The 144179-nt window shown below is 40.4% G+C and overlaps 7 protein-coding genes and 1 long non-coding RNA gene across 17 annotated transcripts; 4 read left to right on the top strand and 4 right to left on the bottom strand.

Moving 5' to 3' along the window:
- The first annotated feature begins 11130 nt into the window (after positions 1 to 11130).
- Positions 11131 to 24450, top strand: vegfab (vascular endothelial growth factor Ab). Of its 3 annotated transcripts, XM_063901478.1 has the most exons (8): positions 11152 to 11854; positions 13639 to 13681; positions 14512 to 14708; positions 15443 to 15519; positions 17950 to 17982; positions 19897 to 19971; positions 21536 to 21679; positions 22707 to 24450. In XM_063901478.1, the coding sequence occupies exons 1-8, from the start codon at positions 11609 to 11611 to the stop codon at positions 22726 to 22728; spliced, it is 837 nt and encodes a 278-aa protein (XP_063757548.1). In that variant the 5' UTR covers positions 11152 to 11608; the 3' UTR covers positions 22729 to 24450. The 3 variants fall into 3 exon arrangements, with proteins under 3 accessions (XP_063757549.1, XP_063757548.1, XP_063757550.1); XM_063901480.1 differs by lacking the exon at positions 19897 to 19971 and having other exon boundaries at positions 11164 to 11854; XM_063901479.1 differs by lacking the exons at positions 21536 to 21679; positions 22707 to 24450 and having other exon boundaries at positions 11131 to 11854; positions 19897 to 21113.
- A 17458-nt stretch (positions 24451 to 41908) lies between these two features.
- Positions 41909 to 49143, bottom strand: LOC134876462 (uncharacterized). The gene is made up of 3 exons (XR_010167456.1): positions 48344 to 49143; positions 47562 to 47734; positions 41909 to 42311 (listed from the first exon to the last, which is right to left on the bottom strand). It is a non-coding gene; the product is annotated as an uncharacterized LOC134876462 (long non-coding RNA).
- A 131-nt stretch (positions 49144 to 49274) lies between these two features.
- LOC134876459 (alpha-N-acetylgalactosaminidase-like) lies at positions 49275 to 54381 on the bottom strand. The gene is made up of 9 exons (XM_063901391.1): positions 54103 to 54381; positions 53335 to 53491; positions 52681 to 52821; positions 51792 to 52003; positions 51614 to 51708; positions 51304 to 51465; positions 50952 to 51149; positions 50730 to 50870; positions 49275 to 49987 (listed from the first exon to the last, which is right to left on the bottom strand). Exons 2-9 carry the CDS (start codon positions 53487 to 53489, stop codon positions 49787 to 49789), a joined length of 1305 nt encoding a protein of 434 aa, XP_063757461.1. The 5' UTR covers positions 53490 to 53491; positions 54103 to 54381; the 3' UTR covers positions 49275 to 49786.
- A 1560-nt stretch (positions 54382 to 55941) lies between these two features.
- LOC134877175 (adenylate cyclase type 3-like) lies at positions 55942 to 69847 on the top strand. 2 transcript variants are annotated; one of them, XM_063902588.1, is made up of 21 exons: positions 55942 to 56010; positions 56983 to 60246; positions 60616 to 60765; positions 62215 to 62354; positions 62443 to 62554; positions 62788 to 62915; positions 63297 to 63455; positions 63543 to 63702; positions 63879 to 63986; positions 64180 to 64253; positions 64437 to 64598; positions 64762 to 64849; positions 65033 to 65149; positions 66179 to 66450; positions 67188 to 67269; positions 67469 to 67627; positions 67981 to 68127; positions 68270 to 68386; positions 68615 to 68741; positions 68907 to 69031; positions 69295 to 69847. In XM_063902588.1, exons 2-21 carry the CDS (start codon positions 59566 to 59568, stop codon positions 69472 to 69474), a joined length of 3288 nt encoding a protein of 1095 aa, XP_063758658.1. In that variant the 5' UTR covers positions 55942 to 56010; positions 56983 to 59565; the 3' UTR covers positions 69475 to 69847. The 2 variants fall into 2 exon arrangements, with proteins under 2 accessions (XP_063758658.1, XP_063758657.1); XM_063902587.1 differs by having other exon boundaries at positions 64177 to 64253.
- A 473-nt stretch (positions 69848 to 70320) lies between these two features.
- On the top strand, positions 70321 to 85486 carry LOC134877084 (WD repeat-containing protein 26). Of its 2 annotated transcripts, none has more exons than XM_063902454.1 (14): positions 70321 to 71054; positions 73063 to 73162; positions 74280 to 74336; positions 75744 to 75880; positions 77665 to 77762; positions 77865 to 78021; positions 78312 to 78450; positions 79125 to 79265; positions 79629 to 79748; positions 80442 to 80587; positions 81265 to 81343; positions 81480 to 81609; positions 81728 to 81922; positions 82046 to 85486. In XM_063902454.1, exons 1-14 carry the CDS (start codon positions 70750 to 70752, stop codon positions 82069 to 82071), a joined length of 1830 nt encoding a protein of 609 aa, XP_063758524.1. In that variant the 5' UTR covers positions 70321 to 70749; the 3' UTR covers positions 82072 to 85486. The 2 variants fall into 2 exon arrangements, with proteins under 2 accessions (XP_063758524.1, XP_063758523.1); XM_063902453.1 differs by having other exon boundaries at positions 77865 to 78045.
- An 810-nt stretch (positions 85487 to 86296) lies between these two features.
- fez2b (fasciculation and elongation protein zeta 2b) lies at positions 86297 to 98866 on the top strand. 2 transcript variants are annotated; one of them, XM_063902455.1, is made up of 10 exons: positions 86297 to 86694; positions 90314 to 90422; positions 90948 to 91064; positions 91521 to 91662; positions 92638 to 92765; positions 93205 to 93354; positions 93614 to 93694; positions 94253 to 94328; positions 94466 to 94531; positions 95893 to 98866. In XM_063902455.1, exons 1-10 carry the CDS (start codon positions 86390 to 86392, stop codon positions 95907 to 95909), a joined length of 1191 nt encoding a protein of 396 aa, XP_063758525.1. In that variant the 5' UTR covers positions 86297 to 86389; the 3' UTR covers positions 95910 to 98866. The 2 variants fall into 2 exon arrangements, with proteins under 2 accessions (XP_063758525.1, XP_063758526.1); XM_063902456.1 differs by lacking the exon at positions 93614 to 93694 and having other exon boundaries at positions 86299 to 86694.
- A 7994-nt stretch (positions 98867 to 106860) lies between these two features.
- LOC134877286 (estrogen-related receptor gamma-like) lies at positions 106861 to 133747 on the bottom strand. Of its 2 annotated transcripts, none has more exons than XM_063902746.1 (8): positions 133492 to 133747; positions 120949 to 121200; positions 120687 to 120844; positions 119153 to 119269; positions 114027 to 114137; positions 113134 to 113313; positions 108924 to 109193; positions 106861 to 108683 (listed from the first exon to the last, which is right to left on the bottom strand). In XM_063902746.1, the coding sequence occupies exons 2-8, from the start codon at positions 121185 to 121187 to the stop codon at positions 108439 to 108441; spliced, it is 1320 nt and encodes a 439-aa protein (XP_063758816.1). In that variant the 5' UTR covers positions 121188 to 121200; positions 133492 to 133747; the 3' UTR covers positions 106861 to 108438. The 2 variants fall into 2 exon arrangements, with proteins under 2 accessions (XP_063758816.1, XP_063758815.1); XM_063902745.1 differs by lacking the exon at positions 133492 to 133747 and adding an exon at positions 126226 to 126582.
- A 1295-nt stretch (positions 133748 to 135042) lies between these two features.
- gpatch2 (G patch domain containing 2) lies at positions 135043 to 143625 on the bottom strand. Of its 4 annotated transcripts, none has more exons than XM_063902591.1 (10): positions 143428 to 143625; positions 142358 to 142601; positions 141115 to 141665; positions 140499 to 140563; positions 140214 to 140411; positions 139441 to 139552; positions 139003 to 139042; positions 138758 to 138822; positions 138442 to 138530; positions 135044 to 136941 (listed from the first exon to the last, which is right to left on the bottom strand). In XM_063902591.1, exons 1-10 carry the CDS (start codon positions 143475 to 143477, stop codon positions 136775 to 136777), a joined length of 1581 nt encoding a protein of 526 aa, XP_063758661.1. In that variant the 5' UTR covers positions 143478 to 143625; the 3' UTR covers positions 135044 to 136774. The 4 variants fall into 4 exon arrangements, with proteins under 4 accessions (XP_063758662.1, XP_063758661.1, XP_063758660.1 ...); XM_063902590.1 differs by having other exon boundaries at positions 135046 to 136944; positions 141118 to 141665; XM_063902589.1 differs by having other exon boundaries at positions 135176 to 136944.
- Between the last annotated feature and the right edge of the window lie 554 nt (positions 143626 to 144179).

Raw genomic sequence — 144179 nt, 5'->3', positions numbered from 1 at the left:
GCAGCTTGCTCAGATTTACAGCCGCTAGCCTCAGGGAGCGAAAGGACGAGGGGTGGCGGAGAACATAAGTTCACATATCGTTTAATGTCTGGCAGCCAGATGGAAAAACTGAGGACAATCTGTGATTTAACAAGGACATGGAGAGAAAGAATTGGTGTGTTTGATTGATAGACAGCAGTGATATAGCTCGTATAGATGGTGAGTGAGAGTGAAAGGCCAGAGGTGACACAGGGAGGCTGGTAAATGAGATGGATGAAGTGCAAGAGATGTAACATGAGGGACGGGTACTGTAGAAATGTCAAAAGGAGATTTAACATTAGGATAATGTAGGGTTTTATTAAAGGGTATGTCAAAATCCTGTCACTTTAATGTTTTGCTACTGTTGCAACAATGAAAAACCTCATATTCCACATCATCAGTCAGTTAAGCACATCATAAGAAAACTCCAAAAACCCACAACTTTCTGAAATACTACAAGGCCCAGTCATTTGAAAACTCCAGATTTATGCCAAATGTCAAAGATTCTTGTCAACACCAGAAATCAGCCTCCCAATAACCTCAACTTGATCTCTCACCTTGTTCTCATAAATAACCCCTTCTCAAGAACAAGGGTCAACGTTGTCTGATCCACTCCACTTTCTCTCCATGTCTCTTTTCTCTCCCTTTGATTTACATCTAGTGTATTAAAACCCCGGGCATCCTGCTCTGGAAAAACATAGCGTCTTAATTTCTGAGAGTAAATTTTAAGTGGCGTGGGCTCGTTTGGCGTGTTCAGTGTCAGGTTTTGCAGACTCCCCAGTGTGCAGGCCCACCTAGAGTGACACTGCACCCCGTAAAAAAAAAAAATCAAGCCTGAGTTTTGGGAACGGCTTTTCTCCCTCAGTGAGTGTTGGGTTTCACTACCGGTCTGTGGATTCAGTCACAGCGAAACAAGCGGTGTTAACAAAGACAAGGCAATATAGCCAACTGTAAGAGGATACGGATACACACACACACACACACACACACACACACACACACACACACACACACACACACACACACACACACACACAGCAGAGTTCTTTTGCTTTCAATCACACGTTCTCTGTCTAAAAAAAACGGTAAAAGCTAGGAATCTCTCTGATATCACTTTGTTTTTACTGCCTAATCAACCATGTTTGAGGATATATTTTCTACTTAAGCTCAACCTGGCTATTTCTGAGTAAAAATATATATCAAATAAGCATTGTGTTTCCTTTCTTTGCCACTAGTTTTCTTGAAACTTTGCCAATTAAAACAAAGAAAGCCTGTTGTACACAATGTATTTTACTTGGCTCGATAACATACATGCAAGTATGCACACACACACTTCCTAGCAAGTTGTCCCAAAGGAAAGTTATTGGTACTGGAGAGGAAACCACAAATGTCACAAACATGAGCGGGAATGACATCAATAGTATTTTGTTTGAACTGTGTTAACCTCTGTGTAAGAACACCAAAGGAAGTGGGTTTTCTACAGTGTCAGGTTGAATGAATGCACTAGCAATTTAGCGCAAAAGCACCAACATACCAAGGTAAATGAAATCTTAACTTTGACCTCTTTTTTCTTCTTTGAAACCCCAAAACAAGCCAATATTTCACCCTATCTGTCCTGTCCTAAGGGCATCAGAAGAGGTGTGAGTGGTGATCATGTTTCTTGAGTTGCCTCTCAGCAGATGTTTCTCCATTGAAGTGGCCTTAAGCAATCCCTTCGAGCTCCAGCAGCAATTTTCAGTAGGGGATCCTGACCTCTGACACAAAGATGTTGTAAACATGTCAGATTTAAGATTGCACCCTTTCGTTCAAGCACCTCTCAACTCGGTCAATGTACATAAAAACCATGTTTGTGGTACGATGTGAAATAAGGATATGAATAGTGAACGCCTCGGAGACAAGACAGAAAAGCCAAACCAATATAGAACTGAAAACATCAGATTGGTTGATGGTAGCATGACTTAACACCATATAGCGTTCATTCGCTGTTGAAAAGCCAATGAGTGTTCATGGCAATCAATTGACACCTATAAGTTCTCTCTAATGTCAAAAATCTTCCCGAGGATATTCTCAATATCACTGATGATGGAGTCACAGGACTAACCTGGATAATGAAACCGTAGGATTATGCTATTATGCTGTAGAATTTTGCAGGAAAAAAGCCTAAATCTTTTCAACATTGTTTATAAGGTAGTCGAGTTTTTCTGTCAATTTCCCAGGGTGTAAAACTTGAACATGAACCAAACCACAATAGAGGGCCTTAAGCCAAATTTACAAAGACATATTGCCAAAAGAAAACCAGCTAAGGCATGTCATACCATGGAATGACTATCAGCAATAGCTACTGAATTAATAAGTAATTGATCCAGATCAATGTCAATGTCAATCCCAACAAAGATACTCTTTGTGCCCAGAATAATAGGCAGTCTCACCAGTTTTAGTTTCAGGTTTAAAAAAAACAGATGTTTCAGCCACGAAGTTATTTGTTTTGTTTTAAAACAATAAGACTGAGTAGTTATCTTCCAGGATGCCTTGTGGATGGCTCTCTGCAGTTATTCACTAAATCATCTGTATTACTCACTCAACTCGACAGAAATCTGGAGTTGATAAATGAGATCAGTTTTTTGATTACATTGCAAAATACAGAATTGGTAATTGGTCTTAGTGGGAAAGTATTATTTGTCTTAAAGGCATTGATTTCCCAGAAACAACCCAGTGATTAATGTGAACAAGCTTCTACTGCATATAACTAAAGCTGTTGTATTATGCTGTAAAATGGATGTTGAACAAGAAACACTTCCAGTTTCCCGGCTTCATCATTTTCTCATTACTGACCCACCCATTGGGTGCGTCCATTGTGTCCGCCAACACAGGGTCAGACATGTCGTCTGTGGAGGGATAATGGTTTCTGTAGGAGAATAGGAGTGCAATAAAATAACCTCCATACTACATCATAACTGTGAATCATGACTCTTGAGCTGAGGCCTCCTACTAAGTGAAAGCAATACAAATTTGCATGTATGGTGAAATGCACTTTTTTTTGTTTCCATTGGGGGATTGACTCGGGCATGTAGGAACAAGGCATATTTGGCAGCCTTTGGTTTTTGGAAGAGTCCCCACTAACAGATATATGAAAGACACAGGCTCGGGCAAAAGATAGTAATGGGCACAGTCAATTAGGTCTTTATGCAACTTTGTCTTGTTATCTTTTTATTTACAAGAAAAGGCATGCAAGAGTGTTTATGTATTTCATAATCCAGGGATTTGGCTTCCCTATAGTTTCTTACAAAAACACCCTGCTATTCTTATTTGAGTGAAAGTGAAAACGGTTTTAGGGAGGACTGGAAATCCTGCTTAAGTAAACATCTTACAAGTCAAAACATACTGAGGAAGAAGTATGTCAGTGCGTGCAATTTATGAAGTGTGTATCCTTTGATGACCCGAAGGCCACAACACCAGCCGGTGAATGCTGGTACCTTCTCCCATCAATTTAGTTGAATATTTACTTCACAACAACAACAACAACAACAACAACAACATAACACGTTTTTAAGGCCTAAACAAACACAAAAAACAAGTCTCCTGATTTCACTTTCTCAAGTAAAAACATATTGAATACATGGCGGTGAGCATGTGCAGACGAATTGTGTGATGACAGGCTTATTGTTAATTGCAGGGTTCTCCCTTGCAGATCACACGGTTTATCGTCAGGATGTGTTGTGCTGTGATTATGGGGGGGGGGGGGCTTGTATATCATGATAGTCTAATGCAACATGTTGTTTAAGGATGGGAATTGCAGAAAGTTGCTTTGATGCCCAGTGTGTCACTCTGTCTAACATAAGCATTTAGCTTTGCCCTTTGGACTGTTGTGTTGGATCTTGCCCATGTATATCTAAGTAACTGTAAGTGCATGTGAGAGTGTGTGTCCTTATATTGAATGTGTGTGTATTTAATCTCATACACTTGTGCTCAGGAATGCAGTGAATAGCTTTTCTCCAGGGGGAGGATACGGGGTGGTGTTGTACTTTACCTGCCTCTTTTACCTTGCGGGTTAATTTCCATGCTTTGATTATACGGCATTCCAACTCAAACTCAAACACACTCACACTCACACACCCATTGAAATCAAAGCAGAATCCAGTGTAAACATGTTTCAACAACATACATAGCTTTACACATCACATTAATGCAACATTAAACTCACAATTGGTTAACAAGCAAAGCAAAGCAAGGGCTTTGAGTGGAGCAACATAATACTGCAAAATGTATCGAGCCAGTTTATGAATCACAAGTTTATGATGCATTTGTGGACCCTGTTGCATTTTATTGGTAAGGCCCTCAATATTAAGCGAGTAAACACATTCAGGGAGCACATGCCTTATATTACTCTCTGTGTAGTTACAGGAAGAATGGTTACACATTCTGGATTAAAGGTATCATTACAAGCTGAGACAAACTGTCACAAATTCAATAAAAACAGAATTTTCTTTTAGACACAGATCATAGCATGGAAAAAGCCAGACTCATTCTCACGCATTGTGTGAACTCCCGCTTACATAAGAGGCAACATGAATGGCAACTATGGTGATTTATAGCATAATTGCAAAGGTAAGTTTACTTTCTGTAGTGTCAGTAGAGTCAATAGAAACATAGTTAAAGGGCCTATTCAACCAGATATGAATAGTTACATCTACTCCTACCTCAGGTATCTGCCTGTGTAGGTAGTTGCTGTTTATTTATGTTTGGGATTTTACAATGGGGAATTTAATATGGCAGTACAGATATCGCAATTAACTCTACATTATTTCGACCGTGGTGATAATAATGTTTGGGAAAGCTGATATAGAAATGGCCCTATTTTAGAAATAGATTGAATTGATGGTTATTACGTTTTATGTTTACAATGTTACCCATTTTAGTTTAGCTTGTTAGCATGCTATCACAGCATTATTAGCACTAAGTACAAAGTCCAGCAGAGGCTAAAAAGAAAGTCACTCTTTTTGCAAGTTATTGGTCATATACAAAAGTAATGAGAATTGAAAAATTTGACGTAACGATGGCAGATATTTCAAATCCGTATTTCGATTAATCGTTTTAGGGCCATGAATGTCGACCAATTTCAAGGCAATCTGTTGAGTAGCTGTTGGACCAACATGTTGTACTGAGCTAAGTAACAAATGAAAAGTACCTTTAGTATCCCTTTTCAACATGGTCCTATTTAATCTGGATAATCAAGTCAACATTGTCAACAGTTTCCATTGGGACTATTTCTTTGGCGGAAAGTATCCAATGACATGGAATGGTCTGTTATCTGCTAAATGTAGAGCTTTTGAGTGGTCCAGGTGTATTCAGGTTGTTAATTCCACTGGCATTTGTTTCAGCTTCACAATCCATTAACCTAAAGTAAAAAACCTGAGGTCACGGGTCAGTGTTTGTGAGGCGTAGGGCTTGTGTTTGTGTTTGTGTTTGTGCTTTGGCTTTTGTTTGTGGGGATTCCTGTGTGGTCATCAACAGGTTAAGATGGGAGAGTTGTGACAGGCCCACAATGAAAGGCACACACAATTAAGAAGACAGTGTGTGCAAAACGAACATTACTTTAACAGAGTTTACCCAACACACCTGGGAGATGTTCTCACAAGAGATAAAAGCGCTTAAACCTCAACAGCTAACAACATTCATTAAATGGCTTGGCATTTAACTGTGGATAAGAATTTACTTTGTATTCTGAGTGAGGAATTTTACTTCTCTAGGTTCTATTTAGACAGCGAGAGACAAACTCCGGGATGCACTTTGAAGATATGTTAAACAATGACAACAGTCTGCCTTATTTCAACTAACAGATCACAGGGTTTGTGTCCTGACTCATTCCAACAGTCACCATGATTTTTTTAAATCATTAACAATCTCGCCCCAACCTTAAAGCCGCAGTAAATCCCTTTTAAAGGATATCAACGCTGGAAAAAATGGCTAAATGTTAAAATGAGAGTCTCGTCTATGGTCCAGACTTTTGGATCAGCTCATTTGTTTGGACTAATTTGACGCATACTTTGGTCTTAAGTGATTGGTATCAATCTAGCCAATTACTCTCCGGGGTTAGGGCCCTATAGGGTGGAGGCAATATCAGACTGAGGATTTAAAAGGAGTTTAAAGTTTGGGTTCAAACTATGTCTGATATTAGACAAACTCAGAGAATTTAGGTCCAACTCTACAGTTAACCTGAGCTTTTCATTAAGTGTTTTGAGAATCTTTCAGCTCATTGTTTTGGTTTTAAACCCCAACGAAATGTAGAATATTCTGTATGTTCCTCCTAAAATTAGAGAAACATGGATTCATGGAGCCAATTTATATGAAATATATAGCATTTGAAGTAAGCAGTTACAGATGCCTGTTCTCTCATGAATACTGACCTGAACCCATGCAGTGCTGATCTTTTATAACTCCCAGATTTGCATTTTTCTGCTTTGTGTCGTTTTTGAACATGTGGTCCTAAGGGGCCAGTCCCAACATATTGGAATATGATCAATGTTGACAGCATTAGCCTTTGGTCGGGTTAAAGTACAATACATTCTCCTCCCTCTCCAGCTCTTTCCTTTCATTATTCTGACCAAATAGGCTTATGAACTCGTTGAACTGAGTACACATAACCATCTCACTTACTGGAACTGACCAAAAGAGATAAACTGAAGAGGAAAGAGGAAGAAAAGTAATGAGTGGGTGGAATACACTCTTCTCTTTAAAAAGGAGATGTCATTTTTCTTGTTTGTTAAAGTACTCGAACTTTAGCTCCTACTTCATCTAAAAGCTTCCTCTTATCTGCTCATCCTAGTAAGAGAGTGCGGTGTAGGAGGAGGTGGGAAGGGTAATGAAGGTCGGACGGACGTGTGCTGCCTCTGTGCGGCACGCTCCTCACAGCTGGGCAGGGTCAACGGTCGCAAACACCGATTGGCTGATGATTAATACTTCTACTATCAACAATGAGTAAAGTCATCTGCCGCACATTGAGTCCAAATGGCTGTCATTTTCTGTGAGGATAAGAAGGACATTTGGCAAATGTAAGAGTTTCTTTATTACTGGGAATTGATAAGACACAATGAGTCTTTTTGTCCCCGTTACTTATAATTGAATTTGACACGTCGATATTCCTGAAAGTTGTACGATTTTCCTTCCGAGAAACACCGACATTTGCACGTATATCAGGGGCTTTAATGCTGCCCGCCTGATACATAGGCCTCATTAACGTTTCAGACATGTGTATACATGCACACACTTATGCAGTTCGGTCACATGCTGTTAAATAGTGAATGTTATCAGAACACATTATCGGGGCATGAAGTTGAAGGTTAATTCCAGGATAATTTATATGAGATTGGTGAAGAGGTTGACACCGATAACCCGGTCAGAGGCACCTTGCTGTGCAAATGACTCCCTTTCACAGAATAGGTAGCAGCGTACGCTTCTCACGAACACGCGCCAAGAAGCAAAGACTCACCTCTTCATAAAGGGAGTGTACAAGGCGGAAAGGAGGAGAGAACAGAGAGGAAGAATGTGTAATTTGGCTCCAGGTGATAAAAGAGTGTGGCAGTCCGCCATTAGACTTTCTGTAATGGAATTCTGGTTACTTATTTAAACAATGTGCCTTTGATCCTCAGACTGCTGTTTCTGCAGGGGGAAATTATTCATTTAGGCTTAAGAAAGATTAACAATTCAAATACTGTACATTTGTTTGACAGTATAACATTGTGAATATGATCACATACACCTTCATGTTTGCAATTATTTGATAGAAAAATAGGATGAAATTATTTGGGATTTTTTAACATAGTAAAAACGTTGCCTACACATTTCTCAAATAAAAGTTATTGGGGGAAAACGAGCCATCTGAGCACAACACAAACTGATATAGTTAAAGTTATATTTCTTTTAGGGCCTTTTAGTGTTGGCGGCATGGTCTGCCTTTTTTACACATGATTTAAACTGCTTACCATGCACAAGGGATTGCAAAGGGAAATCAATGCATGCATGTAAGCAAGCATTACTGTTTTACAATAACAAGCAAAGATGCTGAATTCAAGAATACTTTAAGTATAGCAGGTTTAGTAAAAGAAAAGACAAAGCCCCAAAAGTAAATGTATAAAATAGGCAGAATTACTCATGTTGTTCATTTTGAATATTTCACTCTAACACTTCAGATTCTGTTTGTGTAGTATATTTATTTCTTTAGTGGCAGAGTTCACCATTGCAGTGTTAGATTCATATTACCCTCATATGTAGAAGGGACATAAAGGAAATGAAGCAGCATGTAGTCCAGCGATACATTTTGTCCTTTTTTCTCGTTATCAGCCCTAATGTTTACTGTTAACTATCCTCATGCAAATCAGATCCGTAGAAAATGATTGCTAATGCTTACCAATCATGGTGAGGGTTGTTTTTTATAGAGAAGCAGTCACGCAATATATCTATCACTGAGGTTGGGGCTGAAAATGCAAACCCAAACACAACATTTGTGAAAACGTAGCAGCCCTAGGACTGTTGCTGTTTAGTTAAACTGCAGATGCTGTCCCCGCATCATGGAGAGGAATCACCCTGACTTCCTGGTATCATGATGATGTTTGATAAACTGTGCGTCAATGGGCAGAGGGATGTAGGGGAGGCTGTTTATTGTACTTTTAAGAAAGGACCCCTTCATTAAAGTATGTGTGTTTTTACGCATGTACATGTATGTAGTCAGCACAAACTGGGATACACTCGCTCACCCTTGCACTGTAACCTTGCCCACTGGATTGCACACACACACTCTGAGTCAGCAGAAATGGGAGCTTGGTGACACCGTTAATGAACCCATGTGTTTTTCTTCAATTAAACTACGGACGGGTACCGAGCCAAGGGACTCCTCTGGTTACAGGACAGCCGAATCCTTCTCTTCCTAAGTTCTTTCTTTATTTATCACTCCCTTTAACTTTCTGCATTCTTGCTCCATCATGCCTCAAGTCTCTCTGCTCTAAAGTTTCCTTGTCTCTCTCTTTTTCTTTTTCCTGCCCTATTCGATCTTGCACGAACAGTAGCATATGAGTTGTAGCAAGCACACCTAATATGTCTGGCACGTAGCTGCCAACTTGTGTCATTACATTCTTATCAGCTCTTTCCACTTCCTTGATGTCTATCAATCTGTCAGTCTGTTGGAAGTAGAAACTACATTTGTAGTCCTCTGCACTAGCCTGTCGTTCCAGCAGAGGGCATCACTATTATATATCAACTCAAAGAGCATCAGTGAAATGCTCTTAAAGAGATTAAACATCAGATTGATTCAACTATTTGTTTTAGACAATGCCTTTGCACATTTCAAACACTCTTCCAGTACCCTTTATTTTTGGTCATTTTTTAAATTTAACTATAACCTAAATGAGACCATGAAGGTTAGTCTTTAAACCTACTTCATTGTATCTCATTGTTTCAGTTTATGCCTCGAGGAGAGAAGCGATTTAAATTGAGTTGGCTTTCTACCAACAACAAGCAGAGGGAAGAAACAATTACAAAACAAATTTCCCCTTATTAGGCCAAACAAATGAAACAATTTAATTTTAATCAAATACATGTATCCAAGTATATATCTTAATTCACTTTTTAGGTACTTTTAATTTACACGTATTTATTAGTGTTACTACCTTTAAGAATTGAAATACAAAATGTACCATTGAATTATGAAAAAGACAACGCATTGCTATGGACTGAACTTTATTAAGTCCATGTCAACGAGCTACAAAAAGTAAGCTACTGTTTATGTGTTAATGCATCGACACTAATGGTGATCCAATACTAAATATAACATATCAGGAATATAACATTGACGTGGGCCATTCTGCATAGTTACTTATTTAGCTTTTGGTACATTTTTATATATTTAGTGTCTAATACTTCATTACTTTTACAGAAGTGAGTACTTATTTTCATTCATTATCAGTCCCCCAATGTTGGACAGGCTGCGCATCTAAGTTATTAACAGCATCATCTCCATCATTGTCGTTTTTATTCACAGCGTTAAGGATAGTCCCAAGATTTATCAATCAGCAGTATTTTCCCTCACTCACAGTCTCTATTCTCTCTCTGACTCCCTTCTCCTCTGTACTTCCTCCTCATACTCGCCACATTTTTCAGCGTTTGCTAAAACAAGAAGAAGAAAGAAAAAGGAGATCCTGTCAGGTGTCTTCTCCCTATCTCCACCAGTAAAGTGAAAGGAAGGACGTCATAACACGCACACTCGCCTTTTTCCGTGAGTGTGAGCGTGATGGCGGGTGAAAAATCATGACGATAGCTCTCGGACTGCAACGTTGCGCAGCGCACGCACACACAGGGACGTATAACCTACGTGTCCCGGCACACATGCTCTCCCATTACTGGCAAGTTGGCTTTTGTATTTGGAGCACAACCACGAGTAGCCACAAGACTGGAAAATATTTGCCATAAACCACTAGGGCAACTGGAAATGAGAAGCTGTGTCATATTTTCTTAGACAGAGCATATATAGATTAGTTTGTAACCTTTTTTAGTATTTTATTTTACATTAATCGTCACGAGGGAAATAGATTTGTTTTGCAAAAATGCACACGGAGACTACCCAAGGTCATACTGGCTGTAGTTCATCTGCGCTGTTTTTTTCATGCATTTGTGTTGTACTGTTAATATGTTACTCCAAGTGCCTGTATACATTTTCTTTGGGGAAAAATGAAGTGTTTTGATTGAAAATAAATAACGACGTCGTCTGTACAGAACTTTAAAATGTAACATTGATCACCTATACGTGTTCCATGTGATACGATTTTGCATCTCTGATAATAGATTTTAAAGCCGTGCAAAAATATTCAGGTTGCAAAAGACATGAGATGAAATAAGCGATGAGACAATGAGACATTTCCCCAATCACAATATCATGATGCCGTCCAAAGAAATCAAATAAAAATAGACCTGTGCTTCTGAGCCCAGCTTTTTATAGATTGCTGGAAATGCGATCACATGAGTGGATGTTTAATAGGTGAAACTTTTGAATAAGACTTCAGAAGAGCGCGCAGCAGCGCTGTGAATCGGCCCATAGAGGACACACCTCTACTGGTCTAATGATCCACCAATCCACGTTCCCGGACCGGGGGTGCTAACCACACACACACACACACACACATCCACAGTATGGAAAGAGCGAGACAGAGGTGGACACGGTCTGTCTTAACGCAGAGAGCCGACCTGCTTAGTGCGCAGTGACAGAGGAATACAAAAACCCAGAGCAAATAGACAAAGTTGTGTGTGACGCTTCCCCCTCCGCACGGTTTTCTTTTTTCCCTTGAACGCCATCCAGCTGGTCCATGGGTTCAAGTTGCACATAGGACTTGCGCTTACAAGTTTCCAATGTACAGATACTTGGAGACGACTGGAGAAACGAGCATGGGATTATTGTTGTAATGTGGATTGCTATTCCTTTGCAAGAAAATAAAGGTCTGCTGCGGAACAATGTGAGACGTTTTGCGTCTTGGATTCTCGTGTTTCTGGATATCTTGAAAATCATTGGCAACAGTTGAGAAGGAAGAAGTTATGCGCAAAGGATTGTATGCTCCGACCCCGGGACAAGCATGGATTTGCCATTACAACCCCCTGCCCCTTATTTAGAGAAGTTCTAGCCGGTCCACTTGTTTTGTTGTTGTTGTTGTTGTTATTGCAAACTTCATGCTTGAGGACAAATCGCCACATTGGCCTCTTGGATTTTAAACGTCGCCTGCCTTTGGATTGGATTTCAAACACGATGAACTTTATTGACAGTTTGACACTATTATTTTTGACGCTGTCAGCTGTCAAGGTGAGTCATGTGTCCCAGAGAGCAAACTGGACCAATAAGAAGGAAAAAAAACCACCAACCGACCTCTATTTGCGTCATGTAGCCATTGGTCATTAATGTGTAGCTCGTCCTTGCCTTTCCTCTGGCTAGGTCATCGCTCGTGTTTAAACAAGTCGAAATGTTTAGTGGCTTTGGGAGATTTAAACAGCCATTACGCAAAGCCAACACTGTATACACCTTACCCACACACTGGTGGGTGGTGAGTTTTTTTCAAATGCGGCATATGTGATGATTTTTTAATAATGTTGTGAAGTTTGACGCGGGCTGATTGCAGGCCTGCTGTAAAACCACCTTGGAGATATTATTACGCTTTAAAGGCGCAGTGGCTCCATTCTGAATTAGGACATGTGCAGGTTCACTCATGGCACTGAGTTTACTCTCATGGTTCGCCCTCTCTAATGAGAACACATCCTACTTTCCACCCTGGCAGTAAGGCTATCACTTAGTTCTAGGTTAAAACAGACATACTTCACAGATTAAGCCGGTTGACGCAAGTGCGCACTGTAAATCGTTTTCCATATAATCATTAATCAAGTTCAGTGTGTTCACTGAGGCTTTGAGCAAAGGTTTCCCGGTGAAAAAAAACAGCTCTTCAACAGGAGGCTGCCTTTTTCTTATAATTGGACTTTGGGGGATTATTTTGCCACCTCAAAGAAACCGAGGATGATTCAGAATGTAATTTAGCACTTTCTCAAGCATCTCCCCTCCAGAGTCCCGTAAAGTGTTTATTTATCTAAGTGGCTGATTTGATGACAGCTAAACCCCCCCACTCAACGCTGAATGGTATCAGGATGCTGTCTCAACTGCTCACTCCCAGTCGGCCTATCATCGGGTTAGGGGCCGGTGTTCGCAGCTTGACACCCTTCAATTGATAATAAAGTATATAGTGTTTTGTATGGCTTGGGTCTCTCAGCCCACAATGTTAAAGCCTCTCAGGCCACCAGAAAGGGGTGGAGACTGCGGCACCCACTAAGCCGAGGCACATTTTAAACGTTTCATTAAGGAATAGGAAAACAAAGTTGCCTGAATTTCAACTGGTGCTATAGGACCGGGTTTCATGCAATACTGGGGAGGTGTTGCGCTAGTTGCCCGCGCCTGTATGCGTGAGAGGGAAAGAGAGGGCGAGTACAAGGCGCGCGGTTGTGCGCGTGCGTAAAAGCGAGAGAAAGTTGTGCGTAAGGGTGCGCGCAGATGGAAAGTTGCCAAAACCCTTTGTGGTCTGACTGGTGTGGTGACACCTACCCCCTGTGAGGGAAAGTAGCATGATACAATTCTTACCCGTTTTACAGGCGAGTTATTAATCCAAGGTTGCGGCGGCCGAGACACACATTAAGGGTCTGGTAACTTAAACAGCACAAGTAACATACGTAATTCAACCCTTTATGAAGTTTTGTCACCAGCTGATAGGTAGAATTTTGGGCAGTTTGCTTGTTGTTCATCCGGTAAAATAGTTGGACATAGATACCACACACAGACGTTATATGACAATTATCATACAAGCAGAAAAATGAAAGGAATATATTACCAGATGTGATTGAGGATCAGAGTCAATGTTTTTTTCAAGCAACACACAAATGTTATTGCCCCCTGAATTGTGTACTTCCTCATTGTGTGGCAGCAGTCAACAGAATTACATTCATTTTTTTGGTTAACTGTGGAGAAGTAAAGGGCATGGGCAGAATTTGTCTGAGCTCTTGCACAATATTATGTGACTAACCGCGTGCCTTTTCCCCCCTTCTTTGCAGAGCGCCCACATACCGAAGGAACCAGAAAGAGGTCCACATGCCGGTAGGTGTCCGACAGGGCACCGTGGGAATACAGGCTGCTCTGGTCTCTCTGGCTGGAACACAGCCAAATAAAAAGGGCTGGTTTGAGGTTCACCTTGACATTACAGGCAAATTTCGCCTCCTGGTGGACAGCTGCTTAGTTTCACTTTCAAGATTTATCCATTTATACTCCCCATTTAGTTATTGCGAGAAGTCTCCCCCTTAAATCTCAATTCTTGGACGTTTTTCATACAGCATTCTTCCATGTTTGAGGTTAAGCTGAGGAAATGTTATGGTGACCAGACTCTTTTTAGAAAGGAATTTCCCTCTCTTGGCCCACAATTTCATTTTTGCACAATCCCAGCATTTCCCAACAATATCTGAAACTATGATATTGTTCAGGGACTGACACGTGGGGGTTGTTTTAGGCACTGGAGGATATTTCGGAGGTGTTGTCTAACTGTGTGCTAATATCTTTCTCAAGAGCATATCTCCTGCAAAGGCTGAAAGTAGACTGAAGGGGAAAAACTATTGGCTACTAAAATGAGGTCTTTAAAGTCACTGATGCAGTATATAGGGTCCTAATCGTTAATAGATGTAGTCAAAATTGCATACATGTGTTCAAAAGTGGGTTAATCTCAAAGAGCAAAGCCTTTCTAAATGGAACAAGAGAAAGTGAAACATGTGTGTTTTATCTCCTACCATGTGACCTCCTTTAACGTGCCAGCTGTTTTAATTCATGCTCCTTTTAGTTGTGTTATTGTTACAGCTCTGTAGTATTCAAGAGTCAGGGGTTTAGATTGAAGCTCTCTGCCATTTTATAACCCTCGTACACTGTGTCTGTCTCCCTAGTGATCCCTTTAATGGAGGTGTACAACAAGAGTTTGTGTAAGCCTCGAGAGCTGCTGGTGGAGATTATGCAGGAGTATCCGGAGGAGGTGGAGCACATCTTCATCCCGTCGTGCGTGGTGTTGACGCGCTGCGCCGGCTGCTGCAATGATGAGATGATGCAGTGTATGCCAACGTCCAGCTATAACATTACAATGGAGGTCAGCATCATGGTTTATTTTACAACAATTTGGGTGTTTTGTGCATTAGGGATCACAATGGTGGGAGTGACTGAGGCTCATGTTTGCTTTTGTAAAGCCTTTTCTCTCAAGTATGGTCAGATTGATACTTTATTTTTGCCTATAATGTTACACAAATGTCAGCCTATAACCCTCAAAGTGCCCCTGCATTTTGCTCAAAGTGTTTCCTCTAAATCACTAAGAGGGGAAACATTATAAATAGTGAACATCTTTTTTGAACTTGCGTTTCTTGTTAATGGTATCTCTCATTTTTTAAGCCATTGATCAAGTTTCCAAACCAAGGAGTGCACATTTTTGACCAGCATTTTCTGGAAAACCAGCGAGGAAAATGTAGGAACATTTAGATGAAACGTTTGTTGTGCTAATCTCAGTCAGGTGCAAGTTAACAATTGCAGAAGACATGATGTTATTCAATGATCGCAACTCAAACTGTGACTGATTAAAACAATGTGGAAAATGTTTTAGAAGTATGGCATTCCTGTTTCTTCTAGTACTGTGAAGTCCCCTCATGTCTTCAGATCAGCTTGAGCATTTATGATGTTATACTTAAGCCTTTAAACTAATACATGTAGATCTTTTTTCTCTCAGGTTTATGTGTCAACACCTAAACCTTTCTGTTTGACATTTTGCTAACACTATCAACTGGTTTAATATTGTCAATAATCTGACTTGTCTTTCTTCTTCTTTTTTTACAGATTAAAAGAATAAAACCACAAAGGCAACAAAATGATATTTTCATGAGTTTCACAGAACACAGCGCATGTGAGTGTAGGTAAGAAACCCTGAACACACCCCGAAACACCCACAATGGGAAGGAAATACTGACAGCTGCACATTTGCGTGGCAGAGCAGATGTCGGCCGACCACGTCATGTACATTTATTGTCTTCTGTTTGCCTCTGACACATCTAGCAGATGCCTGTCAAGGTGGATTCATATCTTATCTTTGCTTCTTTTCTTCACTGGTCTTTAAACACCTGAGAAGGGCTGTCGTCATAACACACTCACACAAGTCCAAGTCAATTCCAAGACCCAGCCGGTTGAGTCAAGACCAACTCCAGAGGCAGTTTAGACCGTGTCAAGTCTGAGTTATTTATAGGCAATAGTGTCTTTCCAAAGGTAATTCTCTGGCCTCCTGCATACAGAGGTTGGAAAACAGTCCATTCAGTTTAAAGCAGGAAAAATTCAAGACTTCTTGTAAGCCAGGTTTAAAAATAGCAAGATTACTGGCGCATAACACTCAATCATGTATGTAACGCTTTAAACCTGACACCAAAACCAAGTCCAAAAAGGCACAAGTGCAAGACTTACAAAGAGGCGGTCTCAAGACCCAGAATGGAATACAACCTTGGACCAGAGCAAGTCTTAGCACATCATAGCACCACATCTTTCATAATGTTTTAGTTTATCTTCATTCCATCACATTGCTCAACTCAATGAGATACATTTGTGGGAGGACAGTGCTGCCTCATCCTTCACTGGCATGTAAAGGTTTTCCTGGAAAAACACAAGTGTGATAGCTTTAGTCATCTTTTCTGTGTCCAGTCAAACAAAGTGATTTAGGCCTTTTATGCATGAGTTTCTTACTTTTTTGTTAAGATGGGCAGATAATATAATCTTTAAAGCCTGTAGAGGAGATAAGTACCAACTAAAAGTGGAATGGAATATGTATTAGTAACATGATCATGATCTAGCACAGGAGTTTGAGTTCAACTGGCACAACATAATTAGATGCTTACTTAAAGTAAAAACAAAGAAATGTAATTATTACATGCACATGATCTTCATTTCACTATCCAGGTCAGTCACCTTTCCTTGATCTTGTCTTGGGCCTCTGACGATAGCCATGATACTTTGTCAAAATCAGATCTTTATGGTGGCAGATTTTTTAGTTGCATGCCATTAAGGAGTGAACTTTGCCACAGGAACACAGATGTTGTACATGTATCATCCTCCCAGGTTTAAGAGATATGTTGAAAACCAAACAACAAGGGAGGGCTACTGGATGAGGAACATGATCTCTCTTTTTCTGAGCAAATAGATATAAAATATGTCTGTGGTTTTTCTGTTTGGCGGGAGCAGTGTGTTTGGAAATCTGTAAAAGTGATGTCAGCCTGAACCTACTTCCATCTGTGATGGCATAATAACTAACCGTAAATCCATTCAGATGTGGCTAGAAAATTTAAGGGGACATTCATAATATTTTAGAAGCTGTGATAAATCTATGGTGTTTAACTTCACTGTAATGTAATGATTAGAGCTAGTTTAACTACGGTATTAATCTGGAATTAATGGCCAAGATAACATTTAGAAAAACAAATGTTACATGACTTACAATAAGGGGTGTAAATTACACACGTTTAATTTGTATCACTTCCTGTAAATCCCTTGTGTATATTAAGGAAGTTTAACGAGCAAGAAAGGCAGACTCAGCTACCACCAATGACAACTACCCTAATATTAAGTAAAGGGTGATTTTATGAAAGAATTATACCCTTTACCATACACATTCAAGTACTTCTAATTTTGCTGTACATTTGTTGTTAATATGATTCTTTGTTTACTACTTCTTGTAATTGAGTAGTTTGACATTTTGTTTTGCTATTACTTCCATCAAAAAAATGCTCATTTTCGCATAAACTTTTACAGACTTCAGTCCCGGTGTTTGACAGCTAACCCTAACAGCCAACAGGTTTTAGTCATTTTTGGATGTTGTACATATCCACCCTTATGTTTTAATTACCCTATCAGACCCTAGTTGCTTGTTTTTTAAACAAACAGTTTCCCAACACTTCTTGGTAACAGTTGTCTCCAGAGGGCCACAACATACTTATTGCTCCACTTTCTGTTATCTGTCGTCATATGGACGATAAGTGAAACAAACCTGCCAGCTTTTGTAGTCTTCCCTGTGTGTGTGAGTTCATCATTGAACACAGCCCTTTGTTGGCCAGTCTTTGAGTTTGTACACTGCCTTATTCCTCAACATATTGACTTCCTTTACTGAGTGACTAAAAGTGGAAGACAGCTTTATCACAGTTTCTGGTAAAGGATGATGATGTAACTTGATTGGATCAAAAGGGATGTGAGCCCACCCATGCTGATAATGAGACTTTAGTCTCTGATGATCTTGATAAGTATCTGTTTACTGGGAAACAATAACCTGCTGTGATCTAATGTCATGTTGTTTTGTTCCTGCTTTTCAGGTCAAAGAAAGAAGTGAAAGAACAGAAAGAAAAGTGAGTACAAACTTTTTTCTGCAGGGAGATTGATTTTTTTCCCTGGGGGAAACAATGGGTACTAGAGATTTGATCTTATTCTGGATTTGCACTGTAAACAAACTCTCACTCTCATTTGTCTGAAGCTCACGGCCTAAAGACTTACTGCCATGTGCTCTCTCTCATATAGACGATCTCAAACACAAAACACATCTCAGCGATATAATTTGATAAAGCTACAGAAAGCAGCCACATGAGATCATATCATGATGATATTAGCATGTAGCCTTTAGGGGATGCACATGGGGAATACCAGCCTAATCTATTCAGGTAAATGAGTGACACTTGATGGGGTTATTGCCCTTTCTCCCTTTTCCATCTCATCTTCACATTCCTATCTTCTCTTCTTTACTGTTTACCTCCCACTAAACTCCGGTTACTGGTTGCTCTGATATAGATAACAGTGTTTTTGAAGACCAGTTAAACTTGTGCAAAGTGTCATTAAAAGTCTTTAATCGTCCTTCTGCAGAAACTCATTAATTTCTTTCTGCTGCAGGGTCGTTGTTTGTTGGAGATTTGGGTTTGATGTCAACTTGTATGTCATAAAGATAAGGGCTAGTTTTGAGACCTCCTCTTTAACCTTGTCTTAATTGTTTACAAGTCCGGCTTCAGAGGTGTGCGTCTACAAAGCTCTTAGGGTCATTGAACTCCCGTTGCTGATGCTTACAACACTTTCTTGTTCATCATAAAGTTAACCGCTGACAGCAGTGACAGGTCGCTGAGGTCTGTTGGGGAAGTCATTCTGCTGAGTTTATGAAACTTGTGAATTGTCATCGTCAACAGTTAAAACGGAAAATTTTACATATACATCAGCTTTATCCTGTTTATTTAACACTTCATCCAGTTCCAGCTGTGACTGACCTAGCATCCTTTGGACTGATTGTTTGAACCTCTCATGTAGCTCAATCATTGAGTCCTTCTTTTTTGGTTTTGACGAAACACATGCAAACTAACGCCATTCCCATCAGCCTCAGCTGCAAAATGCGTTACATACTAATGAGCAAATGTTAGCATGTTAACATGCTGATCTAAGCAAAGTGAACATTTTACAATGCTGACATTTATTATTCTACCATTTATCAAGCATCCAGTTCATTTACCATGCAAAACAAATATGTAAAAAGAAGACTTTCCTCAGACTGAGCACTTTTATGACCTGATATGTAAATATGTGTTCCAGACGAAGAACTCCAGTCTGTGGCAATTTGGATATACACTTTTATCTATGAGAAAACAAAGATATATCCAGCTTGCACCTGTGAAAGTCCAGGTGTGTTTAACAAGTTTGCTTTCATTGTGCTGTGGTCGGAAAAAAGTAGAAACAGCCATAAAGAGTTGACCCAGATAAATGAAAGACGCTGTTTTGTGGATTCCAAGTTCATTGTCCTTAATCCATTTGGGAAATTTCCGTAACGCCAACTAAGCCAGACCTCCTCAAACTGGTAATCGCTTAGACCCATTGTAGCATTTTCAAAAAAAAACATTGAACCCAAGTTGGACAATTAAGCCGATTGTTTTTTTTTACATGGAACAGTTGATATTCATCATAAATAACAGGATGCGTAGAAACAAGCTACAATAGGCTGTATCCTTTACAATTAGGACACATTTCTCAGGTTTCTTCTTTTCATTTAATTCATTTTAATTTAGGCAGATTAACAAAAAAGTGGTTGAATTTATATGTACTGCAATCTTTGAATTCTTCTCATAAAGTTATCATCACAAACAGGCCAATCTCTACATAATTATCCAACTATACATTATCCTATTTTGATTAACTGATTGTTTAGATATTTGATTTAATGCAATTATCACTGTAGGCCTTTCTGGACACCTCAGCCATCTCTCTACGTTGTTTTCCTCTTTCTCTTGCAGAAAACCCAGGAAAGGGAAGGGTAAAGGCCAAAAGAGAAAACGAAAGAAAAACCGCGACAAAACAATTCACGATGCGTATGTCAGCTCTGCCTTCTCAACCTACCTGCACCTGAGTGTTGCACTTCTCATAGTTAAGCTCATTTGGGAGGAGCTCATTTGCCCCCTTTAATTTGCACCAATAGCCACGTCACTTAGCATGTCGCTTTTGTCTAATGTGCTAACTTTGTGTCATCAGTCATGTTCTACAAACTCAGAGTATCATTGTCTAAACCGCCCTGATTGCTAACGTGTTTTGCTAACTTAGCTTTAGCAAAACTTTACATAACACCGATAGCCAAGGAAGTACAGCAGACTTGCCATATCTTACAACACAAGTAATGAAGCATAACCAATCTCCATTCATCAAAAATACCTCTGTAATCTCCCCCCAACCTTACCAGCTCCCCGTTTGAAAGAATATATTTGGGTGAGAGTCGGCCGATGGTTGGGATGAGATACAGCAGCGTATCAGTGAAAAGGGTACAAGGTTGAGTAACTCCTAACATCTTGCCAGATAGCTAGTTTTCTGATTGATAATGGACAGGTTTAGAGGGTGGAATAAACAGATCGGCCGTTAGCTGTAACATGAACCCTGTACTGAAACAACATCACAGCTCCACCAGCATAGCTTTGCACACCGGCTTGTACTGTTCTGGTATCTATGCTGGGATCACCAGGATTGTAATCACGGCCTTGTGTTCAGTGTTGAGTCTGTGCGGCTTTGCTGTGTCTCGTACCTGTCTCCTTTTCACTCTTTGTTCTTTTCATCTTTACAAACAGGTTGTGCTGTCCTGTGCATAATGCTGGTCCTTTTTATGTAATGTAAAGATAACAGTGATGGCTATCTATCGCCTTTTTTGCCTTTATTTCATTGCTAAAGGGATATGTAAACCAGCAAATTGTTTAGCAAGTACTGTTTTGTATCTTGGTTTGTCTTCTTTTGTCTCTGAAACTATACAAAACAACCCATATAATATACAATAATAATATATATGATCTCATTTTCTCTTCTTGCTGATACTGTGAAAGAAGACCTTTGTGTGTGAAAATTTGTCAATTGTATTTTGAGATTGTAATTGGAGTATCGGAGCCTTCATCTGTTCTGAATCTAATGTCTCTTTGTAGGAAACATAGTCCGCACTTTTCACTTTCAATAAAATGATATCTTTCTTAATGGAGCACTAAGCAGACCCTTGAGTCTTCTTTATCAAGAGTTTACCTTTTGTGAGAGCAAGGTCATCGACCCGCAGTTGAAACACCAATAAGTGTTGTTTTGTGTTGCATGAACCAGTTTTTCTCAATGCATGTCTATCACATACATGGGATTTGTGAGTGGTCCAATCAACACAGGAGGGTTTAGGGGGCGTGAGGGAGGGTAATTTTACTGCTTGAGTATTTGCCTGCTCTGTTGGAACCTATGTGCAATACAACCCAACTGTCACATGTAGTACAAATTGTCAGCTTGGCTTAGAAGAGCAAGTTGGAGCGTATAACCTGGCTGACTTAAGGGTGACCTTTCTTATGGTTGGTTATAATACCCTGTGATAATAATCTCCCTCCCTCTTTCTTCCCATCTCTCTCTATGTCTCTTCCTTTCCAGTCTTTGTGAGCCATGTTGTGAGCACTGCTCAGAGAGGAGAAAGCGTTTGTTCGTGCAGGATCCTGCAACCTGCCGATGCTCCTGCAAACACACGGATGAATACTGTAAAGAACGCCTGCTAGAGCTCAACGAAAGGACCTGCAAGTAAGTGCTGTGTTGGTTAAATGACGTGTGTGTAGGGTTCAGGGGGTAGCGGGTCTTCTTTCACAGAGTTGGCCATGTTGACGGAAAAATCAAACACTACTTCTAGGAAAGGCCTTTTGCATTACGTTACCTACACCTCACATGCTCGGAAAAAGAGGCGTAAGTGGAAGGGTATTCATTCGGTAGCCTTCTACAACATTGTCCTTTAATAAGGACAGAAGTATAACTTCCAGGCTCTATTCCAAGTAAAAAAAAAAATCAAAGCCACATTGTCTTTTTGAAAGTTTGCAAATTGCAAAAAAAAAAAACTGTCTTGGTTAGATATAGTGGCTTTGGAGTCCATTAGCAACCCTTTTTCTTCTCTCTCTCTCTTGTTCCTTGTCTCATCTCAGAATGTCTATTTACATTAGCATGAAGGCATAAATAACTATGATTTAATGTGGTTCTAATCAATGCTTGGGGTCGCTCATAGTGATGGTGCCAAAGAGCGTATAAACTTGACTTCTACCCTAACGGTGACTAATAGCTCTAAGAAGCTTTATACGGTCCTTTAATAAATTGTTTCCTGCTTTACGGCCCATAACTTTATAGTTTTGGTTGACTCATAAGGCTTCTCATTGATGTCATTGACCTTCTTGTAAACCCTCTGTACTTGCCAAGCACCTAATGCACTTCTAAGTAGGAAACTAAAAACATGTATTAAATGGACTATTAAAGACCCCAAATCAATATCCATGTTTCTGTGTAAATAATGCATTGATATATCTACATTAGAAGTTGATAATATATCAATGTTGCGTTTAAAGGGTATTTCTCCTGCCCCCAAGAGGCCAACAAAATAACTACAGAGACAGGTGACCAAGGCACACAATCAAGCGGAATATTATGCAAGTTAGCATTGTGTCTTTGGTAAATACATTCTAATAAACAGTTTATGTAAACAGAGAAAACAAACAAAGAACACTCCCATCTTCAGCCTGTTTTTTTTCTTGTTCTTATAACTGTTTATGCTTCCCCTTTTGTTTAGATGTGACAAGCCCAGGAGATGAGAGAGGTGGCAGCACCAGATGTACAAGATGAAGGAATATTCTAGAGATATTTCACAGCACAGCACTTTGACCTTTGAACCGTAAGCTCTTCTTTTCTGTGGAAAGCATTCCCCTTGGACAGACTGAGATAGAACAATACAGAAAGTCTGAACTGAAGTTCCCTCCCACTGTTTATCTGTGTGTGTGTGTGTGTGTGTATATAGACCATGATAAAAGAAAAAAAAAGAGTACAGAATTGTTATGCTGCTACAGAAAAAAAAAGTACTAAACCCATCATTTTACAAAAAGCAAATAGCCGCCATGTGGTTTTGCATTTCTAACAGGCTTGCTATGCAGGTGTAGTCTTGTTGTCAATTAATTGTATGCAATTACTTCACTGGATATGAGTCTCTACTGTGGTTGTGTGTCAATCATAAAATTGCAAAACCTCTCAATCTAAGATATATTTAACTGATAAAAAGTGAGGCTGAAGAGGACATGAAAGCGAACTCTCTATGAATAATGGATGGATTTCATCGGACAATGTCTACTTTTGCTTTTGGAGTGAAAACAACAGGACAACCGGGACTGTTGAACAATGCAGGACTGACATGGATTCACACAATTTCACCATTGTGATCAGCTTGCAGGAGAAGAGACTCTGGGAGTGCCATGTATGTGTAAAGGGATACTGGTTATCAATATAGCATCTAATGTTTTGCTATGTCCTACATGAAAACCACTGAAAACATCCTATACTGTAGTTTGATTCCATTTTAAAAACTGTGCCTCACAAAATTTACTGAGAAATCTCTTCGAGTGCTTTTTAAATTATTTTTTGTTTCCTTGTTTCAGGAGAGGGGATTGTCAAGGTAGTTTTGTTAGTTGTTCAATACAGAATCCTTTCGATTACATATCTCTTCTCTGAAAGTGTACATACTTACTATCCCCTTATGCCATAGCCCATTTTAGATAATTTATAATGTTATAGAGTATGTTTCAGTATTCAGAATTCTACCCATATTTAATTTGGTCTATTTATATATGCAGTGTTATGTCATATTTCCCCCTATGTGTAAGGTCACTGATGGCTTCTCTCAGCATGGACTCTCTGTGCTTTTCTACAAAAAACAACCAAAAAAAACCACAAAAAAAATCTAACTGATTTGTTAACATTCCCTAAATGTATCATTTGTACTGGTGTACCGATGACATCTCTGGATTTTCAACCCCTCTTATCTAAGGGTGTGGGTGCTGTGTAGGATTTCAACATGTGTGTATCTGTGTGTTAGTGTGTGTGTGTGTGTGTGTGTGTGTGTGTGTGTGTGTGTGTGTGTGTGTGTGTGTGTGTGTGTGTGTGTGTGTGTGTGTGTGTGTGTGTGTGTGTGTGTGTGTGCGTGCGTGCGTGCGTGCGTGCGAGCGTGCGTGCGTGCGTGCGTGCGTGCGTGTGTTCATGTGAATTTGTCAATGGGCACAACTTAAGTAGCGGACTTGTGTTTTTTCGTTCCTGCAAGATGCAAATACAAATAAACTACTGCTAGCAGCTCATCATACACTACACCACCACCACCGTTTAAATTTGGATAATAATCTGCATCATTTCTGCCATCAGTCCTAGAGCCCTCATTATTAGATATCTTTGTCTCTCCTTTACTATTAACATGTTTTCTGTGTCTATGTAAAACAGTAAAGCATATTTATTTTCAAATTATATTGTTTTTTATATAAAATAAGCAAAAGGTTGCTGTGTTGTGAATGCTGTGTTTTCAAGAGGTCTGACTAGGCAACGTGAGATGTCAATGTCTTTGTCCGGCAAGCTGATACTCACACATCTAATAAGGATCCCTGCAGAATGTCATTTGGGAAAAATTAGAACTGACAAATAATGCCAAGAGAAATTCCTGCACGCTTTTAATGACAGACAGATATTCAGCCTTATGAATAAAAGGGAACTATGAAGCAGTGTGCTGTAATTTCACCTGTTAAATCTAACCATTGGACAACCATTTAGGAGCACTAACGGAAATGGAAATGTCCTGGGAACTGATGTTATCACAAATAAATGGGTACAACAATATTATGTAACAACAATAAAAGAATCCAGGAAGGGAAAGTGGTAACTATTTAGTAGAATAGTGACAACAGTTTGGTTGGAAAGATCTTATTTTAGGTTGGTTTTGGTTTATTTTCATAGTTGACTGAAAAGATTTATAAAAACAAACATTAACTAAGAGTCATAGGATTCAAACCAAATGTTTCTCAAGCCTTAGTTGAGAACAGTTATGCTTTTGTTAACAGAAGAGATTGTTGGACTGAAGTTACGGCTTGGTAAAGCAGCAATCGTAACAATATGAGAAGGACAATCTCTGCCCAAAATTCCTTCCACATTTATTGACATTAATCTTTGGGTCTAGCCCGTAATACATTACCTACATTTGTACTGTTGCGAAAAACGGAACCCCTCATTCCTTTCCATGAAACCACCCATGATGAAGTGCAGAGGGCAATATCACTTTTGAAAACACTGTGTTGGTAATCAAATACAAAGCAAATGTCTAATAGATTACAATGGGACATGAAAAAGGGTGATAGTACTGTTTATCTCACAACCTAACAAATGAATGGAAACAAATGGTTGAAACAACTTCTGGACGACAAACAAAAGGTGAGCTAGATTACTTCTTTGCGAGGCCAACAACGTCTACTTCCCTTGCTTCCCTTGTTGGAGTGAACGGAAAGGTCTGGTTTGACTGCAGCACATTGCTTGCTCTATTGGTAAATTCCCAAAATGACAGCTTCCTAGAAAATCCAAAAACCTTTTTAGCAAATCCTTTTAAATAGCTGGAACATGTTTCCAATGTTGGTACATGGTGTCCATGGCCTGTCACCTCACTAGTTTTTATTAAGGTTAGTATAAAATGGGATTATTGACTTTTTCATTGACACTGGAGCAGTAGCTGAGCTCCAGGCCCCTGGACCAAATACAATACTTGTGAATGTAGATTAAATGGAGTTTTTTTTTGTTCTATGGCAATGTTTGTTTTGAAACTTGTTTCCTCTTATCCCCATTGCTTGCTACTTCCCATTGGATTAGCTCCTGCATGGCGCTAATGCTCTGCTCTGCTCTCCCTGACTCAGGCTCTTTATGTGCATACCTAAATATAAAGCACACCATATAATCCCTGTAAATTGTGGGGCCCCCTTTACTAGGCGAAACACCCCAAAGAATGTCATAAACCGTCTGATCTGTGATTTACCCGGAACTCAGAAAGTAAGCTAGCAGCCTGTCTAGTCCGTAAACTAAACGGTTTTGATTTTAACATCAGTTGTCGACATGTAAGAATCATCAAAGGGGAATCACTCTTTTTCTAGCAAGTGTGATACCAACACATTTTTAGTTTTAGCTATAAAAGGAAAAATCTATCCATCAAAACCCTTTGTTCAAACAAAAACCCCTAAAAATAACTTGCCTTTCAAAACCTTTAAAAAGGGGTTGTTATTCATCTAATGTATAAACACACACTGTGATTCTTCAGCTCAGTTGAGTGTTTTGAAACTAAGAAGCACATGAATCTTTATTTCATATAACCCAATGAGAATACCCTTCATCAGGGATTTATTTGCCAGTGGCAAGCAGTCCATCAACTCGGCTTGTGTGCAATTTGTTGAAAGGCTGCTTCCCTTTCCTTTAAGTTCAAATTTAAAAAGAGCCTTATCACTCGTCTTTTTTCACGTGTGGTAGATTATAAAGAGAATAGGCTGGGAAAATGTGATCCAAGACTTGCTTGAGTTCTTATTAGGCAATAGTTGAATTGAAAATAGTTGAACGTAATCTGCTCACATGTCGTTTGCCGATGATGCAATGCTGCACAATGAGAGTGACTTAAACAACATGGAAATCACAAGATAGAGATACAGCCGATCTTTTCATCATGTCACTACATCAAACAAGTTTTTCAAATTTTCAAAAAGTGGCGATTGACAACTTTCCCCCTAACGTTACTTATTGGTATAACTTCTGGCGGCACCTTCGGAGAGTACAAACAAGACATTCATAAACTTGGGTCTTGCTCGTCTGCTGAAGGCACACCTGTATGATTACCACAATGGCGAAATAGGCTATCTAACAGCTATTGTGGTCAACGGCAATAAACTTACAGAACAAGGCAAGGCAAGTCTATTTATATAGCACCTTTCAACACAAGGCAATTCAAAGTGCTTTACAAAAAGGAAAGACATGAAGAAATAGTGCAACATAAACACATTATAAAAAGGCAATTAAAAACAGTCATTTAAAAGCAATTATAATAAAATAAACACAACAGGTATAAAATACATGAATAAAAGTTACAATGCAGAATAAAAGTTATACTGTAATGTTAGATAAGAACAGTTCAATTAAAAGCAGCGGCAAAAAGAAATGTTTTCAGCCTGGATTTAAAAGTAGTAAGAGTTGCAGCGGACCTGCAGGTTTCTGGGAGTTTGTTCCAGATATTTGGATCATAATAACTGAACGCTGCTTCTCCTTGTTTAGTTCTGACTCTGGGCACAGAAAGTTGAAGCCAGTGTAAAGACCTCAGAACTGGACTGATGTGATCCACTCTCTTAGTGTTAGTGAGGACTCGAGCAGCAGCGTTCTGAATTAGCTGCAGCTTTCTAATGGATTTCTTAGTGTCCTGAATTCCTTTAAGACCGTAAAGTAAAAGCAATCTGTGGGTAATGTTTCTGTGGGTCACTGCAAGCAACGCCTCACAAAACGCATCTTCATACACTGCCCGGCCCAAAAAAACACATTCGCTGTGGCATCGTTTCCACAAGCTTCTGCAACGTCACAATATTTATTTCTGTCTTGCATTATTTTTTCGCCAAGCTCTTGTACTGATGCCGGGAGAATCGGACCACTGTGCAAAGTCTTCTCCAGCACATCCCAAAGATTCTTAATCAGGTTCAGGTCTGGACTCTGTGGGGGCCAATCCATGTGTGAAAATGATGTCTCATGCTCCCTGAACCACTCTTTCACACTTTGAGCCCGATGGATCCTGGCATTGTCATCTTGGAACATGCCCGTGCCATCAGAAGAAAAAAATCCATTGATGTTATAACCGGATCATTCAGTATATTCAGGCAGTCAGCTGACCTCATTCTTTGGGCACATAACGTTGCTGAACCTAGACCAGACCAACTGCAGCAACCCCAGATCATAGCACTGCCCCCACAGGCTTGTGACCTTTTTTTGGGCCGGGCAGTGTAGTTAGTGTGGTTATACTAACAAAAACTATTCTAAATTAGAAAAGAACAAACTGTTTTACAAAAATCCTTTTTAATTGCATGTTCTTCTCCATGCCACACCCAAAATGTGTCTCGCCACAAGTGTAGTTTTATTAAATACTGTTTCAAATCACAAAAGAAGTGATCTCATGACACTTTTCAATTAACAGTGACCTAACATTTCCTCAGACAGAACTAGTGAGGAGAGATAGAGTTGCACAACAACTAAAGTTGTTCCGATTCCGATACCATTATCGGAAATGTCTCCGATACTGCCGAAAATGCTGGCATCGGTATCGGCGAGTACTGGAGTCCAGGCACCGATGCGATACCACTTAATTTATTAAAATAGGAATCTATTTACTGGTTAGCTTCGCCGCTCTTAAAACAGTTGCGCTGTGCTGCCATCTGCAGCCTGCTGCTTTAGAGGGGCGAAGAAGAATTGATCACCTGACACCTGTTAGACAAGGAGCTAGCACTAGCATATCATGTCAGCGGTGTGGCAATATTTCACGCTGGATGCTCCCACCAGCAAGACTGCGACATGCAACATATGCCAAGACAAAATGTCGAGGGGTGGCACGAGTGTTGCTAATTTCAACACCAGCAACTTGATTAAACACCTGAAGACGCATCACACTAAAGAGCACAACGAATTTACCAAAGCAAAGGGGAAAAAGAAGGTTGAGCTGCAACAGCAAACTCTGGAAACTGCCTGCCAGCGACGAGATAGATTCCCGAAAGACAACCGAAAAGCAACAAAGATAACAGACAAAATTGTGGAATTTATTGTCCTGGATGACCCACCCCTGTCTGTCGTCCAAAAATGTGGGATTTCGCCGCTTAATGGAGCATTTGGAGCCAAGGTACCGTTTGCCAGGTCGTAAATATATCTCCGAAACTGCGCTACCCAAACTATATGAGGCAGTTAAGGAACACATTTCGTGTATGCTTAAAGACGTGCATGCAATCAGCTTTACCACAGACATTTGGAGCTTTGACCATGTGCCCCATGTCTTTGATAAGTTTAACGTCACACTGGGTGGACAGAGAGTCAACATTCATTTGTATTCATTCATGTTTTACAAAGGGTTTAACCTGAGCCAGGCCTTACCACAATGATAATCATATCACAGTCATGGAGGCATAGAATGATTTTTTGTAACATACTGGTATCGGTACTTGGTATCGGCCGATACCCACAGCACAAGTATCGGAATCGGTATCGGGAGGGAAAAAATGGTATCGGAACATCTCTAACAACAACCTCCCTAATATATATGACTGATAATAATGGTAGCAGCAGCATGCATGTCACACAGATGCTACCCCGGATGCTGTGGGTCATTGAAAGGTTTGACTGTAAAAAGATTCAAGAGCATCAGTCATAAGAAGTTGCTCAAATGCATGGCTAAATCCAGACATAGAAATAATTGATGCAATGTCTCTGACCGAGTAAGGTAAAACGTCCATCAGTCACAGGATGCAATCAGTTTCAAGAACAGGTTAAGCAGAAGGTTAGAGTGCGAATGTAGAATAATAGGAGCCGGAGTGATTAAGCCTGAGGCAGGCGACGTGCTCCTAAGCAGGTAAACTAGTCCACACTGCTGACGTGTAAAACTACAACTTGGCAAGAAACCAATCCCTGATAGGTGTCTGCAGTCAGGTGTGATATGTGCTCACTCACACGTACTACATCTTAAAGGCTTCCGATGTATATTTACCCACTTTATGACTGATTGTAGCACTGAGGAGTATCCTCCATGAGTCATGAAGCAGGGAGGGAATAAAAATATTACTGGAATCTGTTTAAAGAGGGATCTGTGGAGCAGCGTGGAAAGGATACTAATTGAGCTGAAGGGGGAAGAAGTACAGAGGATAAAAATGGGATGGAGCAGAGCATGATTGAGAAGGAATAAGGTGGAGAGCAAAAGAAAATGCACTCATGAAGTGTCTACTTGTTCATGTGCACGTATATGAAAGCAATTTCTCTGTAAGGGATTAATAAAAGTATGTCTTCTATGTGTCTGAATGAAAGAGAAATCAATGATAAAGATGTGCCGGGGTAAACTGATAAACAGAAATAATATTTTTATCACATTAAAAACTGTACAATATGCAAAATATCTTCATTTCTCTGGCATAAAGCTGCATAGTTGTGCGGTCAATCATGGTTTTTGCCAGCCTGGCTGCACCCACTCACCCCTCACATGGGTGTAGCCCAGCTTTCCTTCATTACCAAAGCATTACCATTAACAGGGATATCCAAGAGTCTGCTTGTGTTTGGTATAATGGTACAGATTATTGATCAGTTCAGCCAAATTAAATGTAATGTAACGTTTAAATACTCCCTCTCTTTACCTGAACCCTATACTCAAGTCTTCCTTACGACTTCCATGTACTTCTAAGCTCACAAATTAACACTTTGCATCTTGTTTGTTCAAGGCCAGGAACACCATTAGCACATTTCCCGAAAAGTCACACTGTTCCTTTAAGATTTTAAGATGCAGAACAGACTCTAACAATTGTGATGACTAATTAATCATTTTGTGTAAATGATCTTTTCACTTGTTCCTGCTCAGAGAGAGAGAGAGAAGATCGAGTGCCTGACCAGGGACATTAGGAATTTAGTTTCTTGCTCAAAAACACCAGACTTATTTTATTTAAACTCAAATCTGCCGTTTTGTACAGTCATTTGAAGGCACTAGTTTGAAATGACCCTGCTGCCAGAAATGATGTGAGCAGAGGGGAATTACTGCAGATAAGGTAAAATGGATTTGTGTGTTTTTTCTCGTATTAGACAGGCCCGGCCTTGTTAGAGAATCCACAAGGGCTCAGTGTAAAGGAACTGGCAGAACTACTGATCGACCGCAAACCACTCAGAAAACAGGAGAGGAAACTGATTTAGAGATGGGAAATTTGAGGATTAAGATAAAGAATAACAGTGATTTACTGTTTGAGTCACCCAACAGAAAATCAGTGATCAAAGGGTCACGGATGCTGGCAAATGAGGAGCATAATGTCTATAAAAAGTCTGATAGTGAAACCTGACTCCTGATAATCCCAAAGTCCAAAACAGAGTCCTGGCTGCATCTCGGTGCGTGTACATGCATGCAAACTTCTTATCTATATTACTAAGTGATCATTTGTTACGAAGTGGAGGCATTTAAAGACTATATCAGAACCCAACTATGATCATATTTACAACATTTACGTTTATTTATTTCCTCCAAAGTGAACACATTTGGAAACTTCAATAAGCAGGCTATACATGCATCCTTTCCATAGTGCTTTTGTTGCAAATTGCTCATTTCTGTAGAAGAATGAAGATGACTTTTTTTGGAAGAAAATGAACATAACAGCCCTTTTGAGTTCTATACTGCACACTCCTCCACAATGTAAACATTTAGCTCTTTCTCCCACATACACTGTAAATCTAACATGTCTACCCTCCATAACATTTGACCCATATGTCGACTCCTTCACAAAGTGCTTTATGGATACATAGAAGTCATAGAAGTGAAAAACGATGCAATGTGTATCTCATATCTTCTATTTAGATTCTCCCTTCTCCCTAACAACCATGCCATCTATTTTTTTTAAAAAAGGTACCTTTTAAAATAAGTTACATTTTCCAGGTTTTCTCTTGTTTTTGTCAGTGTTTTCTGTCTTGTAATACCAGACTGTGATGCTGCCACGTCATAAGAGCATAACGTTTGCAGTAGTCATTCGGTCAAAGATGATGGCTTCTCTTTGTTAACCTCTCCCTTCTTTTATACTATTTTCATACCACTTCTTGCTTCCTCTCTCCCGCCTTTCTCTATGACTCAGATCTCTGGATCTGCCCTGTGGGCCGACACAGATCTTTTTCTCTCTGCTGAATGACCACAACACACTTTGACCAGAACATTTCACTGGCAGCAGCTGCCCAAGACAACAAACATGCTGTGCAGTGTCTCCTTGACTTTTCCCATGATGAACAAACTCCTGTCTCTCAGATACTGCTGTTACTGGATAACATTTTACCCATAGTTCACTCACTGTGCTGGAAGTGTTTGTATGCCAGGGGGCACTTCTGAAATTGCAAGAATAAATAGAAAGATTGTAGCTCAGGTTTTTGAAAAATATATATCCAAACATGTTGTAACCCTCATTCAAATTAATTTATAAACCTTCAATAGCTAGCTAAAAGTACTGGATGGAAAGTTGAAATATTTTTGCTTAAAGTATTGAATAAATGGATACAATTCTTAGTCAAATAAATGGAATAACCAGTGAAATAGTGATATATAAATAATTGAAACTGTTTAGCTAGAAGCAATAAATAAGAAGTTAAAATAATTGGTTAAAAAATGCATAAACACTTGAAATATTTAGCTAAATTCCTTAGACAATTGCAATGGTCAATAGTAAGGGATAAAGGGTTTAAATAGTTGTGTTATTGTCATATGAAAAGGTAAACAAAAAATGTTAGTTAAATATAAACGATAAGCAGTTGAACCAGTTAGCCAACTGAGTATTATATAGAGTTTGTGGTTAATATGTCAGTAAGTGGTGAAAGAAAAGTTGAAAGAAGAGCGCTAATCAACTATGTTTACCATTATGCAACCATATCCACTTTAATGTGAGAGAACATGAAGACCATTTACTTTAAAATCAACACATTAAAAAGTCATTCTAATAAGGAAAACGGAAAAACTGTAAAAGACAAACATAATTTCAGATACACACTACTACATATTTATGATAGCTCACATTCGCAATGGCATTTGCGACATGATAAAAGCACGACTCATGTTGCTGCTTCTGACAAGTGATCTGCTAGAAGTTACCCATGATTAATGGCTGGGTTTTTTTAAGAACAAACAGTGAGAAGCTACTCAGCCATGCTTTATTGTTTTACTGAACACGCTGACCAGTGATGCTGCTAATTGGCCAGGACTAATGGCTGGTAACGTAGCACAGAGACACGGTTTCCAGGAGCAGGAGATATTTCTCAGAGATTAGCAGCTGGGGCCAGTAAAAAGTGAGATTAAGACATTCCCTGCATGTTCTCTGTGAAATCGGCCTATTTCTGACCACTTAAATCATTAACATGTGATTACTTTCGCTTAGCTGATGCTGCCAGTCTATTGATTTGCATGTGAGAGGAAAAGGAAATGGTAAGTTCAAGTTATCTGGTTAAGTGTTTGACAGAAGCGAAACATTATTTAAAAGCAAGGTCTGGTCCAGGTCTCTATCTTCAGTATGTCACCAATTGGTTAGGGTTAGGGTTAAATCAGTCATTTTGAATCCTGTTTGTGTAGAGGAATTGTCATCCTGATTGTCCATATGATTTTGCTATGACATGTTAATTGAATGAATTGAAGTGTTCGGTTTTGTTGCAACATAGCACGTCAAATTCATAAGGTTCTGTTTCCAGCGTTTCTCTTGAGATATCTTGAAATGTATTTACTTGATACATTTGAAGGGACACTACACTATCTTCTGCTCTATCAAAACAAAGCGTACAACATTTATTTTATCACACAACACCACCACAAGTGTCACGTTAACTCTTTTAATTCTTTGAGACCTTGTCGCATTATTTCCTGATCGTACAGTATATTGCCTATACATTAGGGTAATATTATAAAACCATAAGTGGATTAGGTCTAATCTGCTTCTTTTTTTTTTCACATACGTGGATTGATAGCCAATCCGTTCTAGCTCCCAATCACTCAAAACTTACTTGTGAAGCTCAACAGTGCTGCCTCAGGAGGGCCTGTGCTGCATCACCGTATGAACTGCTGCATCACATGGACCACCAAAGCGCTAACAGCTGTATTACAAGACCAGCTGTTGTGTTGTTCGTTGACATGTGTTGCATGAGACCAACCATTACATCACAGGGCGGGGGGGATTGGCTGCATCACAGCGTAAACTGTTGCATCGCAGGAATAGACTATATGACAGGATTTATTTCAGTGAGAGTTAACTAACTATTGTCAACAGCAAATTTACATTAATCATTTAAATTGAGAAATGAAATCATATTTGATACTTTAGTTAGCCCATTGAAATGTAATTTAGTTTGCATAGCTACAGTATAAGATCTCTATACAGAAGATCTGTACGTTTGTGTGTTTGAAAGCAGGACTAAAACAAAAAGTACCGACTAGATTTTCATGTGACTTGGTGAAAGAGTTTAGCACTGGCCAAAAACAACCCATTACATTTTGGAGGGTTTCAAAATCACAGGTCGAAACCAAAATACATATTCTAGTTAAATAATAATAATTCTCCTGGACAGGTGTTAGAAATATGCAGGAAATACTACGGATGTCGTCCTATGAAAAACAATGAAATCTTCTGCACTGCCTGTTTGCATGGCTTGTCTAAGTTTGTCTGGCAGGCAAAAGCTCAAGGACAGACAGATAAGAGGACCGACACACACACACTAAGCACACAAACACACACACACAAAAAAAAAAGTTTCCAAGACAAAATCAAATATTTATCAAATTCAGGAAAAAGTTAGAGGCAACTATATAAACTCTGGCTGGAGAGAAGCTGTGTGGTATTCATTAAACAGAGTGGTCTCTATTCAACATGTCAACTCGTCTTCATTTCAACCTAAGGGAGTATACATGTGTACGTTTGTACAGTATGGTGTAGCTGCAAGGCATGTTAAATGATAACAAACTCCCATTAAGAATGCATGTCAGGTACTGTAATGTAACCTGTCCACAATCAGACAAGCCCTAATGGGATTTCACTTCCTGCACACAGACTGTATAAACAATGTTAAATCAAGTGGAGATAAAAGCCAGTAGCCTGATCTTAACCCTTTCTTTGCCAGGGTGATAATATGGAAAAGGTAACTTCAGTTCAGTGGATTTAGTGAAGCAATAACTCCTCCTTATGCCAAGGAGTGGAGTAAGGAGGGATAAACATGAACTCATTGACACATGGTCTTCTCAGCAACAAATTACACTCCTCTCCTTCCTCTGTCTACTATCTCTTACGCTTATACCTCCCATTCCTTCCCCTCTCCTCCCCCTATCCTGCTTGGCCTCCCCTCCTCCACTCCCCTGCCCCAAAGTGAATCTCATTTTAGCATCGACTATCTGTAAGCCAAGAGCCGCTGTTACCAGATCTCCCAGTCCTGCAAAGTTCTTAGGAATGGCATGTGTTCCCAATTGGCAGCTTAATGGACGCTGACCACACAGCTAGAAACCAGAGGCCAAGGCGGGTGGTCAGGTCTGTAGTTTATCGACCCCACCGTGAGGTTAAACTCCAGGGTAGGATTCAATGGGAGTGTGACTCCTCATGGTTTGGTCAGTGTGAGGAGGAATCTGGTACATCTGGAGAGCTACTGTATCAAACAGTACACATTTAGGTTTTTTTTTAGGGACGCCCCATAATACTTTCCCAATACCTCTGCACATAGATAATGTCAATGTCTAATCTCAGGTTTCAGAAGAAAGCCGCCGAGGGACAGACAGAATTTTCTTGGCAGCCACGATAGCGTCAACTCTCCCAAACACGACAGCCATCGGCAGCCTCTGGCACATATGTGTGAGTGATCATATGCACGCCTGTAATTTATGTTTCAGTTTGTGCGGCACATTAGCCGTGCATTTACGACCATATCGGGTTTGTCTCGAAGCTTGCAGAGTCACACGTTTGGATGATTATTCCATGGCACATGATCAATAAAGAAAATTGAAAAAGAAACTGATTTCATAACTTTGAGTGTGCCACAGAATGTCAATGGGAGTGGCAACATTGAGAGGGAATAAACAGCAATAGGTCAAGGGGAACATGGAGGCAAGTGAAGTTCAGGAAACTAAATAGTCTCTATTACTCGGGTTATCTTTTTCCTCTACATGACTTCATAAAAAGAAACCACACCCTTTCTTGGATGAGTCATCACCGAGTATCTGTATTCTTTAACACACTTTCAGCGAAAGCGGCCCTGTTTTGCTTCTCCCAGTATTGTCCTTTTGTTCTGTCATTGTCTGCTCTTGCTGTGTTTCTTAACGATCCATTGACAATCAGGGAATGTTTCCACCCCCCTTGCACTTGTAATTAGTCCTTTAATAAGTCTGTCCTTCTCTTGCCCTCAGCTATCCCTTTCTCAGAGAAGCCTACTTTTGAATGTGCCTCTATAGATATCAGTTTGTGGACAATGTTGTTTTGATGTCCCATAACAACTATTAAATGGATTTCAGGTAACTCTTGAACAAACATGAAGTAGCCAATTATAGTTTTGAGTAAATTATCACACCAACTATTGGATGGATGGTCATTACCTTTGCCTCAGACATTCATGTTTCCCACAAGATGAATTGTGATAACCTATCTGGCATTGAATCTTAATTTGTCAAATACATTTGATTTATAAGCAAATACCAGGCGGCAACACGCAGTCGGAAAAGTGAAGCCAATTGGGAAGTACTTTAAATCTTCATTATTTCTATGGCCAGCAGGGGGCAACAGCACTGATTGCGAAGAGAAGTCTGATTGTATAGAAGTCTATGAGAACCTATGAGTGTCCTAAAAATGTCTTGATTAGCCATCGATTTTACTATGCTCTCGTCAGTGCTGGTTATTTAACCAACATGGCCAAAATGACAAATTCGAGGCTTCAAATTGTAAATCCACAAACCAATTGATCACATCACTGGGACAATCTCTAATTTATGCCATATACCTTCAAAGCTCATGACATTCTCAGTAGTTTAGTGCTATATCTCACAAATGTTAGTATCCAAAAGTAAGAGGATAAACAAACCCCACAAATTAAAAATATTAACACTGCCAGCCCGATTATATTAGCATGTTGATGTAAGCATTAGGCTACATGTTAAGTGCAGCCTCATGTAGCAGCTAGCATGGCTGGAGAGTGTATGTATGTCCACAGGATTCTGTGCTCCCTGGTTGAGTATCCTCTTAATATAACACATTAAGGAGACACATTAAAGATCTCAGCAGTATTTTTTTCCAGTGCCAAATGTTCAATGCAGCATGTTTTCTTGGATCTATATGTTGAAATCACCTACCTATAGCTTATAGCTAACTGACGTTGTACATGTTGGAACCCATGCGAGCAAAAATGTTTCTTGACTTTGATCACTGATATCTGGCAATGTGTTCCTTTATTCTTTTGCACTCTGTATTGCAAAGGTCTACCAATCTCTTCCAATGACAACTCTGGAAACATAAGAGCCTGGGAATCGGTTAGGATCCAGCATGACTGACTCTTGTTTTCTCTCGCCATCTCTTTGGCAAGGCAGAGGGAAAAGTTTAGTTGCAAAAAGGCAGAGCAACATAGGGTAAATATAACTCTGAGTTGTAGCAGTGAAAATAGAGTGAAAGCAAGGAAGCTATTTTTTCGAAAGAAAGCATGAAATCTCTAAACCTTACTTTTATTTCCTTACTTTGTAAAGATTTTCAGGGACATTTAAATATAATGTATTTCCATCTTTTGTATGTAGTAGTGTATACACTATTTTCAAGTGTACAAGTTAAAATATTTTTTTTAGCTTGAGGAGAACCATGCAGTAATGCAGTTTAGGGATTCCTGCAGCCCACCCTCCCACATCCTAAACCCAGTTTCCCCTGCAAAAAGTGGCACGGCCAGCCAGGAACACAGATATGCGCTCTCACATAAATACTCCGACACACATGCACACATAGAGGTAACCCAGTAATTAGGGGTACAGTAATTATGCCTTAGCTTTGTAAACTGTTGGAGCAGTGTTGCCAGGGAAAGGTTTTGTTGACTGTAGGATTATGACAGGGAACTTAAATGGTATGTGTTTATCTACATTCTACAGCAGTGAGAGCTGCAGTCTAAAATATCCACCAGGTTCTCGGTAATGGAGTGGTTCAAGCGGTAAAGTTCAGTGGTCATCTCATCATTATCCTTGTTGTCACTGTTATTGGAATCTGATGCATTTCTGCCACAGCAGGAGGATGTTGGACACCATAAATAATAAATTAGGTCAGGCACAGGAGTCCAGTTTTATTGCATAATGTTTATTTATGTTTGGCTTCTGCTTTTACCTTCAGTAATGGTAGGTGCCAACGCTATGGGGACTCCACACAAGGAAAACCATTACATTTTCGGGTGAAGATTTCGTTCAGGTTTATGGCAAATCTGGGCTTGGCATGTAGTGAATAGGCTAAATGTAAGATTAGTACCGGATATTAATGCCAGGATTATGTATTTGTATTTGACATAACTTATTAGCGTACTTCCTGATCAAATGTTATTATGACTGTGTGGCTGGTAATGGGCCCTGAAAAAAGTTTGGATATTATATATACTTTGTAGCACAACACAAAATGGTTAGTCATGTTGCTAACTGTCGGTTATTATAGCTTCATTATTGCTTTAGGGTATGAAAATTGCTTCCAGTTACTTTTACAATTATTGTAAGAAGATTGGAGACGCACTCAGTCATACTGAAGTAGTAAACCTGCTTTTTGAAAATATTCCATAAAATGTTCATACGATTCTGGTTTCCAGATTCTGATGTATTTAAAACAAGTCCAACAAGGATTACCTGTCTGTTTAAGTTCAAGGACAATGGAAATCAATCCAAGACTATTGTTATATTCATGACAGTGATATTTGTATTAATACATTACAATGTTGTCAGTAAGCCAAAACAAAAAGTCTCCTGGGTAGAACCGTAACTCAGTGACAGGTGTGTGTGTGTGTGTGTGTGTGTGTGTGTGTGTGTGTGTGTGTGTGTGTGTGTGTGTGTGTGTGTGTGTGTGTGTGTGTGTGTGTGTGTGTGTGTGTGTGTGTGTGCGCACGCGCGTGCGTGCGTGTTTGAAAGACAGGTGGTTGACGAAGTCAAGTATTTGACACTGGCTAATTACAAAGGCAGTCTTGTGACTTTTTGCAGCCATATTTTCTATAGGTGTTGAAAGCAAAGCTTTTTAGAATAATTTACACCTACAGAATATAAGCACCAGGCATGTGTTTCTATTCTTGCACACCCAGTTAGCAGAACATAATAGCAGGAAACTCAGCATCTGATAAAAATGAAATCCATCATATTTTGTCTTCTCCTCCCCCTCGCGCTTTCTCTCTCTCAGCACCCGATTCTTAAAATTCCCACACACCCCCACAATAAATCCTCCCACAACAATCTTTCCATTCATGCCACAACAAATAACATTCATGATAGTTTCACATTTACCAGTTAGTATTCCTTTTAAGGACATTCTCAAACTCAAATTCCAATGTCCAAAATTTCCATATTCTCATGACTGGCAGATCAGCAGATTTATTTCCTCACCCCACTCTGAAATAAACAATGGCCGCTTTTCAGGACTTCAAAGTGCTAGAGGGGGTGAGACTGGGCTGTTTGGTAGGATACAATAAAGGTGAGAGATTAGGACTTATCAGAGATTTCCTATTAGAAAAAAAAATTCTCCCTGTTGCTACTGCTCGACTAAATTCACCTACTTCATGTGGAAAGGTGGTCTATGCGTTTCAAAGAAATCCACTACTGGGGATTTAGAGTATGGACTCCTTGGATGAAGACTTTGTTGTCCTGCAGTTCTCCAAACCTCTGCCTTTCATTTGTGTCCTCTGCCATTTGTCTTCTGGAGTGGGTTTGACCTAACGTGACCAGAGGCCTTTGATTTTCCAGGAAACCATCATTTTAAATACACACCCATACGCTTTAAAACACCACAGTAGTTGTGTCACTTTGCAACAGTATGGCAAAAGCATTGTTGTTGTTACCTTTGATGGTCTGAGTTTCCAGTGTGATCATAGGTACAAGGCGTAGGAGTCAAGGTCAGCTAAAACTGATATGACTACAAATGCCATTCATTCATTGAGGTTGTTTCATTCAGATGGCTGTTGTGTAACTCCGAGGGGGAAGAGTTATTGGGGCTCAAATCCCCCATCATTGGTCAGGCAATGCCCTACCGCCCCCCAGTGGTCATGGGGCAAATGCAAATGACCTTGGCGGTCATATCAATGCAAACACCCAATTGAGTTTGTATTAAAAACAGATACAAAAAAAAATGTGTATACTTTAAGATATACTTGTATTTCCTACAGATTATGAAGTCGTTAACCGAGGATACAGGAATGTTAAGAAAAATATTTAAATACTGTAGCAGTAATTAACAGTAATTATTTATTAGTGAACTTCCATTTTTTATTGCAAGCAGCAGTCTATGAACAAGAAAAGTCAGCAAGATAAAGCAAATCTGATTGTGAATGTGTCTGACATAATGCTACCATGAGTCATTTATAATGCCGTACGTGACAATGTTCACACATAGCTAGGACTTGACCCAAAATCTCTCCTGACACGGTGACACAGGGCAAGGGACTTTTACGTCACAGTTTTGACAAGTAGCTCTTTTCTTTGCCACACACAAAGCCTCAACTGTGCTCATAATGGACTGGAAGAACAGCTGCTCGCGTCAGCTCCGAGATTGTGAACCATGCTGAGTGGTGGTAAAAAAAACTTTGCTGCAGGTGGTAGCATGTGAGCCCCTCAGTGCAGGTGGGCCCCTTGGTGCAAGTTAATATCGGCCCCAGTAGTGCCAGAAGGACTCTGGTCGCGCTACGTCAGTACAGCAGGTGCTTTCTGCACCCTGAACTCTGTTTCACACCAACACTGCAAGTATGTGATTATGACAGAGATTATGGATTTCAGTTAGTAATATTTTCTTCATCCTGCCTCTGTCTCCTCAATCTGACTGCAAAGCATTCAAATCTAAAGTCATCTCATTTACCCTTTCAGAATTCTTCATATAGACTTACAAAACAGGAAAATAAGACCACACACAAGAACACACTCACACTAATAGTGTGCCCAGTCCCCAAAGTTAATGTTTAGACGCACTATGCCTGCTGAGATATACTCTGCAGGCAGTGGGGACGCTGGGCTGAAGGTCAGCCCCACATGTGCTGTTTGATCTTATCCGGGCAACAGCGAGCCAAATGACATGGATTAAAGGACCTGTGGGTAGGGGTGGGGGGGTTGCGGGGGTAGGTTGGCGAGGCAGCACAGTCCACACAAGCTGTGAATGACCTACCTGACACTAAGTTTTTTATGTAAGAGACACAATTACTTCTGAATAAGTATAGGTTGGTAACAGAGAGGTAAATGACACAGGGCCGACTGGTAGAAAAGGCAGCATAAGACAGATTGTGATTCTCCAAAAGAACATTGATTCAGGATATTTGTGTCAGAGAAGTTTACGTGTTGCTAGGCAAAGTAAAGAAGACACGACTCTCCAAACCAATTTCTATTAAGATGGTGTTCTAACTTCAGGGATATTTTGTCCATGAGCAGGTTAAGCTGATAAAACAAGGACTGGACTGTCAAATCAATTGTTATTTGATCTTAGTGTTGCCTCTGGCCGAAATTTCGTCATGAAGTTTTTATTCAGTGTTATGAACACAAAATGTCCCACTCCAATGTACACAACCAAATAAACAGTGCGTTCATATGGACTTAATAGATAGAATCGGAGGATGAAACCCTCTTTATTGTCACATACATGCACACAGCAGAGCACATACAGTGAAATTGGTCCTCTGCATTTAACCCATCCTAGTACTAGGAGCAGTGGGCACCTATCGTGCAGCGCCCGGGGAGCAATGGGGAGGGGGGATTGGAAGTGTCCGGTGCCTTGCTCAATGACACCACAGCAGGGCCTAGGAGGTGAACTGCGACCTCTCCAAATAGCAGTCCACTTTCCATATTTCAAGTCTGTTCGGGGACTTGAACCGGCAACACTACGATTCCCAGTCCAAGCCCCTGCTGACTGAGCCACTGCTGGACCGACTGAGCCACTGCTGGAGAACATCAGTAAACATGATGTTCTGCACAGCGGCACTTTTGAGCCAAACGCTAATGCTAATATGTGAAATGTTAAAATTGTTAACATTATGATACCATTTGCTTATAGCACTGAACACAAAAAAATCATTTAGGTTCATTGGCTTGTTAGTTTGCATGTATTTATATCAAAAAATATCATATTGGGCAGTTTGAAATGTTTACTTTAATGTACTGCCAAAGGAAGCTAAGGGTCAAAGGATGAACACGATTCATCACCTTGGAACCATTAAAGATCATACAAGTTCCATCACACAAGCAATGCTAATAATATAGTTAACATGACTCAGGTGAAAGAAGCACAATCCTAGGTGTTTTACAGGTGTAAATGAAAATATAATTGACAAGCCTTGACCTCCTCTTGAGGACACCTTTACTGGGATACAGGAACAGGGTGCAACTGTACAAATAGGTGACAGATTGACGGACAGGCAAAGGTCACCGCGATGACAGTCTGAAAGGCTGAAGGAAAAGAGAGATGACAATCATTGCGAGTGATGAGGAGAAGAATCCAAACATATACAAAAAAAGAGATGCTGACAGACACAAACAAATGTAGCACAGATAATTGGGCACATGGTTATTCACAGGTCCAGACTAAAGGTTATGAAAAGCATTGTTGACCGATCACAAGTCTATTTTTAAATGCGAGCCCCCACACGACTCCTTTTTGCAAACTAATGTTGTCAGTCAAATCTTATACAGCATCATGCTCTATTTCATTATGTGGCTCCACCCTAAAATAGACGCATTATCAGCAGAGGCTCAAATGGCTTCATGTTACCTACCGCGTTGTTGCTGTGTGAATCTGAATCAACTATTTGCTGGAAATCTGACAAGTTTCTATTAATGTGACCCTTGCCACACACACATACCCACAAAACACACTTGCCAAAGAACTCCACCTGCTCTATCCAGGCCTTTCCAACCATTTTCCTTGCAGCCAATGCTGGCGAGATCCTGCTGTGTTGGCAGTGCTCTGATCCAGCCACTGAAAGGGAAGACGAGGTTTTGTTCGCCTGCCCAGAAAGGCTTTAGGATCTGACATAGAAAAACCTCAAGACAGGGAATGCAGTGGAAGAGAGGAATACAGTGAGGGAATGGGGTGACCACACACACACTCACAGATGTGCAGCATGTCTGTGCACGTCTACAGTAAATTTGGCTCGTGAGATCCAGGATAGAGAGGATTTGTGTGTAAGAATCGGAGAGTCAGGAAAGAATGAGACCATGACAGAGTTTGTGTGTGTGTGTGTGTGTGTCGTCAAAGTGTCTGTGTATGAGAGGGAGAGCAGTATTGGCTGCAGTCTCTGACTTTGACCCACAGGCTGCCAGTAAGAAGGCAGCTGACTGCCTGGCTGGTTGCCATGCGAACCCAACGCCTCGGCAACGTGCAGGCTGCCTCGTACACAGCAGCGTCGTGGAAACAGTTACCGGGTTACTGAGTCAACAGCAGCAACTGGTGGACAAATCCAGACATTCATTCATAAAAATCACCACCAGTGTTTCACTTGGAGTTTAGTGGTAAAAGGCATCAAAATCAGGAAGTCTACACTGCTTTCTCATGAAGATATTTTTGCACTGGCGTTATCCAAGTTTCCTTAAGTGATGACACTTAGATGAACAGTAACTGTTTAAGTTTGCAGACAAGCTTTGCCATTATGCACGTACATATTTCCACAAGCCTCTTGCTATACCTGTCTTGCTAATAAGTTAGCATACTGTATATCCACACAGTCTCACTCCAGCTGAAAAAACAGCATCTCCATATGGCCAGCAGGACATCCTCTGCTCTAACATCCCATAGGGCAGGGCAGAACAGCACAGAACAACCTCCAGCAGACGTCCCAAATCTGAAACACATATTGATTTAATGACACAGTACATTTAGATAAAAGGAGAAATCCTACAGTGCAGCAAAAACCCTCTTTTGCTTCAAAAGGCCACAGAGTCCAACAGAAGAGAAAAGTGTGTAATGTAAGCCTTTCTGGCCAGAGTTGGAGGTGTCTGGTCTTTGCCTAATGCATGAGGGAGTAAAGTAGAAAGAAGACATTCAGACAAAGCTGAACCAGAAAAAAAAACATTAGACAAGTCTCTGTTATTTGATACCTTGCAGAACTTCCATTTGCTTAATACTCAGTGTCCGTTCACAATATGCCTGTGCATAAAAAACACACTGACTCCGGGGAAAAACATTCTTTCTATTCTGGTACCAGCAGCCAATCCACTTGTCTTGATTCCAGGGAGGTGAAGAACAGTTTGTTTGTACATTAGAATAGCCTGCAACTATGTTACATTAGTATTACCAGCATCCAGCAGCCAAATTGGACTGCTAAGTTCCAGACTCACTCTACGGACGACATGCCCGACCCAGCTCACTGAAGCCCCGCCCCTGCTGCTGCAAAGAACTTTGTTCGCTTGACTTATTGAAGTTTATTAATATTGAAAGCACTCCGCTTCCAAGTTTCACTAAATTCTCCCTTGTTGCTCCAGAAATACACAAAGTAGTACAGTACAAAGCAGTGAAAACAGATGAACCGTTCAAGTGATACACAGAGTACATAGACAAAGATTCCTTGCTTTATAGTTAAGACTTAATAAAGGCAAAACTAGGGTTTCCAGTCAGGACTGCGGAAGGAAAGTTATCCACAGTTTTTTGTCCCACCTGCACTTATAGTGGGTGGAATACCATATTATTTAAACTTTATGTAAACAGTTACGAGTCTGCACTACACCCTACTGGGTAAAAAAAAAGTCTTCTCTTTCCTTTTTGTTGCTGTCAATAATTGTTCAAAACTGTCCAAAATCCTGGTCTGTGTGAAGAAAAAAATTATTCATATAAAAGAAACTTTACCATACGATATAAGAAAGGACAACAGCACAACAAGTAAAGCTGAACTGACTGCACAGTATGTAATCTTTATGGAGAGAGGAAAGTAACACCAGATAAGATAAGTTCGGCTTAAGCGTAACTAGACTAATTAATTAAGCTAATGCTTCCTTTAAATCAAATAAATGCTTGATGCATTTTTCAATATCAAACAATAGGGAGGGATGAAGTACTGAATATCAGATAGGCTGTGATTCAATCAATTCAAATAAATGGTTTCAAACGACAAAGTCTTTCTCCTTATTTCACTGTCTCTGCAGCAACCAATGTGTGTTGTCTGGTGACAAAGGAGCGTAGTGCGAAGAGATTTAATGAAGGTTTAATGAATGTTGGGCGGTGGTGGCGAAGTCCATAGGGGGTTGGCCTGGGAACTGGAAGGTCACCAGTTCAAGTCCCCGAAAGACCTAGTGCCACCGTGGTGTCCCTGAGCAAGACACTGGTTACCTACACTGCTCCCCGGGCGCCGTACATAATGGCAGCCCACTGCTCCTAACACTAGGATGGGTCAAATGCAGAGACCGCATTTCGTTGTCCTAGTACTTGTACTCTGTGCAATGACAATAAAGTTGAATCGAATCTTATTGAATCTGAAGGCTTAGGGGGTCAAACAGGAAGATAACATGACAGGGGGATGAGATAACAGAGCTGCTTTAGATGAGACTTTGGAATTGTGATGTCATGACTCAGCAACCAGACAGGCAGCACCAGGAGGAGTGATGATGTCACCCATGTGAGCTGAAGAATAGTGCCAGCGCTTGTGTGTCTGTTCATGAAAATGATTGTGCAACCCTCAAGTTCCCAGGCTGCGATAGTAAAATGTATCTGCCAGAAGATATTTTTGCGACAGAATGCAGAAACAGGAATGTAAATGCTAGGCAAACACAGAAAAGACACAGCTCAATCACTTTTTTTTTTTACTGTGGCAGCTCCTTGGAGGGTTTGGCTGTGTGTGGCCTCCTTTGAGAGAATGCATTTATTTTGACCTATATGCAAAGCCCTGTGTGCATGCTGTCCACCACAGTGCGCCCGCCCTCTGGGTGGATGGCGCGAGGCAGAGAGCGTGACTAGCAGCGTGACAACAACAACAACGTGTGTCTCGGCACGAAGGAGGGGGGGGGGATCAACCAGATTGGAATCAGGGGTGCTGCTGTTGGTGTTGGAGGGGTGTACAAAGACGACCGTGGCAACTGCGCCTCTGCAGCTGTGAGCCTACGTGAGCATCGGCAGGAACACTCTCACTCCTAGTCTCGTACCCCTCCCCTACTGGTTCCCCGACTCTCTCTCATCTTGCACACTCTCCCCTTCATTTGCTCATTTGCACCTTCTAATAGACTTTTGAAAGCCCTCCCTTTCCTCCTTCTCTCTCTTTTTCTCTATGAAAACTCCCTCAGTACTCTCCCACGTCATATTCCCAAACGGCGGGGACCTTGACAGTGAGAGATGTGTCGTGTTCGGGCAGCCATCGGATATCCGAGATGACTGAAATGGAAAGAAAGCAAAGATAATCTTTCCCCCACACACACACACACACACACCACATCTGATCTGGCCTGAAATGACCTAGAATGGATATGTGTGTGAGTGTGTGTGTGTGTGTGCGTGTGTGTGTGTGTGTGTGTTTCACTGAGCCAATTTACTCATGTCATAGGTACGCACATGCCAATGCACACACTCATGTGACTACTTCAGTATCTCGAGACTACATGTCAACACAGGGGTTTAAGACCAAGGTCAGAGGTGACACAATATGCACAGGGTTTAGCACAATAGGACAATGAGGAGGAGAGATGGGAGGAATGAGGATTAGGAGGAAGTAGAATGAATACAATGAAGAATTAGGTATAAAAATAGTGAAACATTGTTGTGCATGTGAAAATCAGAGAGGGTGATGGCAGGGGAGAGTTTATCATAATAGAGATAAGGACTGAGCCAAAGAGGCTGACTGTCCTTGTGTTCTTCAGCAGGTGCATTTTTTGGCAGTTGATGGGAGTGTGGAAGGCCTTTTCCTTTTCATGCAGCCTGAAGAGCAGCGCTGACCTCTACTGGCTCCATGTGGATGTGTACATGTCAGCTAAATGCCTCGTCCTCTTTTTCAGTCTTTATTTCCTGTACATTATGCAAACTAATATGCGCATTAAGTTTGTACAAAATTGAATACGCATCATTGCCAGAAAAACACATAACTAACCACAGTTTAAATGGCATCATGTCTTAGGACCGGGGAACAAAGCTGAAGATTTTTGACTGCATGTATTAAATCAGGTATTTAACAGGTGTTCCCTAGGTAAATTCAAGTTACAATTGATATACACAATATGTATATCTATTTGAGGTGATCAATTTTAATAAAATATAATAATCCTGATTCTTTTGAGATCACAATTATCCGTCACAATTCATTATTAGGCTCTAAAATATATTATCGCTCTTCAAATTTAAATAAACAGATAAGATATGTTTGCTTTCCAGCCCAAACACATCTCACATCTATTTATTAGGAAAATTTCCCCGTTCAATCGTTGTTATCCAAGTAGATTTGAGGGAAATTGTCATACGAGTTATTGAATTATGGCAACAAAAAAAATTGGGGGAGGTCACGGCGACCATGAAATTTAACCAACAAATTATAATAATTGTATCACTGACTCCAAGTTGATGTTCGTGCCATATAATGCTTTGTGCACAAAAACTAAAAAAAGACTATTGTCTAAAGTTCTCCTTGTAGGAGTCACTGTTCTCACTTCAACTCGGTGTGGAGACGGGTATGCAGAACAGTATTTGTTGGCTCCAGAGCTGTATGTGCATGTACAGTTAATTCCTACCGCATGTGATGTAGGTGTCCTTTCATTCACAGCATTCTTACTGCAGGCAACAGGTTTGGTATCTTGTTGGATGGCCTTCTCATCTGGTACTGGTAAAAAGTTCTCTCTGGAATAGTATCTGGAATCTTCTTTATCTCCCATGATGTCTCTGAGATCTCTTTAGAAGTCCCCTCCTGGACATAGTTACGTTTATTAAATTAACTTATTTCTCACATTTCTGTAGAACAACATTGACAGTTCGCTTTGACTTCACAATCCCTATTTCACTCATGAGCAAATAATTAGGTCATAGATCTACTTTAAGTAGAAAACATATTGCAGTTAGGTTGCACAAGAGAAAACACAATACAATTTAGTCATTATTTTGAAATATGAATGACTTTATTGCAAACAGCAAAAATACGAGTGCTAAAAGTTAATTTAGCTTGCATATTAACTTTAGATCTTAGCCAACAGCTAAACTGCGGCCTTAACACAAACAAAAAATGCAAAAGCATGACAACATGTCTGTTTCTCAGCCGTATTTCTTAAACCCATTGCAAATCCTGTTTGTTGCTATGCTTTTTAGCATAATCAATTACGTGCTGCTAATTAGCGTTGCAAGGTAGCGGACTCCTTTACCATATGTTAATGGTGTTTAGCATTGCATTAGCATCACGGCTACCCAGTAGTTTCTCTAGTTAGCTACATGTTAGCTAGATACTAAATGCGTGCTAGAAGTTGTTTTGTATTTATCGCACAATCAAATTGTTGTCATGTTAAGGAACACATTCAAGGCTCACCAGTGTCAACTCCAATGCAAATGCGTTCCCTTATTCATCCACACATTGTAATTGTTAAGATACTATGAGCAAACACAAAAACACCACATAAGCTCAAAATGTATTTCTCCATGCTGTGCTCAACACAGCTTCAGCTGGCCCTTTGACCTTTCACCTTTAGTGTTGTGAATGGTCATTTGAGCGTTAGATTGGTAAGAAAAACTCAAATCAATACACTATTTGTCAAACTTGTGTTTCTTACTTTATTAACAAAATATTGTTTTTTTTCAATTGAAATTGAATAGTTATAAGAATGGGTTAAATGTAGAGGACCAATTTCACTGTGTGTGCTCTGCTGTGTGCATGTATGTGCCACATAAAGAGGGTTTCATCCTCCGATTCTATTCTATTCTATAATGGTAGTGTTTTTTATCCTTTAACCAGTCCAGGCTACAAATTCTGGTGAATTTTTAATTAGGAAGTGAAAGTCATTTTAGGAAATAATTATCATCGAAAGTTTTAAGAAGCTGAACTGAAAGTGTGTGTGTTGCAAAACCACAACTGCTGAAAGTGCAGTATGTTCATATGTTTGTGTGAACTGTCTCTATAGACTCAACAGGACTGTCACCGAGGTGCCCTTGAGCTCCCCAGGTGCTGGTAGCTGCCTACTGCTCTAATGGGTTGAATTCAGAAAGTTAAATTCACTGTGTGCCGTGCTTTGGTGATGTGTGACGTTTAAAAAAGATTGGATTATAATCCCCAATTCCATTGTCAGTGCATCGGGCTATTATTGCCAAGACCACTCCAGTGATGCATTTGTCCCTTAGTGCCAGAAGGAAGCCCAAAAACAAAAGTGATCGAGTACAGTATTTCTATTCTGATGGGGTGATTATACATCAGAATAAATTGTGCTGCACCTTAATGATTCCAACCATAATGAACACAAACTTGCCTTATTTAAAATATTTATTTCAGTGAAGAACATAATTCACAGAATAATTTCCATTAAAAAAATAAACTAATTTCTTAAACATGTTTCAGTTCATAACTATTCCCATCCTCAACACTGCAACATCAGGACCTCCAGACTTTCAAGCTTACTTCAAATAAATGTTTGGTTTTTTTTTTTAAATGAGAGACGTCTGAGTTTAAGTGCTGATATGAGACCAGTCTTTCAGCTTTTTATACAATTAATCATCTGCTCTCATGCTCTGTGAATTACATAAATGTGTTCAAAATCATGGCTTTTTCTATAACATTAAGTGGGGTTTGTTTTGGACCTTTTTAAATGATTTCCATTGATACTGCAAGTGAAAAATCACATACAAAAAAATCAGCTAAGTGTTATTTCCAGATGGCTTCCCCTGAACTTCAAGGGATTCCTGTACTTGTAATAGCTAGTGCCATGCTTTTAAGATGACACTCTTAACATCCCTTATATAATGAAGTTCAATCAGTCAGTGATCAGAGGAAGACAGGTGGAACGGCGTTTTCATCGTCATCGAAGACTGATCCCTGCAGTCTGCCACCTCTGTAGAATTGGCGGAGGTTTCGTTTGGCAGGCGCAGACACGTACCACATGACGACACCTGTTGGGTTCACGGACACCACGAAGGTAGTGGAGTCTTTCAGCGTCATGGTCTTCTCCGTGAAGACATCATAGATCTGAGAGTGAGAGTATACGAGAAAATGTGATTTTCCCTTTGAATACATCCTCACTTGGTTTGCAAAATCTAAAATAAAACTGGTATAATTAATCATGTGGATCCAGCGGACCAACACCGTAGAATAAGTTCACTTCATCACAGTATGACAAAAATCACCCATAAATAAAGTGCGAACATTTAAGTTGCTCGAACAACAGTTTTAGTGTTCGGAACAGACATAAAATGGATGGTTATAAGTTTTAATGGCAGAAAAGTCAGAAGTGGCGACAGTGGTGGAAGGGGAGAAAACCCATGTACTTGGTCTTATTTACATTAAAAACAAGTCTATGAAGAAGAAGTGATAATTGGAAATCATCAAAATGATTCAGAGCCTGGTTTGTGTTGGAACCATGTGGCATCTCAATGTTATTCTTTCTACTCCATAAATGTAAATTATGTATAATGTAAATAGAAGTGGACCAAGAAAAGTCCCCTGTTGGACCCTTTAGTGTTGGTAAGAGGGCTTGACTTCTGTGGCTGTAGAAATTCAGAGATGTTTGTAAGTGTAACATTATCTTTTGATATAGTAAGGGCCTGATGAGTGGGTGCAACAGACGAAGAAAAAAATAGATATAGGATAAAGATATATAGAGTTTAAGATAAAGTGTTCAGGTGTATTCTAGTAAGTAAAAAAATGAAGGCATTGAAATTATTGACAAATGGAATGCCAAGGGCCAGATGTTCAATTAGCAAAAACAAACCTTGTAGCTGCCAGCGGTGTAGTTGAGTTTGCCGAGGGTGGTCTGGTAGCGGTAGGGCATGTCATTACGGCGGCTGAAGAATACCAAAGCACTGGCATTTTTTGACAGGGGGCGCCAGTACACATCAATGCCACTTTTCTCCTGGCAGACAAAAACGGACGAGAAATTGTGAACAATGACACAAAGAATGAGAAGTCAAAGGCAGGAGCAAAAGAGTGTCACCTTTACAACGCGCCTTCCCTGGATACCCATGGGATCCTGGTTGATGCTGATGGCAATTTTGTTCTGCAAGATACTGCGGGCCCCACTGCTAATGGTGCGCAAGTCATTGGACATAAAAAGAGGAGCAGCCATAATCGCCCAAATAGCCATCTGAGACCGAGACTGTTCCATGCTGAGGCCATAGTCACCAGCAATCAACTGTGGAAGTCAAAATTAAACAATCAATGAAAGAATAAAACCAGATTTAATACCTGTAGGTGTTTAACTCATAGTACTGGTGCTTCCTGACCTAATTAACAGAATGAATAGAAAATAGTAAATATTGTATACAACATTGAACAGTTGAACAAACCATATCTGGGTCGTTCCACTTTCCAGGTCCAGCTGCAGGTACCAGGACATCTTGGTTTTCAAAGAACCAGTTAATAATGTTCAACACACTGTCCCAGGAGTCCTGGATGTCGCCATAGTTACGCCACAGGTTGCAGATCTCACCCAACTGGGTGTAGTTTACCTAAATACATAATTCAGTTTCACAAAAAAGTCAATAAATTATCTGTGGATTTGAATTATTGCAACATAGTCCTCAAAACAGTGTACTTCCACTGGGAGTATTCCATTGTCAATGATGTGAGTTATGTTAAACTTTCAGATGTTTATACCTTAGGTGGTAGCCCCCCCTGGTACGCAGGCCAACTGCAGGAGTATCCAATGGGACGTCCCGTCGCATTTAAAGCCTTTGACATTAGAGGGTAACCTATCCAAGGGAGAAACAAGAGTCAAAACAAGTCAGCTACACCTCATTACATACTATGTAAAGGTCCCCTCTTCGTTTCTTACCCTGCTCTTGCTCTGTGGCGTTAGAATAACAACCGTCAAATTTGAACATATCCACCTCCCAATCGGCGAAGGTCTGAGCATCCAACTCAATCTTGTCCAGTGTCGTCCCCGGGTAGCCCCCGCAGGTGTGTGTGCCCATGTCCCCATAGAGGCCCAGCTTGAGACCCCTGTCATGCATGTAGCGTGCCAGTTTATGGATGCCTCCTGGGAATCTGATGGAGAGTGCAAAAAATGGCAGTTAGAATGATTTACCAATTACACAGCCTACACTCCCAGGCACTCCTTTTCTTGATGTTGCAAAGATTAGATTAACTTCATAGATCCAAATAGGGAAATTGTTTTGTCACGGCAGCATGTAAACAATGCATTGCACATGAATCAAATATTAAAGTAAAATAAACATATTTACATATGAACAGTAGAACATAAAAAAACAGTAAATATAAAACAAAGTGAAAGCTAAACTTAAAGAGCTGCTCTATAAAATATAAAATATAGACATACAAAAAAAGGGGAAAAAAAGCTAATATACACATATTCAAATTTAGTATACACATGAAATTGGTATACACAAAAAGTACATCAAAATAAATAAAATCTTACTTGTTTTTTGAGTGCTTTGATAAGTTTGTCTTTTAACTTCACTTACATTATGTCTCCTTTGTGCATATGCTGGTGATGCAAATAATAACTTCTATACCCCGCAGAGTTGTGAAACCACTGACTACTAATGTTGTTTTTTGTGTCACATGATTGCATGACTGTCACATTGTAATCACCTTGTTGTACAGTTTTATTGACTTACAGGCTTAGCAGTTACAGATTAATATTTGAACAAAACAGCTCCTCAGTGGGTGTGTGTCTCTCTGTGACCACAGTGCTCCTTTACCTTTTGGGGTCAGCCTGCAGCCGCCCCTTGTCGTCTCTCTTCATGGAGGACCAGCAGTCATCTATGTTCACATACACGTAGCCCAGTTCCCTCCAACCGTCCTCTGACAGTCGGTCTGCCATGTCCATGAACAGATTCTCACTGGAGGGAAGAAAGAAAATCTCATTAGGATATGGAGTACAGCAAACACATCATTAAATCAAAGATATCATAAATCACAATGCAAATGTTCTCCTGTAGTATGTGAAGTTGCTTTTTGAATGAGTGGTTTGGGCCTATGAATTGCAGTAATTGTAACGAGAATAGGTTCTTAAGCTGATGAGAAAACACATTTGTGGCAAATTATTTAGAATTATTTCAAAAAAAGGGGAAAAAAAGGGTTGCAGGATTAAACATATAAAATATACATTTTTCCACAAAACTTGTTTGGTTTCCAGAGCTCCACACCAAAATTATGACAAGATAAATATTACACAAATAACACAAAACACAATGTTTGCCAACATTTTATAACATTATATAAGTGGCGGTTCAGGGTAACGTATTGGAATGGTGTGATTTCAATAATGCAAAAGTTGGTGACGAGGTGAATAACCCCTGCTTTTCAAGGAAAGCTCGAGTGAAATCACTGTGTCCTATATTATTTAGGCTTGCCTGATGCAGTTCTTGGGGTCGTGGTCACAGTCGATGTCACAACGGAATCGTTCCCATGCCAGCCAGCCCATGGGAGGGACCCTCATCAGTCCATTGTCGAGGGCGAAGGTGGCCACAGAGAGCGAAGACACAAATAAAAGCACTGCTAAATGCATTACTGCAGAGGAAAAAGGGATAGGTTGAATCAGGTGTTAGTGTGCTGGATGAGATCACGGTTAAGGTGTTCTGAATGTCGAATGCAAAGTATTGCAGCCAGTGCATGTATGTCCTGCAGCAAAACCACATAACCATGTTCAAGCATTTCCTTTATAGCGAAGCAGAAATAATACTGTCGTTAGGTATTTATGTTCTGTAAGACAAAAGACAACTGTAAGACAAAAGACAATCATCTCTCACACAAACATCTGACTATCACATGAGTCATGACTGGGTGTTATGAAGCTTCAACAACCTGCCAGGTGACTTCTCCTATTATCCAGTCCAATCATCCAAGCTAAATCATAACACTACTTATCCAAAGAACATGCTTTTCTTACAACATGGAAGGTGAAAAAACATATGGAAAACGTGTTCACCATAAACTCTCATCTAATTGTATTGTAAAGTGTGGGCTTACATGTTCATACCTGTCACTAAATTGTGCTTTTTATGTTCCACACAGCATCCAATACTTGTCAAAACAAACGAGCAGTGTAGGGGATACAAATACCGTGTTTGTTAGCGTACATTCATACAGTGTAATAATTATGAAAAGTCGAACCTACTTACTTAAATGTAGTAACCTGCTCTCAGTGAAGGAAGAAAGTCGAAGTGGGATGAGTATCCTCAACTCCGAACCTCAGATTTGATCTTCTTCTTCTTCCTCTTTTCCTACTTCTTCTTCTTCTCTTCTTCTTCTTTCTATACGTTTTCTGCAGTGTTCGGTAAACCTTGTATCACGTTTACTCGCTCAGACCTTTAAACAAAACCCGTGATAGACTCCTTTGTACAGAAATAAAGTGAACCGCTCCAATAGAAAATAAACCACAGCCACGTGACCAAGCGGTGGAGTCAGCTGACAGTGGAGTTACAGGAAGCTGGACGGGCCGCGTTCGCGTTCTCTGTATACACCCATGGGCCGCGTCCCAATTTTTCCTATTTTGTATTTTACCTGCGTCCACTCGTTCCCTTTAATCAGCGCTTTTCCCACTTGGTTCTTGCTAATAACTTTCCATGACAACGACAATGAAGAGGTGCTATATTTACGTTTATTATATGGTATTAAAAACAAGCTACCAGTTTTTATAAAAGCACTATTTATAAAGGGCTAATAAACAATATGAATTGATTATGTTTACTTAAGCTGTATTGGGCAATTAAATTAAATGCACCTCTAGCATAACAGTAAACGCTTTTAAAAAAGTGCTTTACCCCATTGTTTATTATTTTAAGTTTTATTTAAATTCGTATTTATGTAGACGGGATAAAAACACATTTGTAATCTAAATGTGTTTAGGAAAATATGAACCTTGATAACCCTTATAAGATGAACTGAAACTGTGTTATAAAATTATCATATTGTTTTTAAAAAATGGCAGTAATGCAAAAATAAGTTGCTGACAATGCAATTTGTTTGCTAGTTTGCTGTGAGAGGTCTGAAACACAAAAGGATTGTTCAGCATTGCGGGGTTTTTATTGCCTGTTTTCTGGGTCAAGGCCCCTTTGGTTTAACACTCATTTGTCTGTAGTAAGAGTGCTAATTTACTCACCAATATAGAGTCATATTTCATGTATGATTTTATAAAAAGAGAGAATAAAAAGCCACGTTTACCTGAACTCACGTCAGGTAAACTTGTTATCTTGGTTGTCGATTGTTGTCTTTGCACAAACGTCTGCAGTTTTTTGTTCAAAAAATGTTACTTTGCTTACGTAGCTAAACTCCAAAAAAACTGACCAATCCATAGAACAACAAATGTCAACATTAAAGCCTGTATACTGACTAGTAAAAACCAAAAATTCAAGGATGTACTTGTATATAAACACCATATCGCCTTTAAGTGAGAGTGCATGAGTATTATCAGCCAAATGTATCAAAGTATCACAAATAAAAGTTTTTGTTTTACAGTAAAATGTTATATTGTTTTGTGGCACATGATTGTGAATGCTTGTTCATCAATGTGTAACCACTATTTACTGTTGTTAATGATTTCTATATTTGGTTTTCGATATGATCCGAGAGGAATTCCAACATAGCAGACTCCAGCACTAGGTGCACTGAGACTGGAAAAGAAAAGGGTTTTTTTACCATTACAAATGGTTTAACACTTTTCATTGTATCCTTCACCCTTTATTTCATAACTATAAAACAAAACAAGAAAATAAATCATGCATTGCGATATGTTTTCTGGTTTGTATTGTGCTTGTTAACTGGTTAAGCCTCACTCAAACCTGCAAAAATAATGCAATTGTTTAGTCCACAATTGCATGTGACAGTTGTCAGCTGACCGTTTTAAAAATAATCGTTTATATGAAGTATAACCTGACTGAATATGTCAATCATTCACTTTTCTTCATTCTGGTTGGTTCTGCCCTCTGTGGGGAAAACGTGGGATCAAACAGGAAAAGGTGGAGCCTGTGTTCTGTGCCCAAGCTTCATGCAGAGGCAGCTACAAGAAGCCATGGCAGAAACAAGCCTTGGTAAGACTATTTAAGAGATGCACTTATACAAAGAAACAAAATAGCTCAACTTGGGATAAATAACACTATATCATTCAGATAGCTGCTTTCATTTGCTGGACAGATGACTCAGAGTTGATATTTGAAAAGGATCAGAAAGCTGCAGCCATGTGACAGAGTTGCTGTTGTGATACTTTAATGAAGCAGCAGATTACAGGAAGAGCACAGATAACTACTTCTTGCAGATTATACACTGCACTGACACAGGGGTGGAGGTAATGAAATGGTCTGTTTGAAATGTGTGTTGTTCTTTCGTAGTTCAGAAAGACTTCCTGGTTTTAAGTTTCAGCATAGAGGCAACTTCAATGGTTTCACTTTCCTCTTAAAGTGACAGGGTCCATTTTACAAGTGGGGAAAATACAAGTATTTAGATCCTCTACTTTATACTAACTAGTAAATGCACCAACATATAAAAGTACTTAATTTCAAGCAACATTTCTGGATTTAAAAGCTAGTTAATAAAAGTAATGTATTATGTTAATATGCAGAATGGTACAGTTGTACTGTTTTGTACTGTATTACTATTGGATTATTGCAGATGCTTTAACATATAGTAGATTCAACTTGTTTTAATTGATTAATCAATTGTTATATTTTGGATTGTTTAATTTATAACAAGACATAATCTTTTACAATTTGATCATTCATTTTGATTGATAAATAAAAGCAACCATACCAGCTGTCTATTTACAGTCAAAATGGATGTATGTTATTTAATGATATGATAATATATATAATAAAAGATTGATGAATATATAAAACACAAAAACAAATAAAAAATACTGAGGTTGTGCTAAAAGAAATCCTACATTTTCAATATTGTACTTAACTGAACTTCACGTGTACAATTGGTGTTGGCATAGAAGTAAATGTAATGAGTTAAATCTAACCCTTATAAACCTTTTTTTTTTTTTGGTAATGTTTTTGGTGCAGTGCAGACAATCCTACAGAGTGCAGCAGCAGGTTTTGCTTTTGGAGAAGCTGCATTATTTGCAGTGGAGCCCTCACTGACTGAAGATGGGGTCCTGCTGACTGCTGCAACCCTGGCTGCTGGACGTGCCGGTTCCACCGGGGTCGGTGTGGTGTCAGCGTGCCTCTTGTTCACCTCACTGCTCATTTCTCTGGGAAGTGGTTTTCTCCTTGCTGCCATGGTGATGAAGCTGTTGAATAAAGTTGGAGCGAGGTTGCCGTGGTTAGAAGAGGCCACGACAGGAGCCTCTGTTGTGCTTGGTGCTGTCACTACTGGAGTGTTAGCTGGCGTCCTTCCACCATGGATCTGCATCGCAGCACAAGGCATTCTGGTCCTTGTAGTCTACTCATACTCCAATATCAACGATATGACCACAGCTCTGTTGATCATCTTCACCACACTCTACCTGAGTGTCCTGTATGGAAGAATGGGAGTCATGGTTGGGCTCTTTGTCATGGGATTGACCATATCCGTGCTTTGTGCACTTCGAAAGGCTATGACTGAAAGAATGACCCAAAAACCAAAATCCAAAAGCGGGTGCAAACTTCTGGAAAGGATTTTCTTCTACTCTGTTTTTGTGGGCATACTGGGATTTTCAATAGGTTTAGGGGCAGGTGGAGCAGGAGAAGGGTCTGAAGCGGAGGTGGTTTTGATGCTGCAGTCGGTCCTCTGGGTTGCGTATCTGTCTGCGGGCCTGCTCGGAGCTGGTCTAGGAACAGTGGCCACGGTTGGACTTGGGCCAGAGGTAGCTGGAAAGGTCGCTTTGGGAGCTGCCATAATATCATCCGTTTCTCTTAGAGCCATCCTGCATTTAAGCTCTTCTCTAGGGTCCCGTAGCAGCATGGGGGGAACATTAGGAGCGGCTACAGCTGCGGGAGTGTCGCTTGGAGCTGCAAGCGTTGCAGCAAAACTGGCGTTTGGTTCTAGAAATACAATGTTAGCAGCTTTAGGTTCAGTTGTTGTTGGTGCACTTCTATCAATGCTAGGTGTAGCTGTGAAATCGACTCCCCTAACATTGTCAGAAATTTTACAAATCGCCCTTGTTGCAGTAGCTGCATTTGTCCTGGGTGCACCAAAGAGTCCGTTCAACACTAAGGTGAATCTACAAACGGGCCTTCTCACGGGGCCAGAGCTAATTAAAGGAATCGGCATGGAGACGGTCACCGCAGCAGCAGCACCTATCGGAGCCGGGGCACTTGGGGCTGCAGCGCTGGGTACTGCAGCTCTGGGGAGGCTGGGGGCTGTGGGAGTTTTGGTGGCTATAGTGTTGGCTTTGGGAAGTGCTCTCAGTGGCTTGATGGGAAAATCACCGCAGACAACCAACACACACACAGACTGATGGAAGCGCTTAGATCTGGGGACAAACACTAAGAGTGCATGTGTGTGCATATTCATGTTTTTGCATTATTGCATATTCAAACTGACATAAAATGATAATACCACATCAAATGTGAGCTTATTTTAATCAGATTTTCTTTTTATATTGATCAAACTTGAAAATTGTGTCATAAATGTACAATGCAGTCTAAAAGTGTTTGAATACAATTATAATACATTTTATCCAAGCATGTGTTTGTGTATTTATTTATTTACTAAAATATTGAAATTTTGGAAAATTGTGTCTACACTGAAAATGTACAGCAAATTTAGTTTTCAAATTACTTATTGCAGGTAGATATGGTTTAGGGTGTCTTTGCATACAGAACGTTTTATTTAATATACATTTCAGGTTACTTCTTTTAATCAAATGTACCTATTGGAATGCTAAATTACATGTTTGTATTTTTTTAATGTGATAGCTTATAAAAAATGTGTTGGTACTGGTATTTAAAAAATTGGAATATACATTTTTTTTTTTAAAGAGTGGATGTAATAATCCTTCTTTCTCACTAATTCACACCAGCATTGCCACACTTCCCAAGACATGTTTGCAAGTTGGTAGTCACTTTGGCTTCATCTTAGCAACAGTAACAGAGGACTAGCTGTTTAGAAACAAGAGGGGGAGGGTGGGAGGAGAGAGAAACGAAGAATAACATCAGAAAACAGAAGAGCATCTTGAAGTACAGTCTGTTGTGCAGATCGTACCACAGTTAGGAGAAATATGGAGCTGTGCATTAGAATAAGATGCACTTTTGCCTAATAATGCCCTCTCTGAGAACATTATATGTTGCGTGCAAATGGATATCCAACTGTGGCTCAGGGTTTTGTTGGTCTACCATGGCAGCACAAAGGACTGCAGCAGCAAGGAAGAAGACGTTTTTCCACTGAAGCAGCCTGGGGAGGAGCAGCATCTTCATAACTGTGAAGTACTTTAAAGGAAGTTATTGACGCCATAAAAATGAAGAAGGTGTTATGCCTGATGTAGCCTAAAACTCCCTGGGATGTTATTGTTGTTTGCACTAAAATGGTTTTCATTACCATGGATTAATTTTTGCCAAAAAAAAAGAGTTTCACAATGTTGTTACTTGTGATACTTTTCCATGGATTTTGGCATTAATAGACAGTATTACTTGATGAACCATCAGGATAACCTTAACTAAACCAACATGTCTTTGAATCGGGTCCACACGGCAGACATGGAGCAGTCTGCAGAGTACTCAATGGAGTATTCAGTGCAGGTTCCCAGTGACCCGGGTCACGATGGGCCTCGATCCAGTGAAGTGACCGTGATCCAGTCAAGATGCTGCCGCTGCCTGCCGCGCGCGGTGCGACTCGCTTTTGCGCCAGAGTCACTGGAGAGAATTTACCAGAACTACTTCCGCAGACAGAGACAACAGAACCTTCTCGTGCTGGCGTTGTTGGCCGCTCTTTTCAACAGCTTCATCATCATCATGTGCGCTGTGGTGTACACTCATGACAAACTGTCCATGGTGGTGGTTGCAGCGGTGGGGCTGTCTGCGGACGCGGTGCTGTACGCGCTGTGCCGGCTGCAGAAACTGCCCGAGTCACCGGTGGCGCGCGGAGCAGTGCCGTACATACTGTGGCTGATGATCAACGTGCACGTTTTGTGTTACATTTGTCTGAACTATGAGCGTTTCTCCCAAGGAAGTGACTCTGTGGGCTGGCAGGCCTTTTTCACTTTCTCCAGCTTTCTGACGCTACCGCTGAACTTGGTGCCGCTGCTTCGTCTCACGGCCCTCTCATCTGGAATACATACCCTGGTCCTGGGGGTGACTGTGGCTCAAAGGTTTCAAGATGACCTGCAGGGGCCCATGCTGGTTAGACAGGTAAATATGTATATTGCACGAGCCAGAATAGTCTCAAATTGCATATATAAAGAATCTCACGTTAGAAAATGTATACATTACTATAACTGAGAATTTATACTTACAAATTTACCTTTATTTTAACATTCCGATCATTCAATCTGAGTGTGCTGCTGTATTTTTTCTCTTAAAACCTTTCATAAAATTGCTGCACTGAAGCAGTTCAATTACTACATCCTTTGATTTTTTAAATCCAGTTGGTTATTCTTAAAACTAAAATTCTCAATGTAAAAGTTCATGTTCAATATCTGAGAATTACAAACATCAATACAAATTGACAGAATGAGGAAATTACCATACATTTAAACAAACACACATCCTCTCTTTCAGCTCTTAGCCAACATGATGCTGTACCTGTGCTCAGCCTTGGTGGGTGTGATGTCATACTACATGGCGGACAGGAAGTACAGGACAGCTTTTTTGGAGGCCCGTCAGTCACTACAGGTCAAACTCACACTGGAGGAGCAGAGCACCCAGCAGGTAAATGTGGCACACAAATATACAATTACAGGTAGACTTTGCCTAATGAGATAATACATTTCCTCATTTGGGGCTGACACACACATACACATTATGGACAAACACACCAGTGAGGTAGGACTCGCTGTGCTTCCTAATTATAAAGTGTTATGCTGAGCTCGTGGCTAAATGGGTGATTAGACAGACTTGTTTTCACCAGTTGGCAAGTTGGCGCTAGGGACCGAACACAATACGGTCAGATTAAGCTCTGTGCTAACAGAACTACGTTGTTGAAGGATACAGTTAGATTGAGGATTTTATATTGTTTTTTAATAGCTCTTCCTTTCCCTTTATGTTAACCTCTCCATGTCTATTAGTTTTTTCTTTCTCTATGGTTCCTTTTACAGCTGTCAACTTTCTCCATAAAGGTATAATTCTGGTCCAATTGTTTATGAACTGTCTAGTATTAAGCTTTCATTTGTCTCTCAGAAATTAGGGGTTGGAATTTGAAGGGAAGAAACATATATAAAATATTAAAGACATGGTAAAAGAAGCAGTTTTACTGTGTATAAATAATATGTTCAAAAAGTCATGCATTCAAAATATAACTTCAGTAAAAGTGCAAAGGTTTAAGCATCAACATGTACTTAAAATACCAAAGGAAGTGTACCTATGTTGCACAAGGGCCCATTTTCAGTTATATTTATTATAATTATTGAAGCATTAATGCGTTCATCCCTTTATTGTGAAAGGTGTTTAACTTGGTGCTTTTTTCTTAACTTAATTTACTGCCAGATACCTTGTGAACTTTACCAAGGCATTAATAAAGTTTATCTTAACCTATATACATTCAAATGATTTCATGATTATATTTTGCATCATTAATCTGAATCTGAATCCTCAAAGTTGCTCTAAGAACTGATTAGGGTAAACGTACGTAAGTTATTTTCCATCAATATAAAAGACACATACTGGGCTCTATTTATGGATGAATACATTGGTTTTCTGGTTTTCACAATGATACAGTATTCCAAATACATTTGTTTGTTTGAATGAAGCCAACAATAGCATATATTGCCTCCAAACTTAGACTTGTCTCCTAATTAATTTAATTATTTAATTGAATGAATTCTTACATTTCTTGCAGTGATGTGACTATTTGTGGGAACATAGAGAGCAGAGTTGTTCAAAGACTAGAGGTGAAAAGATGAGGAATTATGATAGAAACAGTATGTTGAAGACAAAAAGAGAAAGAATTAAATTCCCTAAGTGTCTTTTCATTGGGGGGCTTGAAAGAAGACAGACAGACCCAGCCAAGAGGAACACATTATACCAGTTGACAGGATCCCTAGAGAATCCCTTCAGTCATGCTTTGCACACAAACACAAAAACACTTGGGACAACTGTCTTCTTTGTGTCAGTGCTGAACCTGACAAAGCTCACAGTTCCTCCTGTGTAATGTCCATATAGGAAGAACTCTTACTGTCCATCCTGCCCAAGCACATCGCTGATGAAATGCTGCAGGGCATGAAAGACCAGGCCAGTGAGCACAATGGCCAGCAGCAGCAGCAGTTCAACACCATGTACATGTACCGCCATGAAAACGTCAGGTTAGGATCATACATTTTGTCGAACTGTATTGATGGTCTTTGTTACAGGAAGGTTTTTGAATGTTAAACCTCTTCACTTGTGTTCCAGTATCCTGTTTGCTGACATAGTGGGCTTCACCCAGCTATCCTCTGCCTGCAGCGCCCAGGAGCTCGTAAAGCTGCTCAATGAACTGTTCGCCCTCTTCGATCAACTGGCAGAAGTGAGTCTGTTTTCTCATTAAAGTTTACTGTATTCTCTCAATGTGCTTTTTTCTTTCCTAGATTTGACAATATATTGTTTGGTATATTCTTCGTAAAAGTACTGGTTATGTTTTATAGCTGAAATATCCTTTCCCATGGTTTTAAATGTGTAGATATAGCCAATGTTTTTGCTTTGCTACAAATACACGTCTGCTAAGTGTGTATTACTCTTTTTCCTCCTGCTGTCTTGCAGGACCATCACCAACTAAGGATTAAGATCCTTGGAGACTGTTACTATTGCATCTGCGGTCTTCCTGATTTCAGAGATGACCATGCTGCCTGCTCCATAAATATGGGCCTTGCAATGGTGGACGCAATATCGTAAGTAGTGATTTTATTTGCAAAAAATAGGAAAGGAAGGGTAAGTATTGATGTAGAATTGGTATTATGGTCATTGTATTTGTATATATTGTGCATTAGACAAAAGCAATCTCAATAATTAAAGATATACAGGTTTACTCAAGCAAAAGATTAAAAGGATGATACTTTGACACTTAACCATTGAAATAATCAACAAAGTATGAGAAATAGGAGAAGAAAAAAAAGCATTGCCCCTTAATCTGAAAATTCTATAGATTTGGATGGAAAAAAATATGAAAAATAGACATGAAAGACAACACAGACGAAGAAGATTGGGCTATTTGTGACATAATGACTTCAAAGGTAACAACAGAGATCTTCCACTTTTCCCTTCTGTCTTAGGTATGTACGAGAGAAGACTAAAACTGAAGTGGACATGCGTGTGGGCGTCCACACAGGCACCGTTCTGGGAGGAGTGCTGGGGCAGAAGAAGTGGCAGTTTGACGTTTGGTCCACAGATGTCACTGTAGCCAATAAGATGGAATCTGGGGGGATTCCTGGGTAAGAGAACAGTGCTTTATTTCACTGTCATGTGAATCGATTCAATTCTCCCATACGTTTATTTGAAGAGGTTTGTGTGCTCCATAGGAGAGTGCATATTTCCCAGACCACCAAAGACAGTTTGCTCGGAGGTTTTGAACTGGAGCCGGGGGAGGGTGGAGAGAGGTGCGAGTACCTGCTGGAGAAAGGTATCGACACCTACCTGGTGATGGTGCCTAAAGAGGCTGTGAATGGGCTCAATGGAAATGTGAGTCAGAGTACTGTCGTTCAGGGCATTGTCATTGTTTGTTTGATCATGAAGCTATGTTTATCTTGAATCAAAAACAAAGTACATAGCCAAAGTATTTTTTTTGTTGTTGTGAAATATCCATTTTCTATTAACACGTAACATTAACTGATATTTTTCTGCTTCTCCCCCCTCAGAATCCAGGGATGTTGTCAAACAGAAATTCAAACCAGTTGATCAACACTACAGTAACAAATGGGAATGCAGCCTCACCCCAAATCACACGCACTGATTCTACACAGGAGGTGAACTATGACAAATGTACTTATTTATGATATGTAAACCAAGGTCTTCATATGAGTACACATGTCCAAAGAGTCTACTTATAACCCATACATACAAATACACAAGTTATCCCCACTAGCATTAAATGCACAAAAATAAAATTGTTAATCTAACCTATTCAATCTCTCTTTTTCTTGCTCCAACACTCAGAAGAATAAGACGGCTGAAGAACAAGTGATCAACAAACAACTGCAGCAGGAGCTGCTGGAGAGAGAATCAGAGCAAATGTAAGACAATTGAACAAATTAAATAAGATGACAAAAGATTATTGGGCAAAAGATTGTTAAAGAACCTGAAATTACTCCAAAGAAGAAATGTCCTCAAATTGCTGCTACAACACACCACAAAGGCTTTTTTTAGCCAGCTCTAATTAAGGTTTATGTTTCTTATCTTACCACAACGCCTTACAGAATGAAGGATCACCGGATCAACCCTGTGTCGTTGCGTTTCGTGGATGGAAAGTTGGAGGAGCAGTACTCCTCAGAGAAGGAGAAGCGGAGCGGGGCAGCCTTCTGCTGCTGCATCATCGTGCTCTTCTTCATTACAGCAATGGAGGTGTTCATAGACCCACTGTGAGCTTATTGTCTCTTATTACATGCATTTAGTACACACTTAAATGCCGGCAGACGTTAAAATGCTACTTGGGCATCTATGAATTAAAAAAGGAACCAATTGTGCCTTAAATATGGTTGTGTTCTACCTAAAATTGACTAAAGATATGTGTTCTTCTTCTAGGTTGGCTGTGAACTATGTGACTTTCACAATAGGGGAGGTATTGCTGCTCATCCTCACGGTGTGCTCCCTGGCTGCCATCTTCCCAAGGGTGAGAAAACAAAACTAGTATCCATGGTTGCTGCGATTAGAAACCCAATTTGGTTTATGTCTTTGATTAGTACTTTTCAACCTTTCAACATTTCAAAATGTACACGGTCAAAAAGGCATTGACATGTGAAATTAAATGTGTGACCCAAGGCTGATTAATTGAAGTAAAACATATCCGTCACAGATGTTCTCCAAGAGGCTGGTGTCTTTCTCAGTGTGGATCGATCGCACACGTTGGGCCAGAAACACCTGGGCCATGGCGGCCATTTTTGTTCTAACCATGGCTGTGATCGCTGACATGGTATGACTGAAAGACACTTTTACACTCTGACACATTGTGTTAATATATGTGTGGCTACTGTTTTTTCTCATAGTGATATGTAGTTTTACATACTGAGAACATTGTGCTAATGTGATACATTGCTAATCAAGTGAATGGAATAACTGTAAATCAAGCCATCTTTATCATATAAATCCAAAAATATTTAATGCTGCTGTCATGGTACATATCATCATATCTCCCAACCCTAGCGTGTGGGCGTCTTTTAGTTTTTGTGTTTCCACTTTGTCCTCATCAAACCATCAGTGCCTTTTATGTGTCTGACTACATGTTCCCAGTGGGGTCCATTAGCTGTCTGTCTCGCTGCCTGCTGGCTCATTTGTCACTGCCCCCCGGGAATAGCCTGTTACACGCAACGCTGCCTTCAATGTATGACAGGAATAGGGGACGCTAAAGTGAACATTCATTGCTGTGTCTTAACTGTCAATTGGAAGTCACAAAAAAGTCGTATGGTACCTGTCGTTGCAGTTCATATGAGAGTGTTTTGAACATACAGTATATTTAATGTATGCAATAACCGATTGGACATGCTGTATACATTAAATGTGGAAATATACTATAATAATACTATAATTGTCTATTTATTTATTTTTAACACCTTATGTCACTTATTGTGCCCAGAATTTTAAAATGTCCTTCTCTGTTGAAAATACTTCTTAATTGGTCAAACAGAAAGTAAGTTTTTCATTTGAACATTGATTCAGTTTTACTACACATAGTACTGCTGTTTCATCTATATATTTCACTATATTTTTATCCCATCTCTCATGGGCCCATCTTGTGTGACAAGAAAATGGCAGTATGTCAAAAGCTTCAAAGAAAATAGTGAAATATTTTCTACCTTTACTATTCGCACAAATATACAGTGCAAGAAAAAAGTCAAATGAAAGATATTTAATCAATCGCTTAGTGCTTTCCGTAATGTTTAGTAAAAAGTGTGTGATTTTTTTTACTGACAATGTCTCATGCCTTTCATCTCTGATATTGCAGCTGAGCTGTGCACCTCCGTCCCTTCAAATCTTCAACAGCACTTCGGGCCCTGTGTTGGAGTCACTTGGGTACCGAGGCTGTGCGCAAAACCCCAAACACTACAGCTTCATGGCTGTGATGTCACTTATTGCCACCGCTATGTTGGTCCAGGTCAGCCACCTTATTAAACTGGGACTCATGGTGCTGGTCGTCACAGCAACTGGAGCGGTTAATATCTACAGCTGGAGGGAGATTTTCGACCTGTATGACTATATACAGTTTGCCTCGTACAGGTGTGGAATTGGTTAAACAGATAAATGAACAGTGTGAAATGTTGTTATTTTGATAAAAATACACAGATAAATGAATCATGCATTTTAACATTTTTCAGAGTTTCTTGGTGATTTCTAGGAGTTACCTGTGGTGTTATTAGGAATTTGTATGGAATATTATAATACATATCTTTTCCTAAAAACGCTCTTTCCTAAAAATCTCCACTTTAGTAGCAGTTTCAGTTTAATTCCTATCTATATTCTGAAGGTTAGAGAAGGGTTTTTTCATATATCCTCGAAAACCTTATTTATATATAATTTATTCCTAAAAGCATTACTGATTATTATTATTATTATTTTTTTAAAGCTGTTGACAATACGTTTTGATTTATATAGGGATAAAAGGAGATATGCACAATTCCCTCTGTAAAAACCTTTGACTCGGTCCTGGAACTATACGCCAATTAGAACATATTTTATATTTTATAATTGTAGTGAAATATGTTGTTTTAAGTAATACCCAATGTGCATATTTAAGCCTAACCTTTCCCTACACTTCTTGTTTAAAAAAGGGTAAGTAATCAACATGAAAAGTTTAATGGTAAAATCTATTAGTAAAAATGTTTACCCTATTGACCAACAGTCACTGCCTTTAAAAAGCCACAAGATAAATATTCTGCTGTCTCCAGTTGTTTTGTTGGTTATATTTTACAGTTGTAATTCCAGTATACAATATTCTGCCTCCATCTTGTTTCCAGAACATCCATAGTGCCTTCCAAGTACCTCATGACCATGATGATCATTGTGATGATGATTGGCTTATACTACTTTGCCCGCCATGTGAGTCACTGTTTCTAGTACACCCACTCTGTATCACACTTTGACCCACAGCCAGTCTGCTTTAGTCTTTAAAATCAGAGATCATATTCCTTTCACTGGGCAAAAAAATTATCCAATTACTATAATGATGTCTTTTTTTTTAATCTAAATGACTTGCTATTTAATCTTACAATATATGATCATTCTGTGGTGTGTGTAGTTGGAGCATCAATCCAGGAAGATGTTTCTGTGGAAGGTAGGCGTGCATGACCAGAAGGAGAGGGTGTTTGAAATGAGACGCTGGAACGAAGCACTGGTCACCAACATGCTGCCGGAGCATGTGGCCAAGCACTTCCTGGGCACTAAGAAAAGAGACGAGGTACATAATTCTGAACATGCATGGGCAAGTTGTAAAATGGCTTTTAATAATGGATGTTAACGGGCAAAAAGTGAGGAAAGTCAGCAAGGAGTAAAAATCATCAGGGTGCAAAAATAAACTGCCTTAAAGCCACTTATTGTAGTTAAACTGTACTGTATATTACACTTATTTCAATGCTATTTAATGCGCCTAGTGCCATCTTGTGGACTATTTCAAAACTACATATTAGAGCTTTCCACATGTATATCAAATAATCAGTGATAATAAAAATGTTAAATAAAAACATTATTAAAGAAGAAAAATAAGCAATATAAAATCAGACACACTAATTCAATGTCATGTGTCATTTGTAGGAGCTGTACAGCCAGTCCTACAACGAAGTAGGTGTGATGTTTGCTTCCATCCCCAACTTTTCTGATTTCTACACTGAAGAGGGCATCAACAACGGCGGCATCGAGTGTCTAAGGATTCTAAATGAAATAATCTCAGACTTTGATAGTGTAAGTGTTTGTACAGCTGGCTGTAAAACAAGAGAACAATTGGTACAGCTTTAAAGTTTTAAATGCCTAGAGTACCACTCTGTTTGATCAACTGTATTTGAATGTTACTATGTATTTACTGTATGTACGCTTCCTCCACCAGTTACTGGACAGAGATGAGTTCCGCTTCATCACTAAGATCAAGACAATAGGAAGCACCTACATGGCCGCATCAGGACTCACTCCGGAGAGCAACACCAATGACTACAGCAAGCGCAAGGTCTGCACATACTACTGCATAGTAGTATGTAATAAAGTCACTCTTGAAGATGCCACTATAATCTGATTACACATTTATTCAAACTGTATCCTGCTCAGATTATAGTTATTTGTTTTTGTAAATTCAATTGGTTACTCCTTAACACAGCAAACAACCTGTTGTTTATTCGTACATTAACTGCTGCTTCACATGGTGAGGATGTACAAAAGTTGTGCTGTTGTTCCACAGCCAGAGGAACAGTCCCTGGTCGAGCGCTGGCAGCACCTCGCTGACCTGGCAGACTTTGCCTTGGCTATGCAAGTCACCCTCAACAACCTCAATAAACAGTCCTTCAACAACTTCATGCTCCGAATAGGTCAGTGTGTGTGTGTGTGTGTGTGTGTGTGTGTGTGTGTGTGTGTGTGTGTGTGTGTGTGTGTGTGTGTGTGTGTGTGTTTGTGTTTGTGTGTGTTTGTCTGTCTGTGTACGCCTGTGTGTGTGTGCACACTATCCAACGTTTTAAATATGTCCATGTTTTCAGGCCTGAATAAGGGGGGAGTGTTGGCGGGGGTGATAGGAGCTCGTAAACCTCACTATGACATCTGGGGTAACACGGTTAATGTGGCCAGCAGAATGGAGTCAACTGGAGTGATGGGAAACATCCAGGTACAAACACAAAAGCAGAAATACACTCTTGGATGCATCCTTTTAATACTTTGATTTACTGTTTTATTTAGGAAAAGCTTTACCTGAACTCAGACTAGTGAATGCACTGTCCTTTTTAAAATAATCCGTGAACTCACATTTTACTGTTTGGCTTTTTCTTGATTGCTGTATCAATATGAAATGTTATCTTACGAAACCCAAAGTGTACATAAGTGTACAATGTATTGTGTATAATTTCTGATTTTGTACATATCCACCCTCAGGTGGTAGAGGACTGCTATGACATCCTGAAGGAGTACAGCTTCCGTTTTATCCGAAGAGGGCCTATATTTGTCAAAGGGAAAGGGGAGTTGCTCACCTTCTTCATGAAAGGAAAAGACAAACCCAGTAAAAATGGCGGTCCGATGACCACTACCTTACCACACCAAGTTTTGGACCTTTGAAAATGGTCCACTGTGTGAAAAGCTGTTAGGGATAAGCCTGAGCAGAAGATTACTTACATAGATCTTTTTCATAATCTCTGTAGCAATGTAAAGCATATGAAAGTAGACAAACACAACACATAATATGCTATTCAACTAGGGATAAAACTGGTTCTGTATAATTGGAGATAATTCAGGTGTAGGTGAAATTCTCACAGAATTTGTTCATTAAAAATGTTATCATTTGTGAATCATGGAGTCCTATAACAATTCAAGCTTGGAACAGACTTGTAAATTATTTTCTTTTGTTGTTTTGCCTTGAGCTCAGGTTTTGTAAAATATCGTAGCTTAATAACACTGTATTTATACTGTCAATAAATATATTTGTACTACAGCTTTGTGGTTAATTTTTGGATCTTGCAGAATTTAAAGTTATTCTTGAAAGGCAAACACAGTAAAAAATACCACTAAGGATTTAAATGTGCTGATCATTTCCAGAAATCAAAAAACGAATACAATGTACTGTGTTGAGTATTTACTTTAGTGCTAAGGTCAAATGTTTGGCCAAGATCAAAAGCCCTCTACCTACATTAGGCTATACTTAGTCTATTCTTGGAGGATATGAATTTAGAGCTGCATGATTTGTTGAGCTCTAAGCAGTTCGTTAGGGAAGAAAAAAATCCCACCTGTAGAACATATGGTAATTTTTAAATAGCGATTAATTAAATTGAAGTCTCTGGAGACATTCAAATGAATTTTAATGAGATGTTTTATTGTTTTCAGTTACTTATTATGCTAACTAGGTTCTCATGCGCCACCCATGGATTATAATTCTACCCGGAAGCTTGGTAGTGTAGGAATTTCCGGTTACGTCACAGCGTCAGCACTCCATTAGAGCTGCAGCTGTTTTGAGAGAAACAACAACAAAAACGGGCTAGCTGACAGCGCTCCCATAGTGACAGTCCGCTCTGAGCCCGACAACGAGGCCTCAAATCTGGAAGCTTAACCTTCATTTCCCACCCGGAGCTCCGCCGGCTTCTAACCACGGCCGCTCTCGGTGAGGAAACTCTGGCCTCCGCTTCCTCCTCCTCCGACTCGGACACCGGCGGAGCGTCGCCGCCCCCGCGGAAGAAGCACCGAGCCTCGGCGGCGGAGGGAGCAGGAGAGCCCGGGGCTTCAGCAGTTGTAACAGGCCTCTCCGGAATTGTCTTAGGACTTGCAACTCATTCTCCACACTCTCAAGCCACTTCTGCCATCCACTTTAACCGAAGTGTTGTCAACAACCTCAACAGCAGTATGCAGTCAAACGGGGCAGGACAGGGACAGGAATCTTCAGATCTTTCCTGCTTAAACAGCGCACAAAACGGGGAGTCATCCTCGGCTGGTGGAACCCACTCAAATGGGCTCCTCTCCAGCACAGACAACGGGAATAGTGTCGGTACCAGTAATGGGTCTGCAACCGGGCCTGGTTCGGGGACTTCGGCGGCTCCTACGGCTTCGGGCTCGGAGGTCGGTTCCCTGAAAAAGAAAAAACGACTATCGCAAGCGGAGGAAGATGTCATCAGATTAATAGGGCAACATCTCCACGGACTAGGGCTGAAGTAAGTTTATTCAAAGTCAAGGAAAATAAAGCATCTAGTGTTTGTGTTGAACATGTGAAGTTTAATCTACATTACGTGTTCTTCGAGTGAAACAGCAGATGGTAAAAGCGCTGTTAGTGCGCTGACAGACACAAACATTGGGGGATGGGGCAGTTAGCCTGTGAGCTCGGCAGTTGGTAGAAAGAAGGGGTCCATCTTGCACAATAACAGTTAGCTTAGAAGCTAGCAGCATTAGCCTGCGCTTAGGTTGCTATGTCCTGGCGTTAAACCTTTACACAAAAATAAAACAAAGCTTGACATTTGTCTCCTTAACAAATCCATCGATAGTTGAAGCATTGTTGTATACCATTTACGCCTTTAAGCGTAGAATAGTTTTTGCATCAATCAAAAGCATTACATCATCTAATGTTAGTATATTTAAAGATCTCTGTTATGTTTGTCAAGCGTTATGTCATGCTAATGGATAACCTTGATGTAGCTTCTTTATTAAGTACACAAGCAGGATGATCGAGTTTGCAGTCTACGTGTTTGCGTTTTGATGCTATTGCACACAAACAAAATGCGGAGGAAATGTTAATGTGCGGTTTGTCAACGTCGGTTTTTGACTTGATGGTGGTTTTCTTTATCTTCCAGCTCGGGAAAAACAATATGGTTCTTGCAAGACCGTGTGGGAGGCACATTAATAGGTCGGCCACACGGTAATAACCAGCATGGTTATGAAAACTGTCCTAGTTATTTTAGTAATTCACATGCACCGTTTGCACATCATGAGCTGTCCTTTTGTCATGTTTTTTAATTGATATAATTAATCTCCCTTTTGCACTTCTATTTCCCGAACATCATAACTTCCAATCTAGATGAATGTATGTATTTCTCTGTCGCTGTCACTGTGTTGGATCATCGTGTCAAGAGTCTGTAACAAATACTGACGCGTGTGTTTTTATTTAAAGACAGCAGTCGATACCGTGGGCGACAGTTGGATCTGTATTGAGCAGAATCTGTTGGTTATATGGCGGCTGAAGAATGCGCTTTCTACCAGCTGTTTCACATGGAAACGCTGTTTTTGATCTAATTTTAGCATGCTGGGGTTTTCAAGAAATGTAGCCCTCTTCTTCAATGTGCCATTGGTGGGTCACTGACATCCGCAGATCTCTGGTATCCAGCTGAGAAAGTGTTGCTGCCTTTTAAAAAAGCCATTATAAAACACATCGCTATATTTACAAAGAGGCTGGGTCAGGGATAGGGTTGGGGGGGGGGGGGGGGTGCATGACATTGCCTGGAATGAAGACAAGCCTCTTCATTTCAGCAGAGGAAATGGAAGATAAATCAGTGTAGTTGCCAGCTGGATGAGAGGCTCAAAACAGAGCTGCTGCTGCGCCACTCTTTTGATACCTGAGAATGATGTCATCATGCTGAAGGTGTCAACTACACCCCATCCCCAACCCACTTTCATTATCTCTCACTAGCACACATCTTGGCAGTCTTATTTGTGTTTTAGCAGAGAGGTGGTGTTTGGACAGGAGGTTATTCGTGGGTTGACTGAGAGGATGATGTCAACTGCAGTGGAGGCTCTGTTTATTTTATTGAACCTACTGTCCAGAAATACCTCATCATAGGTATTCATACCTGCAGAGGACTGGCTTTCTCCAGACATTGGTAGCCATGACATTCATTGCCTTCTATTGTCAGCTAATGACTCTATTGCTGTTGAAGTGTTAACATTGCAGAACCACTCGCCTAAGTGCTTTTCTTGTAAACATTGCACAGCGGTGAAATGTCAAAGGTGATACGATAATCAATCTAAGTTGGGTGACCTGCTTAGCATTTAATCATGAGCTAACTTTTCTCTCACATTTTTAAGTCCTGAATTGCTCCTTAAATCCCAAACATCGTCAAAGTTGCATTCATCTTAAAGCTACCCTCTTCTTTCTTTCATTCTACCTGTCTTGTGTCTATATTCCAGCCTAACTTTGTCTGCCCCCCCCCCCCCCTCTCTGTGTCTCTGCAGTCAGACAGTGGACCTGCTGATGCAGGAATCAGGCTGCAGACTGGAACACTCCTCCGCTACCAAGTTCCGCAACCACGTCATGGAGGGGGAGTGGGACAAGGTTGGTTTTGGGTTACCATGGTTACATAATGGCACGCACATTAATTAACAGGGGTTTGGGGACCTCCCTAGTGACCTGTTGTGCATATTGAACTTCCTCTATTTCATTTACTTGTGAAGATGGTCTCATAATAATAGGAAAAAGCATGATGAAAGTAGTTTACTTTGTTTATTTGGCCACAGTTGTATAGCTCATACTTTTTTTTAGTACCAATAAAACTATTTTCCTAACCAACAGATCTTACTGTTGAAGTGCTTTTTGTCACCTAAACTGGCAATTACAGAGCACAACGCTTTATTAAAACTCCTGCATAGAATTCATGCATATTCATGTACTGTTTTATATTTGACAAAACATTTAATCTGCTACTTTCATTATTAATATTAAGAGCTCAGGGAAACATCCGACTTCTGGTGGTTACTCGACGGGTCTTGAATTATTAAGTAACAGTATATAGTGGAATATAACTGCTCATTATTTTTATGCCTACCCTATGAAACCATTTCTGTCATTTTTATAGCAAGATAACAAGACACATATCCCAATTTCTGGCCTTTTTTTTAAATTCAAGATCCAAATAATGGTTTATCAGAACCCCCAAATCATAGCCAGGTGTTTTTGCTGCATGTTCTCAGAGCTCCATTAGGATGATCATTTAGAAATCGCAAAAATCATCCGGTTTATATTGGCACATTTTAAAAGGTGTTAAAACAGTGTTCTCCTAAATCTAGACTCTCAGTTTTATTACCCCTTTATCACTGAAGAGGACTCTCTTTTCAACATTTTAGAGGCTATTTCGAAGCTTATTTCTTATTAAAAATGGCCTTGTGTGTTCTCTGGAATAATGACCCTATGTCAGAACTTCAGGACTGGATTTTTGTGGTGGAATTGGTTGATTGTGACAGGTGTAATGTAATTCATAATTTGTATCACAGCATAGACATCAGTCCGTGGCGCAGTCTTATTTCAATCATCTTAAACAAGTGAACACAAGATGTGTAGGACCGCTCATGTGTTATTTTTGTTTTGTTTTTCCTGTGTTTGCAAGGAAACTGCTGAGCTAACCATTTCTCTCTCTGTCTCTCCCCTCCATCACCCTCCCTTTGTTTTGATCCAGGCTGAGAATGATCTCAATGAGCTGAGGGCACTGATGCATTCTCCCAATGCCATTGTGGTAAGCTCCCCTTCAACTGAAATGAATGACGGCCAGTCTGGAGGTTCTCGAATAGTTACCGTTATAATGCAGGTTCACTGAAAGCTCACATGTTCTGGATGATGTGTCGCAGGAACGGACACCGCGTTACTATTAGTGATTTCAAGCAAAATGTTGACTAAACCTAATAAAATCCAAATAGGCCTAATTTCTTTATGGATATTTGTAATCTTAATTTGCTGTGTTGATTAAAATAATACTGCAATTCCATTGTTCTAAACATTTTTAAACCCATTTTAATTTGGGTTTAACTGCAAGAGTATAAACATTGCTGCATCCCTATTTGAGTATTCACTTCTTCCAAATTGAAAAATGAATTTAATCTAAAGTGCACTTACTTCTCTGGGATTTAAGAATGCCCGCCAATATTGCTTGATTTCTGAGTGTGGCATTAAGCTACAATTGTTGTCCCACAATGCATTGCATACTGGGGGAAAAAAAGGCATCCCTGACCCCAACCCTAAATAACACTGGATTAGTCAAAATATTGACCCAACTAAATGTTTGAAAAAATAAATAGTTTTTATAAAAAGAAAACTGCAGATGTGAAAAATAAGCAGTTGCATTGTGTATACTAACCTCCAAAATGGTATGCTCTATGCTATATTTTTCAAATATGGGACACACTGCATCTTATTAGTTTGGAGATGAGGCTTAGCTCCAGCTAATCAGCCCCACATAGCATGCTAATTAGCAGACATGAGGGCGCTTCAAAAGCAGTCCCGTGTGTCTCAATCAAGTAGCTGCTGCTCTGTGTCAGGAGTAACTGACATCACCAGTTGGGTTATCAACAAATGGCTGCAGCTGTTGATTCCCAGCTTTTATAACCTGGGTAGCCATTTTAGGTCTTGAGTTGTAGCAGGATTTGTTATCATTGTCCACATGTCTTTTCTCTGCTGTTGTAGTTGACAGTTTACTCAATGTAGCAGGTCTACTTCAGGAGCTAGGACATGTATTAGTGTGTTCTTTCACTCTTTATTGGTAGGCAATTGTGGGTGGAATTTTTTGATTTTATGTGTAGTAGATTCAACTGCTGCAGCTCCTACTGCGGACCTGAGATAAGACACTCTGTAAACACTTGGTAATGGTCTTCCATATAAAGGCATAAGGCTTTCGACATTACCAGATGACATTGGTTTCATCTAAAAATAATGTCTGCTCCATGCTACCACTATTTTGAACTTTGGTCGCAAAACAACGCTTCTTATGTCCTTGTATAATGGTGGGGACTAGCTTCTATTGTTATCATCAATATCAAAGGCAAACTTAACACCATTTTATAAGAGTAGTTGTTATTATTTTCCTTCTTCCTTTTATAGTTTTAATAAAGTCTCTTCTCTGTTCTTATCTTTCTCTTCTTCTCCTCAGCGTATGAAGTTCCTCCTGCTGCAGCAGAAGTACCTAGAATATCTGGAGGATGGCAAAGTCCTGGAGGCTCTGCAGGTGCTCCGAGGAGAGCTGACGCCCCTCAAGTACAACACAGATCGCATCCACGTACTTAGCGGGTACGGTTACGAAGTTTAACGCTGCATCTGTGTCATAACAGTCATCCAAGTCAACCCAGTCTAGACGTACACACCTACAAACTCAGTAACAGTTCCAAACCAGTCAAATTCACCGTACTATTGATACGACGAGAGGCCTTTAAGAACTAGTTTCTGTATTTACCCCAGCTTTTGTCTTAAGTGTGCTTGTGTAGATTGCTTCCCCGTGTTTAAATCCACGGCTAGTCTCAATACTTCTCCATGATCTTTAGTTAATAAGTGTATCCCCCGCAGGCATGCAGTCTAAAGGTGTCAGTAGCTAAAGGATCATCTAATCCCTGGTCTGATCCATACGCGGTGCCAAAACACCTTCCTGTGATCCATTACCTAATCAATTAGTGTGTATTGATCACCCTTACACTGCCGACAAGCCTGTTGTTGTAACAGACTGTCAGTCAGTGTAATCTATTGATCTGTCAATTGTCTTGGATCAATCAGCTGTGTCAGAATGTGTCCTTGACTCTTTCGTTGCATTTTCTGAGAGCTCGTTCCTAAAAACAATAACTGCATTTCAAACGTCTAGAAGTTTCATTCAATGTTTGTTTTGTTTGCATTCAGTCTCTTTGTGGCCTATTACTCTTAGGATGTGTAGAGCTTCATTAGCAGCCCGTATCCACTGCATACTGGTTTGTCATGGCTCAACTAGCTTGGAGACGGTCTTTTTTGTTTTCGATTGGCTTAAGTTCTGGATAGTACCTGATACTGATTTTGTTTCACCTTGGTAGAGTGAGAAGGTGAAGTTTATAATGTTCAAGGGTATTTATTATCAAATGCACAGCAGCTACAGTGTAGTTATGTCAATGAAAATCTTAGGTACCGAGCTCCTCCAACAATGCAGCATAAAAAAGGACATAAGAGAAAATAATAAATAAAGATAATAAAATCAAACAAAAACAATAGTGCAAAATGAAACAGAAGTTAGAATTAGAATAAAATAGTGCAGGTATGTTGTTAGTAGTGCAGATGAAGTACAAAAACATAATAAGCTAAGATATCCATGGAAGTGATCAAGTATGCTGGATTCTATGTAAATAGGGTCAAATAACCCTGCATGACAAAGCTTTGCCAAACAATCACACGGAGCATTGTGTTATGGACAGAGGACGTGTTGAACTTCATGGAAATGTTTTTTCCTCCAGTGGATATTTTATCTGCAGTCTGAACAATTGTGAAGCCGTCATTGTGTTTTCTCTTTTTTCTTTTTTAACTGGTGCACTGTCAAAACTGTGGCTGGTCTGGTACAAAGACAACCAGCGCACAGTCACTCTTACCAAAACGTTCTCCTATCAAAGAAAATATCCTAATTTCACCTTGGTCATAGAGAATTGTCACAAACCAGACATTAACAACCAAGCTACCGTCAATAACAGCCATACATTGTTTTAATTATTGTTATTCACACTGTGTGGTGGGTTTTACTAAAGTGCAGACGTGTTCTCTGTTTGGTTGCCGGTGAATTTCTCAATGAAGGAACACACCGCTTGTTTCCCATGCCATCGCTATGATATTTTTGCTAAGAATTTCCCTACATTAAGGACGTAATGATTGCAATGGAAAGTGAAATTCGAGAAAATGACCTACAAACCAAAAACGAGTCATGCTGGGATCTAGTGCATATGCAAAATGTGGCCTTTTCCGCCTGTTTATTAAAAAGTGCTCTTGCCCTTGTTTTTTTTATTTTTGTTGTGATGGTAAGTTCATTATTTGTGTTTATTTCTGAGCTGTGTGCTTCTGTCGTCCTGCAGTTACCTAATGTGCAGCCATGCTGAGGACCTGAAGGCCAAGGCGGAGTGGGAGGGCAAGGGCACCGTCTCACGCTGCCGACTGCTGGACAAATTACAGAGTGAGGAGACATTTCTTACCCCGAAGAGCTCACACGCGTATTCCCTGACTTCATTGCCCCTGTATACATAACCCAAACGTCTTCTTCCATCTCTCTTTGTAGCCTACCTGCCACCCTCTGTGATGCTGCCCCCTCGGAGGCTGCAGACGCTGCTGCGGCAAGCGGTGGAGCTGCAGAGGGACCGCTGCCTCTATCACAACACCAAGCTGGACAGCAGTCTGGACTCGGTCTCTCTCCTCCTCGATCATGTCTGCAGCAGGTCTGTACTGCATAGCCCTCACTGGTAAATGATCATACTGCAGCATCTTATATTTATGTATCATCTCCTGTAGAGGCATATGCACTGAACGCTTGCTTTGTGTTTGTCTTCTGTGTCTGGAGTCTTAACTTATTCATTCCTTTTATGTCTTGCCCTCAGCATCTGTTTATGGCTGCGCTGCTCTTCTCCTCCCTCTTATCGTTGCTGTACTTTTTATGATTTAGAGATATAAGCTGATTGAAGCTGCTGTTTCAGACTCACACAATGAAGACTTTCTCTCCGTATCACAGGAAGCAGTTCCCTTGTTACACCCAACAGATTCTAACAGAGCACTGTAACGAGGTGTGGTTCTGCAAATTCTCAAATGACGGCACCAAACTGGCCACTGGCTCCAAAGACACTACAGTCATAATCTGGCAAGTGGACCCGGTAAGTGTGATGAATAACTTCTAAAAAAAGAAACACATGCTGCTTTTTAAGACCTGGTCCACAGCTAAAATAACCCTGCAGGAGGGGCGTGGTCAGGGCACTTGCAGGCAGGTTTTCTTTGGCATTTTTAAGAATGTTTATTCCAGTAATGTACTTCTAAAGAATTGAGTATGATATTTTATTCAAATAACACAAATAGCTTTTTGAAACTGTTTTAATTTCCATCTTGGATTATGAGATAGTATTTACAGAAGTTGCTACTCTTAGGACTTTTGGGGGAAGTCTGTTTCTATCTTCATTGCATCCTTAACATTTAGTTGGTCTTCTCTTTTTGTAAGGAACGCTGGTGTCTGTTTAGGAGTCAGTTTACCTCATATCAACCACCATTTTGGGACAAATTACGTCCATTTCACAGAAGTGGCTTCTCCAGGTTCTTTTAATGTCGGTTGGAAAAACCTTTTCTAATATTTGTTTAATTTAGTCCACATTTAAAATGGAAAGAGGAACTAATTGTCACGCAGATTTGACTCAGTTGGAGCAGTCCCAAACCCCCTTCTGTTTATTTCATGGAACTTCTTGCACTTTGTAAAAAACGTGCAACCCTAGCACCACCACAAAGAAGAGTGTGTCAGAATGAATTTCATCATTAACCTCTTGGTCTTGTCACTGTGTAGGAGACCCACCAGTTAAAGCTGCTGCGGACCCTGGAGGGTCACGCGTACGGCGTCTCCTACTTAGCCTGGAGTCCTGACGACATGTACCTGATCGCCTGCGGACCTGACGACTGCTCCGAGCTGTGGCTCTGGAACGTTCAGGTAACATTTTACGCTCGTTTCAGTCCCCGCGGTGAATATTCCTATACTTGTGATGCCTCCTTAACCAACCGTGTTTCCATACGCCAGCCCTGGCCATTTTTCTGTGTGCATGGATGTCAAAGGCTTGAGCGGTCTAATTTAAATTCAGTAAACAAGCGGAACAGAAGAACAGGCCGTCAGCCTCCCATAGATACTCTGTAGGCTGTGTGTACTCAAAGACCTTCCCCTCCCCTTTACTTTGCCTTAATCCACCCCTCCCCCGCTCTTACTTAATGTTTTTTTTTCTTGCTGTCTCCCTTCCCCCCCATATTTCTCTCCTCTTCTGTTTTTCCCACTATCTCTCACAATCCCTTCGATGAGCAGACGGGGGAGCTGCGGACCAAAATGTCCCAGTCCCATGAAGACAGTCTGACCAGTGTGGCGTGGAACCCCGACGGCAAACGCTTCGTCACCGGAGGGCAGAGGGGGCAGTTTTATCAGTGTGTAAGTGATTGAGTTGTATTTTCCTGGACAGTATTGAACCCCCTTAATTTTCTGTCAATTTTCCTCATAAGAATTAGATAGGTGGACTTTATTGTCCACATATTGAGATATTATGAGGTAAGACGAAACTGTAAATATATGCACATCAACAGTAAAAATATATATTTCTCTAGAGTTCAATAGAAAAGACTATATCAAATATAATTATAGATCCTCTCTGTATTTAATCAATGCTGGGAGCAGGTGAGTGTGTAAAAAGGGCTAGACACTGTATGTGAATCATACAGATTATATATATATATATTGCTGTTTCAGAGTGTTGTTCTGACCTTAAGCAGACCACTTCAAGATAATTACATCTGTCTGTGTATTGATTTTTCTAGCCATGAATCCGATGAACCTAAACAAATCTTTATTTGTTATCACATTTTGCTGACTGTGTGTGTTTGAACCTGTTTCACACTCATTTAAGAAACTGCCAAACTGAGAAAAGAAAAGAGTATAGAAGAACATTAAAAATGAACAGCCGTTTCATTGGTTTTGGTGTGTGCCATTCTTGAATTGTTGCACTGTGTTAGTGCTTCAGTAGAAAGAGTGAGCATCTACCAGATTAAAAAGGGGAGGCCAAAATGTGTCCGTGTCTTCATCTCCCTGTTGAGTTTGAGAGATGAGGAAGCTGCCGTGTGTTTTCAGGACCTGGACGGTAACCTGTTGGACTCCTGGGAGGGCGTCAGAGTGCAGTGCTTGTGGTGCCTGGGCGATGGCAGAGCAGTGCTGGCCTCGGACACACACCAACGCATCCGGGGGTACAACTTCGAGGACCTAACGGACAGAAACATGTATGTCAGCCTTTCTATTCCTTTTTTCTGTGGTATATTTAAAAGATGGTTTGATTATAAGGAGAAAATACAACATTTTGCTAACGAATGCTAGCCATTAGCGATAGGCAAACACTGTAGGCAAACTGTAGGTTTAATAATAATACTCGGATATGTTGCGAATGTGAGGTTTTCTATCAGACTATTAAAAAAACACATTTAGGTGCTTATTATACTACACTTATTATACTATTTACCCCTGTATATTTCTTTATATTACTTCAAAGTGTCTTATTTGAACATAACACTTCAGAAGACTTCTATTACATCCCACTATATCTATATTACAAATAATATAATTTATATATATTTTGAGATAAGAAACTAACTCTTGACATTTTGTTGGTGATTTCTCAGTGTTTATCCTATTACTAGAATACATTAGGATTTTTACAGAATACTTTGTTCTGATAAGGGATATTCAAATGTCCCCCCTGTGCAAATGTAAATCTATTTGATTATAATATGTCAACAAAAAACATATGCAAATGTGAGAAATTAAATAAGATAATACAGATAATAGTTCCATATCTTTTTTACCCTATTCACCTTTAGTGTCTCCTTCATTGTCCTACACATTTTGTATTCTTGCATTATTTAATAAGACTGCTTGTGCCTTGTCTACATGTCCTTCACAGAGTCCAGGAGGACCACCCTATCATGTCTTTTACTGTTTCAAAGAACGGAAGATTAGCTTTGTTAAATGTAGCAACTCAGGTAAGCTTTCTGACCAACGCTACTATCACGATTATCAGTTTATTCGCTACTGAAGCACACTTTGTTCTGAAAAAACACTATGCAGGACATTTCAGCAGTTACAGCAGCTGTCCCTTCTTCTACAATGTTTTCATAGGGAGTGCACCTGTGGGACCTTCAGGACCGGGTGCTGGTGAGGAAATACCAAGGTGTCACCCAGGGCTTCTACACTATCCACTCCTGCTTTGGAGGACACAACGAAGACTTCATTGCCAGTGGCAGCGAAGGTAGAGTCACAGTAATAACACCATAACACAAATTTGTAATTTGTTCTCGTACTTCCTCCCGTGTATTTAATATCTCCACTGCCACTGGTTTTATTTCCTTTAAATCTTTCTCCTACAGACCACAAAGTGTACATCTGGCACAGACGGGGGGAACTTCCCATAGCTGAGCTTACAGGTCACACGCGCACCGTTAACTGTGTGAGCTGGAACCCGGCCATCCCGGGACTCATGGCGTCCGCCTCTGATGATGGCACAGTGCGTGTCTGGGGTCCTGCGCCCTTCCTCGACTCACAAGAGGCGGATGGACTCAATGGTAAATGCCAAATATACTTTTCCCATTGTGCAAGTAACGTTTTTTTTGCTAAAATATCACTGTTCTTGAATGAAGTTGTTTACATGTCTTTATTTAACCAATCTCTTTTTCATTCCTTAACAGAAAACTGCAGTAACATGGACAGTTGATGGTCACTTAAGGAGCAGATGACATCTCTCTCTGATCACAATCCAAGAACCCAACAATAAACCGGAATCGGGCCAATCAAATCCAACACCAAACTGAAGAAAGGCAAGAATAACAAACAAGAAAAACACACCCAAGAGAAAAAAAAAGGAAAACAAAAGTGAGAAAAATGTGTCTCCTGACTGGCCTAGAAAAAAAATGGTGGGGGTGATGACGGGCAACTTCAGGTCCTCATCCAACAAACGAGACCCAGAGGAAAACCAGCGGGGATACGGCAGCCATCCACTGGTGATCTGTTACGGCTGTTCCTCCTTCAAACGTCCCTTCCCCCCCATCTCGACTCATGGTCCCTGGACATGACGGGGCCTCCCAGTGTTTTCCAGTAAACCCACCTCCACCTGGACCTCGGAGCACATCAAGTCCCCGTGATGCCTCCAGACAGACACCGCAGACCAGCCGTCTATCATTGGACTACATCTGCCTGTTTGTCTCTAACGTTACCTGTATAATGTCTCCATCGATATGGGGTGTGGGGTGTTGTTCGGGGGAAGATCCTGCATAAGGGGGATAAAGCGACTCTTCTGTATGTCTATTTTCCAATTCCCCCTTCTCTCTTGCTATATTCTTCGCATTCGAATCGTTGGACAAAGACCACCGTAAGAAAAACACTCGACCAGCTGACAAATGAACACACAAAAAAAAAGGCTATGCTAAATGTTGGAATTTTTTTATGATAGTCATAGCGTAATTCTTATTTAAAGAGGTGAATCTTAGCTCAAGTAGTGCCCGTGGGAAAACTCCAGCGTGAGATTCCACTTTGTGTTTCTCGAGATTAGGAACTTTTTATTCCTTAATTTAACTTCTAACAAGGACAGTCCCCACCCTCCCCCAAACCCCCTCTGTTGAGCTAGCTACCACACCACCCCGTTACATCTGCTCAAGAGGAGTTGGACAAAGGGATTCACAGGTCACATATCACCGCTGAAGTGGTGTCTCCATTGTCAGGACACATACTACCACCTTTTTTCCCAAGACACGCTTTCACATGTGGAACTCGGATTGCACGTTGGTGACTGCTGTCCCTCCTCGGTTTGTGTGTGAGTGTGAGAGAGATTGAGTGAGGGCGATTATGCATGCACACATTAGTGAGACTTGACATTTGTGGGTGCAGGTTGTAATTGCCGCGTGTTTCTTTTCATTTTTGTATGCGTGTTCAATTCACACCAGCAAAACATTCACCTCCCTTTCCTCCCCTATGCACCTAATCCCATAGTAAAATTGTAAAGAGGATTTTTTTAATTCTAAGTTATCCAAAGCCCCATAGGGATCTCTATCTGTGGAACAAAGAATACTTGAGAGCCATTTTGTAAAAAGAAAAGTAAACACTTTTCTTTGATCGGTGGCTTTAATTTTTTACTTTAGAATTTATTATTCTCCTTACCAAGTGGCATTTCAGAAGGCACTGAGTTATTGGCAATGATTCAACTCCGGAAAAGGACGTTTAAAAAGAAAGATGTGTTTTAAAAAAAAAAGCTGTAAAACTGTCATGTTATTTGCAAAGGTTTATTTCATAGGAGAAGTTAATTATTATTGGATGAGAAGTTACTATGGCTTTAGAGAGAAGAGGCACCGATAAGCAGAACCACTCTCTGAGCCCACATTGGAGAGTGCTGTAATCCTAATATCTCACACACACACACACACACACACACACACACACACACCTGCCTTCCTGTTCATACAGTTGCACACAGACCTTCAGTATGTATGATAACCCCCACCCCCCTGTACTCTGAGTGGTCTTTTTTTGCTCTACTGCAATGGCATAAATCCATAAGCTTCTCATATGGTCAACACACTTCGTTCTGGTGGTTTAAAAGGTCACATTGGCAAAGACTCAAAGCCTAACTGGAGATTGCTAAAGGATTTGAACCCTCACTACGCCTCTCTCTATGCACCCAAAAGCAGTGACTGAACATATTGACGTTATAAAAAGGAAAACCTCGCACATAGTAAGGAATAGAGCATGGAGTTTTAAGAGAGATTTCAGCATTAACACCCCCTCCCTTTTTTTGCTCTCCAGCCAAGTTATTCAGTGGTCATTCAAAGCTTTCTTCCTCCCTTTTTTCAGGGTTTGTAATGACTATTTGCTACAGACTGATATACAGTAAAACATGTTTAAAATCAGTGCTTTTCTGTCTGTTTTTATTGAACTTTTTTGTTACTTAAATTTTTTGTTCACATTATATCTTTTTTTTTTTTTTTTTTGGTTGACCTCTATCCCTGTATGATCATATTAAAATATAACCAGACATTTGGAGTCCTCATTTATTTTGTGGTCTTCATAACCGCCCCCCCTCCGTCTTTCTTTTATATTATGTTTTTGTTTGTTTCTTTGTGTTAAGTTGCATTTATCCACCACTATTCTTACAAATGAATATGCACAGTAACACCCATGCTAGCTGGAGTGTCTATCAAATCAGGTTCAAACGTATCCACACCTCGCCTTTAAAGAGTTTCCTTCATGTGAAGTTCTACTTCATCGCATGTCTGTGTATTTGAGTGAAATATCTCTCTTGGTGTGCCATTTTTGATGGATCTGACCCTCATCAAAGCCAAATCACCTGAGGCACGCTAGTGTTTTTTGTAGGTTTATGTGTGTCAATGGTCTGAAATTCACACTTCCATCTTTATTTCCTGGATTGCAGAATGGACTCCTCTTCCATGCCCGACATTATTTCAGAAGACTTGAAGAAAAACGCACACACTAAACCCCAACAAGAGTTTCCGTAAAGCCCATCATTCACCTGCTGGTGAAAATTGCTTTGTCTGTATGCCACCTGGTGTATACTCTTCTTTTGTTTGAGTTTACAAGAGAGTTGTTTCTGATTTAACTATGTCTTATTTCAGGCGGTGGGGAGGAGCAGGGTAGGGGAAACTAAGGGCTTACTGTAGCATCTCTAAGTTTCTAAGAGGAAGGGGCGATGTGTGGCTTTGCGTTCATTGTGTTATTTACAAAAGTGATTGTACTGTTTTGTATTGTTGTGTAGGAAAAGTGTTATGTATGCATATTTTCAATAAAGCATTCAGGGTTTTAAAAAAAAGGCCCATGGAAGTTTGATGGCCCTGGAAATTGTGAAGGCCCAAGAACAAAGTTTCAGACATGCAGAAAACCATCTCTCACACCCATTAAATACAGAAATCATAGATCAATGCTATTGTCAAAGCATGTGTCCTCCCTCTCTCTGATAGAAAACATTGGGTTTCATTTCTGTCAAAATCCTACTTTGTATTCAGTCATTTATTTCTCAATGTCTTGAAAGCAGTTTTTCTGGAGCCAGCACATCTGGTAAGAGGCTATCTATGATGCCATTAGGAATAATGAGAACATTTGCCAATAAAGTGACGTTATTTTGACTAAGTTTTGTCGTTGGCCATGCATTACTACACAAAAGATTTACTCAATCAAGCAGTCTCAAAAGGCATGGGTGCTGGCAAGGGAATTGCGCCACCTTGTGGTCAGAGTAAAAACAAAAACAACTAATATTTTGACCAATATTAAACTTCCTGGAAATAAGAAACAATCATTTCATAATGAATGGATAAATAAAGGCATTGAACTCTGAACCAATAAAGCCAAAAAGGTAAACAAAAGCATGTTTGCTATGTTGTTTAAAAGTACAAAAGTGTTGGCATCAAAATGTACTTAAGCTACCTAGAGTAAAAGTATCATTATGGAAAATGATGTATTTCAAATTGGATTCAGTAACAGCACTCCATTTTAGAATAAAACAAAGTAAAATATATAAAGTAGTGGACATAATATTACCAACTTAAATTACTTTATATTCTGCTGCTATTAACTTTATCTATAATTATATTTTTGTATAAGATGATAGTTTGAATCTTTAAAGAAGACAGACTAGTAGCTAAGGCTGTCAAAAAAAAATTGTGCAATTTTAAAAACTACAATGTTGTTTTTTTAAATGTAAAGGAGTATAAGTATAAGGAAGCATAACATGAAACTATTCAGCTATGTATAAGAACTTAAGTGCAATTTAGTGTTAGTACATTCACTTAGTTATTACATTGCACCATTGGATATGGCTAAAACATACAGTATGATAGAATCCCTGCTAACATGCTAACATGGGTTTGTTTTGCTACCACTGAGTGGGCGGAGCGTATGACTGACATCACTCTGATCCGCCCCCTCATCTCTCTCCCTTCGCCTCCCTGTCTGGTCTAGTGTCTCAAAGCCGAGAACGGAGCACTGTTGAGGGGTTCTAGCTGGCTGTCAACCGAGCTCCTACGGCAGTCATGGCGGCGCCGATAGCCCACTTCGATGAGGACTGGCAGGATTTCAATGAATTCAAACCGGCCTCTGCGTCCGCCGAGCAGCTGGACCAGCTCAACTCTAACGTGGGCGACCCGTCGGGCCTAGACGATTTCTCCGACCTGGACAACAGTTTCTCCGGGGAGATCTGCAGCTTCAAATCGATGGAGGACCTTGTCCAAGACTTCGACGAGAAACTGACAGTGTGTTTCCGAAACTACAACACCGCGACGGAGAACATAGCGCCCATTAAACCCATCACAGAGGATAACTACCTGAAGGACGACGAGTGAGTGTTAATTTTATGTTGGGTTTATTATTTACGTTAACTTTTAATCTCCAAGCTAGCTGGCCATGTTAGCATCGGCTCACATAGCGTTGATGGGACTCTCGTTAGCTTAGCTTCAATCAGTGCCGTCGAAAGTTTGGCCAACGACCTAGTGCTTGGTTTCGATGCGATCATACACTTTTTGACGTATTATACCAACTAAGACAGTTGAATTCAAGTTGAAATCCATCACTGAAGAAGCAGCAATGGTTACAAATGACAAATGTATTAACATTTTTGACTGATCGGTCCTTGATGGGATGTCCTGCCACGTTAGCAGCACTTGATATGATGCTAAATCGGTTGGTACTAGTAACCTGATACATCAATTTTATGTTAAGAGTAAGTGACTTGCTTGTCCCCTGCTTTGTTTCTGTTTTTCATGTATTCAAATCACCTTCATCATATGAAGCGAATACTTTAGAATTGACCCCCCCCCCACCCACACTGTCAGCAGCAGCCCTTGTTATCGCAATATGAAGTCCTCAGCAGGAGTTATATCTCAGATGCTCAAATGTCACATCTACACGTTCACAATGACAACATGTTATTACTTCCCAGCAGCTAGTCACACCAATCCCACACCAGCTGGGCCTGCACTGGGACTTCAGAGCTGTGTGGGCTGCACACATCTCCCTCCATTCTGCATATTATATTGCGACATTGTCATACCGTTATTTCACATACTGTATTTTTCTACAGAAAGGGAAGTCATTCATGCAAATGGCTGTGCAGATGTGACACAAATACAGCATCTTTCTCAACTACATTTTTTAAATATCAAGCCAACTTATTATCACATAGTTTTTTTACAGAACGACAAAGGGCTGCTTTGAATGATCTGTTTTTTGTTTGCATTACTGGGTGATCGAAAAGGAATCTAATTTGATAATGAATTGACATTTGAAAATGACAAATATTTTCTTCATTTCAGCTTCTCAGAATGATTTTTGGACTATTTTTGTGAAGGCTAGCTTATAAAATATCTATAAATCTGCTTTGTCAACACACTAGGGGGGAATTTATAGACCAAATTCAATGGAAATTAGTCAACTCCTTTACTTGACAAAAGAAGCAGCACATCGTTCATACATTTTAGTAAATTTATCTTGAAAAGTCATCTAAAAATGGTATCCATTATCAAAAGTGTTGGCAGTTAGTTTTCGGATCAATCAGGAAATCCTTTCAGTATCATGTTAGTGTTTCAAAGCTTGTAGTAGAGAAATATATAGCCTTATTTAACAGTAATCAGCGGGTCACTTGGAAATGAGGACTTGTGACTGGACTCAAATAACACGCGGTTTCCTTCTGACATTTTGTAACTTAACTGCAACTTTGCCAAACATATTTTACACCGTGACTTAAATACAGTAGTGGAGGGCTTCTCTCAGCAAAGAGCCATTTCAGTCTCGCTTTGGACGTTTATGGGAATGACGGAAGGCTGGACAGACAAAGGAAGAGAGAGGCATCAAGGGCTGTTGTTGGTAGAGATACAGAGGAAGGAAAGGGACTAAAATAGTTGGACAGGAGCCTAGTGAAGCCCAAAGAGCAGCGCCAAGCTCTGTGAGAGTCTTTTCTGGATGACTGCACTTTTGCAGGACGTGCCCAGGCGCTTAATAAGTGTTCCAGAAAGACCGAGGAAGAGACGAACAGCGGGGATGACAATGAGGAAATGTGTGTGTGTTTGAGGGACAGTTATGTTTATATTTCAAAGCCAAGTCGTGCATGTGGAGTGTCTGAGATAACATATAACATCCACACACATTTCAAGCAAGTAATTCAGACAAATTGGCAGGATTGAAGTAGAGCCATAAAAATGGAGAATGACCTTGTTTCTCGATGTAAACGCTCTGTGAAAGGGAAGCTTATCGTGTGTTTGGGCATGCACTCACATGGCCGTCACTGTGTCATCGCTTGAGGTACAAAAAACATTTCCTGCCAGCCTTTGCCCTATTTAGAACAACCCCCCCTACTCCCCAAGCTGTGCAGGAACACTTCAGGGGGAAACATGCAAGTTATGTAAATACTATGACGATGCAAAGCCACTGTGACACATCGGATCACAGCATCCATCCTCATTCTGCTCGCAGCAGTCAGGGCCAGTGATGAAACGGAGTGTGTGGGCTTTTACATTTCTATACAGCTTCAATTTTTCCATCGTAAATGTTGAAAACATGCACAATGTCCTTTAAATTGTTTCTGCATCATTCAACTATTTCAGAAACAAAAAGGGAGAACAATTTTCATGTTTACATGTTTTAACATTTGCTTGGAAAGGAGGAGTGAAAAAATTGAGGAGTGAAGGGGGGGAGAAGATGCTGAGAGGCTTCCACTGGGGGAGAAAAAAAGAGGGTCAGCTGACTATCTTCATTTAAAAAGATGTGTTGTTTAAAATGTCCACTGAGTTGGCTTTCCAGGTATAGCAGGGTGTTCCACAGTTAAGGAGCAAGGTGAATAAAAGCTGCCTAACCCATCCTTTTTTCGGGGGACTTATTGGGGAATATTTGTAAAGCCGGCTGAGGAGGACCTCAGGGTTCATCAAGGGACATAAAACGAGAGTGACTCGGTGAGATACGTGGGTGACAAACCATTAAGTGCTTTACAAACCAGTAAAACAATTAAAAAATCTATTCTAAAAGACACTGGGAGTCAACGTAGTGTAGCTAAAACAGGGTTTAGCCTTTATTAAGGTAACATGTTGAGTAAAATGTGTAGAGCTTAACATAAACTAGATGATTTTCCTTTCAATCTTGATCCGTTAAATCTGGTAAGCAGTATTTATTGTAAGAAAGACGGCAGAATTCAGTTGAACAGTAAACATATTTGTTTTACACACTCGGCGCAACCATCTGCTGCAGCTCTGAAAGCTTCTCTGCCAGCATGCTGCAATGTACTGCAAACCATCACCAGGCTGTGTGGTGATGACACTGTTTCCAAATCAGCCAATTTTATCGGCTAAACGACTGTAATGATGTAAACACGCAGCTCTTACAGATTGGTCCCATATGGAGTACCAGCAAACGCAGCTGACCTTTGCTCTGAGATCGGATATACCGTATTTGCGTCACTCTTTCTCACCGAGGGAATGTTTACCCGGGAGAAAATGTCGTGTGATTAATGAGTTGTTGCATTCGTCAGTGGTTTCAGGCGGCTGCTGCTGTGAGGCGCAGGAACACAGTGAAGTGGTGAGGGGGCGGTCAGAGAGCGGGACACGACACTGCCAAGTAATGCTGTGTCACAGTAAAATAGAGAAGGAAACAGGGTTTGTGTTATTTACTGAGTTAGAAACTTTTTTCCTCTACGAGTAATACTTGAACTCAGCAGCATCACCCCAAGGACTTTCTTTACTTACTGTCCACTGATCTGGTGGGAATGGGTTTTTAGTTATGCTGCTCCATTTGCTTGAAACCAGCCGCAGGAGGAGCTGAAACTCAAGGAGCTGGACTTTCTTACGAGATTTAAAGTGCATCTTAATTACACAGAAGCAGGAAACTCTGTGTAATCTCGACAAGACTTTTCCCGGTTTAATACATAAAACAATAAATGAATGAAATCATGAACCCTTCTTTCTTTCCTCCAGAGTGTGGAACGCTCTGACAGATAATTATGGCAACGTGATGGCGGTGGACTGGAAGACTTCGCACACTCGCTCACTACACCTGCCCACCCTCAACATCACTGAGCACGAGGTAACACACACACACACACACACATACAGAGTCATATCTTTAAAGTCTAATATAATAAAACAGTCATTGTTTACAGGTTGCCTTTTGCTCTGAGGATATTACCATTATACTTCACAACCATCCTCTGCTTTAAGACAACGTCAACATGATAATCCCGGCTTTGAATTTGCGGTTGTTCTCCTTTTACATTAATTTGCTTAGTTATTCCAATCAGGTAGGCAATCTTATAAAACATGCATTAAATAAGGTCAGTGTTTATTATGGAATAAAGGTATTAGCAAGTACCACAAAATTAGGCTTTCACGTCCCTATTATTTTTATTCTTCTGAAGCCCTGACACAGTAATTCACCAGCTACATTTCCGTAATCCTGCACTGTTTCTGAACCCCGCAGAAGAAGAGCCAAGACTTCCATGTAATCAGTTTGCTTCAATCTACTTAACCACCTGTTTGTTGTCTCATCCCATTCCCACTCACTTTCTGTCCCTCCCTCTCAAATCCCTCCACTGCCTTCCCAATCGCACAGAAGTTGGACAACCAGTCTCTGGATCTGTCTGACGACGAGGAGCTCAGGGAGCAGATGGACATGCACTCCATCATCGTCTCCTGCATCAGCGACGAGCCGCTCTACACGGCCGAACAGGTGACTTTTCACTCAAGCAGTGGCACGAGTAATATTCACTTCCTTTGGAGACTTTCCATTGAAAAAAAGTCTAAAGGTCCCCGTTTTAGTTAGAAAAAAGATTCTATTAAATCTATACAGCAAGGCTTTAAAATTATGACACCATGTCCTTCTCCCTTATTTGGTCAACTCAATCACATGGTTTCCTACCCTGATTTGTCGTGGCCATATCCTTTGACCCCTTTTCTAAAAGACCACAAACAGCCTTGAGTAACAGTGTACACAATCATTAGCTTTGTCAAGATATGCAGGTGACACTGGAACCTTATTCTTAAACGAAAAAAACACAGTTTCAAACTGTGAACTGAAAATAACACACCTCCCTCCTCTCTGTCCATACACTGAATCAAACACTGACACACTCACTAACACCCTTACAACAGCCTATATGTAAAAATCTAACACGTGTTGTTTTAGGTGATAGAGGAGATCGAGGAGATGATGCAGGAGTCTCCAGACCCGGAGGATGACGAGAGCCCGTCACAGTCCGACCTCTCCATGCTCTCTCAGGACTTCCACGTCCTGAAACGCTCCGGCTCTAACACCAGCTACGAGGACCGTGAGTGCCACCACCGCCACCGTTGTGTTGATCTCCGATAAGAAAATAAAGCTTTTTTTGTTCTCAGATGTGCATTTTCACTCTCCGCTGCCATTTCACTGTATTCTGAATCACTCAGTGAAGTGTAATGTGTCTGGTACATGAAGAAACCACCACACACACACACACACACACACACACACACACACACACACACACACACATATATATTCTTACGTAACATGTAACAAATGCAAACAGACAGCAATTAGGATATTTGTACTTGTTATATAATCAACAGCGTATATTTGGCTTAAAAAACAACTTCTGATGCCAGTGCAGTTGTAGAGGAGCTGCACCCTCAAGGCTATAGATTGTGTTTCAGATATCTGCATAAATTAACTGAAATATGTTACATGTTTAACTTTATCAGGCGGCGCATAATCAGTATCATTAAGTGCCTTCACAATATTTACACTGAGCTGATTACTCAAGCCTAGATTCATTAACACTCCCCTCCAATGTACACCATTTATTATAGCAGAAAAAGTAAAAACTGAAATTATTATTAAACAACTTTTTCTCATTTGAAAAAAGTCATGAAAGACTTTATCAAAAATTCAGTGAAGCATCAGCTGGATTGCAGCCTTTTTTCACAGAGCAGAGAGGTAAAAGAGGTTAGTCAAAAATTATAATGGTTCAATGTAAATCCCTATAATATGCTGCAGTGACAAAGTATGTACATTGAAACTGCTCTGGGTTCCGATTGTTAAACAATGTCAGGATTCACCGGGCTGCTACAAGACTTGTAAAAATGTAGTTTCATTTTCATTTTCACACACAAGGTTGTTTGTTTACCATGTGATGCATGTTACTGAAGGTATCATTTAAGAAACAACAGAAAAGTGATCATGAATCTTCACCATCATATGTGTGTTCCATTCCAACTATCAAACCCCTATCCTCTCATGCTGACCTCCTCCGCCTCGTCCTCAGGGCTGCATCAGCTGTCTGTGTCGGAGCTGACCGAGACTCTGGAGGAAGTGGAGACGGCCATCCGCCGCTACAGTGAAGAGCTGATCCAGGCTCTGGCCCTGCGGGACGAACTGGAATATGAAAAGGAGGTACTTTGATTTTTATCATCTTTAATAAAATCCCTCGCAAACCACAACCAGGCAACAACACAAACTGAATCTGGAGTCTGGTCAAATCTAAGAACCAGTCCGAAAAACGAACAAATTATGAACAGACTTTAAAGTCACAATCAGTCAGATAATTACACCGTTATTTTTGGTCGTAATGAAGCTTTAAAAAAAAAAAAACAGCCATTTGAACATCTGTTCAGACAGACTGCATTGCTCACAGTACGCTGGAGCGAGGTCGGTGAATCACTAACAGTTTTTTGGGGTTTTTTCAGCTTTATGTGGTGACTGTCGCTGGGTATTTTTAGCAGCAAATAAGATTTATTTCCGAACGCTGCATAAAGAAGATGTCAGAACGTGAATTGCCGTTTGATCCTGAAAACCTGCAGAAAGTAAAACGAATGATTTATCTATTTTAAAGGTGAAGAACAGCTTCATCTCGCTGTTGATCGACGTGCAGAACCGGCAGAAGGAGCATCGCGATCTGCTGCGGAAGAAGAAGAAAATCCGAAGCACGACTACAACCGGGCCCAACGGCCAGAGGACCGCCAGCACGCACATACCGGGCACGGTGAGTCATGTCGGGACACGGCGTGTGGGGCACAGACAAAACCATTTTGCCCTGAGTGCATGATTATAATGACGATCAGTGAAACAGACATACACACACACACTTCTTCAAAGTATGAGCAGAAACGCTCGATGCGTGACTCGACAGTTTGCATGGTGCTGATGCTCTTACACCGATGGTCTCTCTTTAACATTTTCCTTCCTTTCGCTTCAAATAGAAACCTCTTTACTCTCTTTTTCCTTCCTCTCGCTCCTTGTAGCTCCTCACTCTGGAGGGACTCTCCAATGTCATTCAAAATGGCATCCGTCAAACTTTTGGCCCCACAGGAGGGGACAAACAGGTGCCCCTGCTCTTTCTTTGTCCAGCTCGCATGCTTTTGTCTTTGTCTTATTCCTTTCTTGTTTGTTTTTTTTTACCACTTGCATTTTTCCTTCTCCACAGCAATTGCTGACTTTTTTGGCGTCATGTTGTTCCATTTTCTCTTTTTTGTTGAAATTATGGTGTCTTTATCTGCTTATTTCAGTCGTGCTTAATGTTTTTTTATTTTTTTTAATGTAACCTGTTTTCTCTCCATCAGCTTTGATACCATATTATCATTTATCATTTTTCTGTCACTTTGGTCATTTTTAATTGAACCGTGTTGTCATTTTGATACAGTTTGTAAACAAAGAGAACACTGTTGTATAATTACTGCTTTACTTTAGAAGACCTCTGCAGTATTAAAACCAACTACCAGTTAAAGACATGCCTTTGCTCACCTATCATCTATTCATAAGTTGATCTTCATGACACTGAGATAATTTTGTACTCGTATTTTTTATTTTTTTATTCTACGTTTCCACCTGCATGGGTAATCGGTAAGTACTCATTGTGCCTTACACAATCTTCTCTCTTGCAGTATTTAACCACAGTAATCCCCTATGAGAAGAAAGCCGGCTCCCCTGCGGTAGATGATCTCCAGATCCTCACAAAGAGTGAGTGTATCAACACCCTCACTATAAAAAAAAACACACACACACAAAATGAGCAGTTTCGTTTCAGCCTCATTGGTTTTGTCTCAACACTTGTTCATGTTTTTTTAAATGTAATGTGCTTTATTTGTCTGTGCTAGTTCTCCACGCCATGAGGGATGACAGCGACAAGGTCCCTGCTCTGCTAACAGACTACATCCTCAAAGGTAAACACACATCCGTCCGCTATTAGCTTTAACTGCTCCCTCACACGTTTCATATCAATGAGGGGTTAAAACCTGTGCAACTTCACTCATATCAAGGTGGTTCGTTGGAGCAATGTATAAAAACTCAAAGCAATGAAAAGTACAGAAGACAATTGTGGTGATATTACATTTACAGACACACAAACCCTGGTGCTCCAAGACGGATCCAAATAGTTGTCTCTTTTTTCAGTATGACTTACGGTGGAATAAAGTTAACTAGCATAATATTTTCTTAAATCTCCGCTAAACTTGTTACATATATCGTGTGTTAGCATGTGCAATTGTATTTGAATCATATCAATGTACCTTCCTTGTGTTTACAGTACATTGAGTAATTAAAACTCACGTGGAAGGAAAAATGAATGCTTTTAGTCCATTGGGTAATGGTGCCCTTGAGCCCCTTGTGGTCAAACTAAGTATTACACCAACGCACACATAACTATTTATTTTTTTAAATCCACAAACTAATGTTTTATCAATTAAAAAAAACTGTGGTTAAACTTTTTTAAGTCACTTTTTCCAAAGTAGTTGACAGGAAGTGAAAAACACTAAAATTCAGACTTAGAAAACGGATCTCCTTTTTTTCCCCCTTAATTGCTCTTCAGGGCTTCCATAGAAAACATGTCCCGAAGGTGACTTTAGAGAGAGTTTAGAGGCGAGTTTCGTTTGAGTGGTTCCACTTGACATCTTGCCCCCTAATACTTGAAAGAGGAAGTACAAAATATTCTATTTCTAGGGAAGTTTCGAGTAAACTGTAGAAAAAGTATCACTCCACACAAACGATCATTTACGGGAAGGTGGGGAAATGCTTTTCTTGCCACCCTTCACTTTTGACCTGTACCTTCCTTGTCTTTCGTCTGTGCTGCATTGTCTTCTGGGTAGCTCTGGTATGAGAGCAGTGGAAACGTGAGGTTTGTGAGGCACTGACACAACTAACACAGATTCTTCACCTCCAGCCTTCTTCTTCTTCTTCAGAGCCCCCCCTTTTTCTCTTTCTCTCTCTGTCCGTCTTCGTAGTTCCACTTTCCGCACCCCCCTCCAAAAACAGCCGCTCTCCCCCACTCACTCTTCACTGTAGTGCCTATCGTGCTGTGGCTGCATTACACCTCCCCTGAAACACCTGAAATCACTCATGCACATAATTCCTCCTTTTACTGTGAGCTTGTAGCAGCAGCTGTCTGCTCCTCACCTGTTTTTCTTCCTCTTCTCTCACCCCACATTTCCTCTCTCCGTGGTAGTTGCTCTTTCATCATCAACAGCTCTCCTTCATGCAGGGATCAAAACAGCTTTCATTTTAAACACATCTGTTCTTGTCTCCGCAGTGCTTTGTCCCACGTAAAGCCAGCCTCCTGTTCCCAGAACCATCCGTAGGACCATCAGAAGAGGGTTCTGCTAATCTCGAAGACAATGGATTCAAATCTGTCTTTCCTCCATTTTATTCCCAACACATAGAATTTCTTTCCTTGTGGCATTTTTTTTTACTCTGCCACTTTTGTTTTTCCTAAGGTTTTGACTCTAGATATAAATCCTCGGTCTGTATAGTTCTTATCATATTAGAATTTTTATTGCCCGAGTGCTAGGACCCTGTATATCCGGACTGCATGCGGACTTATCTATGGCTGCCAGTAATCAGTATTAGTCACTTCCTTATAGGCCTGTGGCACCTGAATGGAGCTGGGTCAGGTGTATTGTAATTCCTGGGCTTTGTCTTTAAGGGAAATGGAGTCCAATCCTTCTGTTTTATAAATCTAATGCATTTAGATCCGCCTATGCATTGGGGGGGAATACAAATTCTGGCAAAATGGCTGATTGACTTGCATATGGCGGGGTAAAAAGCTATTTTAAAATCCAAACTCGTGATTTAACTGGTCATGTTGGTTTTCTGTTAAAGCTCAATTTTGGCTGTTAGTTGAATGTTAAAAATGAAATATTTTGTATACGGTTAAGAGAAATTGCAGTTTTTGGGAACTTTTATTTTTTGAAAAAGGGAAAAAAAGAAGGTAAAAATGACTTGAGAAAGTAAAAGCTGGATGAACAAACACGTAAAACATATTTTTGGAGATGGAATGGTTTTTAAAAGTGAGATTAGGGACTTTCCAGTAGCCACCTTTTGTGACCACACAGCAACACCGTTTTGTAAATGCTGTCCATTGACCTCTGAGCCCTCGAGTAGCGACCTCCCCAACAGCTTTATCACTTCCCCAGAAAGTCGTCATAACAATGCGTCTAAAAAAATACCTCATAACATTTTCGGATAAGTACTAAACGTATCATTTAGGTAAATAGTGATGTAAACATTAGGTTTGATAATTGTGTAGTTAAGCTTCTGTTATAAGTGGGGTTTTTTAACGGTCTTAACCTTTAAACTGTTCTGGTAGCACTTTAGTCCATAAGTGATCTGGTCATGTAGTAGTGGAATATGTGGTGTATTTAAGAATAGTACGTCTTGCTAGATTAGCGTTAGCTTGCTGTGCCAAAACACGTTAACATGAGGGGTTGTTTCTGTGCATCCATCTGTTTACCCTGTAAATCGTCATGAGGAATTCAAAGAGCCTTAAAGGGGTACTCCATTGATTTTACACCTTACACATTTCAAACAGAGCACTACTCGGCCTATAAAAACAGTTAAAACGTTGGTCGTCTCGCTCAGGAGTAGCTTTTCGCAACTAAGGATATGGCCCTAATGATGTCAGTGATGTCATCAGGGTCAGTTTGATTTGGGCTTGACACTATGACACACATCTTTGTGCAACTCAGTGCACAGAGTTTGACAGATGTGTGCGTTTTAACTAAAAAGACTCAAAGTTGCATTATGGGAAATGTAGGATCCAGTGTGGGTTTTTTTTTAGCTCGCGTCATAGTTGGCACTAGAAGTCTGAACTTTTCATCGATTAAGGTCTTCTTTTTGTGTCTATTGCAAGTCTACCATCATTGTGCAATACTTAATCACTGGAGCGCCCCTTTATAAAACTCGTACCACCAACTAGCACAGCGTATGTGTCGGTACGCTAACGTTCAGATCACCAGCTACTACCGGTGCACCACCCAGCGTCAACATCAGGTCCAGTCTAGCTCTCAGGTACGATCGTCAGAGTTACTAGTTTAAAATCTTCCGCCGAAAGGTACTAACATTCCTGAGTCTTTGTACAGTTTTGGCAACCGGGTAAATTAGCTAGACTTTGCAGCACTTTTATCTTTTAGCAAATGATACTTGGATGAACCAGTGGAGTTAAGCCTCTTGACTAAACCAGGGTAGCATTACAGATGTTGATTATGTCTTGATTTATCACTGAAAAGAAGGCTTATAGTCCTAGATTAATCCTAGTTGTGATCGTAGTAGTAGGTGTAGCTAGCATTTAAACGGCACAGTAGCATCCACTTGGTGTAGCATATTAGCGACGATAGCATAGATGCATCCAACCTTCGTAGGAGAAGGTGTTGTGAAAAACGGAATTCACTTTTAAAGGTTGAAATATTTCTAAGCATGTTCCTCATGCATGCTGCCAGGTGAAAATGGCGTAGGGAGATGACGAAGGGGTGTGATAAAGTTAACGATTGGGAAGATTGCACAACCGGTTGCTTAAATTCGAGGGGTCCATTTTTATCTTTTGTAAAAGAAAACAAAAGCTTGCAGTGCTATATTTAACTATTTATATGTGACTGTTGTTTCTGCTGTTCCCAGCTTTGCAAACCTTTTTACCCTAGCATGTGCTACAAGCACTTTACCACTGCACACATTTCTAAGAATGGTTCATTTGTTTACACAGGTATAGGCTACAGATCACACTAAAGGGACAGGTGCATGTCACAATTGAACGTGTAAAGCATTAATTCAAAAAATATTTAGAATTAATCAAAAAGAGCAAAGTGAAACATCAGAGGCTCATGATCCTTGTCTTTTAAAAAACCTTTAATTTTATAACGAAACGGAAAGTCACCGGAGGCCCTGGATCCCATCTCAGGCCAGAAATCTGTTGTTAGCGGACATATCAACTACAATTTAGAGATTTATATTTATACATGTACAACAGAACAAGCAATTGGAAGAGAAAAAAAAAGGCTGCCTTTGTAAATGCCTGAACATTTTTGTACATTAAATCAACTCCTTTTAGTTTTTAATGCAATATAATTCCCGATTGGGGGTTTTATGTTTACTGTCTCATGTGGTACTGCAGTATATTAATTTATTATGTGAATGTTCAGTTTTGTAACCATATTATTGACTGTAATGGTACAAGTGTTTTGTGCCCACATTGCATTGAAACTCATTTTAAAAATAAATTAATGTGAACACTGTGCGGTTTCAGCTTACTGTGTTTGTCCATAATCTGTTTTCAGCTTTGTACCGGCTTCAGATAACAGAGTTTATTGATTAATTATCTCAGGAAACATTTTCTCATCCGGTGAAATTCTTAATATCAGCTGATACAGAGAAGGTGACATGAACCTAGGTACAGTTATTTTACATATCAATTTTGAAAATGGGAGAGGGGGAATGAAAGTCTGTTTTGTGCATGCTCCTCAGTTACTGCTAAATAACTTAATGGCACTTGTGAATCGACGTCCACTCCATTGATTAAAGTGTCCTCGGGTTCACTTGGCATCCAAAGGAGGGTGAAGATGACAAAAAAAATGCCCATGCACCTTTTTGAAAATGAATGTGTCTCTAAAATCTAGAAGTACATCCCCCCCAAAAAATCTGAAATAGATAAGTGTCCGGTTGCATCTTCATACTGTGTCTTTGGTTTTCCTTTTTCCCAATGTTTGCTCAAAAGTTTATATCCTCAGCGAAAGCAGCTGCTTCCTCTCGACCAGCTGTGCTCTAAAATGTCAGAACTGTAACATCCTCACTTCCTTTCTCCTCCCAGTTGCCACAGTTACTCCAGTGATTTGTCATGAGTCCTTTTTTCCTGCATCTCTCATTTCCGGAGAGAAGAAACTCCGCGTCGAACTGTGTCTGAACCTTTCACAGCTATCTAGCAGGCACAGTGACACTTTGACTGGTTGTGTTTGTGTCCTGTTAGGGGTCAAAGGTCATCCCCGGGTCACAGGTTGGTGTCAGTGAACATGGTGTGCTCCTTCCTCACTGTGCTGAAACCTTTGACGGTGTCAACAAATTCCTCATCGTCCATAAACTACAAAGCAGAAGGACAAAGCATTTTAAACATCGGTCAGCAGTTTAATTCAAGTGAAATTTGAGTTTTTTCGCAGGAAAAAAATACTCTAGGGAGATTGATTGCTCTTGTCGTTGTAAAACACATTTTTTCACTTTTTTCCATCAATAAATACTTCAGTCAGCTAAATTAAATGCAAGGCCTTGTCATGTAACATATCTTTCCTTACTGAAGGGGCAATAAGTGTGACAAACCATACCATGTTATGTGTTACATACATTTCTCATTTTATTCTGATGGCCATGTTCCAGTGGAATTTTCTGGCAATAAATAGCTTTTTGAGCCTGTTGTAGGCCAAATGTGCCCCTTTGTTTTGGATTAAAGAACTGACACCAATAGAAAAAGTTTGGTCTCATTTTAAACCGGAGCATCTGTGGATAAATTCCACTTTTAATGTGTTATGATTAAATACAGTTAAGTACGATACAAGATCAACAAATTCGTTTTTTTGGTTGGATTTTGACAAAGAGAGACACACCTAGCAGAGATTAACACTAAATGTACATTTACTGTGTAACTGTAACTTTTCTACAATCCCTACATTTTCCACTTTTTGGTACATTAGTGTGCATCTGGGAAAACATGTGCAACCCCTACACGTTTTGAAAATTCTGTGATTTAACAGCAAACAGTTAACTCTGTATGAGACCGTGGTGGAAGCATTGTCTGATATAATATCATAATTTAACCTATGTATGTTTAATAATGTTTGGGGATCTCTCACCATCCCACTGTCATGCCCGGAGATGTTTGGGTCCCACACGTCGTCCTCTCCTGTGAGGGACTTCCCGTCCATCACCTGGCTGACGCTGCGCCTCAGGGAGTTCACGCTGAGGAGCCCCAGCTCTCCTTGAGGTGCCTCCTCATCCATGGGCTCACATTTAACCTCCAGCACTTCCTGTTGGGAGCGGAAGGAGGTTGCTGTTTCTGCCATGCAAGTGTAAGTACAGTTTTTTCAAATATGTATAGATGTGTGATGATTGTTACCTCTAACTTCATGGTGAAGCCTTTCAGTGTCACACTGTTGGAGAAGCCTGTTGTGTCAGGCACAGTATCAAACTAAATAAAAAAAATAGCAGATGTACAATAAATAAATAAATTAAACAGGTGTATTCTTAATAGGGATTAGTAAATAAATGTGTCCTCACAAAAACAGAGTTGCCGGCAGGATAAACAGCAATGGGGCTCCTCCTCTTCTGCAGGGGCAGGGACACCAGCGGGGGTCTCTCTCTGGTGAAGGGGGGTTTGTTCAGGGCCTGGAGGGAAAATAGATACTGACCGGTGCTCATGTGTACAGTAGACATACAAGTACACTTACTCAAGTATTATACTGAAGTCAATATGGAGTTTTTGTTCACTTCACTTTCACATTTAGATGTTATGCGACTTTCTACTTCTATTCCACAAAGTGCATTTATCTGGCAGCTTTAACTTAAGAGATTGCAAACTAAATATATAATGCATTTATAAAATATTCGATTACAGATGAAACTATGTTACAGTACATTATTGTGCTCCACCTTCACCAGCCTCCCGGTCCCTTACCTTATGAAGCGTGACCCCCAACACGATGGCGAGCAGCAGCAGGGCGATGGCTGCCATCAGTACAATGAACCACAGCTCCAGGACCACAGGCTTTCCTCCCTGCCCCCCCTCCACCCGCTCACCTCCACCTCCTCCTGCAGGAGGAGTGAGGTTCCATGAATCTGAAGGGGAAAAAAACATTTTGGATCTGAAAATATATGATAACACCCAGAATAGAGTATAAATGATCTTAATATCAGGGAGTTTTATCGTATATTTATTATCCAATCCAATCCACTCCAACTTTATTTATATAGCACATTTAAAAAACAACAGAGTTGACCAAAGTGCTGTACAAATATTAAAATGCAGCATAAATACAAATAGACGAAAGCGAGAGAGAAAAATGACCACAGACTGAAAACCCTCATACACGATTTAACAACATTTTAAAAACAAAACAAAATACCTATAATATAACCCCAATTTAAAAGACATAGACTGACACTTGTTATACATGGTCTGCAAAAGCACGAGAGAACAAGTACATATTTGAATGAGACTTAAAAACAGGCAAACAGGGAGCAAGTGTAATCAGGGCATTATTTAATGCTACATCTTTTTTTCTGGAGTTTATACTCCTACATAATAAGTATTATTACCTGACACTATGTTAGAAAACCAGATGAAATGTGTAAGACAATTGTCATATAATATTAAATAAATGTGTATCTGGGCCATCATTTCATATTACATGTCCTTTAGAAGTTTTTTATCCAAAGAGACTTACAAAAATAGCAATCAACCATGAACATAGAAATGTAGAAAAGCCAGAATCCTGCCAATAGGCTACGTTAGCTTCAAATTGTTCAAACCGTTTTAGATGCTAAACTCAGATACACAGACTTTTGTATATATATATATATATTACTGGCAAAAGTGCAGAACATACAACTCACTCCTCTTAATGTCTCTTATTTCTGGTTTAAAGTTTTGTATTAAGACTTCTCGTGGGTTCACATTTGATGGGAAAACATCACAAGTCAAGTCTGTGTAAGATAGAAAGACGATCACATGTGCTGTAGCAGAGATAACACTGTAACCAGAGACAAACTTGATCTTGTGGCCTAGTTTTTACCCTGCACCACACGCCTTAACTCCAACCACTTTATATTAACTCTTTCACACCTCTGAAGTCCTGAACATGTACGGTTATACCCTAAAGTCAACCTAATGATGTAAAAAGTGAATGTAAGAATGCCACTATTCCTACATCCGACAACACAGCTGAAATTCTTATGAACAGTAGGAAAAAACAGGTCAGTTTGGAAGGGCTGATGGGAAAAGATAAATGTGTCCACACAGAGACTCACCAGTACTGAGGTCCGTGGTTCGGCCTGTGGCAGGGGTGCTGGCAGCCCCTCGCTGTGTGACACATTGATCAGAAGGGCAAAGACCTGTCGGGCGTTTTAGGATCACACCTGTCAGCCCATCAATATTTTACACCACTTTTCCTTCACCTGCTGAGCGTACACAGTGCAGGAGAGGCTTCAGTCAAACATCCCCCTGTCCTGTTCCCTGCCCGGAGGCGAGTGTTTCCTGGAGAGCACAGGGTTCAAACATATGAGCTCAAATAAGAGTCTCGCACAGACGGCGTGTGTGTCCCTCTCGAGCCAGAACTCCCATCAACCTTTCCTTTTTTTCAGCAGTGCCATGGCAACAGCAAGGTGTCAGGTGTCAGTTTACCTGCAGAGGAATGGTCGTAACCATATCACCCCTCTGGTCCTCTGATGCAGTTTGTATGTCAGTCCTTATAAGAATACTTGTGTGTTATGTATACTTCTTATATCATTAATGTTAACAGTACATAACATTCCCAGAGTCAACACTGTGACTGTGATGTCTTACATCTCGTGCAGCAACTCCTCAGTAAGGTCACACAACACTGTAGCTATTGCATTTCATAAAAGCATGTTGCATAAAAGGATATTAGCTGAAAGAATAACATATTTCCTTCAGTTTCAGGAAATATATACTCATTTAAGGGCTCAATCTGACTTATAATAAAGTATGGGATCCATTTGTTCATCATATTAGAGGGAAAATACAATTATCAATCACTTACGGTAAAAGTCAGAATAAGCAATGCTCTCTCTACCCTGCACAATGCACTTTTATCTATTAGTTTATTATTATTATGTTTGTTCTGTTCTTTCTTATATTTTCTGTGTATTTAATATGTCAATGAATATGTCACGGAGCATTGTAGCTCTTTTAAATCACACTAATCACAGGAAGAAAACGTGGATTTGTTTATGAATAGAGCAGCAGTTTTTATTATTGATTAGCTCCATTTTTCTCAATAGCTTCCATATCATGTGACCTTGTGACTCCAGATCAATGCAGCATTGTAATATAAAACTGAACGAGTAAGACTCAAATACTTCTTACAGTGTTAGTTCTATATCTGTTTGTATTTCTATATGCAAAGAGGTGAATAACCACATGATGGCGCTGAGCAGCTGCTGTGTGTCCAGCATTATGAGTTCATGGCAGCAAAAACTAGAATGGTATTCAATTCTATATGCATAAAGTAAAACACTTCTGAAATGAATACTGCTCATCAAAAACAAAACAAAAAACACATGAAACTTGTGCTTTTCTTATATTGTACTTCTTAAATATATATGTAAACAGATATACGCCATAGTATTGTGTTTATAAACCCAATTTCAAATAAATTCAGTTACATTTGAAAACATTTTTTAACAAATCTTAGTTGATAAGAAAAAGCCCAATAACTCATTTGCATAGTAAGCTTGAAATATACCCTCCCTATTCCCCCTTATTATAAGCAAACACTTTTTGTAGCAAAATAATGAAACCCTCTTAATGGAAAGCTGTGATGTATGCAGTTTTCTTCTTAAAGCAGATTCAAGTATCAAGCATCATTTACCCACTTCTGATTGATTTTGCTAAGTTATAACTTATGAGGCAATATACCTCACCTCTAGTGAGTGGACCAGCCCTTCGTATATTTTTCTGTTTGTTGCCCTCAGTAAAAACAATTTGGACACCCCTGTCTTAGACCTTGAAAAATGTAGGCTATTACACAAGCATTTTATGTGAAACCCAGCAGAGCTTTGGAACAAATTTGAGCATATTGTTGCATAATAATTTCCCCAAAGTGATTATAAAACATTTTTTTAAAATCATTGAGCCATCGGTCCCCAGGTCCAGACATCACCACTCGGTATGAGCAGAGGCCCCTCACATTAACTAACTGCTCATTTGATTTATTTTTACAGAAAAGCTGGCCTCAGTCCAATACCCTAATCAGCATTCATACCTTGCCATGATGATTCGGGACAATGATTTTTATTGAGGAAATGATCTCACCCTTGAGTGCCAGAATCAGCCTTTTTTTACAGCCCATATCCTCAGGGCCTCATCCATCAGCGAGGTGTCTGGGCGACACGGCCACTAGACACACACTAACTCATTTAAGCAGAGGGACATGGAGGGATATATCACTCATGATCACTAACTCACTTACTGACGGCTCATGTGCTCAAACATCTCTGTGAGTTTTAACCACGGGAAAATAGAGACATTGTTTAGCTTCCACTGACAGGTGAAGGACAAATGGGTGAATGTTTATCTGTCTATTCAATCATCCATCTTTATTCTACATTGTCTCCTCTCATCTCCTCTTCTTAAATGTACAAATAAGATCACAGGCTTCATGTAACAGAACCAATCGTGACTGATTGCCCCTAAAGGCTGCACCTGTCTGCAGTCAATATTTCCTTTATCGACTGCAAACTCAATCAAAAAGCATGTAATCCCACAAAATATCCTCTTATTTTAACACTGGTCCAACCAAAGCAGAGTGCTGCTCATCATCTCAATAATTTACAATTACATTTTCAAAATGATTGCTGTAAAAGGTGGTTCTAAGATACATTTGAAACACTTGATTTGATCCTCTATCTAGAAGTAATCAGCATATAAACAAGCACGACACTGCTGAAAGCACTGCAAGAAATTCAGTAAGAAGATCTTGAGGTTGGATTGTTTTTTCTAAGGTGGAGAATAAACCTTCAAGCTCGATATTTATGTTGTTTCGATCATATTTATTAAAACTGTTACTTAAACCTGCCAGTGGTTTGTAACTGTGTATAAACCATAGCAGTTTTGTTCCCTTTATTTTTCTTTGTGCATCATTTCCTACGGAATGGTGCATAAGTCATACATTTGCAAATGTATTATTGGGCAATAAAACCATGCATGTAACAAAATAAACAATAAATGGGATAAATCCAGCAATTTTTTAGGTTGATTATTAAAAAACATGTTTAAATGCTTTTTTGGTTCAAAAACACCTTTTTTTCTTTCTCATACTGTCTGAACAAACTTGTGCTCACCCTCCGTCTGGAAGCTTAGTTTGGGTCGCTGTCTCTGTGTTTCTCTCTGCTCTGATTGGTCAGAGTATCCAGGTATGACTGTAGTGGAATCCTTACATTGTACAGTTGTGACATCACAGCAAAGATTGTCCTGATGGCTCAATTAAAGGCGCAGTTTCTAAATACGGGCTGTGTGGATTTCTCTGTAGATTGAGCAATTCACCTGTTATGCAAAATCCCCTTTTTTTACATAAAATGTGTGACCTCAGTTTTGAGGTTTCAGACAAAAAGATTGGCTCTCTTTTTGTCCTGATCCAATTATATGAAACCAGTCTGAAATTGAGCTGATCAGATTTTGGCCACTTTGTGATGTCATAATGTTTTTTTGGGTTGTGCAACCGTTAACCAATATCCGACCAAGGTAACACCCGCCTACCTTTTCACCTTAATCTCCTCCTAGAGCACCATTGGGGTTTTTAAACCAATCATCTCGCAGAGGGGCGTGGCCAGCAGCAGCTCATTAGCATTTAAAGCTACAGACACAGAATCAGCACTTCTGAAACAGGGCTGAAAGAGGGGGGTTTACGGCATGCTACAATGCATGATCTGTTTTGTATTTCAGTCAAACACTTCAGAGACGTGTTTTGTATATATCTGTGACCTATAATATATTGTTGATAAAGAATATAATAGGGTACCTTTAATACTTTCACCGACATTATTTATATTCAACCTATCCTGCTCACTTTTTACAATATGGGAACTTTCAGCAAAGAAATATCCTTTTATCTGCTTAACTGTTATATTTATTAAGTCTATATCTACTGCTTACAAAGGCTAAACAAGGGGATTTGAAGCAAAGCGTGCCCAGACTTACTTTTTACCTATCTCTAAATAAATGCTGAGAGGGAGGTTGTATAATTGTATGATGAAACGATGAGTGGACTGCCTCTGCTTCATCAGACTCTGAGATGACCGGCACCCCTCCGAGCCACTGTGAGACCTTATTACATTATAGCTGTTAATTAAAAATCTCCATCCAACTGGGCTATGATGGCCTAAATGTGCCATTATGGTTCTGATAGTCCATTGTCAGACTGTGAGAACAGACTGCACCCACTTACCAGCGCTTCTTAAATGAGCCTTTCTTCTCTTTATTAAATAAAATGACACTTATGACATGAGCTTTGCATTAAGGGGATCATGTTTATTGCCCAAGAATCCACCTGAGAATGAAATAGCACGGCACAGCTCATCCAAACCAAGCTTATTTGCATCTTTAAACATCTCTGTTGGCATAAGACATGACGTATATACAGCAAAACGTACAGTACATACATTTAATACGGCATTATGCTGCTGTCATCTTGTCACAAAAATATGCACGTTATAGCGTCACAGTAACTTCAGGAGCAAGACCTCTATTTATTGTACTGTGTTTCCTACCCAGTTTAATCCCTTCATTTATCATGTGCGGGGAAAAAAAGACAAGTTTTAGATATAACTACTCTTCACACAAAACACACTAACAGATTAACACAGCGCCATCACCAGTTCCCCCAGACTTTATGGCTAAAAGTAGTGCACAAATTTCATCCTACACATAGACTTCTACCGTAGAAAGGACATCAAATGCCTCCCTAATTCAGATTATACAGTGTGGCAGCCAATTTACATAGTTACATTTTTTATCTACGGGTTTACATCAACTCCACGACATTATGATCTTCAAGTACGTTCTCTAATTATAATCATGTCGCCTCGAAGAAATGATATGGTACATCAGTGCTGTAGCAGAGAAGCTAGTAAAAAATTATCTTACAATTATATCATTTAAAAATCTTTTTAAAAAAGTATTATCCGCTGTAATGTCTTTAACCTACTCTTTGTTAATGCCACATTAGGAAATAAAAAAAAAAACAGCAAACCAACAGAGCCACTTTTAAATAAATAACACTTTGCTGTCGAACAATTGTATTACGTATCATTAAGTACTCTTTCCCTGAAAATGTCTACTAAAATAAGGACGCCGCTTATTGTTATAAGAGATGTCGACCACTTTATAGCTTCCCTTTAATCGTTTATATATGAATGTAGTGGTTAGATAATTTGCGATACACAACACAGCAGGGATACATGTTTATGTGAATGTCTTACAGGCCACATTATATTATTGTGGACCAATGCTGGTATTAATAGTACGAGTCTTTACTCTTTGGCAAGACTTACCTCTTAGGACACATTGAACTTTAATCTTCAAAAGGACAAAACAAAATCAAATCATCAAAAGGCTCTCTAAACGCACTAGAATGCAGATTAACAGGCTTCAAGATGGATGAAATAATCCATCAGGATCTTCAAGTATCATGGGTCTTTTGACAGAGAAGCTCTACGTTTGGCATGTTAATATAAATATCTATAGAAGGCGCTTCTTCTGTTCTAATGCTGTCTGTTCGTCCGCTTTTAGACTTTTTCATAGCAGGTCAGCGCAAACAGCAACGATGAAAATGTCCTGGTTGACAGGAGAATCAAACCGATTCATTCAAACTTTCAATGAGAATTGGAAGGATGATGCTCTAAAAATGTCTCGTCTGTCTGCCTATAAAACATACTTCCCGCCAATATTGCAGAATCAAAACTTTAAGTCAAAGCTGAAATGGACAAATACATGGTGTCAAACCCCACCATTACCCGTTATCTTTCCCTTCCTGTTACCCACTGCATCAGGGAGTCAGGAAGGAGCTGGGGGCTGTCTGAGTTGGGGTCAGGCCTTGGCCTCCAGCAGTTCGAGGAACAGTTTGTGCATGGGCACACGGCCGTCCTGTTTGATGCTGCAGAAGTGCTGGACAGCGCGAGCTGCCGTCTGACGGAGGAGAGGGAGGGTCATGATTAGCTTGCCAGCCCGCCGAGGGTCCTCCGGGCGGTGGGTGGCCTCGTAGTCCTGAAGGGCCCCGTGAAGGACGTCCTGGAGTCTCTGAACTGCCTCCAAGTCCTCAATCTGCATGGAGTCTGTAAGGAAAAGAGGGAAGTCAGGAATTAAGGTTTGTCATGGAAGTAAATGTGATCTACTTTTTATTTTCCCAGTAAAAACCAGCATCTGTATTCTTAGGATTCATCCTCTTTGGACCTTGAATGTCTTTACATAGGTTAATGACAATCAATCCAATAGTCCAACCAACCGTCCATGGAGGCAAATTGCTATAATGGCAAAAAATGTTCAAAAACAAAGTATTAAGACAAACTTAATACCTGAGTTAGCGAGCGCAATAGCTTTGAGGACCACAAACTCCTCCTTCTCCAGCCCCATGGCTTTATACTTCTTCACCAGCTGCAGGATGGCGTTGTTGAGGTCGAGCAGCCCCGCAAGCTTCGACTGCTCCTCGTCCATGATGTAGTCCTCGGCGTACACCAGCTTGTCCTCCAAGGCCAGCGAGCGAAACACCACTCGAAGGATCAAAATCTCCATCCAGCCGCTCTGCAGCAGACTCATCTGGTCAGCCAGAGACAGGGAGGGGAAGCCTGGAGATACAAGAGGAAGCAAGATTTTATAGGGACACTCTGCATAGGGACGCATATTATAAATAAAGGTCTGTTTACTTACAATGTTCTGTACCAATAACGTTCCTTGCTGGGCACAGGACTATACATATTAAGACTAAATCCTACTTTAAAAAGGGACTATAATTCAGGATATTTGAGCCTCTGCTGCACAAATCCTTCTCACAAGTCCCCCAATTTAATAATGGCAATAATAAATCCCTGGAGTAATCCTTAAAAAACGTTGGTTAAACTATTTCTTATGTTGTATCGAAATTCCTTCAACCTGCTGCTTCTACCTAAATTATTTATTTAGGACTGTTTCCAGCATAAATAATACATTGTATTCAGTATAACAATATCATTGATCATACCGATTGCTGCATTAGAAGACCGCATTGCAAAGGGCATAACAAAGGACAGAGGGATTGAATAGGGGGTAAATTTAATTACAGTCTGTGGGACATACCCAATTTGATTGACAATTACACCCCACAGGAGCATGATTAAACCAGCTCACGTCCCCCGCATAAACCTGCATACACACACTCACACGCGCGTTTACTGTAATTAAACAGATGATTTTACAGAGCAGTGGGAGGAGGGGAGGGGGCGTTTGTGTTTTTGACACCATCGGTGACTGTTATCAGGATCCAGTGCTCTTTACAATCACCACGGGGACGTGAGTGGCGCCCGTTTCCCCACTATCGCTCCCTGATTGATTGGAAACGCTGTCTGTGCACAATTTCATTGGTCGATAGGGATCAGTATTCTGGCACCGGACCATCGATCAGGGACTGAGACCTGTGTGAGTGTGTGTGTTGGGGACTGTGTGATGAAATCTTAGACAATATATTGATATATTTTAATGACAAATACAAGTTTACCTTCAATAAAGAGAAAAAAGCGTGTTTTAAAGGGATGAGGCAAAGGGCATTGAGTCCAATAAAGAGACATGACATTTGAGGATACTTCTCTAGCCAGTGTTAGTTGTATCATATCAACAGAAACACACTCCAAGCCACACCGCAGTCGTCTTTCACGCACACGTTTGACAGCCAACTTGAAGCACGGACTCAAAAAGGCCAAAAGCAAAGAGGGCAGTTGGTCTTTAGCCAGCTCATCTGCCAGTCTGGCCCTCAGACTTCAGAGCACATCACCGTCAATATCGCTGATAAGACTGGACACAGAGGAGGGGGAGCAGCCAGGACAGTAGCCCCATCACACTCACCTCCCCCTGGGCAAAGAACTCAGATGGCCGGGCCACTTTGCCCAAGACCCTGGTTCTCCCCCCGATGGGGCCTGTGTGGCCTGCCAGTCATCCAGAGCTGATGTGACATGGCCATTACGCTGCTAGGAGGGGGCAGTCTTTTTTGATTTTTTTTTTTTATGTCTCTTTGTGGTGTCCCCTTTGATCTACCTTTATTTATTTGTCAAGATGTCTTTTACCTCATCAACTAAATTATGCTTTTGTCCATTGTTTTTCTTTTATCTTTTTTCTCATTATCTCATCTCTAGTTACTCAAAAGGTTCCCATTTTTATATTATTTTACATCATTTTTCACTTTCTCAATGTCTGATGTGCCTCTCTGCTGCTCTCCTTCTGTTTCATTTTCTGTCATTCTCTGATAAATTGAAAAAGGAAAGGTTCCATTTTGTTAGAGCTACGGTTAACTATTTAGACTAGCTTAGCTTAAATCCTTGTAACAGCTATCCTGGCTCTAACGGCAAGATCATTTTCTTTGAGTTGGGTTATTTGCCTAGCCCAACTCAAAGAAATATTTTAAATAAATAAGAACAAACATTGAACAGCACATGTTATTGTTTAAACTGTTGCTCCTGTTTCAGGTAGTTATGATTATCTAGGCTACCATGCTTACGGCTACGGCTCCATGTTTATTGTACAGGCATGAGAGTGGTATCTATTGTCTCATCTAGGCCTCGGTAATGACATGACACTAGTGAACAGTGACTGCTAGCCTCCTATTGATTAGGTATTTAACAACCCTATCCTCTTCTCTAAATAAAGGAGCCTTTTTCTTTTCCTCATCTCGCCTGATGGAAATTCACCTTTTGTTTCGTATTGTTTCATTGTTCGTGACATTTCGGAGTAGAATTAGCTTGACAGTTTGGATGAATACATGGCTTTCCGTCTCTCAGTCCCCTCAGGTGGGTATCTGCTGTGTGTGCGGGCGCTCACCCAGCAAAACCCTCCCCTGGCAGAGGGCTACAAATACACCCATCAGTCGGACTCAGTCTGTCTCGTGCACTGACAATAAAGAGTCGACAACGGGAGAAAAGAGGCAGACAGCAAAGCCTGGGGGGGTGAGAAGTAGGGAGGGGTGATAAGGAGTTGGGAGGTGGTGATGCTCTTCTTTATTTTTTAACAGCACAATGGAAATGCTGATGAGAGACACCAAACACTAACACAAGCTCAAATGGTTGCTTCATGTCCACTTTGTTGAAAGAAATGCAGGGACAAATATAGCAGAGATACAAGAACACACACACACACACACACACACACACACACACACACACACACACACACACACACACACACACACACACACACACACACACACACACACACACACACACACACACACACACACACACACACACACACACACACACACACACACACACACACACACACACACACACACACACACACACCTGCTTTGTTTGTTTTGTAAGCATACCAAAGATAGGACATCAACAAAAAACCCAGGTGTTACCCTGGTGATGTTTTGGGTGTGTATAAGCACACCTGATAAAGCAGTCAGGGCTTCAGTTAGAGGAAAAAAGACAGAGTGAGAAAGAGATAGTAATGAGAGATATAAAAACTGGTCTCTGCTAATGAAATCATGATTACATGTATTACTGATTAATCTATTGCTGTTGAACATTTTGGGATCAATAGTAGGATTTCAAATATGTTTCTGCTGAGATTTTGAGGTGAACTGGAAGAAAATCACTAAGTGATGTCTTTAAAAGGCTTGTTTTTGTCCAGCCAGCAGTTCACAACGAGTAAAGAACCAAATCTTTACATTGAAAAAACTGGAAGCCGTGAAGCCGTGAACATTTGACTTCTTCACTCTGTAGACAGAAATGATTTTTTTCCAGCTTTTCAAAAATGTGTTTTACATTGTTGCCAACTAAGTATTTCTTGGTTTGGACTAATGGTTAAATAGTTATAGGACACCAACTCCTGCTATGTCAAATTGTCAATGGAAAAAGACATTAGTTTGTCATTTGAGAGCAGCTCACACCCCAGGGTGGCCTGATACTGTACACACCTCTCAGAGTGTGAAAAATGCCTCTGAATAAAGGCTGGTGCTGTTTTTGATTTGTGTGTTGTAACAGTTTTCCAAGTATCAAAAGCAGACCTGCAAACCTCTGTTGCCACCGCATAAGATTGCAACCGCCAGCATAGCTGCATACCAGCGTTTCAATCCCACTAAGCTGTCAGAATGCACTTTCCCTCTTCTTTCCATCATCTCATCCAAAGGGGGGGGGGGGGGGAACTGTTCCTACTGCGGTTCCTGTGTCAGAGGAGAAGCTAAGTGTGGTCCAAGTGTCAGGAGGATTTCCGTAATTCATAGGTGTCCGCAGCCCAGGAAATGAATTAGAACTTCCAGGTAGCCACTGGTCATCTGGTTGATTTATTACGGACGCACATTGGTTAGCAAGGGCATGGTGCACACACGCGCAAACACACACACACACACACACACACACACAAAGGGGATGAGTGACAGATAACACACAGCCGCACCAACATACCCTCTGTCCTCTGGGCATCTTGGCAACCACAAGTCAAAACAATCTCCTCCTCTGATCTGATTACAGACTTAATGTGAGCTAATGTCTGCGACCGAGTGTGTGAGCGAACAACTGCCTGCATGACTGATGGTACCTGGGATATGTTTGGCCCAGCCGATGTTCACCACCAGCTCTCTGTCAGCCAGGTCACACAGCGTGGTCAGAGCCTTGATGTCGCTCTCAGGGACAGTGGGGTCCGGCATGGCGAAGATGCCCTCTGGCTCGGCCACCAGCAGCAGAGACACCACCTTGTTTTCTACCATACCGCCAACAACTGAGAGGGATGGAAACATACATGAGATTTGTATTTTATTTCCAGTAAAAACCTTCTTCAAATTAAGATTTTTAAGAGAGCTGCAACTTTTAGTCCACTTATTTATAACTATTGACAGAACAAAAGCTGTATACTTTGATAACTGATTGTTCAAGTTATCTTTGAAGCAAACATTTTAGAAAACGTCATTTTCAGCCTCTCAAATGTGGATATGTTTTCTGTTTTACTCTGTTCAATATGATATTAAAATGAATATCTTTTTGGTTCGTACTAAACAAACAAGACATTTAGAGAAATCACCTCTGGATAGACAATTTTCCCTATTTTCTGACATTTTGTAGAGCAAACTATTAACCGACATTGAGAATAATGAGTAGATGTTATGAGTTGTGAAAAATTCAGATTCTCTGACTAAATGTACGGCATGGCAACAATGTACATTTCAGCCAATTAAAAAGTCTCACGTCTCACTTTATAAAAGTTGGCATTGATTGATGCCAACTCATTAGCAAATACAAGCTATAAAAATGATTTAGTGTTGCGACAGACAACATCACATCACAGAAATGTGTACTTGCACACCACATCACGGATAAAACATGAGGCTCTAATATCTACCATCAAGCAATCCATCAACATAGACTCAACAATTATGTACTACAGTCACTTTCATAATGGGTAATATAATGCAGGCTTTTGTTTTTTTCACTTACATGTTTTCTTCTGAGGCAAGGCATTCTGTGGGTGCAGATACGGGCTGTTCTCCGCGTCTATTCTTCTTTTGTATTTCTGTCTGCCACCTCGAACCCGGTCCAGGCGAACACCTTCAGAAACACAAACACCAGGACATTCATGATGCACTTGAATATACACAAATTACAATTTTAATAACGGGCCGTCTTTAAATCACTCAGTGGAGTCACTAATATGGACTGAATACATATGTACTCAATATTTCAAACACTATTGTAAAAAATGCGTTTTTTTATTTAATGATTAAGTCCGCCAACAAATCAGGTTGCGTGTTTACATCATCGTCTGTTCAAAATGTCTCTACTTAGAATATTAGAATTATTTAGTCAAATTGTTCTAATTAGCACAGGAATGGCCAAAACCATGTGGTTTGTACCAGATTTGAAAAATGTTCCTCTGGGAATGGGAAGGACCAATCAAGGAACAACCGGAAAACAATTTGCCTTTGGACACTGATACCGTTGCTGCAGGTGCATAAAAATGCATCTAGATGATGTGATTTAAGATGAAAATCATGGTTAGTTTGTTGAAGTAGAGGTTTAATATTATTATTAATTCTGAGTAAAATGGAACGTTTTTGAAATTCACTGTATTTCGTTATCGTTGCTAAAAGGATCGTAGCTGAAAACAGTAACTATGACCACAGCCTACTGTTCATTCACGTAATCAATTACCGTAAAGAGGCTTCATATTCAAAGCAGTCAACCATCGACCAATCATCCACTCCCATGTCCTAACGATCTCAAGGAGACAAGGACGCAACATGTCTTATGCTGGCACAGCAGCACGCATCCTGTAACACGACACCCAGAGCCGCTGATGACAACTGCTTACCTTAACGAGCATTATGGTAGGCTTGTCACCACAGAGATGGGGATTTAAGACTGTGTGACAGAGTGTGTGTGCACAGTGGGTAACTGAGAATAACAGTCGCCAGGTGTATCTCTAAAGAAAATGTGTCCAGCGAGTGTGAACGTGACTCAGGAAGCCTTCAGTAATGGTGTTGGGTTACTAGTCCACACAGAGGCCATAGTGACCCTGGATAGATCTATAATGGCACTCTGAGGGTATTATTTGCCCACTTGACACCTCACTGTGACACTTCATCCCTTTGAGCCTGCTTCCTCCTGGACTTCTGCGATATTTATGGAGAGCATGCATTAACATCCACATTAAATAACCTTTACATCAGGCCATGTGGTTGGGTTGAACATAGTTCTTGTATTTTTGCATCATTGGTTTGAAAAGCCATTTTGTGTCAGTTAATAGTTAAGCCATTACTTTAACAACATTTTTTATAGAATTTCAGGTTTATTATTTAATGTACCGTGAACTGAGGTTTGATGGAAAGCAAGCACTTCTTATTACCAAGCAAAGGTTTGAGAATCGGATTCATGACCTTTGCTGTGTACTAACAAGCCCTTTCACAACACTACTATGGAATATGTCTTATATGTTTCATGGAAGGTGGAGGATTTTTACAGATGGATAATTTTAGAATGTCCACAATGTCGAGTATTTTTACAGTAATGTGTATATTTTCAAATCTCAATCAATTTTCAAGGAAGGATTTGTCTTGCAGCTCCTCTGATTGGTATGAATTGAGTGGAGTTCAATTGGAAAAAAAGTGACATCACATACTTCCCTTCACAAATGATGGTTCAACATGTGTTAAGATATGGATTAAAGATTCCTTTTATTCTTAAAATGTGTAAAATGTAAATATTGGGGTTTAAAGGAAGAGCTGAAGATGTGTGGGGAATTAAAGAAGGGATTGGTTGGGTAAACTCATTCCCCCCTCATCCTCCGATGATGTAATGCGGGGCAAATAGTAAGTGTGGATTACCCTGGCAGGTGCCACTCCAAGGTGTGAGATAAGGGATGAGGGCACTTACTTGTGCATCTGAATTAATACCAACTGTCCGAAGGAATGGATTGAATCAAACGACGTTGGTCATTCGATATGTCTGAAAAGTGTGTTTTATACGGGTATGTTTGTGTGCGTGTTTATGCTCAGATCTGACAGTTATTCAAACGCACACATCAGAGTTAAGTGTAACTCTTCACTGTGGAATGTGCTGACAACCAAAAGCCCAAGAATAGCTTTGGTGGATAACAGGCACACATTCACCTCCTCCCTGTTTTCTTTACAGCCCACCAGAGTTCAATAAACACAGACTACTCAGACATTGATCTATTTTTCCCTGCTCTCATCACTCAGCTTTCTTTTGAGGGTGTCTGGATCTTCCCATGGGAATCTCACAGAGCAGCAGGATTGAGGAACACTGACACAAAGCCGCTGATCCGGACTGATCTGGGTTACCTACCTATCAGCCTCCATCCCTGCTGCCACCAGCATGTGTTCAGTATAAACAATCCTGTGCTTTTATGATATTGTGACAAATGAACACAACACCACTGAGACTTTAAATTCCTTACACATTGCTTCTCAAATGAAAACGATTTAGAAAGTTGGCGGCAAAAAACCAACATAAACCCACTCTTCTGCATTTCTCAGAATACAGATTAACATGGGATGATTAACACACCTTGGACCAAATCAATTCGGGCAGCAGGAAGTGGGATGAGTCGTTTAAGGACAAACCAAGAAGGTACTTTAGAGAGGTATTGCTGCACCACTTCCGAAATCTTATAGGGGTATTTAAAAAACAGAAGCACTCAATTACATCCGTATGATGAACTGTATTTTGAAAATATTGCATACATTTTGCCAACATACATGTTTTTACTGCGCTTAGAAGTGACAGCAACTGTAGTATTGAACACTAAACAGGGCTTAATCAAATCCTGCCCCAGGTCTATATGTCTTTTAGCCGTGTATTTAATACGGCCCTGACTCTCCCCATTAAACCTCACAGCTCCTCTGTCTCAGCCTTTACTGTGGCCTCTCCGGGGAAGAAGGGCATTACGAGACACGATGAAGCGCGTTATGAGGGCGCTTACGATCGGAGTTACGAGGGGCAGTTCGCATTTCACGGAGGTCCAGGAATCCCACAAGGCATCTGGAGGAATTTACGAGGGGGAAGGGAAAGCAAAAGGGGGTGGCAAGAGGAGAAGGGGGTTGAGAGGCGGACTGGGATGCTGTTGATGCCCTTGCCCTATTAAAAGCAGCTAATTTAGAAAAATGGCAGACACACACACTCACAAACACAGAGGTGTGCCTTTAAATGTGAGTACAGGCTGACATGTGATAAACAAACTCGTATACACAAACTGATACGCGTGTAAAGATTGCCATAAATCTGTTCATCCATAAGTCAAACATACAGAGACACACATCAGCAATAAACAGATGCAGCTGTGTGTTTTGAGATGTTGGGATTAAATAATCATTCCAGTAAATAACACCTTGGATCTGATTTTCACAGTTTTAGATGGAATTTCTATGAGTTATGATAACATTAAACTTCTAAAAGTATTGCTAAGGAATATGGTGACATTACAAGAAAATAGTGCAAAGGTTGTAAACAGGATAACTACAACAACATAACTTTTACATTATTTGAGGTCAAACCAAAAGTGATCGCACCTACAAGTATGGTAATAAATGGCTTGCACACTACGATATGTGCTAGCACATACAAAATGTAAACGAAAGGAACTTGGCTAATGTCAAATTTGACCTAATTTCATCTTCAAGATATGTGTATATGTAGCTTTTAATAAATGCCTGGACAAACCACCATCTGAAATGGTAACATTTAGAAATCAGTAATGCAAGTCGCTGAGGGAACACATTTCTAAAGTGGAGGAAGCTAATGTAGCTCATTGTGATATACCACTTTAATGTACGAATATAAAAATATGTCTTATTGAATAAATTGTGTAAACTTATTGTCACGTTAGCAAACAAGCTAATAAGCTGCTAACAGAGAGTTAGCAAGCGGTAAGCAATCATTTTTCTCCCTCTTCAATAACTCTTCAATTAATTAAATGGTGTACACTAAAATGCTTTAATTATCTACATTTACTATTCTTCTATCCTAAAAGTGAACCCACCAAAGACAAAGACACAAACACATATGTGTTATCTGTTCTCCTCTCTTTATTACCATCTCTCGGCCCTACAGCGCATGCAGCAGTATAAGGTACAGTAGGAGGTCGCTAATGTTTTCCTTTTTGAGTCACTTCTAAATCTGGACACTATGTCACCAGACTGGCACACAGTCAGACTTAATGAGCACCTGATCACTGTCACAGATTCTCTGTGTGGTACGTATAAATGTCACCACCATATTTACATAATTTTAATATCTAAAAATATGTAAGGAAGTTTTGCATCATAAAGAGTATCTTTACAAAAGATTTGGGAATGTGAGAGCCTGTTTAAGTTCGATGAATTTTATGTTTATACAACTTTACTTAAGTTTTGAAATTATGATTTTAAATTATAAAGCCAAAGTCATTAGCTTGGTTAGTGAAGTTAATTTTCCTATACCCATAACATCCCCTACTTAAAAAAAGATTTATCTTGATGTGTCACTTTTTTCCTTACAAAAGTAATTTTCTAAAGTTTGGAACAAGGAGTTCCTAGCAACAACTCTGTCCATTATCTTAGCAGCAGCAGTGTCGCACACACACATACTGGCAGATTTCCAGGAGCTATTTCGGAGGAGAACTGGTGAAGCAAAGACTGATACAATTGAACAGTTAGCAGCCCTCTCAAAGACACGGCTATGCATTGTTCCTTCCTGTGTTTACTACACATACACAGACCTACACACATCACAGCTGGCACTAAGGGCCTGAAGTTTAACTGTCAGACGGTTTAGGTTTCACTGCAGTCTTCAGAACTACAGTACATGGCGTCGCTGGTTTATCAGGTGAGATATTAAGAGAATCTCAGTTGGTCTTATGGGGTATTGTTTCCAGGAATGCACACCATAGAAATAGCAGTGAGACTTGTGTTAGCCTTCAATCTTTAGGTCCGATTTCTCTGTCTTAGCTTTCTTAAGGATGATGTTTGAAATTCGGCCAAGACTACCAACCAATCAATCCCAAAAAATAGCAGCTCAAACAATGTTTTGACCCAGGTGTGAAAGTGATGTTTTTGTGTATAGCTGACCTTCTCTCAACATGCCCACAGACAGACATTTCACGAATCGACAGGCCTGGCAGGATTTCCTTCTTCTTTTGGTGATTTCACATTCATTGGATGCTGGGCAGCTGTATTCAATGTTACCTGGAGCAGAAAAAGAAAGATAGATCAATAAAAAATATAGCTTTTTTAAAAAATGGATAATATTTCAATATAGTTGTTGATTTAGTTCTGACAAAAACATCCTTGTGAGATTCACAATTATCTTGTTAAAAGCTGATATGTGTCACAGCGGGGGATTTTAAAGGGGTCCTACAGCGATTTATTGTTGTGCTTTTATAACGTTAGGGGGAGTCAGTCAAACTGTCAGACTTGACAAAATTCCTGACAAGCTGAAGAGGACATACAACTGTTTCACAGGCTGGGTGAGAAACTAATAAGTTGCACCATCAAATGATTGAGGAACACATTAAGTCTTGTGGGTTGTAAAACACTTTTAAAAACACATAACTCAAAAAACATTTCTACCTTTTTGACTTTTCATCTCAATCACATACAAAAACACATAGTCCAAACAACTAATTAAGAGTAACAGACATGGCAGCCAAAGTGTGGGTTAATCCTGACGGCATTCAGCCAGTTGCAGGCGCACTCAGCTGCCACCCTCTATCAGAAACAGGAAGTATCTGATGAGCCAGACATCACCAGTTGATCCGACAGCCGTTCATCCGGGTTGCCCTATGAACTAATTTACTGTAGCCAACTTTTAGGTCTAAACACATCACAGTCTGCCGAGTCCTCGACCTGGGCTGCCGGCCCGAAGATCACAGGACAATCCTTTTAATACACCCACACTGCATGCCGCTGCCACTAATTGCTTTCAGGAGTGAGGCGGATGTGCACCACATTCAGCCCCATATGTTATCTGAAACTGCAAAGCCTAAACTCAAAGTATGTTGACTATATACATGATGCACTGGAAGTTTAACCACACATCGGCTGTTTGCAAACAGGTCTTTATCTAAATCCTCTCTGCAGTTAAAGGCAGGAGGCGGAAGCTGTGAACTGATGGGGTTTGTTTATCCCAAAACAAATGACTGTACCTGCACCATGTTTCTAGTAAAACAAGTTTATTATGATGCAGGAAGACCTTATCAGCAATGCACAATAAACTCTGTTACTAATATCTTTTTTTCCACTAAAATTAGCATGTTTATGCAGGTGTATTAAACTCAGCACAACCTGCTAAAAATAGCCAATAAACTTCACCTTGCCAGTAGAAAAGTATGACTTTCTGTCTTTCTTTCTGTTGTCACTTTCGACGTCACAGACATTCCAGAAAGCAAGGTTGGTAAAAAGCATAAAATGCCATGGTGGTTTCTTTGTTTTTAGATATCTGTTACTTGTTCAGTCTTTCTTCAAACTCTCAATCAGAGTGATCATTGGAAGAGTAGCAAGTCCAAAAATAAGTTGTTCGTAGTATTTTTTTTGGCCTATGGGAAAAACGAGCGTGAAACATGTATCTTCAAATAATGTATTTGTGTGGTTTTCTCTCTCTTACCCTGGATGGTCCTCTTGAAAAAGGCCTTGCAGGCTTCACAGGAGGCTACACCATAGTGGTAGCCCGAGGCAACATCACCGCACACCAGACACACACGCTTGGCCACCGAACCCAGCATGTATTCACACTTCACTTGGGTTTCCTCCTCAACAAACCTCCTGGAAAGAGATGGAGAGGAAATGATGGGGTCAAGTGTGTGATAGTTATAGTACCTCTACTCAAACACACATCAAATAAAGGACAGTTTAATGCATACACCAACCTGTTTGCTCCTCCATTGTTGGACAACCCTGCTGTGTGGCCATAGAGGCTTGGTGAGTCCAGCCCATTAATGAGGTTGTGGCCTTTGATCAGGGCTCCATAGCTGGAGTTTGTGTCCGAGGAAGTGCTTCCAGGACTGGGCTGGGCCGGGCTGACGTCGCCCTGAGAGCTGGGACTGGGGCTGGCGGGCTCACGCTTTATAGTGGACGGACAGGTGGGGTCCAAGCCCCTCACTGACATCCTGCCAAGATGACTAGAAAGAAGAGAGAAGGAAAAGAAAATGGAGAATTGTTCAAATATGGGATAAATGCTCAAATTTGCACCAAAGGGAATGTGTGTCTCAGTTCGGTTTTCGGTAGGATTACTGAAAATCGACTGACCCGGTTTTCATGAAATTTGGTGAAGGGTAAAGCAAAAGCCAAGGAAGAACCCATAACTAATCGCAACATTTGTTAGCATTGCGAGATAGGGCATTTAGCCTAGCTGGTTGTCTGCGCTTAGTACCCTTCTAGTTTTTATCTCAAGTCAGCTTTATATAATGATTCACCTTGGTATTCTTATGAATATTAATAACTGGCTCATTTTATAACGTCAGGCATCATTCACACCGACATTAAAAAAATCTGCATCTTTAAAAACCATCACTGTTAATCGATAGTTTAATGTAAAAAAAGCTTAAGCTTAAGATATTTGTCTCAACGACACCTTTTTTTCCTCAATAATATGTCACTTTACTTTCCCATCTCCACACCCCTTCATGCGTCCATCCATCTCAGCCCTATCTAAACCAGCCGTTTGTGATTCCCCACACATGCAAAGCTGCTGTCCATTACACTGCTTTGTTTTCAAAGAGGGAGGTTGCTAAAGCAAACATAGGGAAATAGCTAAACCAGAAATCATCTGCTTCATCATTACAACCATCCAAATGCGGCCAACTTCTTCGCTTTCTAATTTGATCTTTCTCTCCATTGTCTCATAGTGTCTCTTAGTTACTCATCATACTCTAATTGTTACCATTACAATTATCCATTGAATGAGACATGAACACATGCTTGAAATTATATAACTAAGAGAGAAGTTTAGTCAATTTTGAAGGGTTTTGAGCAACGACCACCCACATATTAAAACTTACTTCTTCTGTTGAAAAATATCTGATTATTTTTCTAATGACAAAAATATAAATGTATCTAGAGTCTTTCAATTATAAAAAAAATACTATTGTTAGAAGAACTATTCCTGTGCCTGCGTGTTAAAGTGTGTACCATTGCTTTATTATTGGATCGGGATGTGACCACAACAGACTGTCTGTCACCAGGACAAGGAGAAAAAAGCATCTGAAACCAGCTGAGGTGTACAATAGGCTCACAGGCATGTGATCTGCGCTCCCACACACATGCTGAATACACACACTCACATTGTGGCGTCAGGCGTTCGTGTGTGCATGTAAAAATAAGAACCATAGACAGACTCCCACTTCTGTACACACACTTCAGATTCATGTGATCAGGAACACATTAAAGCTCCATACACACACTCACACATACACATGGACACATTTTTAAGCAAGTGTCTCCATAAACACCCCGACACGTTACTGGCATGCAACTGTTTGTCGCCAGACCAACTTTTAAAAAGACCAATGCTGTCTCACACACTTCCACATGCAGAGTAAAACCACACACACACACACACACACACACACACACACACACACACACACACACACACACACACACACACACACACACACACACACACACACACACACACACACACACACACACACACACACACACACACACACACACACACACACACACACACACACACACACACACACACACACACACACACACACACACACACACACACACACACACACACACACACACACACACACACACGATGAGGTGGAAGACCATTTCAGTCGGTTTCCTGCCATGTAAATCAGTGTTCGCTCGGCCGCAAGTCATTTGGTAGGCAAAAAGTCTGGCTGCTATTAACCACCTCCAGAGTAAACCATGGGCACGCACTAGTGACCCCTCTACAAACCCACAAGAAACACACTGACAACAAGTGAAAACACCATTGGAGCTAACAGTAGATGATTCTACAATAATAATAAGCAACATCTACAGTCAGTGTAATGTAATCTTGGCTGCTGTTGTCTGAAATGGGCAATCAAACATTTGTATTTTCACCAACGTTGAGCATTGCCCTTATAAAAGTTTTTATGGCGTACATTCTGGCAAACATTCAACTTTTTACTCAGCAGACACATTAGCTTCTTTTCTGATTTGCATCTCTGGTGATACGACGAATGTAAGGCTGGATTCACACCAAATCATGTTGCTGTGTGATACGTGGCAAAGCGATGTTCGTTGGAGAGGGAGTGTCATTTAAATTATCCATATAATGCCAAGGAACTGTGCAACACTTAAAGTCTTTGTCCTCCTTTATGACCTCTCTGGTTCTGCAGTTACATGATTGGCCGAAGCATATTGAAGTTTGGTGTCCTTTCTCAAGAAGTTCTGTTTTTACTAAGTCCAATGATAGCACTTTGTAGCTTTTTTTTGGTCTCAACCAACCCCTTAAAGATCGGGCTCAACAAGCCACCAAGGTAGTTGATAGTTTAATTATATTTCACCGAATGCCTCCCTTCTTGGACAGGAAAAAACTTCAATAAGAACAGTGAGAGTGAATCAATATCCTGAAGTTGTTAAACCAAAACCATTAGTGTGAGGGCCATAAAAATCCCTGTAGAGATGGCGGTAATAAATCGCAGTTGGGTTTCCATATACACCAAGTTATTTGATCCATTGGTGATACAAAAATAGTGCAACTTTAAGGATTTGGTTCCGTAGAAAAAAAAACATTCCTTAAGATAAAGTGGTATTATTTTTCAATCAGAACTGAAATTCAATGCTATCAATTCACTACTAGAATTGAAACTTTCCCAACGCTACCACACCTTTTTCTAAAGTTTTCTCATGTCAACTCAATAAGGAATAAACAAGACATTTTATCTGACCCCCTCCCCCGTTGACATCTCTCACCCAATCCACTTCGACGACTATAAAACAGTACAATGGCGAGATTTCAGTTTGCTTTTAAAGTGACTCACTGGTTCACTTATTGGCTATCAATCACAGGCGTCCATATTGCTGTGTCAAGTCTCTGACAGATACAGAGTGAGATATACTTTGTGCTCCCCCATTATAATGCATCGCAAGGGAGAAGGAGGAGGGGGGAGGGGGAGTTGCTTTACTTTTATAATGAAATGGCATTCGAGTTGGGCAATCAGATGTGATGTAATATTTACTTTGACAGATTACTAAACTACCACTCCTAATAAATGCACATCAATAGACGTTTGGTGCTGCTTCTACAGAGGCATGCAGCGGGGATAAATCAGAGAGGATGTGTGTGTGTGTGTGTGTGTGTGTGTGTGTGTGTGTGTGTGTGTGTGTGTGTGTGTGTGTGTGTGTGTGTGTGTGTGTGTGTGTGTGTGTGTGTGTGTGTGTCTGTGTGTGTCGGTGGGTATTCAAAGTTATCGTACCTTTCTACCCCTTTGTGTCCCAGTATCCAAAACAACTCTAATTGCACCTTGGCAACAAAGGCGAATAATTCAGCGTGAAACGACAGGGAAACAGAAAGAGTGAAGAAGAAGAGAGGCGGGAGGAAATTACAAGAGAGTCAGACAGATAGAGGGAGTGTGAAAAAAAAGCCGGGAAGGGACAGAAAGAAAGGGGCTGTGCCTGTGGCTCATTAACCTGGGGGTGTTGAAAGAAAAGAGAGACGGCAACACTCACTTTCAAATGAGCAGAGTCATAATGCAGACAATGACCCAGCGGATGAAGGAGGGAGGGAGAGAGGAGAAAAGGGGGAGGGAAGGGAAACGCTGAAAAAAAGGGAAGGGAAGTGACCAAGAGATATAAAGAAAATGAAGGCGAAACAGGCCTTAGGGAAATGAAAAGGCAACTCTTCAACAAGAAACACAAATACTGACCTTTAGCCCTAACCACAACCCTGAGGAGCATTTATTTAGGTCAGTGGGGTCTCAGTAGTGTCTTTTTTTTTGTGCTAATGAGCCAGTAGGAGATGAGCAGGGATCAGTGGCACACCAAGCCAGCCGTAAGAGCCTTAGTCAGGCTTTGGCGAAGCTGTTAGCAGCGAGATGTGGTGTCTGTGGCTGCAGCTTTGCACCCGCAGGCTCTGGAAACATGGATAGACAGGGGATCATCTGCGGCCATCGCTGCCTTTTTTTTTTAACCATTCTTCATCTGGTTTTCAGTCACCAGCAATCGGCCGACCTGTACGTCCACCTCACCATCTGTCTGCAATGCTCATCTTCTCTACTATGGGGAACTCTCAGTCCTGGATGTTTTTCTCAGAGCAAGAGTAATTATGCCACAGCTGATAAAAGCGCAGCGGTGATGGTAATGAACTTGATTTTTTATGATTACAGAAATGTAAGGCAATCAAAAAGCTGTCCCGAGGTAATCAGGCAGCTGCTTCGCACATTTTTTCACAGGCTTTCTGCTGCTTTGTGTAGACTTTCACCAGCCTTGGATTTCCTGGGGTGTCTCAAACTGGCCTTCACCACCTTCCCTCACTATCATCAAACAAACAGGCTGAACAATGACAACTGTAAGCATGCAAATAAACCTTCACACCAGCCGGGAAATACTCTTTGAAACCTTGCCAAAGCAGGAGAGAAACTCTATGTTCTTACGCTTACTCACGAAAATCACTTCAGCAAGTATTTTGGATCACAGACAAGTAGTTTGAGAGAAACAATGACATAGTAAAGTGCAGGAGAACGTATTTTGTAAAAGCAAGTCAACAGTTTTTACCTAAGGTGGAGGAAAAGAGAACACCCTGTGGATACGTTTACCACTCATATTATCCCTTCTTCATTAGACTGGATTGTCTTGAGTGTGATGGACCCTAATTGTCACAATCCAACACTTTGTGCTGAGTAATTCATACTTAAAATAAACAGAGGAAGGAAACTGACTAAAGCATCGAAATCAACTTGAAAATCAAAATCACACAGCTCATGATATCTGGGCAGCACACATACGTAATATATATAGATAATGTATACATATATTAGATACACAAGCAAATGGACACTTTTAAATGATCAACACACACAGAAACACATTGTCCCAACATTCATATCTTATCTCTACAATTCTAGCTCAGTTTGCTAATACACAGTGTCACTTTTAAGATACACTTTGAGCTCGCTGTGCAAGGTGGAGGTACTTACTCTGTGTCAGAGTGGTAGGTGAAACACTCTGGGAGGTAAAGGTCGACTAAATCCATGTGCACTCTGCCACCATGCTCTGTAGAGGAGAAAAATGAATGTGTTTCCCTGCCCTCCTTCTCTAAACTCTTTCTGTTTTCTACAAGCTGTATCTCTCACTGAACTGTTTGTCACTTTCTCTTTGCTATGCCTCAAAACTTCGCCTCCATCTACTGCCCTCTCCTCTGTGGTGTCACACCTCAGCTGCTCTCATTGTCCTCCCTTGCATGTGTCTTCCTTTCAGTCACACTCTGGCTGCCTTTGAAGTCCTGGCTGTTGTGACTAGCTGGCTGTGTGTGACAAGGGTCTCCAGGCTGGAGCTGGCACTCATGAAACCTCAGCCACACACATTTGAATGGCCTTCCCCCAGCAAGCTAGGCTGGCAGCTGATTGGATGTCCTCTGAGCCAATCAGAGCCAGCCTCTCACTGGGGCAGGTGGAGATGACAACAGAGGATGTTATAGGTTTTAATTCTTAGAAAGAACTTTATATAGGAATGTGAAAATCCCCAAATACATGTTATAAGAGTATAATGATCTTTGCAGTGTTTGTGAACAAAAGCTTTTACTATTTTTATTCAACAAATCATAAAACCTCAGTGAATGTTATTCTTTAAACTAAATAGTGATAAAAGAAAAACTAACAGAAATGTGTTTTTAGCTGTCAATTGAGATCAAATGAATATGTACACACATTGAATATGTAATTAATAATATCATTTATAGGAATTCATTAAGGGAAAACAAATCTGGTTGCTGCTCCTTAAATGTGGAAACAGCCTGCTATTTTTTTCTGATTTTGTATTAGTTTAAATCAATATCTTTGTGTTCCTGATTCAATTTGAATTTGTGCAATACATCTTAAACAAATGTATACAAACACATATTGGCTGTTTGTCTCTGACTTTAGTTCAATAAAATAATTATTGTATTTTATTTGGCATTTTAATGATAGTGTTTAACAGTATTCAATTTCCCTTTAAGAATGTTTTTTTTTTGTGGCTTTAAATGTTTAATGTAAAGTGATTTAAATTGCCTTGTTGCTTGAATGTGCTTTATAAGTAAACTTGCATAGTTTGTTGGATCAAAAAAAGCACCAAATAAACCGATAAAGATTCAGCTGATAAAGAAGCATTTTTCATATCAATAGAAAGAGCTAATTTCTTTCGAAATCACCACTTTTAATGTCAAAGTCAAGTCTTAATTCAAATTCCCACACAAATATGAATGAACATATGGTCACAGTTTGTAACCTTAGCTGACTTACTGCTGGTGCAGTACTTTTATCTGATCAAATCAGCTATGGCTATGTGCCTAATGTGATACCTTGTGCTGCCACCACCATACATGTGCACACACATTTAAACACTACCCACTTTACTGTGCGTAACAGGTGCAATCCTGTGTGCAAATTTCAGTTACACTTTCCTGGGAAGTTTCCAACTAAATTCTCCAAATACATGTGAAGTGCTGATTTCAGTTCAACAATTCAATCCAACATGGATCGTCGAGAATCCAGCCAACATAAGAAAATACTCTGCATACTAACACAAATAAAACTTAATTTAATCACCACTAGCCTATATTCTCAGTTCTCAAAGAGAGTGAAGTTGCTGTAAGTAGCTTGGGGGTAGATGTTGTCACGGCATCCTAATCCATTTACAGCAGATGCACAGGTAAGCCCATCTCAACAATTTCTTTCCCCACTCTGTTTTATTTTACACACACAGGGAGGATATACATGCACAAACACAGAGGATATACTGTACATGCACAAACACAACCACACATGCAGGATAGGTGACAAAGCTGGGAGGCTGCCAGGTACCCGGCGCCAGGGAGCAGTTTCAGGGTCGGGTGCCTTGCTCAAGGGCACCTCGGCAGTGGCTCAGGAGGATCCATATTTTTTGGTCCAATCGGGACGTGAACCGACGACCCTTTGGATCCAAGTCCAACCCTTACAGACTAAACCACTGCCGCGGAGTTAAGGGAGTTTGGTACACATACATTTCTGCTGTTTTTTTGGTTTCGGCCTGTCTTTTCCCCTCTCCTCGACATGACGTTGAGCTCGTGCTCCAACCTGACCCCTGCCTAACCAACCTCCACAGGAATGAAATCACCTGCGCTAATCTGCTGCTCAGATAAAGGCCAGACAGCAGACTGCATGGAGTGGTCCTTATCTTATTACGCACCACATGAAACAGATCGCCAACAGAAATACAGCAGCCACACACACACACAGACATTTAACTTGTGTAAACAAACACACGATCGCAAGCACACGCAAACATAAAGGAAGGAGCATGAATAAAAATCCCCCTTAAAAGATAAAGAGAGTGCGATTTCTAATGGTACATAAATTTATCTCAACCATAAAATACAAAAAGCCAGACACTTAGCTACTATCACATCAAATCTCTTAAAGTTAATGTATCACATAAAACACTATCTGCACTGAGAAATTATCTTTTATAAACCATTTAGGAAATGAATGTTGACCTTTAATTGAAGTGTCTCTTATCGCTCCGTGGCTTTAGCTGCCGTCAATGGACTCTTATTTGCTCAAAAAAAGCAGAGTGTTTTTTCACATATTCAGGTTGAAATCAAAACTTGAGATTACTCATTTTATCAATGCTTGATGTTATCCTTGGCACCGGTCGAGTGGTCTTGAGACGTACCACAACAATATAAGGCACACTTGAAACAAGCCAGAGTGGCGTCAAGCAAGCCACTTGACCCTAACACACCTGAGTAGTTTATTTTTTCAGATAATCTAATAATTACTGTGTACCACTGTACAAAAGCTTTTTGTTTCACTTCAAATCGCTCTATGTCAAAGGTTGGTGTTCTTTCAGGTAATGTAAATAAAAAAAGGTTACAGACAGAAAAGAAGTTGCACTCACTAAAGATTATCTGTTGATTGAATATTTATCATCAAAGAAGTTCAAAATAAATTCAGATAAGGGCTGCAACTAATGATTAAGTTAAATAATCAAATGTTTAGCTATGCTAGCAACGTGGCTCCAGGGATGACAATGCAGGTCTGACCACCACCACTGTGGTCCAGGTAAAATTGCAATAATAATGGTTTGATTTGTCAAATAGTCTCTTTCTTGTCTAAATAAGCTCAGCTGTGTGTTCACTGCTAATTGGCAAATGTTAGCATGCTAACACACTAAACTAGCATGGTGCACATGGTAAAAATTCAACAGAGATTTGTTTATTTTAGAATTGGATCCATTGTAAAAACAATTCATGGTTGTCAAAAATAAAAAGGAATACATTTCATTAACATTTTTATATTTGAGTGAATATTTATTTTTATTTTTAAATATCAAAATCAGTCAGGAGGAGTTTTAGAGCTACCTTAATAAATGTAGACCTTCTGCTGGATCTCAAAAACAAATTTAGTTGAAAAATATGAAAGGACTACAGGGGTGCTTGAACAGTTCAGATGGAACAGAAAACCTAAAGGGCTTATAAAAAAAAAACCACGTCAACAAAAATCACAGAGCCCAAATGACAGGTAAACTGAGCAAAGAGGACATTGACATGAACCACGGTCACATCCTGAAATAACAAGAAACACGAACAAGCTCAATGCAGCAAATTCAATTTAACACGCATAGCTACAGTTAAACATCAAAATGTATTTTTTTACACTGCTGAGTCTAAACCGAAGACAGAAGTTCAATAGCTGATCCAGAGGGACGCTGCCTGTAACAGAGTGCCCAGCTGCCAGCTATTGACCACATGATCCCTTTTCTCTGAAGAAAAGGAAAAGTACCAGTGAAGCAAACACCCTTTGTTTGTGTGTGCCTCTGTGTGTTCACCACTTTCCCCTCATGCCTAAACTCACACCCACCAAAAATCAACCCCAGGGGACGGCTGTCGGATTGACTTCCAAAACTGGACAGTCACTCTGCAACTCCAACCCCCACCTCACACACACACACATTAGCATCACCCCTCAGCTGTAGTGAGTGTAATCTGCTTAGTTTATGCCTGACTCACAGTCATCCATCAATTACTGAGACAGAGGGAAAGACTATTGACACTCTGTGCAAACGCCACTGTCTCGCTGCAGCGACACAGTACCTCGCAGACACTTAAATGGTCCACAGAAGGAGGGGTGGGGGAATCAAAAGTAAGAAGAGAAAGGAGAAAGTGAAGCTGAAAGTAAGATGGGGAAACAAGATAGAGAGAAATATGATATAGAAATGCAAGAACTATGTTCTGTATGCATGGTATCTTTAAATAGTTGAATGGGAGGGAAGTGATACATTAAATGATGTATTGAGGGACAGATTGGAATAGGATCAGTTTCATTGTATTGATCTGGAGTGCACTGTAAAGGGATCAGAGGTCACACACACACACAGGCATCCATAACAGAAACCTTAGAAAGCCTAAGGCTTAAAGCCATAGAAACGTAACCATAGAAATGTCACTTAGAGCTACTGGGACCTGCTGCCGCTATCCTCACAGGGTCAATGGTCTTTAAATGGTTTTCACTTATCTGGCCATCCTACAGTCCCACTGGGGAGGAAATGAGTCAGCGCTGGGAAACATATATTCACAGGAAGGCATTCGGTCATACAGGATTTCACTAGGGCTAATTTGGGATCATTGTATGAGTATTTGACACCAAATGCACAGAGAAATATTGAAGAATCTCAGTCTCTTGAAGGTGCTTTACATACCCTACATAATAACTTGGCTGGACTGCTCCCTAGTGGACACATTTATTTTACACTTACAGCAGCTTTATACACAACTAACCACAGCTTGATAAAGTCAGATTATTTTAAAAGCAATAAAAAGCTATTTAAACTGTGGTTTGATTTGAAATGATGGTATGCCAATCCATAGAACTAGCCTAAATCTGAGATATGCAGTCGAAATATCGCTTTAAACACTTTTAAAGCGATATGTAAGTGTATTGCTATAACAAGATTAAACTCCAGCTTTAAATATGTTTAAGTATTAACTCAAAACTTTCACTTTTAATGTTTAAAATGACTGCTTTTTAGAGATGTGTGCAACATTTTCAAGTTCTTCCTTCCACTCCAGTTGATTTGTCAAAACAGTCACCCAGTTGCCAACTAGCAGTCTTTTTTCCCTTAATGTTGTTCTCTTTTTTATTGTTTTCTTTAGCTATATTGCCTTTATAGTGTGGCCAACATACACATATTAAACCATCTGGGAAAGTAAACATCCCTGTATTGGTTCAACTCTTTAATTGTGCTACATAAATCCACTTGGATTTACTAACCTGAGATTAGTTTTTCAGTGTGCACAGAGCTCTGTTTAACTCAAATCTAAATGTACTCATTTTTAACCTAGTAATGTGGATTACTGCAGCTTCATTATTTTAACCATCTCTATTGGCTTAACAGTTCTGCTTCCTGTGACAGCAGACCTTTCGACTTGTCATAGTAGGAAAAGCACAGGTGATAGTAATAACACTAACGATGGCTCTGCTCTATTCAGGTGTCCCAGTGAGAGGACCCTGACATCAAAGCAGCGTAATGATATCCAGCCATCGTTTGATTATTTATAAATCGTTTTTTTACATATATTTACATTTTATTTTTCATTTTAATTAAATAATGGAAAACACATTTGCACAGGAACGCATTTGGTTAGACAGTATTCCATTGGGGCAAACCTGAGATCATTTCATGAGTATTTGACACCAAATGCACAGAGAAACATTGAAGACTCGCAGGCACTTAAAGGTGATTTTACATACGCTAATAATAACTTAGCTGGCATTTATTGAAATAAAGTGGAATAGTTTGTAATGGTTCATTCACATCCTTCTTTAGTTATCCCCCATTAAACACACACACACACCTGGTTCCCAGAACAGTCTCAGGTGAGGAGCCACCGGTGCGGGCCTCACACACACAAAATCCTGGGAGTCAGCACCACACACCTACTGCTGATGTCAGGTACTATTATATGCACTTTCTCTCTTTCTCTCTCACACTCACACACACACACACACACACACACACACACACACACACACACACACACACACACACACACACACACACACACACACACACACACACACACACACACACACACACACACACACACACACACACACACACACACACACACACACACACACACACACACACACACACACACACACACACACACACACACACACACACACACACACACAAGCAGTCTATCTCATCATATCACTTTTATCTCCACAGGTGGCAAATTCAGCCCTCTGGCTCCCTGTCAGCATGTCTACAATAAACAAATCAACACAGACGTACATGGAGACTAAAAGAGCTATCCTGTCATAAAGGTTAAAAAAAAAAAAAACGTCTACCACAGCTTTATGTTTTTTCGCCTGCTGGCTTTTCTATCTCCTCGTGTATCTAGAGCCAGCCTCTCTAACACATTCTGTCAGCAGCTCCACAGGTGAGCCAGTTTCGCCTCACGACACCACCAGTAATCTTCCTCTGATTCCATCACATCCTTCCCTTCTTCCTTCTAATCCTTCACCATCCGCTCACCCTGTCCTCCATCATCTGATCATACAGATGCACCCATGAGGGCACTGCTGGGATGCCCTTAAAAATGTGTCACCAGGCCCATAATTGCCTCATGGCCTCCTCCTTCACCTGACACCACCCTTCTCCGGGCTTTCGTGGTCCTCTTCTAAGTAAACCCCACCTTCCGGTCATCCTTCAGCCCTGCTCAACACAGTCCACTGGTTCCTGGCCACAGTGAGGTACAGCAGTCAAAATGTAATTTTCTGCAAGATTACACATGATAATGACTCGTTTTGGAGGGTCTCCATAAATGATGACTTCCAATTATAGAAGCAGAACTAATATCGATCGGTCAACAGAAGCAGCGAGGAATAAGAGCTGTACAGTAATGTTGTGTTTACTGACATCTTTCTTAACGACACACAAACACTGATATGGACGAACTGCAACTGAACTGCTTACAAAGTCCTACAGACGCTGAAAAGCATGTATTGATAGGAGCCAATAAAAAGCCTGAGAGATGAGTTCACCTGGGAACACAGCAGACCTTCACCTGGTCGGACACACACACACACACACACCTCTGTTTCCATTTGAAAACCCCACTGGACTGTTTCTAAGCAAGCAGTACATTAGTCTATTAGCTGTAAATAAAAGAAGCCTACGTTCACTTCTTCACCATCCGCTCATCGTACTGCACTTACTGTCAGTTTCATCCACCGGCTGGTCCTCCGCTCTACAGCTGCAGTCAGTCAGTCAGTCTCAAGGACAAACGCTCTCCTCGCCTCCGGTCTCTGTAGCTCAGCGATGCAGCAGCGCACACACACACACACTCTCCCAACACACATACATACATACATAAACACACGTTCCCCTCTCTTCCTCTTTCTCTCCTCTCACACTCATCCAGTGCCGAGTTTTACCTAGCCGGCTCACAGGGGCGTCCTGAGAGTGTCAGACAGAAAGTGTGTCTAAGAGGAGAGGGGTGGCGTGGGGGGGGTTGGGGGGGGGGGGTACGACACAGCCTGCGTTCCCTTATATGCAGAGGGAGGTGGTGAGTAGAGGGGAGGGTAGAGGACACACAGCGCTCCTGTATTCCCATAGATACAGAGGAGGGATTTCTATTGCAGCCTTGCAAAGATGGGAGAGAGGGAGAGAGGGAGAGAGGGAGGGAGGCAGAGAGGGAGGGAGACGGAGAGAGCATCATATTTCAGCGATGTTGAGTCAGCATGTGAATGTGATGCATGTGTTGATAGCAGTTGGGAATATTTAGAGGGCATGTGTTTTTCTGGGCACCTATGGATTAGATAAGTAACCATTACAAAACTAATCTCAAACTATAAAAGCAGTCTCTGATGCAGCTGTAAAATTAGTTTTTTAAAGGGGATACATTAGGAAAAACATAATTTTCAGTGATGGGGAAATACATGTGTGTATCTTGAGTGATAACCAGCCCGAAAACTGTAAAGTAAAACAGCCCAGTCGGTTTTATGTGGGATCCTAGATCATAAAACATGGGATTCAACAAGTCGTTCAAATTTGGCTCCACTTCTGATGTGAAATGCAAGCATATTAGAATATATACTGTCACACATCCATCTTCACCTCTGGCTTCGTACTACATACTATTATGCAAAGGTGTGCCGTTTTTTCTGGCAAGCCAATCAGAGCAGACTGGGCTTAAAGAGACAGGGGCTCAAACAGCGTTTCACAAAGAGGGTGAAAACAGCTATATTCAAACAGACAGTATAGGTAACAAAAAAAAAGGTTTTGGAACATTATCACATGTAAACACATTATAGTAGACACCAAAAATACAAATAATGAAAGTAAAACATAAGCATGATATGTTCCCTTTAAAAGTTGACATTGGGCATGGCTGGTTTCACTGGTGGAATTAAGGTTCATTTTTGGCATATAGGCATAAATGTTGAATGTCATTTTAGAATGAGTCTGCATTTGACATTGTATCCATGTCGAGCTAAGTAGAATTCTAATATGTACCATTCAGTTCACAATTATTTATTTGACCTAATTTGGTAGGAGGGGTTCAACCTTTTAAAGATATGCTGGTTCGCTCAGTTCCAAAGAGCTACGTGATGAAATTGATACCAGTGTGTACATTCAAAAATCAGGCAAGGGCCAGCAAACCTTTTAGCTTAGCTTAGCATAACAACTGGAAACAGAATTTTCCAAAATGTTACATTAATCCGAAAGTGGGGTTCATGCTTGTTTATTGTAAATATTAAAAAACAAATATCTGGCAAAATGGTATTATTGGATGTCCTGAACCTGCCAAAAAATTGTGAAAATCGCTTAGCTTTGAGTTTCACATTTGTTTCTGTCACTGACATCTCAAGACCATCCATCCGGTGCTCAAAACAACCATTAAGAAAGGAATCAAATATTGATACATGTTCTTTCTCATTTTTTATTCATAATTTCATTTTATTTTTCTAGACCTTAATCTCTCTACTTGCAATGAAAATCATTTCAAATCGGTATTGGACAATCTATGGTCACAGGTAAGCTAAATGAACACAGGAATCAAGAGCACAATGACAAAGTGTGTAAAACAAAGTTTAAAAGATATGTCGTTTCAAAAGGTTCTGCAGTCACACAGGTGTTTTCACTTCTATCTAATTAGGGTAATCTAAATCCATAACTATCTAGTTAGTCTGTAAGGGCTTGGACTGGGGTCCAAAGGGTCGCCGGTTCACGTCCCGATTGGACCAAAAAAAACGGAGTGAGCTGGTAGCTGGAGAGGTGCCAGTTCTCCTCCTGTGCCACTGCCGATGTGCCCTTGAGCAAGGCACCGAACCCTGAATCTGCTCACTGGCGCCGGGTATCTGGCAGCCTCCCTGCTCTGCCCCCTCTCCTGCATGTGTGTGGTTGTTTGTGCACGTACATCATCATTGCTTGAGCATGTATATCCTCCGTGTGTGTGTAATGTGTGTGTAAACACCACAGAGTGGGGAAAGAAATTTCCCCTCAAGGGATTAATACAGTATATCTTCTTCTTCTTCTTCTTCTTAGCCCGAGAGCTAATCAGGTTAGTTAAGTGAAAACACCTGGGAGAGGTAGGCATGCACTTTCCACACACAGCCAATGGTAGCAATAGTCTTTGATTTTTTTGGGAGGGAAGTCCAAAACTGTGTGGAGACACTGGAATTGTAACCAGGGAATCATATATGTGTCCTACGGTGTCTGTAAAGTCATTGAGCATGGCTATGGTAGGCTAAATCGTGCAGTCAAGAAAGCATTGGCAACAACTTAGCCTGACATCTTTTCTTGGTTAAACACCTGGAGAACCTGCAGCAGCTACGTCGGCACATGCATAGTACATGGATGTGCTGAATAAAAAGGGAATATAAATGATGGGTTTGATTGAATTCTTCGTTGGTTTTGAGATGGATGAAAACAATCTCATGACACAGCATCTTCCATTAAATCAACAGTAAAATGGATGGGGCGAAAAGTAGTGTAACCATACTTCATTACCTTAAAAAATAACCTAGAATGAATCTTGAGGTATGTCTCCGAGTCCAAAATCATGTGCAATAATTGGACGAAACCATTTATCGTTAACTGAACTGACACCACTGACTGAAAACAAACCACACTGTCATCATTGGTTCAGTATAACACGCTAATGAGGCATCAGCGTCATTTCTCCAACATGGAGTTTTTGCATGAAGTCTTTTCTCCTGCTCGGTTTCAATCACTTTCACATGTCCTTCTCTCTGTGTGGATATGCCAGGCTTCTCGCAGTTTCCCCAATATGGGAAAGTTTATCTTTCATCACAGACTGTTGCTAGGACAAGACTCATTCCTTTCCTACTTATGACTCACATGTCTGGGTTATTCTGGACTGGGTTTTTTTTTGTCGTTCATCGCCCTGAGCAGCATTTCCTCTCCTTCGCTGTCTGTTTCTCTGAGTGTTTTGTCCCAGCCTCTTCAGGTTCAGGATCCAGAATCCCCGGGTGCTCAGTTGAAGCCTAGGCCAGTTCCTTTGGGTCTCTGCGTGGCCCGAACAGGCTCGGTCATGCCCCTGCCCTCTGGACCCAGGCCCATCCCCGGGTTCCAGCCCATGCTCTGCAACATGCGGCTCCCCATGTTAGTGTCAGGAATGGGGGGTGCGTTCTCCCCGACCACTACTGAAAGGAGACGTTACAGGTTAGAAAATAGGGAAATTTCGTCAGACAGTTGTAGGTGCACATATCTAAAATAGAGTTCCTTTCACTCAGTTGTTTTTGTTAGTGTTATTCTAAATGGGTCAGTTTTGCAGACATGCGCTTTACACCAATATATTCCCAACTTCTTTCCAGGATATGAAAAAATATAGGAATTTTCCCCAGAAAGTACCCATTTTTACCGGAAAGATATTCATACTGACGTCGTGTTTTTTTTTTTTAACAACCCTTTTATGTGTTTTCTTCTGTCCCTAGATGATTTTGCAGGTAGTGTTCCACGACTCCACAGACCCATTTTGTTGCTGCAGAGCCTGAATGTTCCTGTATATTAATAAACTCTGTATGCAAGATCATTTCAATCTCATCTTGTAGATTAGTCCTGGCAAAATAGAACTGCACCACATTTCCTTTATGTACGGAGCCGCAAATGAGTATGATGTGCGAGTTAATTTGCTTCTGTTCACACGCACGTCCCTCGGTGAGACGCAGATCGCAAAGTGGATGCTGTAGCGGCGTGTCGTGCAGCATTAATGGACACGTTAATTGATTAATGGAGATACTGTCTGCCGTCTGGTACTGGCTCTAAATAAAAGCACACGCATGTCTCCAAACAGACTAGTGGGTTTGTCTCCGCACTTCCTAGAAGTTCACTCTCCAGTCACAGAGGTCGAGCCCCTTTAATCCCGTCTTGATTTATGTGGAGCCCAGGTCAGAGCCGCACGCTGATTCAAACAGATGATGGTTGAGTCCCAGGTGGGTTCGAGCCAAATTGTCAGGATGTGAATTTGGCAGAACATCGCCGCTGCCGCCCTGCTGTGAGGTCATCACCTGCTGTTCCTCAGCACTACATCCGGGTCTGGAGCGAGTAGTTTATAATAAATCTATAACACACGAAACTATGAGACATACCGTAGACATGGCTTTAGGTTCTATATTTTATAATGGGAGTTTAATTCTTAACGCATCAGGCTTTGCTATCTCTCCCTTCCTCCTCCAAGAGCACCAACTGGCCCAGAGGTAAAGAGAGTGGTTTGGGGGGAGGGGGGTGGTGATGTACAAGTGTTACAGGCTAAGAACTAATCCAGTATCTCTGCTCTGACAGCATGACTAGCCAGCTGACTCTTGTCCAACAAAGCTTAGAAGGAAAGGGGGTTAGGAGCTAAAGAGCGGCTTAATAATGAGAGAGGAGGAGATGGAGCAACATGAAGGCTGAGGGACTCCCTTCTCATTTTTAAAAAAATGCGTAGTGAATCCCTCATTTTTCATCCCAGTCCCATGTGTTTACATCAGTGTATGTGCGAGACAGAAGGCAATGAGGAAAGCAGGCTGGTGGACATACTGCGCTCGATCAAGAGGGGGAGGAAAAACAGGCGAGATCCAAAAATACGGAAAAGAAAACGTGGTAAAAAAAAAAAAAAAAAAAGTGCCAGATGGTGCGTTAGGTGTAGCTAGGTCCAATACCTGGGGGGGCGGTGGAACCGAGGGGGGCTGCTTTTCGCCTCCGCTTGACATCCCCTGTACACAGAGAGCCCAGGTGCCCGCTGGTCTGTCTGCAAAACCAGCCAAGCGAGACAAAAATATGTGGGCATTAGTTGAGCTCAAGTAACACAGTGGAAATTATTCTTCCTCATATGAAAAAAGTACCCGTAGTGAAAACCAATGGGGAGTTATGTCGATGAGACTGCAGCAGAAACAAAAGCAGGTACTAAAACGGAAATTAGTTCTGCTTTTCGGTCATAAATCACTGACGTTTCTCAAGATGAAGTGTTGTTCTCACCTGCTGGCTGTTTTCACCGAACAGCTTCTCCGATGCCCTCTGTCTGACCGAGGGTCCCAATGCAACTGGAGTGGCAGTAAGGAAAGGGGGGAGGGGACGGGAGGGGGTATTAAAGTTAATGCTCAAGCAGTCAGCAGGTAATCCTTGCAATAAAACATAAGAAGTGCATTCAACGGCAATCACGAAGGTCCTCGCCATAGATCAAACCCTTAACTTTGGTTAAAAAAAAAAAGAGAGAGACTCACCTGTCCGTGCTCTCTCCTGGAGCCCGAGCTGAACCAAGGCCTGTTGGAGATTTAATAATACTGTTATTGAGACCCATTAAGGCGGCCTTCCACACACCGAAACCAAATTGCTATTAATTATCATGTCTTGTCGTAAGTGAACTGTTGGCCCTCGTCCATCACAGACATTTTTACAGAACCTTTACAAACGTTATCTTAGGGCAAACGTTCCTGTTTACTTTGCATTTCTACTGTATTAATACTAACCTCAGATCATTTTAGTGTGTGATTTTGTCTGGAAACCAAATCTGTGTCAAAGCCAATTAAATCTGGTCTCTGAACTCTATCTTGTAGGTTGCTACTTCTCTCAGCCATAGCTTATTTTGTTGTATATCTGTAATAAAAGTACAAGAATTCACACTTAAAAACGTATGAATAGTGTAGGAGATGAGCACTCACTCGTGGGAGTCCTGGCCTTGTCTGCCCATCCGATCGTTGAAGCTCTGACCGGAGCTGCCTGCCTGAGATGCATGCTGGTTGCTGTGGAGACGGCTCAGCCTGGCATGGAACCCTGAAGAAGGCGGAGCAGGTCGTCAGTGACAAAACTCAGCATGTTCATTATTTTTAAATGATGAGATCAGTTTGATAATGTTCACATTTCAGTAAAGTCCTTTGGGATACCTGTATTTCTGTTTTAAATGGCTGCAGGAGTTGGAAAGAATAACTACTTGAGGTTATTTTAATTGATATTACAATTATGATATGAATTGCTATATAGAGATATATGATCATTTTTGAAACATTTACATGATGTGTAAGTCTTTTGAATACCACTTCTCTGCAGCACCATGATACTTCTATCAGAATGATAAAACTCACATATTTTGCCATAATCCAATTTTAAATTAAATGTCAATCAATTAAGAAGTCCTATATCAGTAAACAATACGGTAACCACTGAGAAACAGACACTGTTAGGCAAAAACTGACAGGTATGTATCATTTAGCGCCGCTTGCTTAGAGATAGAAGATTTGACTTCCTTTATCTACTGTACAACAACACTTTATGCCAAACTGCTAAACTTTGATTTGTGTTTGCCTCCTACTGGTCATGAATGAGACAGCAACAACAACATGTATGTAACTGTACCTAATCTAACCAAATCCCTCCCCTTATCTTCATTTCAAAAGACATCATTGTAGCTTGTGTGAGTTTCTTAAAAACCGGTTACCTCTCTGTCCTCCAGGAGTCAAGAGGGGGAAGGATCCGGAGAGGATGCTGTTGAAGACGGGGTCAGCCAAGTCCAGCTCCTCTGAAGCCGTCTCCCTCTCCCACCATGGAACCACTCCCGCTATCCCGCACGCACCCCCGGGTCCTGAACCGGAGCCGGGCTCACCCTCATAGAACCAGTCGCTCTGCTCGTCATCAGCTGGAAGAGAGGCGAACATGTGACCATTGTGCTCACCCCCCCAAAAAAAGAAGGTTTGTTTGTTTGACCATCATATTTGAATAGTACCTTGCCTCCCCTCATCGTTGGTGTAGAGGCCTCCGTCACTGCTGTTACTGACACTGCTGGTCTCACTGAAAAAGGAGTAGAAGGAGATTTAGGGAAATAGAATACAATACCTTTCACCAGAGAAAACTGTTGATTCAAGGAACACTAACTAGCTCACACACACTGTGGGGAATTGATTAAAGGTTTTGGATACAAATGCCAGTTAGCTACCTCAAATAAGTACCAAAATATTACTTTTTTAATACATTAAATGTGGTTTTCTACAATCACTCTCTCAATTGATTAAGCGAAGCCACAGTTTATTGTTTTCTAAGGAGAATGAGCAGAAAATAATCTTGAATTGGATAAATTAAATTGAAATCAAGAACAATCTGATCAATAATAACTAAAACAAACTGATGTCAGCGCTTCAAATTTGACTGCTTTTGATATTCAGCAAAGGATATTCATTTCTGTCCAAATAAAGAAAGTGTGGCTATTTGCAAGCCTCAGCCGTTAACCTACACACACCCACACTCACACACACACACATACCTATAAATACAGTAAAGAGCAGCAGAGACGGAGGAGGTGAATCTTCCTGGGAATGAATAAAAACAAAGGTATATACACTAACCACCTGTCACTCATGTCCTCATCTGAGCCCTTCTGTTCCTCCAACTCCATCTTTTCCTTGGACCCTTCTGTTGGAGAAGAGATGGGGTCCTCACTCTCCACCACCACCCCTTCATCTGCAGCCTCCATCCCCAGCCTGTGGGGAGCCAGTTTCCTCTTCTTCACCCTGTTTTTCCCTCCCCCTGGCCCCATCAGTCCACATCCGTAGAGCTCCATGGGCCCCCTGCCCTCGGTAGCACCCATTCTATGCGGCCTGACACCAACACGGGCTTTGGGGACAGGCGGGGGCCCTAGCATGGTGCAGGAAGGGGGTTCTGGTTCTGCAGGGGGGTCTACCGCCATACGTTTGACCTTACGTCTCCGCCTGAGGCTGCGAGTTCCCTCTGCGGACCCCAGGACACCCAGGTCGTCCGGCCAAATCGGCCGCTTGCTTCGTCCTGTGTCAGCTGTGAGGAGGGTTCGCCGTTTGGGGCCAAGTTGTTCATCCGAGTCGCTGTTGTCACGGGCATGGCTGTTGGCAGCAGAGACACCGCCTGTACTGGCACGGTAGTCCTGCAAGACACGTCAAGGGGGTACACATTAGAAGGTGACTTTGATGCTAAATTAGGAACACATTTGGATTGTTAACTCCTAACCTTTACAACATTTGGGTAAAAGACAGATTCAAACAGGGTGGTATCGAAGAAACTCTGAATGGATTATGTGTTCTGTTTCAGTACAGTAAAGAGCATTAAATTGCAGGTAATCTGAGCTAAGTGGGCAATTCTAACTTCCTGTGACGACCAGCCACCTACAGTTTTTAAGGATCAAAGCAGATTTAGGTTTATCTGCTCTGGTGGGATAGCTATTCAAATAAAGGGAGCAAATTGTGATAATATTATGAAAGAAGTCTGCTACCAGATCTCTGATATTTACAGTGATTTGAATTCAAAAATCTATTCTTTCTCTACCTCTTGTTTCTAAATTACACACCTCAAATAGATCAGCATATTTGATAATTGATGTACTTGAATTATTCATGCACTTTTGGGGCTTTATACCATACACCTTCCTCATGGTTGCCTTAACAATGAGAATAGTTTTGGCAACTTTTCCCATTTTTTGCACTTGAGAAGCGCAGGGTGAGCAACGAAACAACATTTTTGGATCTGAAGTGTTTTGCTCAAGCACCGTTTACAGGGTTTGTTGACAGAGTTTTTGGCCTAAAAACCTGTATGTGTAGTCACTGCCCTCCATCCACTCACCTTGTGTTCTTCCACACTGGACTCTGAGCCCTCACTGAGGTGGCCTGTCTCCCAAGGCGGATGCGGGTTGTCCGAGCGTCGTTTCCTGCCCCTCCGCTTCCGAGCCTGCCTCTTCAGCAGACAGCCCACAGCCAGAGCATGGTCTCCTCCATCCCCAAAACCTCCACGGGCAGCCTGCTCAGAGCTCTCCTCCAGTGCTGACACCAGGTCATGGACTAGCTCGTCCATCGTCCGGCAAAAGTGCCTGAAGTTGAGGCATACAAGGAGATACTGGTTAACATGCTTGGACACTTAAAATAATTTAAGATTGAGTATTACTAAAGAGGCAGTCCTAGTGTGCAGGACAGCCAGGAGTGCTGTTTGAATACTTATTTTGACATTAGGCATTAAAAAGCTATATATACAGTATATGGTTAAAGGGTCTGTATTTAGGAATTTGCAGTTTGTCTTTATAAAAGGAGGAGGAGGAGGCGACTGGTAAGTATGGGACCATCATTGTCAAGACAGTCCTTAATCCCCTCGCAGTAACGTTACCTAGCTTAGCTGTTGAGATGGATGTTTGACAGCTATGAAAAACACGTTAGCAAGAAGGCTAATTCTTTACATTTGACACACCAAAGCCAACCCTTTTCGTCGAGCAAAGTTGGCTGCAACACAGGATGAGTTTGCGGCGTAACACTTACTCTAATTAACTGTCAGCTCTGATTTAAGTGCCGCTAACAAAATGCTCTGAAATTACCACCAACATTACTCCTCGTTAGAAAGCAGTTTTGCTTGTTGTTAGCTGTTCGAGCTAACGTTTTCATGCTAAGTCAACTTACGTTACAACAAACTTCCAAGCATCACTTGAGATAACTACACGACTACAGTGAAGAGCTTATATTCACATTTCTAAATTATGGTATTCTTAAATACTGCAGTTGGAGATAAACAACAACGTCTATATAACAGATTAGATGTTATGCTAGCTAGTTAGCAAAGCTAACGTTAGCTATCGAGCTGGCTCATTCACGAGAGTTGAGTGGACGTGAACAATATGTTACGTCTCGGTAAATTCAAAGACCACCTACCAGCCAGTTCCCGCTTTGCCGATGGTTTTTAGATTTCCTGCACGGAACATTAAAGCCCCCAAATGCCAGATACCTTTAGCCAGAAACAACGGACAAACATTTAAACACCACAGACATCATCCTGACAAAAAAGCTAACGACCAACTAGCTAGATCAATATGCGACAAGAGGAGGACAAGCAGCAGAAGGTATTGTGATGCTTTCACGTGTTTCAGAAAAAACTGAGATTGGCATTGTGACAGTATTGCACAACAGCACAGCCAGACAAAATAATAATAATAATAATAATAATAATAATAATAATAATAATAATAATAGCAATAATAATGATAACAATAATGATAATAATAATAATAATAATAATAATAATAATAATAATGATAACAATAATGATAATGATAATAATAATAATAATAATAATAATAGCAATAATAATGATAACAATAATGATAATAATAATACAATTTATTTTTATTTTATTACAGCCACAATATGTAATTCATCACTATACAAATCAATTGAATAGCATCTTGTCCCTATAAATAATTGCTAGCATGTACAGTATCTTGAGTTAATACATTTTAAGGCTTATATAGTAAAAACACGTAACATAATTGCAAACCCAAACTTTGTTTTATTAAGGCTTGGATGCATTTTCTTTTTGTGAGTTGATAAAAATAGGCCTTTTCTTTTTTGTAGTATATATGGCTCAAAGGATGCAATGAGTCTCTGATTATTATTTAATTGTATTT

This window comes from Eleginops maclovinus, chromosome 15 (assembly GCF_036324505.1).
Source record: "Eleginops maclovinus isolate JMC-PN-2008 ecotype Puerto Natales chromosome 15, JC_Emac_rtc_rv5, whole genome shotgun sequence".
Taxonomy (NCBI): domain Eukaryota; kingdom Metazoa; phylum Chordata; class Actinopteri; order Perciformes; family Eleginopidae; genus Eleginops; species Eleginops maclovinus.
This window is presented reverse-complemented; position numbering and strand designations above follow the sequence as displayed.

Coding starts and splice junctions, on each gene's coding strand:
- vegfab (XM_063901478.1), top strand. CDS start 11,609: ATGCTCCGACCCCGGGACAAGCATGGATTTGCCATTACAACCCCCTGC. Junction 15,520..17,949: donor CACAGCGCATGTGAGTGTAG/GTAAGAAACCCT, acceptor CCTGCTTTTCAG/GTCAAAGAAAGAAGTGAAAG. Junction 17,983..19,896: donor GTGAAAGAACAGAAAGAAAA/GTGAGTACAAAC, acceptor TTTCTCTTGCAG/AAAACCCAGGAAAGGGAAGG.
- LOC134876459 (XM_063901391.1), bottom strand. CDS start 53,489: ATGCATTTAGCAGTGCTTTTATTTGTGTCTTCGCTCTCTGTGGCCACC. Junction 52,822..53,334: donor GACCCCAAGAACTGCATCAG/GCAAGCCTAAAT, acceptor TCTTCCCTCCAG/TGAGAATCTGTTCATGGACA. Junction 51,466..51,613: donor AGGGGGGGCTACCACCTAAG/GTATAAACATCT, acceptor TTATGTATTTAG/GTAAACTACACCCAGTTGGG.
- LOC134877175 (XM_063902587.1), top strand. CDS start 59,566: ATGTCTTTGAATCGGGTCCACACGGCAGACATGGAGCAGTCTGCAGAG. Junction 60,247..60,615: donor GGCCCATGCTGGTTAGACAG/GTAAATATGTAT, acceptor CCTCTCTTTCAG/CTCTTAGCCAACATGATGCT. Junction 62,555..62,787: donor TCTTCGATCAACTGGCAGAA/GTGAGTCTGTTT, acceptor GCTGTCTTGCAG/GACCATCACCAACTAAGGAT.
- LOC134877084 (XM_063902453.1), top strand. CDS start 70,750: ATGCAGTCAAACGGGGCAGGACAGGGACAGGAATCTTCAGATCTTTCC. Junction 79,749..80,441: donor GGGGGCAGTTTTATCAGTGT/GTAAGTGATTGA, acceptor GTGTGTTTTCAG/GACCTGGACGGTAACCTGTT. Junction 80,588..81,264: donor GACCTAACGGACAGAAACAT/GTATGTCAGCCT, acceptor TGTCCTTCACAG/AGTCCAGGAGGACCACCCTA.
- fez2b (XM_063902455.1), top strand. CDS start 86,390: ATGGCGGCGCCGATAGCCCACTTCGATGAGGACTGGCAGGATTTCAAT. Junction 90,423..90,947: donor TCAACATCACTGAGCACGAG/GTAACACACACA, acceptor CCAATCGCACAG/AAGTTGGACAACCAGTCTCT. Junction 93,355..93,613: donor GCACGCACATACCGGGCACG/GTGAGTCATGTC, acceptor CGCTCCTTGTAG/CTCCTCACTCTGGAGGGACT.
- LOC134877286 (XM_063902745.1), bottom strand. CDS start 126,281: ATGGATTTAGTCGACCTTTACCTCCCAGAGTGTTTCACCTACCACTCT. Junction 119,270..120,686: donor TTTCAAGAGGACCATCCAGG/GTAAGAGAGAGA, acceptor TTTCTGCTCCAG/GTAACATTGAATACAGCTGC. Junction 113,314..114,026: donor CTTGCCTCAGAAGAAAACAT/GTAAGTGAAAAA, acceptor CATCCCTCTCAG/TTGTTGGCGGTATGGTAGAA.
- gpatch2 (XM_063902589.1), bottom strand. CDS start 143,477: ATGTTCCGTGCAGGAAATCTAAAAACCATCGGCAAAGCGGGAACTGGC. Junction 142,602..143,427: donor GGCAAAGCGGGAACTGGCTG/GTAGGTGGTCTT, acceptor CCTCAACTTCAG/GCACTTTTGCCGGACGATGG. Junction 140,564..141,114: donor GAGGACATGAGTGACAGGTG/GTTAGTGTATAT, acceptor CTCCTTTTTCAG/TGAGACCAGCAGTGTCAGTA.